Consider the following 129,595-nt stretch of genomic DNA (forward strand, 5'->3'; position numbering starts at 1 on the left):
AATATCTCTGATGAACATAGATGTGAAAATATTGAACAAAATTCTAGCCAACCAGATACAGCAGTATATCAAAAAGATTGTTCATCATGACCAAGTGGGGTTTATCCCAGGCATGCAAGGTTGGTTTAATATACGTAAATCAATCAATGTGATCCACCACATCAACAAAAGCAAGACCAAAAACCACATGGTCATATCAATAGATGCAGAGAAAGCCTTTGACAAAATACAACATCCCTTTATGATCAAAACACTACAAAAAATGGGAATAGATGGAAAATTCCTGAAGATAGTGGAGTCTATTTATAGCAAACCTACAGCCAACATCATACTCAATGGTGAAAAACTGGAAGCATTTCCCCTCAGATCAGGTACTAGACAGGGCTGACCACTATCACCATTACTATTCAACATAGTGTTGGAAGTTCTTGCCATAGCAATCAGGCAGGAGCAAGGAATTAAAGGCATACAGATTGGAAGAGAAGAAGTCAAACTCTCTTTATTTGCAGATGACATGATAGTATACATGGAAAAACCTAAGGAATCCAGCAAGAAGCTTTTAGAAATCATCAGGCAATACAGTAATGTGTCAGGCTACAAAATTAACATTCAAAAGTCAGTGGCATTCCTCTATGCAAACACTAAGTTAGAAGAAATTGAAATCCAGAAATCAGTTCCTTTTTCTATAGCAACAAAAAAAATAAAATATCTAGGAGTAAACCTAACCAAAGAAGTGAAAGACTTGTATACTGAAAATTATGAGTCACTACTCAAAGAAATTGAAAAAGACACAAAGAAGTGGATGGACCTTGAAAAAATCATGTTGAGCGAAATAAGTCAGAAACAGAAGGATGAATATGGGATGATCTCACTCTCAGGCCGAAGTTGAAAAACAAGATTAGAAAAGAAAACACAAGTCGAACCTGAAATGGAATTGGAGTATTACACCAAAGTAAAAGACTCTGGGGTGGGTGGGTGGGTGGGGAGAATACAGGTCCATGAAAGATGATGAATGAAATAGTGGGGGTTGTATTGTTAAATGGGAATCTGGGGAATGTTATGCATGTAAAAAAAAAAAAAAAGAAGTAGAAACGCAAAGCAGAAATTGACTGAGTTTGGAGTATGGCACCAAAGTACGAAAGCAGAAGTAAACTAGAGTTTGCAGTGAGTACCTCCCTAATACTTCCTCTCCACTTTTCCAAGCTTTGGGTCCATGATTGCTCAACAATTTGTTTGGCTTTGTATGTTAACTCTCTTTTCAGTCACCAGGTTCCAGGTGTCATCAGGATGCCGGCCAGACTTCCCTGGATTGAAGACCCCACCAATGTGTCCTGGAGCTCAGCTTCCCCAGAGACCCACCCTACTAGAGAAAGAGAGAGGCAGACTGGGAGTATGGACCGACCAGTCAACGCCCATGTTCAGCGGGGAAGCAATTACAGAAGCCAGACCTTCTACCTTCTGCAACCCACAATGACCCTGGGTCCATGCTCCCAGAGGGATAGAGAATGGGAAAGCTATCGGGGGAGGGGGTGGGATATGGAGATTGGGTGGTGGGAATTGTGTGGGGTTGTACCCCTCCTACCCTATGGTTTTGTTAATTAATCCTTTCAGAAAAAAAAAAAGTGATGAATTTCATTCTCTGAAGTTTAATCTCCAGCACCACCGTAAACCTGAGATAAACCTTGCTCTGGTGTTTCTGTTTATTTCTCTCTGTATCTCTCTCATTAAAACTAGTAAAACATTTAAAAAAAAAAAAAAAAAGAAGTGGAAAGATATTCCATGTTCATGGGTTGGAAGAATTAACATCATCAAAATGAATATATTACCCAGAGCCATCTACAAATTTAATGCTATCCCCATCAAGATCCCAAGCACATTTTTAGGAGAATAGAAAAAATGCTACAAATGTTTATCTGGAACCAGAAAAGGCCTAGAATTGCCAAAACAATCTTGAGAAAAAAGAACAGAACCGGAGGCATCACACTCCCAGATCTCAAACTGTATTATAGGGCCATTGTCATCAAAACTGCTTGGTACTGGAACATGAACAGACACACTGACCAGTGGAATAGAATTGAGAGCCCAGAAATGAGGCCCCACACGTATGGACATCTAATCTTTGACAAAGGGACCCAGACTATTACATGGGGAAAGCAGAGTCTCTTCAACAAATGGTGTTGGAAACAATGGGTTGAAACATGCAGAAGAATGAAACTGAATCACTGTATTTCACCAAATACAAAAGTAAATTCCAAGTGGATCAAGGACTTGGATGTTAGACCAGAAACTATCAGATACTTAGAGGAAAATATTGGCAGAACTTTTTTCCGCATAAATTTTAAAGACATTTTCAATGAAATGAATCCAATTACAAGGAAGACTAAGGCAAGTATAAACCTATGGGACTACATCAAATTAAAAAGCTTCTTCACAGCAAAAGAAACCACTACCCAAACCAAGAGACCCCTCACAGAATGGGAGAAGATCTTTACATGCCATACATCAGACAAGAGTTTAATAACCAACATATATAAAGAGCTTGCCAGACTCAACAACAAGACAACAAATAACCCCATCCAAAAATGGGGGGAGGACTTGGACAGAATATTCACCACAGAAGAGATCCAAAAGGCTGAAAAACACATGAAAAAATGCTCCAAGTCTCTGATTGTCTGAATACAGTTTTCTAAATAAGCGATACACATGGCCCACAGACATGTGAAAAAATGCTCCATTTCACATATCATTGAACAATGCAAATTAAAACTACACTGAGATTTCACCTTACACCTGTGAGAATGGCCTACATCAATAAAACAGGAAATGACAGGTGTTAGCAAGGTTGTTGGCTTCAGGTTCAATCCGCAGTACTACCTTCTGCCTGAGCTGAGCCGTCCCTGTGCTAAACAGGCTGAGTTATCTCCCTGGCCCTCATCCAGGACGTTAAGCAGAAATGATTTCACTAATTTACCTTTTGCATCTCAAATGAGGATAAAATGTGGTGTTCCTTTATTTTATAGGACCGAGAGAGATTGAGAAGGGGAGATAGAGACATCTGCAGCACTGCTTCACCTCTTGTAAAGCTTTTTCCTTGCAGGTGGGGACCAGGGGATTGAAGCCGTCCTTGTGTATGGTAATGCATGTCTGTCGTTAATCAGGTGTACCACTGCCCAGCCCCTTGACAAAAGTATTCTGAAGAGCTTCCAAAATATTTTTTCATGGCCCAATTCTCACAGGGTGTTAAATTGTTCAGTTAAGTTTTTGATTACTTAGACCTCAGAAGTGCAGATATTTTCATTAGTTTTCTTTCACTGTAAATTGGTCTTAGTGACTATTCTTACAAATTGGAACATGTCAAAGTTTCCTGAAAAGCCTTGAGACATTCTCAAACTCAAGGAACCTAAGTAAACAAAGTTAAAAAGTTTACCACAGGAGGTTGGGCGGTAGCGTAGCAGGTTAGGCGCACATGGTGCAAAGCATAAGGACAGGCAGAAGGATCCGGGTTGGAGCCCCCAGGTCCCCACCTGCAGGGAAGTCGCTCACAGGCGGTGAAGCAAGTCTGCAGGTGTCTTTCTCTCCTCCTCTCTGTTTTCCCCTCCTCTCTCCATTTCTCTCTGTCCTATCCAACAACGAAAGACATCAACATCACCAACAACAATAATAACCACAACAAGACTACAACAAGGGCAACAAAAGGCGGAAAAAATGGCCTCCAGTAGCAGTGGATTCATGATGCAGGCACTGAGCCCCAGCAATAACCCTGGAGGCCAAAAAAAGAAGTTGTGGTCTGGGAGGTGGCGGAGTGATAAGGCTTTGGACTCTCAAGCATGAGGTCCTGAGTTCGATCCCTGGCAGTACATGTACCAGAGTGATGTCTGGTTCTTTCTCTCTCCTCCTATCTTCTCATGAATAAATAAAATCTTTTTTTAAAAAAATAGGTTTACCACAGGTTGTTGGGCTACACATTCATTTCACATTCCTACTACTATAGAATTGCTCTATTCTTAATAGTCTCATCATCAACAGAAAGTTAAATATTTATTATACTAAAACATCTCTGAATTGTCACTTGCCATTCTTATATATTTTTTTCTTCTAAAGTTATCTGCTTGTGAATACTGTATCCTCAGTAGTGGATTTATAAGCAGAGAGGGAACTTGGCTAGATATGACTATTATTTGATAAATGTTGGGAAACTATCAAATTATTATGCTATAAATGTTGAGGACCATAACTAGGATAAACCCAGTTGCTTATTCGGAGCCCAGAACACAGAAAAAGAGGGGTCAGGCGGTGGCATACCTAGTTGACTGCACATACCATATGCACTCAACTGAATCTGGGTTCAAGCCCCAGGTCACCTGCAGGGTCCAAGCTTCGCAAGTGGTTAAGCTGTGCTGCAGTTATCTCTCTTTCTCTTCCCCCTTCTACCTTCCCTTTCCCTCTCAATTTCTGTCTCTATCCAGTAAACATTTAAATTAAAAATATTTGAGGGAGTGGGGGGGGGTAGCGCATTGGGTTAAGCACAGGTGGGGCAAAGTGCAAGGACTGGAGTAAGGATCCTGGTTTGAGCCCGCGGCTCCCCACCTGCAGGGGGGGTCGCTTCACAGGCAGTGAAGCAGGTCTGCAGGTGTCTTTCTCTCCCCCTCTCTGTCTTCCTCTCCTCTCTCCATTTTCTCTCTGTCCTATCCAACAACAACGACATCAGTAACAACTACAACAATAAAACAAGGGCAACAAAATAAGTAAATAAATAAATAAAATAAGTAAATAAATATTTAAAAAAATAAATAAGTAAATAAATATTAAAAAAATATTTAAGGGCTGGGCAGTGGCACACCTGGTTGAACACATTTACCATATTCACAGATCTGGATTTGAGCCCCCAAGAACACTCCCCAAGAACATTTCACCTGTAGTGAAGGTCTGGAGGTGTCTCTCTTTCTCTCTCCCTCTCTATTCCCCACCTCAGTGGTTCTCTGTTTTATCAAATAGAAAGAAAAAAAAAAGGAGGGATGACTGCCTGGAGCAGTAGATTTATAGTGCCAGCACTGAGCCCCAGCAATAACCCTGGGGGTAATATAAATATATATTATTTTTTAAAAGGGGGGGAACGAAGCTGCCAACAAACCACCAACAGATGACTGCAATGGTCGACCTTCAGGAGGTTGGTAAAATCTTTATATTGTGAGGGCCGGGTAGTGGCATACCTAGTAGAGTGTGCATGGACCTGGGTTCAAGCCCCTTGGTTCACTTGCAGAAGGGCAGCCTCACAAGTAGTGAAGTAGTGCTACAGTGCTCGCTCTCTCTCTCTCTCTCTTTCTCTCTCTCTCTCCCCATGCTCTCTCAATTTTTTTCTCTGTCCAAAAAAATTCAGTTACATTTTTTTTCTTGATTTTTTTTTTTTGCCTCCAGGGTTATTGCTGGGGCTCAGTGCCTGCACCACAAATCCACTGCTCCTGGAGGCCATTTTTTTCTCTTTTATTACTCTGGTTGTTTTTATCATTGTTGTGGTTATTATCATTGCTATTGATGTCTTTCGTTGTTGGATAGGACAGAGAGAAATAGAAAGGGGAGGGGAAGACAGAGAGGGGGAGAGAAAGATAGACACCTGCAGACCTGCTTCACCGCCTGTGAAGCGACTCCCCTGCAGGTGGGGAGCCGGGGGCTTGAACCGGGATCCGTAACGCAGGTCCTTGCGCTTTGCACCACCTGTGCTTAACCCGCTGCTACCGCCCGACCCCCAGTTACATTTTTTTAAAAGACCTTTATATTGAGGCACAATGGGGTAACCATCTGAATTGGAACGCTGAATTGTTGCAAAACCATGACATCTGGATTGGTGCAACTTCAAAACATCTGGATTTTTTTTTTACCTGCCCATACTGGATACCAGTCTTTTTTTTCCCCATATCTGGTTCCTGTGTAATCTATAAATGTTGATGACTGAAACTGGAACTTCCTACCAGTTTTATAAATTGGTAGTGGGTTGCCACCATCACCCAGATTTTCAAGGGAGATATATCCCTCAACTGGAAACCCTTAGAAGGCAAAGACTACTTAAGTGTCATTTATCTTGAGGCCACATCAAGTAGAACCTGGTGAGCGAGCGTCTGTTGAGATGAACTGACCTTGACTGAGTAAAAGGGTGTCTGACAACACAGAAATGACTGGACTCCAGGTCTGGCTTGACACAAAGGTAATTCGAAACTGAATGGGACTTGGAAACATATTTTGTGAGAATGAAATAAGCTCTCCTTGTAGTCCTACATGCAGGGATGTGGGTAAACCAAGTTGCCTTTAAGCACAGTGCTTCAAGAGGCTGATACACATGCTAGCTGAAGGTCTTACAGTCGGCTTCTGTATGTGACTTACTGTTTAGAAATGGGGAAGGCTCTCCAGGTAGAGTGACACCCTGATTAACAGTGATGGCCTGAGGCCTCAGAAGCAGGGAACACAGGAAGCATGTATCCATGTTTACATCACCAAAGCAACACAGTCGAGCTCCTCAGAAGAGTAGAAAAACAATCACAGATGATAATGCTGGATATTTAAAAAGTGTTCCCTACACCCACTGTAACAAAATGAGGATAAATTATTCCAGAAACCAGGTAATTAAAGTTAGTTACGTCGTGTGTTTGTGTGTGTGTGTGTGTGTGTGTGTGTGTCCGTCCTTGTTTTTCATTAGTAACATTCCATGGTATATCTTAGTAAAGATTATCTTAGGTGGTTTATTCCTACTGTTCCAATCTGTATACCTTTTATTTCATTTTTCCCCATTGTTTTTTTGTCTGGAAGCTCCAATAAAATGTTGAGCAGAATGATGACAGCGTGCATCCTTGCCTAATGTTTCCCATCTTTAGGAGAAAGCATGTGATATATATCACCAGTAAGTGTGATAATAATTTTGAAAGGTTCCCCCCCCCCACTTCTCCTGGAGGCCATTTTTTTCTTTTTGTTGCCCTTGTTGTTTATCATGGTTATTATTATTGTTGTTCTTATTGCTGTCATTGTTGTTTGTCAGGACAGAGAGAAATGGAGAGAGGAGGGGAAGACATAGAGAGGGGGAGAAAGTTAAGAAACCTGCAGATCTTCTTCACCGCTTGTAAGGTGACCCCTGTAGGTGGAGATGGGGGGGGCGCCTTGAACCGGGATCCTTGCGCCAGATCCCTGCGCTTTGCACCATGTGTGCTTAATCCACTGTGCTACTGACCGGCCCCCGAAAGTTGTTTTTTTTGTTGTTGTTGTTTGTTTGAATAAATACTGTTTAATAAACTAAAAAAAAAAAGAGGTTATCTTAGCTCTAAAAGTAGAGGTTTAGGGCTAGAGCGGTAGCTCACCGAGTAAGGTATATGCCTTGCCATGCACATGACTCAGGTTTGAGCCCTAGCAATACATGGAAGGTGCTGTGGCATCAGGGGAAGCTTTGGTGCTGTGGTGCCTCTCCCTCTTTCTGTCTCTGTCTGAATGGGAAAGCGGCCTGGAGCACATGTGCAATGCCCCGGCTCTGCAAATCACAGTAATAACAACAACAACAAATGTTCAAACTTTAGATAGAAGGACCAGAAAAAGTGTAGCAATAGCACACTGGACTTGCATACAGTACTGGCCACAGACTCGATCCCTAGCACCAACAACAGTCTAATCAAAAATAAGATTTCTTGGGCGGGGAAGAAAGGATAATGGTTATGCAGAGTAACTCTCATGCCTGAGGACCTGAAGTCCCAGGTTCAATCCCCAGCACCACTATAAGCCAGAGCTGAGCATTGCTCTGGTAAAAATAAATAATAAATAAATAAATAATAAATAAAGGTTTCTTTTTTGCAGTCAGGTAGCACACACATTACAGTGCACAAAGACCTAGGTTCAAGCCCTTGGTCACCACCTACAGGAGAAAGCATCATTTCTCTCTCTCTCCCCACCTCATCCTCCTCATCCCTCTCAATTTCTCTCTGTCCTTATCCAAAATAAATAAACTTTAAAAAGTAAAAAATAAACTTTCTTTTTGATATGAATGACTTATCAGTGTGTGAGGTCCCAAGTTTCATTCCAGCATTGCATATACCAGAATGATGTTTTCTCTCTGTGTGTCATTACTAAAAGAATACATAAGCTTTTCTACAAAGAATATATAAGCACTAGCCCAAAAAAGGACATTAAGATATCTATGTCTATTTACCAGATACCTCTTAATATCTGAGTTTGTTACCTAATTTTTACTTGAGTCTTAAGAAAAATTAAAAAATACTGTTGGCAACTAACAGTTTTAACATCTGTTGACTTTATTCAGCATAACCACAGCAGTATTATCTCCATGCTGTCACACACAAACACAAAGATACAGCATGACCTCCATATGTAACCCAACTGTGCTCCTCCTGGGTTCATTTATACGTCTTCATATGCCACAGCCCATCATTTAAATAATGGATATTTTCAATGCCGATTCCTTTGTTGACTTTCTCACTGCAGAAGGGGGTGGGGAAGCACATAAACATATGTTAAAGTGTTTTTTTGTTGGGTGGGGATAAATACAATTCCAAGTGCACTGTTACCTGGCAATTATTGAGCCACATGTAGAGAACTTATCTAGATTACTCTTGTGTGGTTGCCTTTCTTTTTAATATTATTTATTTATTCCCTTTTGTTGCCCTTGTTGTTTTATTGTTGTAGTTATTATTGTTGTTGTTATTGATGTCATCATCATTGCATAAGACAGAGAGAAATGGAGAGAGGAGGGGAAGACAGAGAGGGGGAGAGAAAGATAAGACACCTGCAGACCTGCTTCACCACTTGTAAAGCGACTCCATTGCATGTGGGGAGCTGGGGTCTCAAACGGGGATCCTTCAGCCGGTCCTTGCACTTTGCACCACCTGCGCTTAACCCACTGCACTACCGCCCAACTCCCTTGTGTGATTGTCTTTATTCAACTATTACTCTAGTATAACTTATGTGCTAAAGTGAGTCTAGTGATTTAACTAGTGAGCCTATAGAACTAGAACATCAAACTGTTAAAGTAAGCCTAAAGCAAAACCAAAAAAAAGGGGGGGCCAGGTGGTGGTGCACCTGGAGAAGCACACATGTACCATGTGCAAGGGCCTGGGTTCAAGCTCCCAGTCCCCATCTGCAGCAGTGAAGCATTATAAGTGGTGAAACAGTGCTGCAGGTGCCTCTCTTTCCTCTCTATATCCCTCTCCCCTCTCAATTCCTTTCTGGCCTATTACAGGAAAGGAAAAGAAGGGGGCTGGGGAGACAGCATAATGGTTATGAAAAAGACTTTCCTGCTTGAGTCTCTGAGGTCCCAGCTTTAATCCCCAGTACCACCATAAGCCAGAGCTGAGCAGTGCTCTGGTATAAAAAAGAAAAGACAAAAAGAAAAAGGAAAAACAAATGGCTGTTATGAGCAGTGGATTCATTATGCAGGCACCAAGCCCCAGTGATAAACCTGGTGGGGAAAAAAAAGCTATTTAAAAACAAAAATTAGAGGGTGGGAGAAATAGCATAATGATTATGCAAAATTACTTTCATGACTGAGGCTCCAAAGTTTCAGGTTCAATCCTCCCTCCATCTTAAACCAGAGCTGAGTAGTGCTCTGGTAAAAATAAATAAAGGAAATGAAATCAGAAAAAAGTAAATCATTTATTAAAAAACAATAGTAATAATTTGAGCATTAAATGGATTCTCAAGTTTTTCAATACACTAAATTTTGATAATCGGTCACTAATATTCCTAGTTTATGTTTCCTATATTATCAAGTGAAAATATAAGCTAAAACTGTGAGGTACTGAAATTTTGTCACTGCTTTAAAAACTAGCAGGTAAACATTTTCTCCCCCACCCAAGTTAAATCATACTAAATAAAAAATTCCTAAAATAGCACATACACAAATATGACACAGTTATGTCAACACATGGGTTCATCTCAGAGTGGCTAAGAATGCAGTCCCAGAGACAAACGAGGTTTCTACGCCTTCCTAAGAGGAAAAATCAGAAATGAGGTTTCTGTGCTTAGATACTTATAAGATGTGGTGGTATGAAAGAAAATATCACCTGTTATTATTTATTATTATTATATGTGTATTTTTTTTACCAGAGCACTGCTCAGCTCTGGCATATGGTGGTGCGGGGGACTGAACGTGAGACTTTGGAGCCTCACGCATGAGGGTCTGTTTACATAACCATTCTGCTATCTACCCTCCACCCTATAATTTTTTTAATATTTATTTATTCCCTTCTATTGCCTTTGTTGTTTTATTGTTGTAGTTATTATTGTTGTTGTTACTGATGTCATCGTTGTTGGATAGGTCAGAGAGAAATGGAGAGGAGGGAAGACGGGGGTGGGAGGGAGAGAAAGATACCTACAGACCACTTCACCACTTATGAAACAACTCCCCTGCAACTGAGGAGCCGGGGGCTCAAACCAGGATCCTTCAGCCGGTCCTTGAGCTTTGCACCACCTGCATTTAACCCGCTGTGCTACCGCCCAAGTCCCAATTATTATATTTTTATTTTAGTGATATTGAGAAGGGAGGGGAAGATAGTGAGAGAGAAAGACTAATACCTGCAACACTGCTTCAGCAGTGGTAAAGCTTCCCTACTGCAGGTGGGGATGGGAGGATTGGCCCAGTTCCTGTGCATGCCAATGTATGCGTTCTAGGAGCTGCCCACCCAGCCCTTCACCTGTAATTCTGATGCTTCCTGTACAGATAACTCATATGTCAAAAACTAAGGGGACCTAACATAAAACTTACATATCTTCCGCAGACATCTTCATGACTCCAACACACAGGGCATGTTGTTTTCCTTCTGCCATGATTGCCTGAAAACACATAGCTAAGAAAACTATGTATCAAAATGTCTTGAAGAGGGGTTGGCAAATAATGATCCCATTACTAGATAGCCAGTTTTGAGCTCATCGTATATCTTGGCCTAGAGAATGAACTTTGAGGGCTGGGAACACAGCATAATGGTTATGCAAAAAGACTTTCATGCCTGAGGCATCGAAAGTCCCAGGTTCAATCCCTAGCACCATCATAAGCAGTGCTCTGGTTAAAAAAAAAAAGGGAAGGGGTAGGGTAGGTGAGGGTAGGGGGGGTAGGGGAGAGAAAGAGAAAAGAACTTTAAGAACAGAGACATCTGAAGCCCTGCTTCACCACCTGTGAAGCTTCCCCTGCTACAAATGGAGACTGGGGGCTTCAACTGAGGACTCTGTGCATGGTAATGAGTGCACTCCACTGGTGCTCCACCACCCAACCCCCAGTGAGCACACTGTAAATACTCCATAAGCTGAAATGAATTGATCTAGTAAACCATTTTTGGTTTTTTTTTTTTTTTCTCCAGGGTTATTTCCAGGGCTCGGTGCCTATACTACAAATCCACTACTGCTCCTGTGGCCATTTTTTCCATTTTTTGCATAGGACAGAGAGAAATTGAGAGGGAAAGAGAAGATAGAAAGGGGAGGGAGGGAGAGAGAAAGATATAAACGTGCAGACCTGCTTCCCCTCTTGTGAAGAGGGCCCCTGCAGGTGAAGAGCCAGGGGCTCAAACCAGGATCCTTGCGCTGGTCCTTGCACTTTATACTAAGTTTGCTTAACCCAGTGTACCACCACCACCTGGCCCTGTAAGCTGTCGGGCAGTCCCCCTGCTCCATCCTCCATTGCTCACACTATGGTCACTTTTGGTTTTCAAGTCAAATGTCAATGTCATGTTAACAAAATCAAAATAAGTCAAAAATGGATAACATTCCTTTGCACATAAAAAAGTGAAATAATTAAATATTAGATCTTTGATAGTGGTTACAGTATGGAACTATGCCCCTGTTTATAATCCTATAAACCATAATTAAATCATTAATTAAAAAAGACAAAACAGGAGTAGGGCAGTAGCACAGCAGATTAAGCGCATGTGGCAGAAACACAAGGACCGGTGCAAGGATCACGGTTCAAGCCCCTGGATCCCCACCTGCAGGGGGGCTGCTTCACAAGCGGTGAAACAGGTCTGCAGGTGGCTATCTTTCTCTCCCCCTGTCTTCCCCTCTCTCCATTTCTCTCTGTCCTATCTAACAATGACGGCATCAACAACAACAACAACAATAACTACAACAACAATAAAAAAAACAAGGGCAACAAAAGGGAAAATACATAAAACATTTTTTAAAAATATTTTATAGATTTTTTAGGGAGTCGGGCTGTAGCGCAGCGGGATAAGCACAGGTGGCGCAAAGCACAAGGACCGGCATAAGGATCCCGGTTCGAACCCCGGCTCCCCACCCTGCAGGGGAGTCGCTTCACAGGTGGTGAAGCAGGTCTGCAGGTGTCTATCTTTCTCTCCTCCTCTCTGTCTTCCCCTCCTCTCTTCATTTCTCTCTGTCCTATCCAACAATGACGACAACAACAATAACAACTACAACAAGGGCAACAAAAGGGAATAAATAAAATAAATATTTAAAAATTTAAAAAATTTTTTTAAATATTTTATAGATTTTTTAAATATTTTATTTATTTATTTTTCCCTTTTGTTGCCCTTGTTGGAAAAAAAAAATCTTAAAAAAAAAAAGACAAAACAATCTAGTGTTTTAGTCTAGTGCTCTAATGTTTTAGTCACTAAATGGCAGTTTAATGTAAAGGACATGTTAATAATAATTAGAGGCCAGGAGCTAGCTAGCTTTCCCAGAATTCCTGCTTTACCATGTTCTAGGCCCTGGATTAGAGTTCCCATACATGGAAGCCCCATAAATATCATAGGAGTATGGGAGGTGGGTGAGCTCCATGGATGGTGGAATGAGAGCATAGTGTCTCTCTTTCCTCTCTCCCAAGTGAAAGATAAAATAAATAAAGTAGGTGGGGTCAGGAGGCTGATCAGTGATATACACATGTGCAGGGTCCTGAGTTCATTACCTGGTGCCACATAAAACAAATTTTAATAATTGAAAAAAAATGACATCCTCGGACCGGGTGGTGGCACACCTGGTTGAGTACACCCATTAGCATGAGCAAGGACCTACATTCAAAGCCCCCACTCCCCACTTGCAAGGGGGGGAACCTTTACAGGGGCTGCAGGTTTCTCTCTTCTCTCTCCCTCTCTGTCTTCCCCACCTCTCTCAATTTCTCTCTGTCCTATCAAAGAAAGGGGGGATGAATGGGGGTAGGGGAGCAATGAATTCATTGTACAGGTACTACGCTCCAGAGACAGCTCTAGTGGCAATTTAAAAAAATGCATACTAAATTTATCTCTAAAAGCCCAGTGGAAGTTTCAACCTTCTGAGAACAACCAGAATAGTCTTGGTTTATTACTTGTAGAATCTATATTACTTAATATGGCAGTACATATATTTAAAAGTTCAAGGGTATATAGTCACCTCTCTATACTAGTTTTACAACTTTCTAAACATCTGCAGGTTATTTTTGAAACAAAAATTATTTTAACAGTGCAGGCTAAGTATTGGGAAATTTTCCATAAGATATTTCAGAGCTAGAAACTGAAAGCACTTTTTAAAAATCATAAATATGGGAGTTGGGCAGTAGCGCAGCGGGTTAGCAAAGCGCAAGGACCGGCTTAAGGTTCCCGGTTAGAGCCCCCAGGTCCCCACTTTCAGGGGAGTCCCTTTACAGGTGGTGAAGCAGGTCTGCAGGTGTCTATCTCTCCCCCTCTCTGTCTTCCCTCCTCTCTCCATTTCTCTCTGTCCTATCCAACAACGACGACATCAATAACAACAATAATAACTACAACAATAAAAAAGGGCAAATAAATAAATAATTTTTAAAAATATATAAATATTTGGCCCAAAAAGGGTCCCAGTGACTAAAAGATATGGGGTCCCGAGTTTAATCCCCAGAGTGGCATATGCCAGAGTAGTGCTATGGTGTTCTCATTCTCTTTCTCTCTCTTTATCTCACGTTAATAAATATTTAAAATTTTAAAAAATCATGGCAGATGATACAGTTTATAAAGCACTGGACTCTAAAGCATGAGGGTCTGAGTTGTTTAATCCCTGACATCACCTGAGTCAGAGTGATGCTCTGGTTCTGTCTCCCCACTTCTCTCATGAATTAATACCTTTAAAATTTTTTTATTTAAAAATCATAAACATAAAAAGGTAACCTGTCCTCACAAAGAAGTTTCCTCTATTGGCTATCAATTCATTCATTCAGTGTCCCACAAATAGATAAGCACCTACTATATGACTGGTATTTGTGGCAATACAAGTGACTCCTAAGGTAGAAATAGGTAGCTCGTACTACAGAGCACAAGACACTCTTCAGTCCACTCCAGTGACATTCCTGGTGCTCAATGATTGCCCCATTCCAATCAAGTCTGATTCCCATTTCTCAACCCAAAGCATCCAGCCACTTGACGATAAAGCAGAAGCTGTCCTCCTAACTAGACTAGCTGAAAAAAAAATTAGCTAGAACATAACTGGAACAGCACTGTAAAGATGGAAATAATACAGAATCATTTGGTTACACCATGAGTCAATCTGACTCTTAAGGCCCACTGGGACTTTAGTATTTCTTTGTGAGGGACCATGTTCTCAGGCCCAAATGACCAACTTAAAATGAACTTCAAAATAAAACCTGGGGATGGCAGATCTTGCCTACATAATAAAGTCGCAAGAAGAAAAAAGCTGGAGGGGTGTGGGGGTTCAAGGCAGTGGCACACCTGGGTAAGCACATACATCACAGTGTAAAGGACCTGAGTTCAAGACCCTGGTCCCCACCTGCAGCAGGAAGATTCATGAATGGTGACTCAGTGCTGCAGGTCTCTCTCCCCTCTCTCTCTCTCTCTCTCTCTCTCTCTCCATCTCTCTCATTCTCCCTCTCTCCCTCCCCCTTCTCTCTCAGTTTCTCTTTGTCTCTAAATACAATATTTCAAAAAAGAAGTTGGGGATGATTATGCAAAAGGCTTTCATGCCTAAGGCTCTGAAGTCCAAGGTTTAGTCCCCAGCACCATAAGCCAGAGCCAAGCAGTACTGTTGAAAAAAAAAAAGAAAGAAAAAGTTGGGAATTGCCAATATTCCCCCAAATTTCTTTCCTTTTTTTTTTTTTTTTTTGCCTCCAGGTTATTGCTGGGGGCTCGGTGCCTTCACCACAAATCCACTGCTCCTGGAGGCCATTTTTCCCCCTTTTTGTTGCCCTTGTTGTTTTATCATTGTGGTTATTATTTTTGTTGCTACTGAGGTCGTTTTTGTTGGATAGGACAAAGAGAAATGGAGAGAGGAAGGGAAAACAGAGAGGGGGAGAGAAAGATAGACACCTGCAGACCTGCTTTACCACTTGTGAGGCGACCCCCAGCAGGTGGGGAGCCGGGGGCTCCAACCAGGATCCTTAAGCCGGTCCTTGCACTTTGCACCATGTGCGCTTAAGCCGCTGCGCTACCGACCGACCCCCCACCCCACACACACAAATTTCTTTTTTAAAATATCTTAGTTGTCAACGAGAAAGAAAGAGAACCAGAGCATTGTTCTGGCACTCAATCATGAAAGTTTTTTGGTGTAACCACTATACCATCTCCCCAGCCCACAAAATGTTTTGTTTCTTTTTTTAAGTTTCAGGTGCCAGCTCATCCTGTAGAGTGCACACATTATCATGTGTGATATGCTAGGTTTGAGATCCAACAACACTTGGAAGCATCAAAGTACCAGCGGAAGCTCCACAGATGGTGAGGAGGTGCTGTGGTCTTTCCCTCTTTGTGTGTGTCTTAGTCCCCCCTTTTCTTTAATTGAAATAAGATGAAAAAGATGGCCCAGTAACAGTGGAAGAACACATATTCGAGCCCCCTCTCAATGCACAAAAAAAGGAGGGGTGGGCTTTATAATTCACCTAAAATCTAATAACATTGGTCATTGGCCCAAACTGGCTGACAAGTACCTGGAAATCTTTCAGCACTAGCTCTTCTTTAATGTCTAAGATGGGACAGAACTGAGGCCCAAGAAAGACTATTAATCCTCATGTCCTCAAATGCAACCAGAAATATGTTAAGACAATAGCAGCAGGAACACCCAAAAAATATACCTAACAATCTCTTAAAGGACAGATCTTTCAACGATAACAAAAATATAATGAGTACACATTTCAGCAAGGAAAGGATACAACAACTGTGTCTACTGCAGCAGGGTAAAGTTTAGCTCCAGGGGATGTTAAACCTGGACACATGATATTTGCTCCACTAAGTACAAACTTGATGGCTCCTTTATCAACTTGCTGGTGGGGCAGGATGAAAGGATCTAGAGGAAAGGGAATACATTGCATACATCAGACTAATGAATCAACATGCAAAGGACACGAACAAATATTTCCTAAAACTCAAGTACTCAGATGGAATAAAACAAAAACACCATCCTTCACTTAGCAAGACGCTATTTCTATTTTTTAATAACAAGCTATGCTCAGTGCCAGCAAGAGTATAGGACAACTAGCATTCCCATGGACTTCTTTTTTTTTTTTTTTTAGTATTTATTTTTATTTATTCCCTTTTGTTGCCCTTGTTTTTTTATTGTTGTAGTTATTATTGTTGTAGTTATTGATGTCGTCATTGTTGGATGGGACAGAGAGTAAAGGAGAGAGGAGGGGAAGACAGAGAGGGGGAGAGAAAGATAGACAGACACCTGCTGACCTTCTTCACGGCTTGTGAAGCGACTCCCCTGCAGGTGGGGAGCTGGAACTGGGATCTTTATGCCAGCCCTTGCACTTTGCGCCATGTGTGCTTAATCCACTGCACCACGGCCCGACTCCCCCCATGTACTTCCAGAAGGGTTATAAATGGAAACAACCTTTCTTTAGGACTACTTAGCAATATTTATTAACTGATTGAAAAATTCAAAACTCATTGACTCAGTAGGTAATTTGTCTAAGACTTCATCCTAAGAAAAATTGTATTTAAGTAGAAAGGTCTGGACTGGGGTAGAGTGGGGTGGGAGTACACCTGGTAGAATGCACAGATTATAGTGCACAAGACTCATGTTCAAACCCCAGTCCTTACCTGCAGGGGGGAAGTTTCAAGAGTAGTGAAACTATGCTGCAGGTGTCTCTCCCTCCGTCCCTCCCTCCCTATTTCACCCTTCCCTCTCAGTTTCTGTTTCTATTCAAAATAAATCAATAAAATATTTTTGAAAGAAATATCTGGGCTAGAGAAATAACATGATGGTTCTACAAAAAGCTTTTTCATGCCTGAGGAAGCAAAAGTCCCAAGTCAATCCACAACACCATCATAAGCCAGAGTTTAGAAGTACTCTGATAAAAAAAAAATTAAGTAGAAAGATCTTCATTGTAGCACTAATATTTATACAAAAGTGGAATCAGCCTAATCGTCCAACAACAAATAAAGAGCTTAAGGTAGGCCTATAATACCTACTTAGTATGGGCAGGGGAGATAGCATAATGGTTCTGCAAAAGGGCTTTCATGCCATAGACTCCAAAAATCCCAGGTTCAATCCCCTACACCACCATAAGCCGGAGCTGTGCAGTGCTCTGGTCTCTCTTTCCCAATCTCTCCCCCTCTTTAATAAAATAAAATATACTTTAAACGTTTTAAAAAACAGTAATACCTAGATGGTAAAACTAAGGAGCTTATGCAATGCCCTGGAAAATGTTCATAACAGAATGTTAAATGAAAAAAAAAAAAGTCAGGCGGTAGAGTAGCGGGTTAAGGGCACAAGGCGCAAAGCTCAAGGACCGGCGTAAGGATCATGGTTCCAGCCCCGACTCCCCACCTACAGGGGAGTCCCTTCACAGGTGGTGAAGCAGGTCTGCAGGTGTCTATCTTACTCTCTCTCTCTCTGTCTTCCCCTCCTCTCTCCATTTCTCTCTGTCCTATCTAACAACAACAACAACGACATCAATAACAACAACAACAATAAAAAGGCAACAAAAGGGAAAATAAATAATTCTAAAAAAATTAAAAAAAAAGAAAATCAAACTATCCTAAATAACAATGGTTGCTAGTGGAAGAGATGAATATGTGAAACATGGGGGAGTTTAGGAGTGTGAAATGAGTCTGTCTGATATTATAACAGTGGGTACAAGACATTAATACATTTGGCAAAATCCCATAGAATGTACAACAAAAAGAATGAATCCCAATGTAGACTACAGATGTTGGGTAACAATAATGTGTCAGTATTGATTCATCAATGTGCCATACACTGGAACTGGGGAGATAACATAAAAATAATCAAATGCGGGAGGGGGTGGGTTATGGAGATTGGGTGGTGGGAATTGTGTGGAGTTGTACCCCTCCTACCTTATGTTTTTGTTCATTAATCCTTTCTTAAATAAAAAATTAAAAAATAATAATAATAATCAAATGTATTACACCCAAAACTGTTCTAAAAAATAAAGTCCAGGACCAACAACATAGCTCACTTGAATAGTACACTGCTTTGCCATGCCCAAAACCCAGGTTCAGGCCTGGCCCCCATTACATTGAAGGGAGCTCTGGTACTGTGTTCTCTTTCACTCTCTTAAGTATTTAATTAAAGGGTCAGGGGATGGCACAGCAGGTTCAGCACACAAGCCCCCAGTCCCCACCTGCATGGGAGAAGCTTCACAAGTGGTGAAGCAGTACTGCAAGTGTCTCTCTTCTCCCCTTCCTATTTTCCCCTTCCTTCCCCCAATTTCTAGATCTCTATCGAAAAGAAAAAAATGGGGAGGGGGAGGAAAGGAAAAAAGTAATTGAAAATACGGGGTAGGGCGGTAGCACAGCGGGTTAAGTGCACCGACTGGAGTAAGGATGCCGGTCGGAGCCCCCACCTCCGCACCTGCACAGGAGTCGCTTCACAGGCGTGAAGCAAGTCTGCAGGTGTCTATCTTTCTCTCCCCCTCTCTCCATTTTTCTCTGTCTTATCCAACAACAATGACATCAATAACAACAATAATAACTACAACAACAATAAAAAATAAGGGCAACAAAAGGGAAAATAAATAAGTATTTTTTTTTTAAATTAATTAAAATAGGGAGTCGGGCAGCGGGTTAAGCGCACGTGGCTTAAAGCGCAAGAACCGGCCTAGGGATGCCAGTTCGAGCCCCCTCCCCACCTGCAGGGGAGTCGCTTCACAAGCGGTGAAGCAGGTCTGCAGGTGTCTGTCTTTCTCCCCCACCCTCTGCCTCCCCCTCCTCTCTCTATTTCTCTCTGTTCCATCCAACAATGAGGACATCAATAATAATAATTACAACAATAAAAAAACAAAAAGGGCAACAAAAGGGAATAAACATTAAAAAATTAATTAAGTAAAGTCCAGGTCTATTAAAAATTATCAGTCCACCTTCTTCACCCCATCTTGGATGGAGCTTAAAGGAATCATGTTAAGTGAGATAAGTCAGAAACGAAAGGATGAATATGGGAAGATCTCACTCACTGACATAAGTTGAAAATCAAGATGAGAAGGGAAAACACTGAACAGAACTTGGACTGGAGTTGGTGTATTGCACCAAAATAAAAGACCCTGGGGTGGGGTGGGGGAGCACTCAGGCCCTGGAACATGACAGCAGAGGAGGATCTAGTGGGGGCTGAACTGTTATGTGGAAAACTGAAAAATGTTATGTATGTACAAACTACTGTAAATCCCCCAATAAAGAAATTTAAAAAATAATAATAAAGTCCAGGTGCCAGGGAAAGGGCTCATCGTTAATGAAGGTACTTGTATGCCTAAGGCAACAGATTCGATCCCAGGTACCACTGTAAGTCAAAATTGGGCAAGGGTGTGGTCTTTTATCACTCTCCCTCTCTTTCCCTCACAAATAAATAAATCTCTTTTGTTGTTGTTGTTGTTATTGTTAGGGCTTCATCACTGGTCGACTTTTCCAGACTGGCAGACAGGGAGAGAGGGGAAAAGTACCACAGTGCTGAAGCTCCTTCCAAAGTGGTGGGGACCAAGCCCAAACCTAGGTCATATACATGACAAAGTGGGCAAAGTATGCAATTCTGTTTTCATTTCTTTTGAGAGCAGGAGGTAGGTGGGCCTTGAAATCCATGTGATTTTCAGACCAAGATCCAACCTAGATTGACTGTTTAGTCTTCATTTTCTTTCAGTCAGATAGACAATAATGCCATCAAAAGCTCTTAGTATCACCAAATATTTTCATTTAAAACACATTCCGACAGTTGGAAAGTGACTTAGCAAGGAGAGCAGGACTTGCATGCTTGAGAGCCCTAAGTTCAACTTCTAACACCATATATGGAGGGGCAAAGCAGTCTTCTGGTCTCCTTCACTCTCTCTCATTAAAGAAAGAACCCATTTGAGGGGCTGGGTAGTGGCACACCTGGTTGAGTGGACATGTTACCAAGCACAAGCACCCAGGTTCACCCCCACCAGCAGAGGGGAAACTTCATGACTGTTGAAGCAGAGCTGCAGATTTCTCTGTTTTGCTCTCCTCCCTCTCGATCTCTCCCCCCTCTCAATTTATCTCTGCCCTGCCAAATAAAAAAATAAGCAGTAAATTATTTTAAAACCTTTTTTTTAAAAAAATTTATTACTTATTTATTTATTCCCTTTTGTTGCCCTTGTTGTTTTGTTGTTGTTGTTGTTGGATAGGACAGAGAGAAATGGAGAGAGGAGGGGAAGACAGAGAGGAGGAGAGAAAGATAGACACCTGCAGACCTGCTTCACCGCCTGTGAAGTGACTCCCATGCAGGGTGGGGAGCCAGGGTTCGAACTGGGATCCTTATGCCGGTCCTTGTGCTTTGCGCCACCTGCGCTTAACCCACTGCGCTACAGCCCGACTCCCCTTTAAAATCTTTTTTTAAAAAAATGGTTCCAAACAAATGTTTCCAGTTGCATCAGAATTCAATTTCTCTTTACCATAGTTTTTCTTTCTTTTAAAAATATTTTTATTTATTTGATAGAGCCAGAAAGCAATTGAGAAGGAAGGCCATAGAGAGAAAGACACCTGCAGTACTGCTTCACCAATTGCAAAGCTTCCCCCTAGCAGATGGGAACTTGATTCTGGGTCCTCACACATTGTAACATGGGTACACAACCAGGTGTGCCACCATCCAACCCCATCAGAGGTTTTTCAAAGAAAGGAAAGCAATACTCAATCAAGTAACTGTAGAAACACCTTTAGAAATGATAAAAAGTTCCACCAGTCTTAAGATCTACCCACCAATTTTACAGTTCCTGACCTTGACCTTGGCTCCAGGAGGCAATTCAAAATTGATCTCAGGCTTTTCCAAAACCAAACTCATCAATTCATCAATTAAATTTCCAGAGCCTCTAGTCACCCCTTTCCTGCCTCTCAGCTAGAAGGCCAGACATAGACTAAACTGAAAAGCAGAGATTTAATTCAGTGATAAACTTCAAATGCAGAGGGAAACTGTATTTTCCTTTGGATGTTCTGTTATAATATGTTATGCAAATGACCTGTCCTCAACAACATGCAAATGTGCATAAATAACAAATGTTAAATATGATTTCATGACAACTAACCTTGACAAAAAAAAAGACAAAGAAAAAAAAGAAAATGCTTAACAGTATTTTTCTCAAACGTGCAGTGCATATGTATTTGTGCAATTATCGAATTGTTGTCTGTTTTCGTAACTAGGTTGTTAGCTTTCTAGGGACAGGGACCATCTGTTTTTTCTTCCCATCCTATTCTCAGTAGCTAGCTCCATCCCTGGCATGAAGTAAGTTCAATATTTGTTGAATGAGTGAAAGGATGCTCTTTCTCAGGCTTCCTGGAATGTAGAATGAGGCCATTTGCATTTCCAAGATAGGGATTCATTCAATTTTATATTCATTATTAGTTAATACTAATAACAAGTGACTTCCAACTCTTTTCATATGTCTCCATAAACCCAAAACTTATTTTCTAAGAAAACTTACATTTGTGAAGTAACCTTAGGGTTGGATAAAAAGGCCCTTCTCTTTGCCTAAAAAATAGCAATTCTCCATTTACTGTAAGGATTTCTATATGTTCATGGCTGTAAGACAAATGTCACAAAGTACCAAGTTAGATATCTTTCAGAAATAGATATGCCAAATACCCTTCAAATCATGTATAATATGAAATAAGCATATACAGAGAAATATACTTTTTTTGTATAGTATGAAATAACCATATACAGAAATACAATAAGCTTTTTTTATTCAGTAAAGATGCAGGTTTAAAAAAAAACATTATTTAAATTGTTTCATCTTGTTATACCAATTTAGCAGAGAAAAAAATGTAGCCTGCTAGCCAATTCTATTCCATATTTTAGTATTTTAATTCCATTGTTAAATAAGAGACAGCCCTGAAGAACAAGCCGAGAGACATTAAATCTAATTCCATAAATAAGAACACCTACTGAATAAAACAATCACTATGGAGAGCCATTTTCTACAAACTGAAACCAAAAAGGTTGATTTAAAATTATTCTCTTTATCTATTCCCATCAACAATCTATCACTAGATAATGTGAAAATAAACCCATTGATTAAGAATTCAATCTAAGTATTCACTATTCAGCTCATTTAAGTTTTACCCAGAGAGAAATACTTACCATCGTACAATTTTGACAGGATCTTTCTTAGGCATGATCTGATTAAGCCATGGTTCAATACCTGGAAATTGCTCTATCAATTGATTTTTAATGCCCTTTATCACTGATGTTTTCAACTGGATGCAGTTGGACACATTTTCTTTTTCATCAAATCTGCCAAAAGATTTTTTGCAAGAAAGCCATTTCTAATCAAATTTAAATAACCAAAGGCAGAGCTTTCATTAGTCATCTATTCCCCAGCAAGCACTGAGATACTTAAATATGAGATCTTTCTTAAAATCCCATTTACATTGTATCCTGACCAGCACAAAACCAAAGTCTTACTACAATACTAAAATCAACTGTCATGGATACACAATTGGGTAAGGCATATTCCACATTATAATTTGTAATCTTTCAGGAAGAAAAAAAAACGCCTTTCGTAGAAAATTGTATTCAATTCTAACCAGAAAGAAACATGGATTCTCAACTACAATAAAATCTGTGAAGAAACAAAAGCAAAACAAAACAAACGCATTCACATTCACACACACACACACACACACACACACACACACACACACACACACACACACGCAGCAGCCCCTCAAGCGTTGAGCTGCCAGACTAATTAGTCCCTGCTAGGCTATGTAATCTATTGAGACTTTTAACTGATGATTATTTTTCTTTAAAAAAAAATTTTTTTTTCATAACGTCATGCACAAAACCCACCTTCCTTTGCCCATGTTCCCCCTTTGCTTTTTTGCGTCTACCAGATCTGGAAGGAAAACCCACAAGGCAAATTCCCAAGCAATTTTTTTTTTTTGTCTTTCTTACACTGAACAGCCTATGGGACAATTACGTTATTTGCAGGACAAGGTTAATCTGGCAGCTAGGCGATAGGCATGACAGGCCGCTGGCTTCCTGTCACCCAGACTCCTTCACTCCCATGACCCAGGAAGTCAAGCCTTCCCTTGTTCAGTTCATATCTAATAAACATATGGCAGTGAGTGCAGGGCTCTCCTCTCAGCTAAAAAGGATATGCCCCTACATCACAGTGCAAGGATGTGATTGGTAGAGCCCTAGGAATGGAGACAGGATTGGGGGGGGGGGGGCAAAAGAACAAGAGGGAGAAGGAAAAAAAAAAACGAAGGCGGGGGAGGGGGGCCGAAATCCGATTGTGGATTTAGGGCTGGAAAGTTGAGAGAAGTGTTGCAAGTTGCGAGTTTGAGAGCATAGTACTACTGGAAACCTTAGGGCCTCAGGATGGCAGGGGCGGGGGAGAGAAAGAGGATCTTTGCTCTCGCCCTCTTCCCCACCCCCACCCCACCGCCTCTGAGTAGCCGCTGGAGACCACAACACGTCCTTACTTCTTGAACATGATCCAAGGTGGAGGGGGCGGCGATAGGGAAGGGCGCGGAATGGGAAATAGAAATTGAATTAGGAAGGGTCCGGCAGATCCCCTTACACGAGGAAGCCGGCACTGACAGTCGGAGCTGCTGTCGTTAATCCGGAAAGGCGGACAGCCGGCCTCACTTTACGGCTCTGGGTGCAAACTGACTACTTCCGTTCCTTGGCAGCGCGTCGGCACTTTCGCCGACCTTTTCGGAGGGCTACTGACTCCTATCCAGAGTGGGCCGCCCAGAGCGCGGGACTTGGGAAGCCAAAAGAGAGAGAGAGAGAGAGAGAGAGAGAGAGAGAGAGAGAGAGAGAGAGAGAGAGCAACCTTGCTAGATGCTACAAGAGAAGAAAGGAGGGGGTGAGGAGGAAAGCAGAGAGGCCATCAAAATGCCGCTTCTGTGACTGTTGCGTCATTACGGGGCCCTCAAAGGGTCAAGCTTCTCCCGTGTTTCCTTCCCAGTAAGAACTGGTTCTGTTCCTTGAGACAGCCGCCTGGGTTAGTTAGTGATAACCGACCAGCGAGAGTTCAGACAAGCCTCTTGGCATCATGTTGACGTGCTCTGAGGATTGTAGTTCAGGAAATAAAAATGCAGGCTGCCCGGTTCAATTTGTATTTCAGATCAAGTCTTTTTCTTTCTTTCTTTCTTTTTTTTTTTTTTTTTAGTATAGCTGTATTTCATGCAATGTTTGGGAAATACTCATAAATTTAAAAGCCCACTGTTATTTGAATTGAATTGGGCGTCCTGGGGGAAGGGAATCCTCACAAAACTGGTGGTGGGTACCCTGTGGAACTATAACCCCATACATATAGTCTTATCTTGTAGACCATTTTTAAATCCTCAATTTAAATCTTTTAAAAACGGAAATTAAAATGATTGGCGTCTTACTGAATTTCAGTCTGGCAACCTGATCACTGAGTACAGCAGAGGTTACCCCCCAAAAAATATTCACTTGGTTCACCCCCCAAAATTCACAGGTTGAGCATAAATCAAGAGAGGTAATTTCCTAGAGGTATGGAAGAACCTCTAGGTGAGCAACACTAGCCTAATCGGAAAGCAAGAGCAGATGAAGCAACACACTTAACATATGTTGTGTTAGAAAGGCGAGCAAGCACATTAAGGGTTTTTCATCAGCTAAGAACGCATAGAAAACACACAAAACCTAAATAGACGCTAGCCAGGAGGTAGAGGGAGCACTTCCCCTTCTTTTCCTCCCTTTTCTACTCTTTTCTCTACTTCCTTTCTTAATTTTTTTTTTTAATTAGAACACCACTGGGCTCTGGTTATTAGCGGTGCCTGGGATTGAACCTGGAACCTCTCATATTCCCATTTGCCCGCTGCCCCATTTCCTATTTTTCCTACCAGTGCTCTATGGCCCTTAAAACAAACAAGCCTACCTCCCCCAGAGAGCAACTGTTCTGGTGGGGGTTGGAAAAATGGGCACCTAAAGCCATCCTAACCTACTACTGTGTATTTCAGTTGTACCTCTAACTTACCTTGGCTTGTTTTCTATGGTAGCAACACTCTTCTGATTACAATGCATCTTCCCTTGAAGATCTGCCCACAGGGAGTGAATTTGCTATTTTTCAATCCAGTCCGAAGGAGCACTTGTTTGTCTTTGTAAATGAACACATTAGCATTCTGGTGTTTGCAGCTGCCTCTTGTCAACGTCCTGAGCGTGAATCTGCATTCCCAGCCTCAATCAACCTTGTGACATTTAGAATACTGAGTTTAAAGAAATGCAAAACGGGAGCCCAGACCTCAAGCTGTGGAGAGTGCTACCCGATTAAGACTTCTAGCCAAGGAGCTCTCCTCCTCTTGGCAACTCTTCACTTGGCCCTGGGAGCCTTCTATGTAACAATGAACAAAGCAGCAATAAAAAGTTACTAGTAAGCAGTTTGAGATGAGTGAAGATAATGTATTTAGTCTGCGTAGATAGCACCCAGTTGCAACAGCTACTTGCATCTATGTTCTCCTCTGGTCAATAAAATACAACTTGATAGACCCAGAAATGAACAAGACCTGGGTGAACTTTCTAATTTCTTGAACTTCTTATTTGAAAACATTACTCATTTCAGATTTATAGATCAGTATTGCGGCAGGAGAGATAGTGTAATGGTTCTGCAAAAAACTTTAATGCCGGAGGCTCTGAAATACTAGCATCACTAAGCCAGAACTGAGCAATGCTCTGGTCTCTCTCTTTCCTTCCCTCCCTCTCCTACTCCTTCTCCCTCTTCCTCTGTCTCTCTGTCTCTCGCTCTCTATATATAGTATATATATAGTGTATATATATAGTATATATATACTATATTTTTCTCAATACTATATAGGTAGTCTTGAGAAAAATAAAAATTAAAAGCATTGTAATGGATATTTGCAGAGATAATAGCTAACCTTTAATTCTATGAAAAATTATACATCTCAGGGCTGAGGAGATAGCATAAAGATTCTGCAAAAGAATTTCATGTCTGAGGCTCTGAGGTCTCAGGTTCAGTCTGTGTGTGTGTGTGTGTGTGTGTGTGTGTGTGTGTGTGTTTCTCCGTGTCTCTCATTAAAATACATAAATAAGGGGGCTGGGTGGTGACACATCTAGTTAAGCACATGTTACCATGTACAAGGACATGCGTTCAAGCCCTCAGTCCCCACCTGCAAGGGGAAAGCTTCAAGAGTATGAAGCAGTGCTGCAGGTCTCGTTCTTTCTCTCTCTCTCCCTTATGTCTCAATTTCTCTGTCTCTATCCAATAAAATAAAATAAAAATCAATTCCTTTCCCTTTCAATGGCTGTCTATCCGATAAAATATGATAAAAATAAAATATTAAAAAATAAATATTGAATAAAAACTACGCATCTCTAGAAGATGATAAACCCCATATGCATAGGAATATATAGCTGTATGTACATACATTTTCAGATAGATAGATTAGATAGATAGAGACCACAGCACTGAAATTTCTTTCAATGCTGGGGGGGGTGTGCAAGCTTGAACCTAGGTTGTGCACATAGGAAAGCAGTGCACTATCCAAGTGCTACATACATATTTTTAACAGTTTCTGTACACTCTTATTATCATAGAAACCAAATTTGAATTATGAAAAATACCAAGTTAGGTCATGCGTATTAATGAGATATTTATTCCTGTGTTCATACATGAATACCTTCACTTGGAACCTAACTAATGCAGAGCCCACTTTTTTTTTTTGCCTCCAGGGTTATTACTGGGGCTAGGTGCCGGCACCACAAATCCACTGTTCCTGGCATCCATTTTGTCCGTTTTTACTGGATAGGACAGAAAAAAATTGAGAGAGGAGGGGGAGATAGTGAGAGAGAAAGATAGACACGTGCAGACCTGCTTCACTGGATGTGAAGTGGACCCCATGCAGGTGAGGAGCCGCCAGGGACTCTTAACTGTGATCCTTGCTCACATCTTCACGCTACATTGGATAGATGTGCGTTTAACCCAGTGCTCCACCACCTGGCTCCTCAGAGCCCATTTCTCACCATAGTGTTTCTGGTTTTGCATTGTAAACAGCATTGTTACAAGTAGAGTCTGCTTTGCCACTGTTATAATTGAGGGCTTGCACTCCCCACAAGGGACACCTCTTCAAGTAAATCATACCTCCAAATAAACATCTTCAAAATGTAAAATAATAGGGAGTGGAAGACCCACCTGGTATGACATGCCTCTTAACCTGGCACTGAGCCCTCTCATAAAATAAGCCTTGTTAAAGTTAATTTATTAGATTTTATTTGATCTAGCAGTGATAAATTGAGAGGAAGGGGAAGTAGAGACAGACAGACAGACAGACACAGAGAGACACCTGCAGACCAGCTCCACTGCTCCTGAAGCTTTCTCACTACAGGTGGGGGCTGGGAGCTTGAACCCAGGTCTTTGCCCATGATATTGCATGTGCGTAACAAGGTATGCCACCACCTGGCCCCTAAAATAAATATTTTTTAAATATTTTATTTATTACTGTGAAAGATAGGAGGAGAGAAAGAATCAGACATTATTCTGGTACATGTGCTACCAGGGATTGAACTAGGGACCTCATGCTTGAGAATACAGTGCTTTATCCACTGTGCCATATCCCAGACCACTAAAATAAATCTTTAAAAAGCAATAATATGAAAAAATTTAAGAAAAAAATAAATACAAAATTCACATACCTATAAATTCATGTGCAAGAAAACTGTATATTTGCATACCTAACTATTCATGTAAACACACTTCTTGAAAGTATGTCTTTTTATTATGATTGATTTTTAAATTATTACTTTCCTTTTTGTTTTCGCTACTAGGATTATTACTAGGTCTCAGTACCTGTACAACAAATCCACTGTTCCCAAAGGCCAGTTTTTCCTTTCTTTCTTCCTTTTGTATTATTGTTGTCATTGTCATTATTATTACTACTTCATAGGACAGAGAGAAACTGAGAGAGGAAGGAGAAGGAGAGAAGGAGAGACCTGCAGCTCTGCTCCATCACTTGTGAAACTTTGCCCCTGCAAAATGGGGACCAGGGGCTTGAACCCAGGTCTTCACACATGGTAATGTGTGTACTCTACCAGGTGTGCCACCGCCCAGCCCCTATTACAATTTATTTTAACTTTATAAAAACATGAGGGAGTCAGGCAGTGGCGCAGCGGGTTAAGCGCATGTGGCGCAAAGCGCAAGGACCAGCATAAAGATCACGGTCCAGGCCCCCAGCTCCCCACCTGCAGGGGAGTCGCTTCACAAGCAGTGAAGCAGGTCTGCAGGTGTCTTGTCTTTCTCTCCCCCTCTCTGTCTGCCCCTCCTCTCTCTACTTCTTTCTGTTCTATCCAACAATGATGACATCAATAACAACAACAATAACTACAACAAGGGCAACAAAAAGGAATAAATAAATAAACAAATATTTTAAAAAAACATAAGACTGTGGCCTCAGAGGTGGCACAGTGAATAGTGTTGGATTATCAAACATGACGTCTTGAGTTCAATGCCTACCATCACATGTGCCAGACTGACACCTTAGTTCTGTCGCTGTCTCTAATAAATAAATCATTTTTTTAAGGTTATGAGGCTGTCTGTATGATTTCAGAACCTCTTTGCCCCCTCAGTATTTGACTTTCTGAGATTTGCCCACATTTGTGTGCATGTTGCTGTGTTCCCTTTATCTTGGTTGCTGTATAATACTTCATTGTGCAAACATCCCTTGTTGGCCTTCACCCTTTATTCCTTCAGCCCAGAGTGTGCCTCTCTTAGATACACACAGGACTCCCTCCCTTGCTCAAATCTTGCTGGTGGCCCAGTGCCACCTTGCTCTAACAATAGAGTGTCCTATTTTACTCTCTAACATTTTAGCCTTTCTTTTCTTTTCTCAGAGCACTTATCACCACTGTGCAGACTGTTCTCACACTGCCTCTCCAGATACACTTTACCCCTTTTCACCCTGACAATAGGTCCCCTAGCCTTCTGGTTTCCCCTTTGGGTTTTTTTTTTCTTTTGGAGGTGGGGAAGATACCCTCAAAAGATGGGAGGCTGAGAAGGACTAAACTTGTGGTATTTATTCCCCAGCTGGAAATTTTTTTAATATTTTATTTATTTATTATTGACTAGAGATAGAAATTGAGAGAGAAAGGGGAGACAGAGGAGGAAAAAGACAGAGACACCTGCAGTACTACATTACTTCTAGTGAAAACTCCCCCTCCCCCCACAGGTGGGGCCTGGGGGATTGAATTTGAGCCCTTGCTCAACAAATGCGTGTCGTCACATGTGTGTTCAACCCAGTGTGCCCCTCTCCAGCCCCTATGATTTTATTTATGTCAGAGCACCTCACATCTCTGGCTTATGATGGTGCTGGGGACTGAACCTGGGACTTCAGGCATGGATATTTTTTACATAACAATGATGCTGTCTCCTCCATCCTACCTCCCCTGCCCCCAGCAGCTGCCACACACCTGGACACGTAAATGTCTCCTATTGTGATACAGCAAGGTCTCCAGTAATATTTCATACTGTTGATAAGAGAGACAATTCTTGAAAAAAAAATTCAAGGACCTTGTCTTCTCTTATACATTTTACTTAAAGGTATAGTTTCCAAGTATCTGTCAGCAACATTGAGGACTTAACTATGCTTCATTTAGGTTCCAGAAACTTCCTCCTCCTCTTGCATTTTTAAAAATAGTTTATTTATTTTATTTTAATGAGAGAGAGAGATGTGTACAGAGATAAAAAGCAGAATAGTGCTCAGCTCTGCTTATGATAGTGCTGGGGTTTGAACCTGGAACCTCTGGTGCATCAGGCTTCAGGTGCAAAAGCCTTTCTGCATAACCACTATGCTATCTCCCCAGACTTTATTTTATTTGCCTCTAGGGTTATCACTGCGGCTCAGTGCAAGCACTACAAATCCACTGCTCCTGGCAGCGATTTTTTTCCTTTTTATTTGACAGGACAGAGAGAAATTGAGAGGGGATAGGGAGATAGAGAGGGAGAGAGAAATATTGACACCTTCAGAACTGCTTCACCACAAAGCTTACCCAAGCAGGTGAGGAGCAGGGACTCAAACCTGGATCCTTGCACAGGTCCCTCCCTGCACTTCTTCTTCTTCTAGCGTTTGCCGGCTAGGAAGGATCGTCAGTTTCCCCAATGAATGGGTACTCACGAGATGCACCACGGGAAGGTCGGTCCAATGCACTTAGTAGTATGTACACTTAACTGGGTGCACCACTGCCCAGGACCTCCCCCCTCCATGCTTTTTCTTTTTCTTTTTGTTTCTACTTTGCTGTTGTTATTGCTGTTGTTGTTGGATAGGACAGAGAGGAATCAAGAGAGGAGGGAAAAACAGAGAGGGGGAGAGAAAGACACCTGCAGACCTGCTTCACCACCTGTGAAGCGACCCCCCTGCAAGAGGGGAGCCAGGGGCTGAAACCAAGATCCTTATGCCAGTTCTTGAGCTTCTTTGGGCCTGAGCTACTGTCCCCCCCCCCCGCCCCCGATTTTTCCTAATAGAGACAGTGCTTTCTGTCTCAATAGAGAGGGAGGAGGGGAGCCAGACAGTGGCACCCCCTGGTTAAGCGCACATGTTACCATGAACAAGGACCCTGGTTCAAGCCCCCCAGTCCCCAACTGCAGGTCTGCAGGTGTCTATCTTTCTCTCCTCTCTGTCTTCCCCTCCTCTCTCCATTTCTCTCTGTCCTATCCAACAACGACGACAACAACAATAATAACTACAACAATAAAACAACAAGGGCAACAAAAGGGAATAAATAAATAAAATAAAATATTTTTTAAAAAAAGAAAATATGATATTGTGTCCTTCAGGACACACTCTATGGGACTGGAAATGGCCATGGTCAGTAAAGTAAGGAGTTGAAAGACAACTACTTAATAGTCTTGGTTGTATATGGAATATAGAGAATTGAAACACATGTCTCTAAGATTTGGTGAGAACTCTGATGTTTGGTGGTGGTGGTGAAGTGCCATGGAAGGGGTACTGGGAGAAAGGGGGGCACAGAACTTTGGTGGTGAATATGGTGTGAAATGATACCCCTTTAATTTCAAGTGATTTTTTTTTACTTTTATCTTTTTCTATTATCTTTATTTATTTGATAGAGACAGCCAGAAATTGAGAGGGAAGGGGAAGGTAAAGAGGGAGAGAGACATCTGCAACATTGCATCACTACTCACAAAGCTTTCCCCCTGCAGGTGGGGACAGGGGCTTGAACTTTGTACATTGTAACAGGTGCGTTTAACAAAGTGTTCCACCACCTGCCACCCCATTAATTTCATGATCTTGCAGACCAGTATTAAATCACTAATACTTTTTAGAACCTTTTTTTAAAAAAAAAATTATTTGACAGGGAAATTTAGAGAGAAGAGGGAGATAGGAAGGAAGGGAGAGAGACAGAAAAATACCTACAGACCTGCTTCACCATTTGTGAAGCTTCCCCCCTGCAAGTGGGGACTGGGAGCTAGAATCCAGGTCCTTACGCACTGTAATGTGTGCACTTAAACAGTTGCGCCACCGCCCAGCCCCTCACTGATAATTTTTTTAAAAGAAGCCAGGAACTTGACTGATTCCCTGCTGTATCCTCAAGGCTCATAACGAGCATGTAAAAAAATATTGATATTTGGTAAAGGAATTACTCATACACACAGCACTGCACTTAATATGCTTATACACGACTTGTGATGACCAGTTCTCAATGTACCCAGGCAGAGAATCGTTGTGCTGCATGCCTGAAACCAATATAAAGTGATATGTCAATTATTATTCAGTTTGAACAGAGATGGAAGATTTTAGACAACATGTTCTACTGAGTTTGCTTTTGTGTGGGGGAGAGAGAGAGAGAGAGAGAGAGAGAGAGAGAGAGACTGAGACTGTTGAAAGTCCCAGATAAGGCCTTTTTTTTTTTTTTTCAATAAAGCTGCAGGCCAGGCTCTCTGGTTTCCCCCAGGAAGATCCTCAAATCATCACAAGCTGAAGCACTGGCAGTTGATAAATCAGGAAGTGGTGCTAACAGCATTGGACCTGTTGTGAGGTAATGAGACCCAAATTTCTCCCCCATAGTACCTTCATAGGAGGTTTCCACAAGGAATTGGGGAGGCTGTGATCAGGCATCGCAGGCTTCATTGGGAAAATAAAGACAGAGCACAAGTCATAAAATTAATTCTGTAATGTTTACGTCTTGCCCTAATTTTGCCTCCAACAGACCCACAGTACTGGTGCAACGGATGATTTGTAAAGAAAAAAAAAATCTTAGAAATTGTATCTGTAAAAAACTCCCTAATAGTGTGTATGCAGGCGGGGGAGGGGGGAAACTTCAAATCATTTCCTCCACGCACAATGAGTAGAGTCTAGGGGACTAGGAATTAGTTCCTGTTGCTCCAGTGATTAGTCATTCACCTGGAACAGCTATGGCTCATGACAATAAATTATAGTGAAATTTAGAAATGTTTTCAGATACTAGGGGTGACGAGAGTCAATGGGAAATTACAGACAAGCTGAGCAGAATGAATGAATGCTCAACCTAGCCAAGCACTATATTCTTCCAGCTGGAAGACTTGCAGGATTTCCTGGCCTGGAAATCCTCTATCAGAACTTGTTTCCTGGTTGTGTTCTGCTCACTTACATGCTTGATTTCTTTGGCAATAACAGTTATCACATTATTTTTCTTATTCATCAAGAAGCTTTTTATTTATAAAATAAATAAATATAGACAAGACCATAGAATAAGAAGGGTACAATTCCACACACAATTTCCACCACCAGAATTCCATATCCCACCCCTTCCCCTGAAAGCTTTCCTATTCTTTATCCCTCTGGGAGTATGGGCCCAGGGTCATTATGGGGTGCAGAAAGTGGGAGGTCTGGCTTCTATAATTGCATCCCTGCTGAACATAGATGTTGGCAGGTGGATCCATACTCCCAGTCTGTCCCTATCTTTCCCTAGTGGGGCAGGGCTCTGGAGAGGTGGGGTTCCTGGGCATATTGGTGAGGTCCTCTGTCCAGGGAAGTCAGGTTGGCATCATGGAAGCATTAGCAACTGGGTGGCTGAAAAAGCATTATGATATAAAGCAGAACAAATTGTTTAATAATCTGGAACCTAAAGGCAAGAATATAGCAGATGAGTTTTTGGGATCTCCACTTTGGAAAAAGCTAGTAGGTCTATTTTAGGTATATTCCAGGGGTCCGTGCATTTACTAATTTTTAAAAATATTTATTTATTTATTCCCTTTTGTTGCCCTTGTTGTTTTTTATTATTGTTGTAATTGATGTTGTCATTGTTGGATACGACAGGGAGAAATGGAGAAGAGAGGAAGACAGAGAGGAGGAAATACAGACACCTGCACACCTGCTTCACTACTTGTGAATCGATTCACCTGAAGATGGGGAGCCGGAGGCTCTAACCGGGATCCTTACTGTCCTTGCTCTTCACGCCACGTGCACTTAACCTGCTGCTACCACCGACTTTACTAATTTCTACCCAACAACAGTAGCAACAAATGCTGGAGAGGCTGTGGGGACAAAGGAACCCTCCTGCACTGCTGGTGGGAATGTAAATTGGTCCAACCCCTGTGGAGAGCAGTCTGGAGAATCCTCACAATATTTATTTTCCCTTTTGTTGCCCCTTTTTTTTTTTTTTGTAGTTATTATTGTTGTTATTGATGTCGTCATTGTTGGATAGGACAGAGAGAAGAGGGGAAGACAGAGAGGGGGAGAGAAAGATAGGCACCTGCAGACCTGCTTCACCGCATATGAAGTGATTCCCCAGCAGGTGGAGGGGGGGCTCTAACGCGGATCCTTACACAGATCCTTGCGCTTTGCGCCAGACAAATTTTAACTGAAGGAGATTCTACGAACCATCTGACCCAGTTCCTCAGAGTGGTCAAGATCATAGAGTTACAATCAAGAGGGCTGGTGAAATAGTTCAGTTGGATAATGTGCTGTTTTGTCATAGGCACAACACAGGTTCAAGCCCAGCTCCCACCATACTGAAGGGAAGCTTAGATGCTTTTGCTCTCTTTCTACCTCTCTGTCTCTATGTAAAAAGATAAAAAGAAAGGCAACAACAACAAAGAATTACAAGCAAGAACAATCCAAGGAAATATGATAAGGAGCAATAATGTGGTATTCAGAATGAGGCTACATAAGAACTGAAGGACAAACAACAAACAAACAAACAAAAACCTGAAGGACATAGCACTTTGATGATGAGTGACACATGGTGCTGGCACATGATTTTAGGTAGACACGAAATTGTACCCATGAGACAACAACTGTGTAGTAAGCCATTTCCATGCCCCCTCTTTTTTTTTTTTTAACCAGAGCATTGCTCAGGTCTGGTTTATGGTAGTATGGGGGGATTGAACCTAAGACTTCAGAATTGAAGGCACTAGAGTCTCTTTGCATAACCATTATTCTTTTTTTTAATATTTTATTTTATTTATTTATTCCCTTTTGTTGCCCTTGTTGTTTTATCGTTGTAGTTGTTATTGTTGTTGTCGTCGTTGTTGGATAGGACAGAGAGAAATGGAGAGAGAAGGGGAAGACAGAGAGGAGGAGAGAAAGATAGACACCTGCAGACCTGCTTCACCGCCTGTGAAGCGACTCCCCTGCAGGTGGGGAGCCGGGGTTCGAACCGGGATCCTTATGCCGGTCCTTGTGCTTTGCGCCACCTGCATAACCATTATTCTAACTACCCCCACCATTTTAAAAAATATTTGACCAGGGAGTCGGGCAGTAGCGCAGCGGGTTAAGTGGACGGTAGCGGATGGTGGAGCAGCGCAAGGACCAGCGTAAGGTTACCGGTTCGAGCCCCAGCTTCCCACCTGCAGGGGCGTCCCTTCACAGGTGGTGAAGCAGGTCTGCAGGTGTCTATCTTTCTCTCCCCCTCTCTGTCTTCCCCTCCTTTCTCAATTTCTCTCTGTCCTATCCAACAATGACAACAGCAATAACAACAACAAACAAGGGCAACAAAAGGGAAAATAAATAAATATTTAAAAATTAAAAAAAAATTATCTATTGCCTTCTCAAACTCTAAGACAACAAGGAAGCTTCCCCATTTTCTTTAAAATTCATATTTCCCCCAGCCCTGAAACCTCAAGGACTTTGCTTGTATTTCTGATTCCTTGCCCTGTGCAACCAGTGCCACCAGTGCCACCATGCCACATTTCACTTAGGACTGTATCCAGAGACATCAAGCCTGAGAAGTCAACCTTCTAACTCCAATAATCTGGTGAGACCTTTCCTAACATCTGAGACTACCTAGTTCCATTTCAAATGGCTCCAATCCCTAACAAAGTTACAGGACTTAGATATAGTCTACCAGGGCATAAGGGAAAGGGTACAAGTACACATGTACCCATAAGTTAGGAAAAACTATATACCTCAAAGTAAAAGTGCTCAGTAGTCTACTGTGATTAGACATAGACTCAATAAGCTCAGTAAGCAAGTAGAAAGACCTCAAGAAGACACCATAAAGTACTTAATCAAGTATTTACTACTTAGGCCTAGACACCCCCTCACCTACTGGCTACTTCAATTACCTCAATCATTTTATCAACTGAATTAACTACACAAAAGAAAGTAGGTAAGAGATATCCCCTTATCTCTCCTGACAGCAGCAGCAGTCTGTATACGGGAGCCAGGTGTTGGCTGACCAGGTTAAGAGCACATAGTACAAAGCACAAGGATCCCAGTTCGAGCCCCCCCCAACCTGCGGGGCGGGGGTGGCACTTCACAAGCTTTCTCTCTCTCCCTCTCTATCTCTCCTCCCCTCTCAATTTCCCTCTGCCCTATCTAATAAAATGGAGGAGGGGAGAATGGCTACCAGGAGCAGTGGATTCATAGTGCAGGCACTGAGCCCCAGTGATAACCCCTGAGGCAAATAAATAAATAAATTATAAAAGGGAGTCAGGCTGTAGCCCAGCGGGTTAAGCGCACGTGGTGCAAAGTGCAAGGACCGGCTTAAGGATCCTGGTTCAAGCCCCCAGCTCCCTACCTTCACTTCACAGGCGGTGAAGCAGGTCTGCAGGTGTCTGTCTTTCTCTCTCCCTCTCTATCTTCCCCTCCTCTCTCCATTTCTCTCTGTCCTATCCAACAACAACAGCATCAATAACAACAATAATATAGCAACCCAGGTGTCCAACAGCAGATGAGTGGCTGAGCAAGTGGTAGTATATATACATAATGGAATACTACTCAGCTGTAAAAAATGGTGACTTCACCGTTTTCAGCCGATCTTGGATGGACCTTGAAAAATTCATGTTAAGTGAAATAAGTCAGAAACAGAAGGATGAATATGGGATGATCTCACTCTCAGGCAGAAGTTGAAAAACAAGATCAGAAGAAAAAAAAACACACAAGTAGAACCTGAAATGGAGTTGGTGTATCGCACCAAAGTAAAAGACTCTGGGGTGGGTGGGTGGGGAGAATACAGGTCCAAGAAGGATGACAGAGAACCTAGTGAGGGTTGTATTGTTATATGGGAAACTGGGGAATGTTATGCATGTACAAACTATTGTATTTACTGTTGAATGTAAAACATTAATTCCCCAATAAAGAAATTAAAAAAACAATAGTAATTACAACAATAAAACAAAGGCAACAAACGGAAATAAATAAATAAATTATAAAAAAGAAAGAAAATCTGTATACAATTGGCCAAGAGATATACTGGCACAGGTATATATATCAACTAAAAGACAATTTTGTCCCCTATGACAACTTCCATTATAATCATCAAATAAGTAAAATGCAGTAAAACTTGAGGATAACTTAAATCCCATGTAAACCCTAGGTCTGTTCCCTCCCTAACTTGAAGACAGATCCCCTAAACCCAATACCATTTTGGATACCACAAATGGCACTCAATGATTAAACAAGTGGAACAAAGTCTAACCTTGTCAGGTAAAGGTCTGCAAAAGCTGAATAAGGGCAAGAGACTGGCTCACTACCAGGCCACCCCATCATCTGGAGCTCTAGTGAGGGACTCCTTGGATTCCCACATAGATACGATGGGGTTAGACCTCTAATAGATCCCTCTATCCACCATCACTGGTCACTTCCATCAGGAACATCATCATAAGCCTTCTTGTGGGCCACTCCAGGATCTCACTGAAGTTAGGCTGGGTCAGCCTCCTCTGCCACTCAAGGAAGACTGGCCCTGAAATGAGTGCAGCCTAGAATGTTCCCAGTTGTGATCATGGACTGTGAGCTTAGACTGACAGGGATGCAGAGGTTACACAGGCTCCTGTGCTAAATATGAATAGACACAGGCCCTAGGTCAGATCAATGAGGGTAAACAGGTAATAGTATTTATATACTTTCATCATGTTTAGGGGCTACTTTACCCTAATCCAGCTTTATTTTTTAATATTTATTTATTTATTATTGGATAGAGGCAGAGAGAAACTGAGGGGGAGCAGGAGCTAGGGAGAGAGACAGAGAGACACCTGCAGCCCTGCTTCACCTCTCCTAAAGCTTTCCTCCTGCAGGTGGGAACCAGGGGCCTGAACCTGGGTCCTTGCACACTGTCATGTGTGTACTTCACCAGATGCACCACCGTCTGCCCCCCACCCCAATCCAGCTTTCTAGCCCTATTCTAAACTTTGACACCATCTTCCCAGACAATATTTTTAGTCCACATGCATGTTAGCTATCAGGCTCAGGTAAAAAGTACTAAAATCATGGACCCGTTGGAAGACACCTAAAATAGACTTCCTAGATTTTTCCCATCAAAAGACCCCTAATTTCATCTGCTCTATTCCTACCTTTGGGTTCCTGATTATTAAACAATGTGTCCTGCTTTATATTTTACCACCTTTCAACCACCAAGTTGCCGATGCTACTGTGATTCCATCTTGATTTCCCTGGGCAGACGACCTCACCAGTGTGTCTTGAAGTCTCGCTTCTCCAGAGCCCTGTCACACTAGAGAAAGCTAGAGAAACAGGCTAGGTTATAGATTGCCCTGCCAATGTTCATGTCCAGCAAAGAAGCAACTACAGAAACCAGACCTTCTACCTTTTGTACCTCATAAAGAATTTTGGTCCAGTGGTCCAGGAGGATAAAGTAATGGACTCTTGGCATGAGGTGCCAAGTTCAATCCTGAGCAGCACAGGTACCAGATTGACATCTGGTTCTTTTTATCTCCTCCTATCTTTCTCATAAATAAATAATTGTTGGTTCACACTCCCAGAGGGATAAAGAATAGGGAAGTTTCCAATGGAGGGGGTGGGACAAGGAACTTTGGTGGTGGGAACTGTATGGAATTATACACTTGTTATCTTAAAATCTTGTTAATCGTTATTAAATCAGTAATAAAATAAAAAATAATTAATAATACATAAATACAATAAAATTAAGTGGAGTGGGCTGAAAGGTGGTGAAATGGATAGATTACCCATCTTGCAAATTTGAGGTCCCAAGTTTGACCACTGGAATTGCAAAGGCCAGAGTAATGTTTTGGTTCTCTCTCCCTCTCATTAATAAATCCTGGGGTTGAGAGTCCGGTGGTAACGCAGTGGGTTAAGCGTACATGGGGCACAAGGACCGGTATAAAGATCCCGGTTCGAGCCCCCGGCTCCCCACCTGCAGGGGAGTCTCTTCACAGGAGGTGAAACAGGTCTTCAGTTGTCTATCTTTCTCTCTCCCTCTCTGTCTTCCCCTCCTCTCTCCATTTCTCTATCTAACAATGATGACATCAATAACAACAACAATAACTACAACAACAATAAAAAACAACAAGGGCAACAAAAAGGAAGATAAATAAATATTTTTAAAAAATTTTAAAGTAATAAGGGTCATTATCTGGGAGGTGACACATGGCTAAAGCATTGGATTCTCAAGCATGAGGTCCTGAGTTCAATCCCCAGCAGCACATGTATCAGAGTGATGTCTGGTTCTTTTTCTCTCTCCTCCTGTCTTTCTCATGAATAAATAAGTGAAATCTTAAAAGAAAAAAAATAATAGTAAGGGTCTTGAGGCATTGATGTGCCTACATACCAACAACTATACCATGAACTATTAACCCCCTAATAAAACAGAAAAAAATATTAAAATTAATAATTATAATAATATTAATAGAATGGTGGTTGAGGAAATAACTCCACAAGTAGAGCATTGCTAAATATGTGTGCTTGAAATTCCCAGTTCAATCCCTAACACCACATGTGACATATTTTTTTTCTCTCCCTTATATGTAACAAATAACTAAATCTTTAAAAGTATGCAATTCCCATGCTCAGATAGTCTTTTGATTTAAAATTGTCGGAACTTTGCCTGCATACCACAGATATCCCAGTTGTCACCTTAAGTTGTCCTAGAAAAACTGTTGTATTATTATTGCTAAAAATAATAATAAACAGGGAGTCGGGCTGTAGTACAGCGGGCTAAGCGCAGGTGGCGCAAAGCACAAAGACCGGCATAAGGATCCCGGTTCGAGCCCCCCACCTGCAGGGGAGTCGCTTCACAGGCGGTGAAGCAGGTCTGCAGGTGTCTATCTTTCTCTCCTCCTCTCTGTCTTCCCCTCCCTCTCTCCATTTCTCTCTGTCCTTTCCAACAACAACAACAACAATAATAACTACAACAATAAAACAACAAGGGCAACAAAAGGGAATAAATAAAATAAATATAAAAAAACTTTTAAAAAATAATAATAATAAACTGCCCCCACACCTATGGACATCTAATCTTTGACAAAGGGGCCCAGAATATTACATAGGGAAAGCAGAGTCTCTTCAACAAATGGTGTTGGAAACAATGGGTTGAAACATGCAGAAGAATGAAACTGAACCACTGTATTTCACCAAATACAAAAGTAAATTCCAAGTGGATCAAGGACTTGGATGTTAGACCAGAAACTATCAGATACTTAGAGGAAAATATTGGCAAAGCTCTTTTCCGCATACATTTTAAAGACATCTTCAATGAAACGAATCCAATTGCAAAGAAGACTAAGGCAAGTATAAACCTATGGGACCACATCAAATTAAAAAGCTTCTTCACAGCAAAAGAAACCACTACCCAAACCAAGAGACCCCTCACAGAATGGGAGAAGATCTTTACATGCCATACATCAGACAAGAGTTTAATAACCAACATATATAAAGAGCTTGCCAAACTCAACAATAAGACAACAAATAACCCCATCCAAAAATGGAGGGAGGACATGGACAGAATATTCACCACAGAAGAGATCCAAAAAGCCGAGAAACACATGAAAAAATGCTCCAAGTCTCTGATTGTCAGAGAACTGAAAATAAAGACAACAATGAGATACCACTTCACTCCTGTGAGAATGTCATACATCAGAAAAGGTAACAGCAACAAATGCTGGAGAGGTTGTGGGGGTCAAAGGAACCCTCCTGCACTGCTGGTGGGAATGTCAATTGGTCCAACCTCTGTGGAGAACAGTCTGGAGAACTCTCAGAAGGCTAGAAATGGACCTACCCTATGATCCTGCAATTCCTTTCCTGGGGATATATCCTAAGGAACCCAACACACCCATCCAAAAAGATCTGTGTACACATATATTCTTGGCAGCACAATTTGTAATAGCCAAAACCTGGAAGCAACCCAGGTGTCCAACAACAGATGAGTGGCTGAGCAAGTGGTGGTATGTATACACAATGGAATACTACTCACCTGTAAAAAAAAAAAAGGTGACTTCACCGTTTTCAGCCGATCTTGGATGGACCTTGAAAAATTCATGTTAAGTGAAATAAGTCAGAAACAGAAGGATGAATATTGGATGATCTCACTCTCAGGCAGAAGTTGAAAAACAAGATCAGAAAAGAAAACACAAGTAGAACCTGAAATGGAGTTGGCGTATCACACCAAGGTAAAAGACTCTGGGGTGGGTGGGTAGGGAGAATACAGGTCCATGAAGGAAGACAGAGGGCCTGGTGGGGGTTGTATTGTTATATGGGAAACTGGGGAATGTTATGCATGTACAAACTATTGTATTTACTGTTGAATGTAAAACATTAATTCCCCAATAAAGAAATTAAAAATAATAATAATAATAATAAACTAAGGTTAAATAAAACTATACAAGGAGTTGGGCGGTAGTGCAGTGGGTTAAGTGCAGGTGGTGCAGAGTGCAAGGACCAGCGTAAGCATCCTACTTGGAGCCCCGGCTCCCCACCTGCAGGGGAGTTGCTTCACAGGTGGTGAAGCAGGTGTGAAGGTGTCTATCTTTCTCTCACCTTCTCTGTCTTCCCCTCCTCTCTCCATTTCTCTCTGTCCTATCTAACAATGACAACATCAATAACAACAATAATAACTACAACAACAATAAAAAGACAATAAGAGCAACAAAAGGGAAATTAAATAAATAAATAAAATAAAAAACAATACAGTGGGAGGGGGTACTCTAAAGGACATTAGGTAAGAACTAAGGCACTCTGAGCAAAACAAAAACATGGTTAAAAAATAATAATAATAGGTGAGTTCACATGTTTACCATGTGCAAGGACCTTTGTTCAAGCCCCCAGTCCACACCTTCAGGGACTAAGTTTCACTTGCAGTGTCTCTCTCTTTCTCTCCCTATCTCTTCTCATCTCAATTTCTCTCTGTTCTATCAAATAAAATGAAAGAAAGAAAAGTAACGATGTTGGTGCTTGTTGGTGGTAGTGATAATTGGCTTGGTGGGAGAGTGGAGTAGGAAAGTTCCGTAACAGTCTTCTATCTTGGGCCAGTGAAACAGCTGCACTGGATAGTGTGTTGCGTTGTCACACACATGACTCAGGTGTGAATATGGATACCCCCTGCATGTGCTCCCCTGTGGTGGGCTGGGGCTTGAACTTCAGTACACACACATGGATGACCCACTTCCCAGGCTCCCATCATTAGTTTCTCTTTTTTAAGATGCATTAATTTATTTTTATGAGAGAGAGAGAGAGATCAAGTGCTCCCTCATATGGGAATAAGAATGCTCTCCTTACTGAGCCTTCCTGAACCTTTCAGTGGCCATATCTCTTTTCTGATCTTTTCACTTCCTTCTTTTCTGCCACTGGGGTTACCATGGGGCCTGGGGGCTGCACAATGAATCCACTGCTCCCAGAGGCCTTTTTATCTTGTCCTTTATTTTTTATGATGGAGACACATTGGGATGTGGGGAGTGTAGACAGAGAGAAGGAGAGACACCTGTAGCATTGCTCCACCGCTCAGGAAGCTTCCCCCTGCAAGTGGGGGCCAAGGGGCTTGAACTCAGATCCTTGTACTCAACCAGGTGTGTCACAGCTCAGCCCCTGCCGTGTCTTCTTTCTAGGTTTAGTGGAGCATGTCCTCTAGTTGCTTCTTGAGAGAGTGTGTATGGGAGGTAAATTTGTATTCTATTATTTCATTATTTAAGATTATATTTATTAATGAGGAAAATAGGAGGACAGAGAGAAAGAACCAAACATCACTCTGGTACATGAGCTGCCGGGGATAGGACCTTATGCCTTATCCCCTTCGCCATCTCCCAAACCACTACTTTATTATTTTTTTCATTTATTATTGGGTAGAGACAGAGAGAAATTGAGAGGGGAGGGGGAGAGAAAGAGAAAGAGACAGAAAGACACCTGCAGCCCTGCTTCGCCACTCCCAAAGCTTTCCCCCTGCAGGTAGGGACTGGGGACTCAAACCCAAGTCCTTGCACACTATGATGTGTGCATCTAACAAGGTGCACCACTGCCTGGCTCCATTTTATTTATTTATTTATTTATTTATTTATTTATTTTACTGCCAACAAGATTATCATTGGGGCTCAGTGCTAGAGCACTATGAATCCATCACTCCCAACAACCACTGTTTTCTTCTCTCTCTCTCTTACTTTATAGGACAGAGAGAAATTGAGAAGAGAGAGGAGCTAGAGGACAAAGAGAGACATCTGCAGACCTGCTTTACCACTCATGAAGCTGCTTATCCAGCCCCAGCAATAAACCTGGAGGAGATATATATATATATATATATATATATATATATATATATATATATATATATATATATATATGAAAAACTGAAGGGAGTTGGGCAGTAGCACAGCGGGTTAAGCGCAGCTGACACAAAGGGCAAGGACCTGCGGAAGGATCCCGGTTCGAGCCCCCAGCTCCCCACCTGCAGAGGAATCGCTTCACAGGTGGTGAAGCAGGTCTGCAGGTGTCTATCATTCTCTCCCCTTCTCTGTCTTCCCCTCCTCTCTTCATTTCTCTCTGTCCTGTCCAACAACAATGACATGAGTAACAATAATAAATACAACAATAAAAACAACAAGGGCAATGAAATAAAATGAATAAATGCTTTGAAATTTTTTTTAAAAAGCTGATGTTTTTAATAAAATATTTTTAAATATTTTATTTATTTATTAATGAGAAAGATAGGAAGAGAGAAAGAAAGAACCAGACATTACTCTGGTACATATGCTGCCAGGGATTGAACTCAGGCCCTCATGCTTGAGAGTACAATGCTTTATCCACTGCACCATCTCCTGGATCACAAGATATTAATTTTTTTAAAACTTATTTTTTATTTTATTTATTTATTCCCATTTGTTGCACTTGTTGTTTTATTGTTGTTGTTATTGATGTCATTGTTGTTAGATAGGACAGAGAGAAATGGAGAGAGGAAGGGAAGACAGAGAAGGGGAGAGAAAGATAGACACCTGCAGACCTGCTTCACCGCCTGTGAAGCTACTCTCCTACAGGTGGGGAGCCGGGGTCTAGAACCGGGATCCTTAAGCTGGTCCTTGCACTTCGCACCACCTGTGCTTAACCCGCTGTGCTACAGCCCGACTCCCGATATTAAAATATTTTTAAGATATTTACTTATGTATTATCTGACCAGAGCACTGCTCAGCTCTGGCTAATGTTGGTGTGGGGAATTAAACCTGGGACTTTTGGGGCTTCAGGCATGAGAGTCTCTTTGCATAACCATCATGTGTTCTACCCTTGCCTAAAGATTTTATTTATTAATAAGAAAGATAGAAGGAGAGAAAGAATCAGTCATCATTCTGGGACACACGCTGCTGGGAATTGAACTTGGGAACAGTCCAAGGCTTTATCCACTGAGCCATCTCCAAGACCACAATTTATTTTCTTTTTCTACAATGCACAAGGACCCAGGTTCAAGCCCCCAACCCCCACCTACCTACCTACAAGGGGAAATTTTCACAAGAAATGCAGCAGTGCTGCAGATATTTCTCTCTCTTCCCCTTCTACCTCAGTTTCACTCTACCTCTATCCAATAAATAAATAAAATATTGGGGACAGGTGGCAGTGTACCTGTTGAGTGCACATGTAATAATATACATGGACCCAGGTTCAAGCCCTTGATCCCCATCTGCAGGGGAAAAGCTTCACAAGTGGTGAAGCAATGCTGCAGGTGTCTCTCTGTCTCTCCATTTCCCTCTTCGCTCTCAATTTCTCTGCCTCTATCCAATAAATAAATAAATATTTAAAACTAATAAATATCTTTTAAATAAAATATTTGTATGCAAGTTTCTTGCTCTGTATGACTCTGTAAATTGCAATTTATTAGTATCAGAACTTTGCAGACAGTTCATTTTATTGTATTATTATTATTTTTGCCTCTAGGGTTATCACTGGGGCTTGGTGTCTACATTACAAGTCCACTGCTCCTGGAAGCCATCTTTTGCCCACTGTTGTTGATGCTGCTATTGTTGTTGTTATTGGATAGGACAGAGTGAAATTGAGAGAGTAGGGGAAGACCAAGAGGGGGAGAAAAAGACATCTGCAGACCTGTCACAGCTTGCAAAGCAACCCCCTCCCCCTGCAGGTAGGGAGCCAGGGTCTCAAACCAGGATCCTTGTTCCTGTCCTTGCACTTCATGCTATGTGTGCTTAACCCAGTGCTTTACTGCCCAGCCTCCTATTTTATTATTATTATTATTTTAATTAATTTTTTATTTTATTTTATTTTTTGCCAGATTAGCTCTGGCTTATAGTGATGCAGAGGATTGAACCTGAGACCTCAGAGCTCTGGGCATGAATGTCTTTTGCAGAACTATTTTTCTTCTTCTTCTTTTTGCAGAATTATTATTCTATCTGCCTTGATAGTTGCTTCTTTTTTTTTAGGTATATAATGTAGATTTTATCTTATTATTTATTTATTTGTTTGTTTATTTAAGAAGGGAGACATTAACAAAACCGTAGGATAAGAGGGGTATAACTCCACACAATTCCCACCACCACACTCTGTATCTCTTCCCCTCCCCTGATAGCTTTCCTATTCTTTAACCCTCTGGGAGTATGGACCCAGGGTCATTATGGGGTGCAGAAGGTGGAAGGTCTGGCTTCTGTAATTGCTTCCCAGCTGAAGTTGCTTATTTTCATATTGAATCAGTTTATTTTTGTAATCCAAGTAAGCAGCTAGGTTAATTCAGGACATTTAACCTTTCAATAAAATATAAGGGTAGAGTTAGAAGGAGTGTGTTAAGAGGCCAGGGAAGTTTCCTAGGAGGTGACTCAGTGGTTGCAAGTTGACTAGCAGGCATGAGATGCTGAATTTGGTCCCCAAAAGTGTATATCCAGACTGTTGCTGTGGTTTCAGTTGCTCACTCTATCTCTATTTATATGTCCCTATATCTCTTTTTTTAATATGCCCCTATCTCTTTATCTCTATCTCATGGAATAATATAAATCTTAAAAAAAACAAGAGGGCCAAGGAAAATGTTCAGTTCTAGGGCAGAACATTAAGATTTTCATGTATGATCGGGTGGCGGGGATTGTGTGGAGTTGTACCCCTCCTATCCTACGGTTTTGTTAATGTCTCTTTTCTTAAATAAATAATTTAAAAAAAGATTTTCATGTATAGGAGTTGGGCGGTAGCACAGCGGGTTAAATGCACATGGCGTGAAGCTCAAGGACTGGCATAAGGATCCCGGTTCGAGGCCCAGCTCCCCACCTGCAGGGGTGTCTTTTCACAGGTGGTAAAGCAGGTCTGCAGGTGTCTCTCTTTCTCTTCTCCCCTCTGTCTTCCCCATCTCTCTCCATTTATCTCTGTCCTATCTAACAATGACAATAACAACAACAATAACTACAATAACCATAAAAAACGAGGGCAACAAAAGGAAAAATAAATAAAATAAATAAAAGATTTTCATATTAGGTTCCAGGTTCAGTCCTTGGCAGAATGTTCTGGTCTCAATCTCTTGCTCCATAAATAAATAAATCTTTGTTTTAAAATTTTTTTAATTTTCATTAACTTTATTTATTTGATAGAGACAGCCAGAAATCAAGAGGAAGGGGGAGATAGAGATGGAGAGAGACAGAGACCTGCAGCACTGCTTCACCACCCGCAAAGCTTTCCCCCTGCAGGTGGGGTATAGAGGCTTGAACCTGGGTCTCTGCAAACTGTAACATGTGTGCTCAACCAGGTGTACCACCAACCACCCAGCCCAAATAACTAAATCTTAAAGAAGATGATTGGCTGGGAGATAGCATAATGGTTCTGTAAAAAAAGATTGTCATGCCTGAGGCTCTAAGGGCCCATGTTCAGTTCCTAGCACAACCGTAAACCTGAGCTGAACAGTGTTCTGGGAGGGAGAGAGAGAGAGACAGACAGACAGACAGACAGACAGACAGAGAGAATTAAAAATAGACAAAACTAGTAGAGGAAAGAGTTTTGAGCATGCATATCCAAAAATGTATTCCTACCATTATGGTATCTACTCCCACCCCAAAATCATATTTTTTTAATTTAATGAATTTAATTTGAATAAGTAGATGATTAAATTAATTAACCCTTAAAAATGTATTCCTTTCTACTTCTCTAGCACTCAATTGGTAATTTGACTCAACACAACATTTTAAGTTGGAAATGATATTCATCAAGCATACTGAAGGAGAGATGAGGTGATGGCATATCTGGTAGAGTAAACATCACCATATAGGAAGTGGGGAGACCCAGAGTCAAGCCTGCAGTCTCCAAAGTGGGGGGCAGCTTTACAAGTAGTTAAGCAGTACTGTAGTGTTCTCTCTCTCTCTCTCTCTCTCTCTCTCTCTCTCCTTATAAATTAGAAAGAAAAGAGAAAAAATAAATGATCACTGGGAACAATGAAGCTGTGCAGCCATTGGGCTCCAATGATAACCTTGGTGGCAAAACAAATCAAAACGGAAAACAACAAAAAAACTATTGAAGGCATGCCTCTGTTGTCTTTCAGCTTTATCCATTTCTGCTGGGAAGCCTGGTGTCATTCTTGCTCCTAATTCTCTGTGAGGCTTATATTTATATTTATGACAGAGAGAGAGAGAGAATCACAACATCACTCCAGCACATGTGATGCTGGGGATCAAACTGGACACCTCTTGCTTGAGAATCTAACACTTCACCCACTATGCTACCTCCCAGGCCTTTTTTTTTTTTTTTTGCTGGAGCAGTGCACAGCTCTAGTTTATGGTGATGCTGGGAATTAGAACCTGGGAGCTCAGAGCCTTGGGCATGGAAATGGTTTGCATCACCATTATGCTGTCTGTCTCCTCAGCCCTATATTTGTCTTTCTTATGAGTGAAGCACCCCCATGCACCCTTCCTAACCCAGAGCCTCATGCATGCAAGGAATGCAGTTTATCTGATGGACCACCTCCCCCAGTCTGACTCCTAATCCTTCCTACTAAATATTTTTCCTTCTCAAAGTGTTTGTTGTTGTTGTTGTTTTTCTTTTCTTCATCCTTTCTTTCCTTTTCTTTTTTCCTTTCTTTTATTGAGGTGGAGGAAATAGTATAATAGTTATGCAAACCAACTCTAATGCTTGAGACTCCAGGTCCCAGGTTCAAATCCACCATAAGCCAGAGCTGAGCAATGCTCTGTTTAAAAAATTACTTCTACCCTCCTCACCTACCTCCTATTACACTTCCCTCACTCACTTCAAAGCTAACCTTATCAAAGCAAGGACTGCAAAAGCTGAATAAGGGCAAGAGACTGGAATACTTTAACAATGACTCTTTAGTCACTATCAGGCCACCCCGTCAGCTGGGGCTCTAGTCAGGGAGTCCTGAGATTCCCAAACAGACATGATGTGCCCAGACCTCAAATAAATCCCTCTCTCCATTATTACCGGTCATCTCTACCAGGAACAAAAAACAGACCCCTCTGTGGGCCCCCATAGGACCTTGTCTTCAACTTGGATCAACAATGGTAGAGAATGTTTCAGCCTCTGAAGGGAGGCTGGACAACATACTCTGCTACACCTGAGGAAGATGGGTCCTGATATTGGGGCATCTTGGAATGTTCCTGCTCATGACCACAGAATGTGAGCTCAGATCTACAGGGATGCAGAGGTCACATAGGCTCCTAAGCTGAATATGGGCCCCAGATCACATCAGATCGATAGGGATAACAGTCAACAATATTTATACACCATTCTCATATTTGGGAGCTACTCTCTTCCCTCATCCAGCTTTCTGGTCCTTTTTCCAGCCCTGACATCATCTCCCCAGACAATAACTTGGATTCACCTGCATATCAGATGTCAGACTCAGAGGGAAAAAAGAAAGAAAGAAAAAAAAACACTAGTATAGTCATGGGCCCTTTGGAATATAACTAAAATAGACCTACTAACTATCTACAAAATGGAGACCCCAACTCTTCATCTGCACTATTCCAGCCTTTAGGTTCATGATTATCCAACAATTTGTTTGGCTTTATATTTTTTTTTTAAGATTTTATTTATTTATGAGAAAGGAGGAGAGAACGAACCAGACATCACTCTGGTACATGTGCTGCCGGGGAACGAACATAGGACCTCATGCTTGAGAGTCCAATGCTTTATCCACTGCGCCACCTCCCGGACCACAACTTTATATGTTAACTCTTCTTTCAGCCACCAGGTTCCAGATGCTACCATGATGCCAACCGCACTTCCCTGGACAGATGACCCCACCAATGTACCCTAGAACTCTGCTTCCCCAGAACCCCACCCCACCAGGGAAAAAGAGAGACAGGCTGGGAGTATGGATCAACCTGCCAGTGCCCAGACTTTCCACTTTCTGCACCCCATAATGCCCCTTGGTCCATGCTCCCAGAGGGATAAAGAATAGGAAAGCTATCAGGGGAGGGGATAGGATACGGAGCTCTGGTCATGGGAATTGTGTGGAGTTGTACCCCTCTTATCCTATGGTTTTTGTCAGTGTTTTCTTTTTATAAATAAAAATTATTTTTTAAAAATAAATCTATTCCAGCCTAGGCAAAAAATTATTTCTTTATCAGAGAGAAGTCAAGAGAGAAGGGGAGATAAAGAGATAGAGAGATACCTGCAGACCCGCTTTCCCAGGTGGGATCCTTCGCCCCTGGAGGTGGTTTGTTTTCCATACTTTTGGGGAACCCCCTGAAACCCATAAGGATTTGGTCCTGTTCAATAATGAGCACTGGGGTGAGGGTAGATAGCATAATGGTTATGCAAGGAGACTCTCATACCTGAGGTTCCTAAATCCTAGATTCAGTCCCCAGCACCACCAGAAGCCAGAGCTAAGCAGGGTTCTGGTAAAGCAAACAAACAAACAACAACAAAAAAAAAAAACACTGAAAAGCTGAGTGGCCGTTCAAAGTACTTATAGTGGGGAAGGAGACAGGCTGGTGGGATGCTTGATGAGTGAGTAGTCAATTTTTTTTTAAAGAGTTGATCATTGGGTAGCCCCGTAGGTGGTGCCATGAGTAAGGCATTGGACTCTTCAGGTAAGAGTTGGTCATTGAAGCCAGGTGGTGGTGCACCTGGTAGAGTGCATGTATTACAATGCAGAAGGACCTTAGTTCAAGGCCCTGGTCCCCACCTGAGGGGCAGTGGGGAGCTTTCATGAGCAGTGCTACAAAAGCATATCTCTCTCTCTCTCCTCACCCTCTCTCTCTCCCTTAACCTCCAGAGTTACCACTTTACTGGCACTATGAATCCACGGCTCCCAGCAGCCATGTTTTCCTTTATTTCCCCACCCTTTCTATTTTATTGGCTAGGATAGAGAAAAATTGAGAGGGGACAAAGATATATATATATAGAGAGAGAAAGACAGACACTTGTAGACCTGCTTCACCACTCATAAAGCATCTTCCCTGTAAGTGGGGAGCAAGGGCTCTAACCCAGGTCCTTGTACAGGTTCTTGCGCTTAATTGAGTGTGCCACTGCCCGCCCCTCTCTATCTCCCCCTTTCCTCACATTCCTCTGTCTCCAAAATAAATAAATATTTTGTTTTAATTTTTAACATTTTATGTATTTCATACAGAGAGAAAGGAGCAGAAGACATAGAGGGAGAGGGACAAAGAGATACCTACAGCACTGCTTCACTGCTTGACAAGTTTCCACCCTACATGTGGGGACTGAGGACTTGAACCTGGTGCATTCAACCAATTGCATCACTGCCTTGCCTTTTTTTAATTAAAAAAATAAGATTTATTAATTTTTTCTTGCCGCCAGGGTTATTGTTGGGGCTCAGTGCCTGCACTATGAATCCACTGCTCCTGGTGGCCACTTTCCCCCATTTTTGTTGCCCTTATTGTTATTGTTGTCATTGCTGTTGTTGTTGAACAGGACAGAGAGAAATGGAGAGAAGAGGGTAAAAGAGAGAAGGGAAGAGAAACATAGACACCTGTAGACCGGGGGCTGGAACCAGGATGCTTACGCTGGTCCTTGCGCTTTGTGCCATGTGCACTTAACCCGTTGCGCTACTACCCAGCCCCCAAGATTTATTAATTTAATAGGGATTGGAGAACACAGCAGATCATCACTGCTGCACACAATACTGGGGATTGAACTCAGGACCTCATGCTTGAGAGTTCAACACTTCACCCAGCACACTACCTCACAAGTCACTGCCAAGTAGTCTTTTCTCTAAGGTAGTTCAGTGCCCCAGAGCACACACAGCCTGCATCCCTAAAGTGCCCTGTAAGCCTGGCCACCTGAGGGCTGTGGGAAACAAAATCCCTGACTTTCCTTAATCCCCTCTATTTTCAGTCTAGCACACTCCTCTACACTTCTGTCTTCAAATCAAACACTTCTCACATGACTGTTTATTTTCTTGTTTTCAGTAGATTTAAAAGACACAGTTCCAGATGGATAACATATAGAGTAAGTAACCTGGGAGGTGGCACAGTGGATAAATTGTTGAACTCTAAAGCATGAGGCCCTGTGGTTGATCCCCAGCAGCATATGTGCCAGAGTGATGCTCTAATTCTCTCTCTCTCTCTCTTTCTTAGAAATTCTTTAAAATAGCACATAGAAATGTACATATAGTGAGTGTATAGTTCAGTGAATTTCTGTTACTTATTTGTGCCTTCCTGGGATTAGTCCCAATCAGGTTAAGAAGTTTTCAGGGTCCTACTTGATTGCACATGTTACCATGCACAAAGATCTGGGTCTAAAATCCTGGTCCTCACCTGCAGGGAGAAGCTTCACTAAGCAATGCTGTAGATGCCTCTCTATCTCTCTCCTCTATTTCCCTCTTCCTTCTCTGTGCTATTTCTCTGCCCTACCAATTATTTACATGGGGAAAATGGTTGCTGGGAGTGATGGATTCATTGTGCAGGCACCATGCACCAGCGATAACCCTGGTGGCAAAAAATAAAATAAAAGAAAATACTACTACTGCTATTGTTACTAACAGTAATAATAAGGGCTGAGGGAAACAGCATAATGGTTATGCAAAAAGGCTTTTTATGCCTGAGGCACAAATGTCCCAGAGACAATCCCTTGTACCACAAGACAGAGCTGAGCAGTGCTCTGTTAAAATTTTAAAAAATAGGGGCCAGGTGGTGGCACACCTGGTTAAGCGCACACATTACAGTGCACAAAGACCTGGGTTCAAGCCCCTGGTCCACACCTGCAGGGGGGAAACTTCACGTGTGGTGAAGCAGGTTTGCAGGTGTCTCTATCTCTCTCCCTCCCTATTTCTCCCTTCCTCTCTCAATTTCTGTCTGTCTCTATCCAATAATAAATAAATATTTTTTTAATTTAAAAAGAGGGAGTCAGGCAGTAGACCAGCAGGTTAAGCACACGTGGCGCAAAGCGCAAGGACCAGCGTAAGGACCCCAGTTTGAGCCCCTGGCTCCACACCTGCAGAGGAGTCACTTCACAGGTGGTGAAGCAGGTCTGCAGATGTCTGTCTTTCTCTTCCCCTTTGTCTTCCCCATCTCTCTCCATTTCTCTCTGTCCTATCCAACAACGACCACATCAATAACAACAATAATAACTACAATAATGAAACAACAAGGGCAAGAAAAGGGAATAAATAAATAAATATTTTTTAAAAATTTAAAAAGAGTGGTCCGTGAGGTGGCACAGTGGATAAAGCATCAGACTCTCAAACATGAGGTCCTGAGTTCAATCCCTGGCAGCACATGTACCAGAGGAATGTCTAGTTCTTTCTCCCTCTCCTCCTATCTTTCTCATTAATAAATAGATAAAATCTTAAAAAAAAAAACTTTTTTAAAAGAAAGATAGAATGAAAGGGACCACAGCACCAAAGCTTACTTTTATGCAGTGGGGGGCTGGCCTCAAACCTGGGTCATGCACATGGCAAAGCAGTGAACTATCCAAGTGAGCAATTTCACCAGCCAGGGGCCTTTATTATTATTTTTTTGAATGTGTGTTATCTGCCCTGTCCTTCCTAGTTACATAAACTAAGAATTTCCCTGGCCCTCTTGTCCTTACTCAACATTGCTTTTGAAAAGCCCTAACTGAAATAAAAGCTCTCTCCTTGCCCCCTCTCTTTCTTTCTCTTTCTCTTTCTCTTTCTCTCTCTCTCTCTCTCTCTCTCTCTCTCTCTCTTTCTCTTTCTCTTTCTCTTTTTCTTTCTCTTTTTGTCACAGGGGCTTCATTGCTCCAAACTGCCTCTTTCAGAGACAAGAGACAAAGGAAGAGTAAAAGAGGCGGGGGCCAGGCGATGGTGCAGTGGGTTCAGCAAACGCTGCACGAAGCTCAAGGACTGGCATAAGAATCCAGACTCAAGCCCCAGGCTCCCCACCTGCACGTGTGTGTGTGTGTGTGGGGGGGGATGGTGGTGGCTTACAAGCCTTGAAGCAGGTCTGCAGGTGTCTGTCTTTCTCTCCAACTCTCTGTCTTCCCCTCCACTCTCAGGTTCTCTCTGTCCTATCCAATAACAACAAAAAATAACAATAACAAGGGCAACAAAATGAGAAAAATGGCCTCCAGGAGCAGTGGATTCATAGTGCAGGCACAGAGCCCCAGCGATAACCCTGGAGGCAATATATATATATATATATGTATATATATATATATATATATATATATATATATATATATATATATAAAATTAAATAATAAAATATTTTTTAAAAAGAGTGTAAGAGGATAGAGCCCAGGGATTTCCTCCAGTGTGGTGGGGGTCAGGCTTAAACTAGTGCAAAGCACATGAGTTATCTTTTCCACCACCACCACCACGAGCACTCACCCTTTTTTTCTTTTTCCATTGCGCCACCTCCCAGACCACCCCCTTTTTTCCCCTTTTTTATGACGTATTAAAGAAATTCCCTGGGAGCTGGGCAGTGGCACAGCAGGTTAAGCACACATGGCGCAAAGCGCAAGGACCAGAGTAAGGATCCCGGTTAGAGCCCCCGGCTCCCCACCTGCAGGGGAGTCGCTTCACAGGCAGTGAGGCAGGTCTGCAGCTATCTGTCTTTCTCTCCCCTCTCTGTTTTCCTCTCCTCTCTCCATTTCTCTCTGTCTTATCCAACAACAACGACAGCAATAACAATAACAACAACAACGACGATGATAAACAAAGGCAACAAACGGGGAAAAATGTTAAGTGCACGTGGCACAAATGCAAGGACCTGTGTAAGGATACCGGTTCAAGCCCCTGGCTCCTCACCTGCAGGAGAGTCGCTTCACAGGCAGTGAAGCAGGTCCGCAGATGTCTATCTTTCTCTCCCCCTCTCTGTCTTCCCCTCCTTTCTCCATTTCTCTCTCTGTCTTAGCCAACAACGATGACATCAATAACAAAAACAATAATAACAACAATAAAACAAGTGCAACAAAAGGGAAAATAAATTTTTAAAAAGGGAAAATATATTTAAAAAGATAAAATAGGGAGTCGGGCGGTGGCGCAGCGGGTTAAGCACTCGTGGCGCAAAGCGCAAAGACCCGCTTAAGGATCCCAGTTCGAGCCCCCGGCTCCCCACCTGCAGGGGAGTCACTTCACAATTGGTGAAGCAGGTCTGCATGTGTCTGTCTTTCTCTTCCCCTCTCTGCCTTTCCCTCCTCTCTCCATTTCTCTCTGTCCTATCCAACAATGACATCAATAACAACAACAAAAATAATCACAACAATGTTAAACAACAAGGACAACAAAAGGGAAAATAAATTTTAAAAAGATAAAATATTAAAAAAATTAAAAAGAAATTCCCTTATGTTTTATTTATTTAAGTCTTTGGCTTTCTATTTAATGTTTTGTTTTATTGGATAGAGACAAGAGAAATCGAGAAAGAGAGAAGAAATAAAGAGAGGGAGAGATAAAGAGAGTTACCTGCTTCATCAGTCATGAACCTCCCCCCTGCAAATGGGGAGCAGGTCTTTGTACACAATAGTGTGTGCGACCGTTTGCCCCCTTTGTGCTTTATTGCCTGCCATTTATCTGTAAATTTTTCTTTTTTAAATTTTTTTTACTATCTTTATTTATTGGGTAGACAGCCAGAAATCAAGAGGGAAAGGGAAGGCAGAAAGGGAGAGACACAGACACCTGCAGCCTTGCTTCACCACTCCCAAAGCTTTCCCCCTACAGGTGAGGGCTGGGGGCTCAAACCCAGATCCTTGCACATTATAACATGTGCACTTAACCAGGTATGCCACCAACCAGCCCTGTCTTTAAAAAAAATGTAAAAATTCAGTGGTCCGGGAGGTGGTGCAGTGACTAAGGCATTGGACTCTCAAGCATGAGGTCCTGAGTTCAATCCCTGGCAGCACATGTACCAGAGTGATATCTGGTTCTTTCTCTCTCTCTCTCTTTCTCCTATCTTTCTCATTAATAAATAAAAATCTTTTAAAAAAAATCAAATATATGGAAGAGTTAAAAGAACTTCAGAGAACAGTAATATACCGACCACCTCAATTTCACAATAATGAGCACACTGTGATATAAATAAATATATAACTATAACAATTAACAGACTATTATCATCCCAGTCTTCTTTTTAGTCTAGAAATAGCAGAAATAGAAAGGGAGAGCAGTCCATTCATAACAGAAGGAAAAAAATAGATATGAAACACTACACTAGCACAGACCAAGATCCATGAATATTCCTCTCTCTCTCCTTCTCTCTCTCTTCAACACAGGACCAGAAAAAAGGAGCAATCTAGCAAGGCAAAAAACTGTAATAGTTGTAAGCTGGCAAAACAGCTTGCCTGAATAGTGTCCTTTTTTGCCATGTGGGGGACCCAGGTTCGAACCCTCCAATGCCTTGGAGGAGGCTTTCGTGTTGAGATCTCTCTCAATTTTAAAAAGTCAGCCTGGGGGACCAGGCGGTGGTGTACCTGGTTAAGCGAACATATTACTATACACAAGGACTCAAGCCCCTGGTGTCCACCTACATGGGAAGAACTTTACACATGGTGAGGTAGGGCTGCAGGTGTGAAATGGAGAGAGGAGGGGAAGACAGAGGGGGAGAGAAAGACAGACACCTTATGACCTGTTTCACTGCTTGTGAAGCGATCCCCCTGCAGGTGGGGAGCCCGGGACTTAAATCTGGATCCTTGTGATTTGTACTATGTGTGTTTAACCCAGTGCGCCACCCCTGCCTGTACACTTCTCTCAATTTCACTCTCTCTCTTTATCCAATAAATAATATATATATATTCTAATATTTATTTATTATTCCCTTTCGTTGCCCTTATTGTTGTAGTTATTATTGTTATTGTTACTGATGTCGTCATTGTTGGCTAGGACAGAGAGAAATGGAGAGAGGAGGGGAAGACAGAGAGGGGAGAGAGAGACACCTGCAGACCTGCTTCACCGCCCGTGAAGCGACTCCCCTGCAGGTGGGGGGGGGGGGCTCAAACTGGGATCCTTATGCCGGTCCTTGTGCTTTGCGACAACTTTGCTACCGCCGGACTCCCTGAATAAAATATTTTTTAAAAAACAACAGAAAGGAAGAAAGAAAAGACAAAGAGAAGGAGGGAAGAGAGAGAAGAAAATCATAAGTGGCTGATGTACTCTAGTCCAAAACTAAAGAGGAAAAAAATAAGGAAAAAGAACTGTGACGCCCTTCCCCCATCCAGATGAAACAGGGAGCCGGAAGCGTGGCTTTTGCCGCCAATTGTCTCCTTTGTGGCGCGAGGTTTCTCTTAAAGGCATTGATCAGAACTGCTGTCAATCATCCTTCAACCAATCATTAGCTGGGGTGGAGCCTGACCCTGTAGGTGGGACTTCCATGTGGGCGAGGGCACGAGGGTTCACGAGGTGGTGAGGCTTTCCTCAGAGATTTTGCCTGTAACCAGAGCTCCGAAGACCTCCGTCCTGTTTGGATGGTAAGTTCAAACGTCCTTTCTGGGTGATAAGTGTAGTAAAGGGCTCCTTTTGGGGACTTAACAGGCAGCCAGGTTTGGAACCAAGACCCCAGTCGAAGCCATGTGGGTGAAAAATGACAAAAGAAGGGAGTCGGGCGGTAGCGCAGCGGGTTAAGCGCAGCTGGCGTAAAGCACAAGGACCGGCATAAGGATCCCGGTTCAAGCCCCCGGCTCCCCACCTGCAGGGGAGTCGCTTCACAGGCGACTTTCTCTCCCCCTCTCTGTCTTCCCCTCCTCTCTCCATTTCTCTCTGTCCTATCCAACAACGACGACATGAATAACTACAACAATAAAAAACAAGGGCAACAAAAGGGAATAAATGAATTAATTTTTAAAAAAAGAAAAATGAGAAAAGAGGCTTTAAGGGGTTCGGTCTAGGAGAAGAGAATGTGGGCGAAGCGAGGGAGGGTGGGGGTGGCCTGTTGGGAGACTGGTCTAATGGCTGTTTAATACTACGGCTGGCGGCCCCTGGCCTGGGCACCGCGGCCTTGGGAGGAAGTGGCCCCACTATTAGGTCCAGGAGGTCGATCGGCTCTGGGGGAACGGTGGGAGGGCCCGCTGGGTTCAAACCTGGGTAAATGACGGAGTGGTGGTTGTGTAGCTTAGGAGAGCACTCTCTCTGTGTCTCTGTCTCTTTAGCACAGTAGCAGGTGATGTGAGATCCTACACTGGACAGCCTTCAGGTCCATTCGGAGGACATTCTAGGAGCAGTTTTTAAAAATTTCTTTTATGATATGAATTTCGGCCTCCAGGGTTATTGTTGGTACTCCGTGCTGGTACTACGAAGTCACCACTCCAGGCGGCCATCTTTTTTTCTTTTCTATTTTATGGGATGGGACAGAGGAGGGGGCGATAGGAAGGGAAACACCTGCAGATCTGCTTTACCGCTTGTGAAGCGACCCCCCTGCACCTGGAGGTGGGGAACTGGTGGCTTAGACCCCGGGCCTTAGAGGGTCGGGCAGTAGCGCAGCAGTTTAAGCGCACTAAGCGCACGTGGCACGAAGTGCAATGACTCGTGCAAGGATCCCGGTTCGAGCCCTTCGCTCCCCACCTGCAGGGGAGTCACTTCACTGGCGGTGAAGCGGGTCTACAGATGTCTTTCTCTCCCCCTCTCTGTCTTCCCCATCTCTCTCCATTTCTTCCTGTCCTAGCCAACAATGACGACATCAGTAACAACAACAATAACTACAACAATAAAACAAGGGTAACAGAAGAGGAGAAAATAGCTTCCAGGAACAGTGGATTCCTAATGCAGGCACCGAGCCCCAGCAATAAACCTGGAGGCAAAAAAAAAAAAAGTTAAAAAAAAAAAAAACTGGCCTTGTAGGAACCCAAATCCTTCTGTGAACTTGGATCATTGTGGTTGACTTGCTTAGTACTGTGTGCACTTAACATTGTGCACCACTATCCAACCTCCTTCCCCCCCTCCTTTCCCCCTCCCTTTGCCTTCAGTCCTGCCCATCCCCTCCTTTCCCCTCCCCTTTCTCCACTTCCTTCCCCTCCTTTCACCCCTCCCTTTCCCTCCCCTTCTCTCCTCCTCCCCCTCCTTCACCCTCCCCTTCCTCTACCACCCTCCCTCCCCTCCTTTCACCCCTCCCTTTCCCTGCCCTTCTCTCCTCTTCCCCTCCCCTTCCTCTACCTCCCTCCCCTCCTTTCACCCTCCCTTTCCCTCCCCTTCTCTCCTCCCTCCCCTCCTTTCCCCCCTCCCCTTCTTCTACCTCCCTCTCCTCCTTTTCCCCCTCCCTTTCTCTCCCCTTCTCTCCTCCCTCCCCTCCTTTTCCCCTCCCCTTCCTCTACCTCCTTCTCCTCCTTTTCCCCTCCCCTTCCTCCACCTCCCTCCCCTCCTTTCCCCCCTCCCTCCCCTTCCCTCCTCCCTTCCTTCACCCCTCCCTTCCTTTTCCCCCTCCTCTCCCCCCATTCTTCAACTTCATCTCCTTTTCTCCCCTTCTCCCCTCTTCCTTCTCCTTCTCTCTTCCCTTCCCTTCCTCCTCCTATCCTTGTCCCCTCCCCTCTTTTAATGCAAACCTTCAGTCCTCAAGACATCTTAGTTTAAAACTAAGTTTAAACAGAAAGGGTGGCTGGGTGGGTGGTGGGGCACCTGAAAGACCACACACATCATAGTGCACAAAGACCAGGGTTCAAGCTCTTGGTCCTCACCCCACCCCCAAAAGGGGGGGCATGTGAGACTTCCACTTTAAGATTTTAATGGGGGGGGGGGCTGGGCGGTAGTTCCATGGGTTAAGTGTACATGGTACAAAGTGCAAGGACCAGTGTAAAGATCTCAGCTCAAGCCCCCCCCATACCTGCAGGGGGTTCACTTCACAAGAGGTGAAGCAGGTCTGCAGGTATCTGTCTCTCCCCCCTCTGTCTTAACCTCTCCATTTCTCTGTCCTATCCAGCAACAAAATGGGAAAAATGGCCTCCAGGAGCAGTGGATTTGTAGTGCAGGCACTGAGCCCCAGCGATAACCCTAGAGGCAATATATATATATATATGGCAGGGGGTAGATAGCATAATAATTTTACAAACAGACTCATACCTGAGGCTGCAGGGTCCCAGGTTCAATCCCCCACAGCACTGCAAGCCAGAGATGAGCAGTTCTCTGGTTAAAAAAAAAAAGGGGGGGTCGGGCAGTAGTGCAGCACAGCAGGTTAAGTGCACATGGCACAAAGACCAGCATAAGGATCCTGGTTCCAACCCCCCCCCACACCCGTTCCCACCTGTGGGGGTGGGGTTGCTTCACAGACAGGTCTGCAGGTGTCTGTCTCTACCCCTCTCTGTCTTCCCCTCCTCTCTCCATTTCTCTCTTGTCCTATCCAACAACAACATCAGTGGAAATAATAACAGCAATAAACATGGGCAACAAAAGGGGGAAAATAGCCTCCAGGAGCAGTGAATTCTTAGTGCAGGCACCGAACCCCAGCAATAACCCTGGAGGCAAAATAATAATAATCTGAACAAATGTGTTTTTTTTCCTTCACAAATCGGATCTAACTGAAAAGAGGACAAGATATATTAAGAATTGACCCATAACCATAAGGGGGGGACAGGAAAGGGTGTGAGTAGGAGGCTAGAAACGGGATTTTCTGGAAAATAAGCCAGTGTGATAAACTCTTTTGCAAGACCAGAGTCAGTGTCTGATTCACAGAGAGGGCTGATGCGAAAGTGAATTCTGTTTTTTTTTTTTTTTTTTTTTTTTTTTTATAGCCCTCCCAAAGTGAGAGAGAATGGCCGAGAGACCCAGAGCATGGGATCTTTGTCCTGATTCATTTATCTCAGGACGTCGTCGTGGTGAGTAGATAAACCAGGGAAACCGATTTTAGCCCAATCATTGTAAAGACTGTGTCTGAAAAGCTGGAGGCAGCTGTTACCGAGTATTCCTAGGAGTCTGGGGCCGGGCAGAGGCTAGGTAGTAGAGTGCTTGTCTTCGGACCCTGGATTCCATTCCCCAGGCCCACTGGCACTCTTACTCCCTCAATAGGAAATAAGGTTTATCATTTTATTTGGAGGTTAATGGTTCACAGCACAGTTGTTGACACGTGAATACAGTTTCTCATCTCCCCATGATAGGTGTCTGTCTGCAGGACACTCTCACCCCCAACTAGGTCCTTTTCCACTATCCTGTGCCAGGACCCCAAGCTCCTCCACTACTATCCTTGCTCCCCCAGAGTCCTTTGCCATGATGCAATACAGAATACACTTGGTTAGTGTGATTACTTTGTCATGATTACAACCCAGGTTCGAATCCAGCCCCAGCCACACTGAGGGAAATCGGGGTGCTGTGGTGTCTTTTCTATTTTTATTTTTACTTATTTTTTAGATGTTTTATTTGCTTCGTTTTAATGAGAGGTACCAAGAGAAAGATACAGGAGAAAGAGAGAGCACTGCTCAGCTCTGGTTTATAGTGGGGCTGGCGATTGAACCTGGAACCTCAGTCCCAGACATGACAATGAGGTTGCAGATGCGACCATGATGCCAACCTGACTCCCTGGTACTTCCCTGACTTTCCTGGAGCCCTGCCTTGCCTCCCTGGAACCCCTGCCTCACTGGGGAGGGAGAGAGAGACTGGCTGGGAGTGTGGATCAGCCTGCTGGACCCTGCCCCATGGTGATCCTGGGTCCGTGCTCCTGGAGGGATAGAGAGTGGGAGGACTATCAAGGGAGGCGGTTGGATGCGGAGTTCTGGTGGCTATTGTGTGGAGTTGTGCCCCTCTCGCACTATGGTCTTGTCAATATTTCCATTTTATAAATAAGAGAAAGTCTTGCAAAACCATTATGCTATCTCTCCAGTTGTGTCTTTTTTCTTTCTTTTCTTTCTTTTTTACAAATATTTATTTAGGATAGAGACAGCTAGAAAATAAGAGGGAGAGAGAGACCTGCAACACTGCTTCACTTGTCTTTTCTTTCTCCTTATCTGTCTACCTAAAAAAGTTTATCTGCAGTAGTTGATCTGAAAGTCCCAGTGGTGACAAAATAAATAAACAACAACAACAAAAAAAACAAATGGCAAAGCTTCTAAATCTACCTAGATTCTTATCATTTCTACCAAAGCAATTCATTATGTGGTATTTTGTGTTTATTTCCTTCGTATGTTTTTAATTGTCTTTCTACATTATGTATCCAGAAGATTTCCCCTTTTTGTTCGCATTTGTTATATCAGAGCACTGCTCAGCTCTGGCTGGTGGTGTATAGGAGGTGAACCTTGGGACTTTGGAGCCTCAGGAATGAGAGTTTCTTTGCATAACCATTAGGCGGTCTCCCCACATCCCTCCCCCCCTCCCCCTTTGTTCTTTGAGCTTCACAAAAAAATGTCATGAGCACCCTAGGAAGTGGCATTTAGGAAGAGGTCTGGACTAGCAGACATTAGGTCCTGAGCGTGATGTCCACCATTGCATATGCTGGGAGTAATACTCCGGTTCTTTTCCGCTGATAGGTAAATGAGTCTTTTTTAAGTGAAAATATGTTATCAGTCACATCTCTTCTCTGATTGACTTGCTTTTCTGTTGCTGTTGTTGCCAGGGACTGAATGAAACCAGGGCCTTCTACATGTAAGACTCACTCTGCCACTGTTCTGTATCTATAGTCATTGCTTAAATTATTTTTATGAAGGAGACACACACACACACACACACACACACACACACACACACACACACACACACACACACGAACGACATTCAGCTCTGGCTTATGAGGATGCTGGGAGTTGAGCCAGGCACCTTTGAGGCCTCAGGAATGCAAATACTGTGCTCTAATACTTGGAGATAATCTCCCTGGCCTTCCTGTCTTTGCCTTTTGTTTTTGTTTTAAACATTATTTATGTGGTTAGTGCTGTGCCGGGAATTGAACTCAGGGCTTCACACATGCAAGTCATGTGCTGCATCCCTGAGTCACCTCCCCATCCACTCTTGTCATTCTTTGAAGTCTCTGTCAAAGGTGATGCAGGCTAAGACCAGAAAACCTTAGTACATTTTGAATCCCTTCCTCCTCCTGGGGTGGGAGGAGCTATATGTGCACCTGGCCTGTTTAGCCACTTGCACAACCCAGGTTCAAGTCTGCCCCCCACACACACACACATTGAAGGGAGTTTCAGAGCTTCGGTGCTGTGGTGTCTTGAGCTGTCTTCCCACCCCCCCACCTCCCCCTTTATGACAGCACTAAATATTCATCCTATCTACACGCTTAACATTTAGTGTATTTCTTTTTTTTTAACTTTTTTTAAATGTACTGTTTTTATTTTATTTTTAATTGTTTAATTATCTTTATTTACTGGATAGAGACTGTCAGAAATCGAGAGGAAGAGGGAGACAGAGAGGGAAAGAGACAGAAAGACACCTGCGACCCTGCTTCACCACTCGCAAAGCTTTCCCTCTGCAGGTGGGGACTGGGGGTTCGAACCTGGGTCCTTGCGCATTGCAACATGTGCGCTCAACCAGATGCGCCACCACCCAGCCCCACATTTAGTGTTATTTCACAGCAAGGATTGGTGATGTCTTTTTTCCCTATAAAGCACTAGATATGAAATACCTTAGATTTCAAGGACCATATATAGTCTGTTGTAGCAGCTGGACTCTGTTTTAGCACCAGAACAGCCACAGAAAATCTGGGGATAGGTGAACATGGCAGTGCTCCACAAAAACTGTATAGAAACCGGCAGCTGGCTGGGTCTGGTGCCCTGACCTTTGTTTCTCACACTCTGCTTGACTTGGTCAGGGTTCTGGTTGCACTTCAAATCAGCCTGCTCTAGCTCATCTGAACTCCTTTGGCCCTGCCCACCCCATATCCTACCGGGGTCACCAGAGAGGGAAACTCATTTCCCACACTTCACCACTACCCCTCCTCTACCCTTTGTGACTCTCAGCAAATATACCCAAGGATGAGCCCGGCCAGGAGGTCCAGTTCCTGAGCCAATGTGGCTCAAAGCAAGAATTCTCACCCACAACCATGACTCCAGTAGTTAAGTAGAGCATAGGAGTAAGGCTCGGTGCTCAGAGACCTAGCAATCGCAGTCACTCGGTTCCAACCCAAGATAGTGTACTGCTTTTATTTTTTCCTCCTTAGCACTTCAGAATTTCTAGTTAAAGCTTGCACTACTCCCTAGTAATCATTCTTTTTTAATTTTTTTTAAAGATTTTATTTATTAATGAGAAAGGAGGAAAGAGAGAAAGAACCAGACATCACTCTGGCACATGTGCTGCCGGGGATGGAACTCGGGACCTCATGCTTGAGAGTCCAAAGCTTTACCACTGCGCCACCTCCGGGACCACTCTACAAATCATCCTTGCAGGTCTCTTGGATAGTCCTTATTCCCTTCTGCCTTCAGCCCCCTCCCCCCCAGTCCATGGAAAAGAAACTATTATGATCCAGGGACGCAAGGCTGGGATGGAGGCTGCCCTTGAGGCTGAGGTGAGGGAAGGCTGATCTTCTGCCTGGGCTGCATTTCTTCTCACTCAGTTTACGGGCGGCCACAGCCATGGAGAGTGGTGCAGGCAAGCTCTGGGTTCCCTTTTTCATAGCTAGAGCATTGCAGGAGCTGGCATTGGGGCGCTTCAGAGGCGCCACCCCACAGACTCAGCGCCAGGGATAATGTAGACACTCCTTTGGGATGCTATAGTCCCAGAGGGTAGGCCATCCGCTAGCTGTTTGCCTGTAAAAACCAGGCACTGGTGGTGAGCCAGGACACGCTTCTTGTCTTGAATCTTGGCTTTTATGTCCTCCACTGTGTCACTGGGTTCAGCCTCGAGTGATGGTCTTACCTGCCAGTGTCTTAACAGAATCTGCACTTTGCTGAGAAGGAAGAAAGAAACCCTTTAGGATTTAGATGTGCTCCTGGTCTTCCTTTACCTGTACCACGACTCCCTCCCACCTCCCTCTTTTGCCTGGCAAATTCCCACTTAGCTTCAGGGCTTTATATAAACGATTTTCTTTGGGAGCTCTTCTGCCTGCCTGCCTGCCCTCGCCCTTTCTCCAGCCCACCACTCCCTACCTTCCTAGGCTATGCAGGTGCCTGTCTGTCCCCTGTGTTCCTAGGACAACCTTTATCATTCTGTCCTGTAATTGCCTGCCTCGCCCACTTGGCCACCAGAGAACTGTTTGAGGGCAAGGGTTGTCTTTTGTATACTCAGTGACTGGATCCTAACTGGTCCTCAGGCAAAGTTTGTTCAGTATCTGCTTGGATTTGGCTGGAATAAGGAGGCTGTTCCTTCCACCCTGGGTGATCACCTTCTGGCCAGTGGGCCAGGCAGGGAACAGACTCTGAACCAGACTGCCACAGTTTCGTTGAATGTGAGTCACTTATGCTGTGTCCTGCCTGCTCGCTGATGGGCTAAACTGAACCCAAGCTTGGTCTCATCTTTAATAAAGGAGTTACTTGCTCCTTACATCATATTTCTGGGGAGTGGGGCTCTAAATCCCTTTCTCCTGACTTATCAGCTATCTGGAGACAGGGTTAGGGCACATGTTACTAAAGTGTGAACTATGGGAAGTACTGCGCTTAGAGTTAAAGGGAATGCTGTCTGATTTTTGGCAAGCTATCTTTAACCTCCCACCCATACCTGTTTCTCACTGGTGAAGTGGAAATGGCACCCGATCTATTTCTCAGTGTGGTTATGTGGATAGAACTAAAATTGTGTGTGGAAAGTGTTCTTTGAAAAACTGTAAAATTAAAACCAACTACTAGTGGAATTTTGTCTTACTTCGCTATTCCCTTATGACATCGAGCACGGTGCTGTGCCCAGAGCAGTTACTCAATACATTTTTGTTAAATGACCACATACCCTGGCAAGAGAAATACTGTTATTGGTGGGAAATACAGGACATTTAACAGAAACAGGGGAAACAGATCACTTGGCAATAGAACCATCCATATGGAGAGGGATAATTTAGAAGTTGAGCATTTATGGATGGTTCCAAACATACAGTCCCACTGTCTGCTCTGTTTTGCTTATCATGGAAAAAGACTTCATTTTCTTTTCACATGATTGTGGCTGCTGAGATAAGCTACAAAACTTGGCTAGCTCTTAAATATGCAGTCATCTGAAAGCAGGATAGTGACCCCCCCACCCACCCCCAGGCAATATTGAGATCAGCAGAATGTATCTCAGAAATCTTTCTTTCCCAAAAATACCATTGCCTCCCCATCCCCCAAGGGTTTGCTGACCCCTAGTTTCCTTTACCTCCAAACAGTTAGAGCTTTGCTATTATCCTTAGGTCTTAGGAAGCATTCACCTTAAAGGATCTGGTTAATTCGCATTTGAAAAAGGATTCTATTGATAGTAGAAGGGGGAGACTGCTTTAACCAAAGGGGAGAATAAATAATTGTGAAATTTCTGGCCTTAGAGGAATTACAAAGACTTATCAGCCCCATTCAAATTACAATGGTACTTACTGCACCTGCAGCTGTAGTCAAGCTCACAGCAGTGTGTGGAATCGATCCAAGAGCTTAGAAAATGTTATTCACAGAGGTTGGTATTCTGTGGAGTCTTTTTTTTTTTTTTTAAAACAACAACACAACAAACTCCCCTCAGGCAATTCTGCTGTGCTGTTAAAGTTGTAAGTGCTGATAAAAACCTAAATGTAAAGCCTGCTCTTGAGAAAAACACCGAATGCCTTAAAGCATGATAGGGCTAAAAGGATTAGGAGAATGGGGAGATAGCACCATGGTTATGCAAAAAGACTTTTCCTGCCTGAAGCTCTGAGGTCCTGGGCTCAATCTCCAGTGCCAACCAGCAACTCTACTGAACTACATAGCATTTTTCTATAATAATATGAATATACCACTGTAGAATATAACATTTATTCTATGTCATATAGTAAAATAATTGTATACTTGGGCAGTACCAAAGGAGAAAGTAATATGTGGCTATTCTGGCTCTAATATTAGCCCCTGCCCTAAAAAGGCAGCCTGGCCCTTCCTTCAAGCTGAACTCTTCTCTGTTATTTACATTTGACTTAGTACCTTGGCTTCAGCAATTGTTGTTGTTGTTTGTTTCTTCATACACCATCTCCAATATGGGCAAAGAGTACCTTCTTCACGTGTGTGGCTGTTACCATCTTTGCCTTGGCCCTCTCACGTCCAGCAAAGCAGCCCCTTCGCTGCTGATAGCATAACAAAGCCCTTGTTATGATGTCATTTGTGATCTCACTGCTGCTTGGTTTGCCTTCGGCAATGCTCCTAGCTTCAGAGGTGGTCCCTGGGAACAGCAGAGAGTAAAGATGGATCACCTTTTACCCGGCGGTATTCTCCTCTGAACAGATAACTTAGACAATGGTTTGGGGAAACATTCTTGGCCAAGCACCGCCTCTTATTCTTAAGGAAGATCTCACAAACTGCAGAGCTTCCAGGAGTTCCTACCCATGAACAAATAGCCTGCTTTTACAATGGCTGGAAAAGAAACACCACCAAACACAGGGGGACATCCGTGCGATCCAGAAGGGACACCAGGTTATATACCTTTTTTTTTTCCAGAAAGATGCCTATCGAATTAGGGGGACGGACATTAGGAAAACTCTATCCTTGTCTGTCTGCTTTCGTGTGTCCATTTGCCTTTATAAATAGCTACAGATTTATTTATTTATTTACTTAAGTTAAGACAAGCCAATAATAACTCATCTGGCAGCACTGCAAAGTTTAGTTAATGTTTTAAGGTATGAGTTGAACTCAGAAGATGCAAGATTCTATATATGGAATATGTGCTAAGTGCCCGATCTGGTTTAGTTTGATAATGACCATAATTGTAAGGTGTGCTGCATTTCATGTCTTCAATAATTTCAAGGAGCTTCTTAACGTTGAAAAATATATATTACAGGCATGTTGAGACTGTATCAGTTGGCAAATAATTTGGGTGTAGGGAATGTGTGCTGAAGTTTGAGCTAGACCTCACACACGTGTGTGAGTTCACCATTCTGCACAGCTTTTTCTTCTCTTTTTTTTTGGGGGGGGGCACACACCTGCACAATACCTCCAGTCCCTGCAGACTGTCCGTTTTTCTTTTCTCCCCCCCCCCCCCGCCCCAGCTAGAAGGGTGAATAACAGAGAAAAAGGGAGTCAGAAAAGGAGTTACACCATGGCAGCACGGCTTCACCACTGTGAAGCTTCTCCTTTGCATGGGGATCCCATGTGACTAGGGGCTCAAACCCATATCCTTGTGCATGGTAAAATGTATACTCTACCAGGTGAGTTAACTCCTGGCTCCCTCCATCCCTGCCACTTAAAATTTTTTTTAATTTATATATTGGACAGAGACAGCCATAAATTGAAGGGGAAGGGGGAGATAGAGAGGGAGAGAGACACCTGCAGCACTGCTTCACCACTTGTGCAGCTTTCTCCCTGCAAGTGGGGACCAGAGGCTCAAACCTGGGTCCTTGCACATTGTAACATGTGCACTCAACCAGGTACATCACCACCCGGCACTCCACCACCACTTTTTTTTTATCCAGAGAGAGACAAAGAAGGCAAGATACTTCCATTGCCATAACACATGCATGGCATGAATGACTTTTTTTTTTAGAAGTTACTTATTTTTAGTTATTTATTATTTAAGTTATTTATATTTTAGCAGAGATAATGCCATCAGCAGTGCAGCAGACTCATGTTGGGTCCCAGCAATCCCCAGCAGCACCAGAAGTCACAGCTGAGCAGTGCTCTATTTAAAAATAAATAAGTAAATATACACATAAGCTTAAGTAAATGTTATTTTTATGGGGAAGACAGAAAGACACACACTGCTGAACCTGGGGCCTCAGGCATGCAAATCCCGTGCTGTGTTCTGCCCGGTTGACCTCTTAGTTGACTTTCTGATGAAGGATGAGTCTGCAAGGTAGCTCACCTGGATAGCGCACGGGACCCAGGTTTGAGCCCAGCCTCACAGCACTGGAAGAAGATTCTGTACTATGCTATCTTTTCCTCTTTCCCTTAATCTCATGTCTGCTTGAAAAAACTCACTACAGAGGGGAAAGCCTTAGTGATGATAAAATAAATTAGTCTGCGGGTTCGAGAAGACACAAAGTTCTGGTTCTTACATACCATATAATGATATCTGAGTTGCTTTGTACAGCAAAATGCAATGTGAAATTAAACTACAATTATTAAAATTACTATAAAACACTTAAGGTGTGGGACTGGGTGATCGAGTACCTAGCTGAGTACACGTTATAGTGCACAAGGGCCTGGGTTCGAGTCCCTAGTCCCCACCTGCAGGGGGAAAGCTTTGGTCGTGGTGAAGCAGGGCTGCAGGTGTCTCTCTCCCTCTCTTATCAGCCCCTACCCTCTCAATTTCTGACTGTCTCTACCCAATAAAGATAACATTTAAAAAAAAAAAAACACTTAAGGTGTACAAAAATAAGCAAGGATTGACCTGGTACACAAGAAAATGAGGTTGTAAAATGTAATAAGGACAGTAGTTCACTTGAGAAAAAAAGCTTTTATCATTTTTAAAAAATATTTTATTACTTATTGAATAAAGACAGAGATACTGAGATGCGAGAGAGCCCTGCAGCACTGCGTTACTACTTGGGAAGCTTCCCCCTGTAGGTTAAGGACTGGGGGCTTGAATCTGATCCTGGAGCTTGTTACTGTGAGCACAGCTGGGTATGCCACAAAACAAAATTGAGTGGGGGGAGATAAAGAGGGAAAGAGACTTGTAGCTCTGCTTCACATTTGTGAAGCTTTCCCCCTGCAGGTGAGGACCAGGGGCTTGAACCCGGGTCCTTCCGCATTATAACATGTGCACTGAACCGTATATGCCAGATTGCCACTAGAAAGTAATGAATATTAACAGGAATCAGCTCTTTTTAAAAAAATATTTATTTTGGTATAATAAAAATATATTATTTTATTTTAATGAGAGAAAGAAAGAAAGACCAACCGAGATCAGAGCACTGTTCAGCTCTGGCTTGTGGTGGTGCTGGGGATTGAACCTGGGACCTTAGAGCCTCAGCCATGACACCTTAAATTTAACTTATTTATCGGAGCACAAAGCCTCCTTTCTAGGCTCTCTGTGGTCCAAAGGTCTATTAGAGTTCTATTAAATGTTCTATTAGAGGCCTGTTTGCAGCTAGCGGTCATCAAGTAGTACAGAGCTGGTAATGATAGTGGCTCAAAATGGCTCTTTTTGCAGTAGGATCTACATTTTTTTTAAAATTTTTAAAATATTTATTTATTTATTCCCTTTTGTTGCCTTTGTTTTATTGTTGTAGTTATTATTGATGTCATCGTTGTTGGATAGGACAGAGAGAAATGGAGAGAGGTGGAGAGAAAGACAGACACCTGCAGACCTGCTTCACAGCCTGTGAAGTGACTCCCCTGCAGGTGGGGAGCCGGGTGCTCAAACCGGGATCCTTATGCCGGTCCTTGCGCCTTGTGCTATGTGCGCTTAACCCACTGCACTACTGCCCGAGTCCCCTAAAAGAATTTTTTTATCTTTGTTTATTGGATAGTGACAGCCAGAAATTGAGAGGGAAGGGGGATGATAGGGAGAGAGACAGAGAGAGACCGACAACAGTGCTTCACTTGAAAAGCTTTCCCCTTGTGGTCCGGGAGGTGGCGCAGTGGTAAAGCTTTGGACTCTCAAGCATGAGGTACTGAGTTTGATCCCCGGCAGCACATGTGCCAGAGTGATGTCTGGTTCTTTCTCTCTCTTCCTATCTTTCTCATAAAAAAATAAAATCTTTAAAAAAATTACTTGTTAAAAAAGAAAGAAACACTTTCCTCCCTACAGCTGAGGACTGGGGGTTTGAACCTGGGTCCTTGCGTACTGTAACGTTTGCTTAACCAGGTGCACCACCACCTGGCCACCATGATCTACATCTTTAATCAAGGGCTTTTAGGGAAAAAAAAACTAGACCCATAAACAGAAAATTGATTTATTCTTAGGGTTCTGATTCTTCAACTTCAAACTTATTAGACAATACAAACTGTTTTGTAGTGGCAACTTCCTTTAAACAAACAGTCTTTTGTCCTCCACCCACAATCCTGGAGCCTTCTTTTTTTTTAAGGTTTTATTTATTTATGAGAAAGATAGGAGAGAGAAAGAACCAGACATCACTCTGGCACATGTGCTGCTGGGGATCGAACTTAGGACGTCATGCTTGAGAGTCCAAAGCTTTTACCACTGCTCCACCTCCTGGACCACATGGAGCCTTCTTTCTTTTAAAAGCAGTTTGCTGATCCTCCATGCTGTCTTACCCGAGCCTACAGGGTAGAGTTCACATTTTTTGGTTCCATGTTCCAGGCACTCTTGAACCTTATGATCTTCCTGACTTCCAACAGAGTGGTCCTACTTTTCTTTTTAATTTTTTTTCTGCGTGTGTACACAGGATCCTACTTTCTAGCCTCTGTGCATTTATCATAGTCCCATAAACAAGCCAGGCCCTTTCACAACACCCAACTGTGCCTATTTCCACAGCTTGAAATGCCTTTAACCTTTTTTCCTCTTGTCTTTTTGGCAACTCCCACTTTGAGATCCAGTATAAACCTCAATTCATCTGTGAAGACTCTTAACTATTCTAAAATTCCTCAGAATTTCTTCTTCTTTTTTAATGTATCTTTTGAGGTGGGCGAGGAGATAGTGTAATGGTTATACAAAGACATTCTCATGCCTGAGGCTCTGAGATCCTAGGTTGAATCCCCCAGTGCTGGTACTACAAATCCACCACTTCTGGCAGCCATTTTTTCCCCATTTCATTGGATAGGACAGAAAAATTGAGAGAGATGAGGATGATGGAGAGGGAGAGAGAGTGACACCTGCATACCTGCTTCACTGTTTGTGAAGCTTCCCCCCCAACAGGTGGGGAGTGGGGCTTGAACCCAGATCCTTGCACAGATCCTTACACTTAGTACTATGTGTACCACTGCCCAGCCCCTCCTCCCTCTATTTCCCTGCCCTCTCAATTTCTCTCTGCCCTATCTAGTAAAAAAAAATTTAGGAAAGAAAGGAAAAAATAGCCATCTGAAGCAGTGCATTCATAGTACCTGCATGGAGCCCCAGCAGTAACCCTAGTGGCAATAAAAAAAGTTGATTTTATTTTTAAAATCTTTTGTTTATTTTAATATATAGGTGGGGGATACAATAACCAGAGAGGACTGCTCAGCTCTGGTTTGTGGTGGTGCTAGGGATTGAACATGGGACCTTTGGTGCCTCAATGTGAAATTTTTTTTTGAAGGGGCCGGTTGGTGGTGCACCTGATTAAGAGCACAAATTACAGTGCGCAAGGACCTAGGTTCAAGCCCCCAGCCCCCACCTGCAGGGGGAAAGCTTCACAAGTGGTGAAACAGGGTGGGAGGTGTGTCTCTCCATCTCTATCTCCTCCTCCCCTCTCGATTTCTATCCAAAAATAAATTTAAAAGTTTTATGCTATCTCCCCCACTTTTTCCTTTTTTAAAAAATATTAATTTATTCCTTTTGTTGCTCTTGTTTTATTGTTGTAGTTATTGTTGTTGTTGTTGGATAGGATAGAGAGAAATGGAGAGAGATAGGGAAGACAGAGAGGGGGAGAGAAAGATAGACACCTGCAGACCTGCTTCACCACCTGTGAAGTGACTCCCCTGCAGGTGGGGAGCCAGGGGCTCGAACCAGGGTCCTTAAGCCCGTCCTTGTGCTTTGTGCCACGTGCGCTTAACCTGCTGGGCTACCGCCGGACTCCCTTTTTCTTTTTTAATGTATCTGTTTATTATTACAAGACAGAAAGAGAATACCAGAGCATCACTGGCACTATACTGAGAATGAACTTGGAGGATCACATGCTTGAGAATCTTGACACTATAGCCACTGTACATTTATCCTGGGCCACCCAAATCTCTCTTTTTTTCAAGGTTGGTTCGTTATTGAGAGAGGGGGGAGGGAGGAGCAGGGACAGTATTATTCTGGACATTCATTTTTTAGATATATTTGTTGGTGAGAGAAGACAACCAGAGTATCACTCTGGAACATGCAATGTGTGTGTGGGGGGGGGTTGAAATTGGGGCCTCATGCATGTAAGTCCAGCACCTTATTCGCTGTACCACCTCCCAGAGTCAAAGTATTCTCATTTGATGTAAGAGGTGGACTGGGACAGAGTGAAGTGCGAACTGGAATCTCTGTGGCCCAGGAAAGTTCTCTCTTGTCTCTATGGAAATTAGTTTTGAGGGGCAAGGTGGCGGCGCACCTGGTTGTGCTCAAGTACTACAATGTGCAAGGACCCAGATTTGAACCCCTGGTCCCCACCTGCAGGGGGAAAGCTTTGCGAGTGGTGAAGCAGTGCTGCAGGTGTCTCTCTCTCTCTCTCATTCTCTCGATTTCTGGCTGTCTCTATCCAATAAAAATAATTTTTTTAAAAAAATGTAAAAATTAGTTTTGAAACAGTCTTCTTGCTCTGGCTTTAGCTGCAGGGCCTGGATAATGTCAACCATACAGTCTTTCGATCGATGTCCCTGAAATATTTCTGCAATTAAAATGATCAATGGGTAGGCAAATTTGTTTCATGTGATACCGTGTTCTGCCGCCTCCTCCAAATGTCCTCGAGTTAAATCATAACAGGCAATTTACAAAGTTTATGGTTGCTAATTTAACCAGATTTAGAGTTTTGTTCCTATGAGTAATCCATTAAAAAATCTGGGCTCAGGAAATACAGTGGTAGAAACAGTGTTTTTTGCCAATATCCTCCTAAAACTTTTGTCTTTGAGACTGCAAGAACTGAGATTTGGAAAAACCAAGTGGACTATCTTAACTTTGACAACTCTTTAAATTATTGGGTTGATGTCTGACTGGTGGGGGGGATCCTTGAATTGTGTTTTGGGGAGGGGGTGTTTCCTTCCTGTTTCTTGGTCTTAGAAGAATACATCTTTAAATTCTGGCCAGCCATCTTAAAAAAATGCTCCTAGTTAGAAAGGTAAAAGGATTTGCAACTCCATTTCTGAGAAAGATTATCAGGCTGTATTCAGTACTGGGTCTGTGTGTCCTTGACACAAAAGAATTTATAGCACAACCGAATTAAAAAGAAAAAAGCAAACTCCTTTTCTACCTATCTAAGCTTTTTCTTTTTCTTTCCTATCTTGACATCTCTTCCTAGCAGCAGAATAATGGCATGATTATGCTTTTCCCCCCTCTATTCCGGGTTACTCCCCTGGCCTTGCAAACCCCCCTCCCACTCCTTTATCTCTTTCAAAGTTTCCATTCTCTGCTCCCTTACTTTTTACACCCTCCCTCCCTTTCTTCCTCCTCTTTTTTTTCCCAGCAAGCTCACCCCGCCCCTTGCCGTCACCATCTTCCCTCCCCTTCAGGCTCCTTCCCGCTCCTGCTCCCGCCACCTCCACCCCCCCATCTGTCCTCCTCGTGTTCGGAAAGCTCCAATCAAGGTCTCCGAAGGTGTCTGGGAGGCCCGCCCCCTCCTCCTCCCCACTTCTCTCCCCCCTCCCCCCTCCCCACCCCCCCACTCTTGTCCAGCAGACCTGGGGGCTTGGAGCTGGGCGCTATGAAAAGTGTCTGCCCAGCCACTTCCGGTAAGGGCGCTGCGGCGGGAAGCTTCCCGCGGGATCCTGAGGGAGGGGAAGGCTGGGGGAGACCCGGCTGGGCCTGGGTGCGGGAGGCGGGGGGAAGGGTGCGCACAGCCTCCAGCGCTCAAGCCTCTGGGCCGACTCTGTCGCCTCTCTCCTGTCGCCCTCCCGAGTCGGCTTTCTGGTCCCCCAGGCGCCCGCAGTGCCGTTCTCCACCCCCCCACTCCTGGGGACTGACGCCGCCCCTCCCTCGCCACCGCGTGACCGGAAGTGGCGCCATCTTTTAGACTCCTGTGCTATTGACAATAACAAGCCCGGACTCTCCCCCCCCACCTCCTTCCCCCCAACCACGGCGTCTCCCCTCCCAGAGAGAGGGAGAAAAGGAGGAGGAGCTGCAGCTTCACAGACTCACTGAGTTGCTCCTGCAGAAAGAGGGGGAGAGAGACTGGAAAGCTGGGGAGGGGGACAGCACGGCTGTATACCTCTCTGCCTCCTCATTCGCTCTCCCCTCCTCATTCTGCTCACTTCTGGTGTCAGCCTATCTGCCTCCCCAAACCCTCCCATTCTCCCCGGTGTAACCCCCTCCTCACTTTACCTTCTCGCTCTGTTTCTCCTTTTTTCTTCCCTTCCCCCTCTAGCATTGCCACCTTCTCTCCTACGAACACGCAGGCATATAAACGTAGATTTTTGATGCTCCTCTGCCTGTTGACCCAGCTATTTTCATGTTTCCAACAGGTTTTTCTTCCCCTAATCCCTCAGCTGCTGCTGCTGCTCAGGAGGTCAGATCTGCTACTGATGGTAATACCAGCACCACTCCGCCCACCTCTGCCAAGAAGAGAAAGTTGAACAGCAGCAGCAGTAGCAGCAGTAATAGTAGTAACGAGAGAGAAGACTTTGATTCCACCTCTTCCTCCTCTTCCACTCCTCCTTTACCACCCAGGGATCCCGTATCCCCTTCAACCTCAGCCCTCTCTTGCCTGGGGGGCTCTGTGGCTTCTTCCAGCCACGCACCGATACAGAAGAAACTGCGTTTTGAAGACACCCTGGAGTTTGTAGGGTTTGATGCAAAGATGGCTGAGGAATCCTCCTCTTCTTCCTCCTCATCGTCACCAACTACTGCAACATCACAGCAGCAGCAACTTAAAAACAAGAGTATATTAATCTCTTCTGTGTCTTCGGTGCATCACGCAAATGGCCTAGCCAAATCTACCACCGTCTCTAGCTTTGCTAACAGCAAGCCTGGCTCTGCTAAGAAGTTAGTGATCAAGAACTTTAAAGGTAACCAAGGCCAAAATCCCTAATCGCCTACTAAAGATTTGACACTTGAGCAATCACGTGCTGTTTATATTAATATATTAAACAGTATAGAATTGGCGTAATGTTTTATGCATAATCAATGAGACGGAGGGAGGTCCTTTTTTTTTGGGGTGGAGGGCTCATTTCTCCGAGGGTGGTTTAAGCCTTGTGTGAGGCATCGAGTGTTTCTGTGAAGAATTGTGAGGTCTGGCTCAGCCTGTTGTATCTAATCTTTTATTCCTTATAACATCGACTGTCGGTATGATTGATCCGGATTTTACAGGTGAGAGAATTGTTTCTAAAGAGCTTTATTTATTTCAGGTGCACAGTGAGCCTTGGCACCGGTGGGATTTTTGTTTTTATGGTTCCAGTAGGCCACATTCTCCTGTAGCTAGACACGCAGGTAGCAGTGTTGATAGTATACTCAAAGATGATAGGTTTATAATGTTGAATATCACCATGCTCTTGAAACTCATTGTGAAAACAGTATGGAGAAAGATAGTTACAGTATCTGCATTTCATTCCAAAGGTAGGATTTGGAGGAATACACAGAAGTAGTAATTGTGTACCACTAGTCTAAACATAAGAACAAATAGTACATCAGGCTTTTAATCATTAAAATGGGTCTTCAAGTATTGACCTGGAGCTTTGAGGAAAGCTTCTTAGTTTTTGTGTCTAAGATGTAAGATTGTACACTAAAGACATTGATGCAAATACAAACTCAACAGTTTGAGAAAAGTATTTGAGCCAAATTAATTTTTATCTGTTGACTGTGTTTCTGTTCTTCTGACTTTTTTGACATCTAAAACTGACCAGGTAATAAATGCTTATTAAAAGGAGAAGTAAGTGAATGAACTAAAATAATATTTACCACATAAGTGCCTTATGGATAATAGTATAGAGAAAACTAGCTATTTGTTCCATGCTATTTTCATCGTTAATGTAGGAATCAGGAATATATTTTGTCTCAGTGGGCTACATATATTGTTTATTATTTTTAAGATTTTCTACTACTGTTCTCCCATTCTAAGGCTTTCAAGGGTCTTCTGATTTTTCTGATTTGATAATAGATCTTTCTGAAGTAAATAAAAATTATAATTGAGTAATGTGTTCAGCGTTTAACTTAAAATATATTGATTTAATAACCAAGGGTTTTTAAAGAGACAAGCTATGATCCTAATTGCATTTATACAATAGTTTTAGACAGATTTTTTTTTGAGCATTTTCCTCCCTCCTAAAATAAAAACACGTTAAGGGATTTGAACGTTTTGATTTTAAACAGTTCATTCACTGCTGGTCAGTGGAGTTGAAATTAAAGCCCTGAGTGAGATGTTTCTCTCCATTCTGAAAATGCTTCATAGATTCTAGAATCATATAGATGTTTTTGTTTGTTTTTTGCTCCATTTTATTCACAAATATAGTTTAAATGAAAATCTCAATCAAGATGCTTCTCGCTTCATATCTGTAGATGCTGTATACAGTTGGGGGTCAAACAGACCCGGTGCTAGAACCCTAACTATGATATTGACAAACTATGATGATCTTGGCAAGCCTAACTATATGAGTCTTCCATAGTTGTAAAATAGGAATAGTAAGACCTTTCTCGTGGCATTATTAGTAGAATTAGGGTGATTCTGAACTACTTTGTACATCACAGGCACTCAGTATTTTAAATCTGACACAAAATTCATGTTGACTTAGGGTTGTTACTTTTATATGTCATTCTTTAATTTTCTGTTTTTGAAGTAAACACTCAATAGAAAAAAAAAAGCTCACCTTCAATTTTAATAGGTGAGTCAAAATAACAGTATTTTGACATTACAAGGTTTACTTATATTAAGCCTAAATACTGGTTACTTTAATGTTGGAGTGTAATAGTTGTAAAAATCTGACTGACCTTTAAAAAGTAGTAATACTATTACTGTTCTTTGTGAATCTTTGTCACTATATCCTACCTATTATTCTGATACCAACCTTTTACATACCATTTAGATAAACCTAAATTACCAGAAAACTACACTGATGAAACATGGCAGAAGCTGAAAGAAGCGGTGGAAGCTATCCAGAATAGTACTTCAATCAAGTACAATTTAGAAGAACTCTACCAGGTATGTCTCAGTGTGGCTCAACAGATTTGGTTGGTATATGTTAGTTGGAGCAGGGTGTATATGGAGGCGACTTTCTGAAGTGCAAATTACAGATTCTCAATTTATGCACTCTATTTTAAAACTGAACCAATCACATATTCTCACGTAACCAATGGTGCATGTTGGGCTCACCTTGGACATTTTGGATACGACTTACAGTTAGTTAGGCGTGTATTGGTATTATAATAGAGGTTTGACCTGTAGTGGAATCCTCCAGCGTGGATCTCAAAGATGATTTCTGGTACCTGGTTATTCTCTTGTGGTATTTCTCGCTTGTTAGTGTTACCTTGAGAAATTCAGCTATTGTCCATATGCTTTATCCTACTTGTTCTCTGTTAGTAACCCTTTACGATTTATTTTTCTTGCTCTTTATGTTTGTCTTACATATGGGCTATAAGGCGTGCCTTTCGCCCCACAACGAAGAGTAGGCTATAGTTCAATGACTTGGTCTGAGGTTCAGATTTTTTTTTTCCTGCTTAACAAATGGGTCTGTACTTGAAAGATTTCAATTTCAATATGATGTTAAGGGCCATTACAGCAGTCTTCCCTTTGACTTCAGTTTTGCATTCTGAGATTTCAGTGAGATGATTGGAAAATGATATATGCAGTAAGAAAGATTTTGAGAAAAAGATCACTTTTCAGTTGATTTTTATTATAGTATATTGCTACAATTGCTCTATTATTTTGTTGTTGTCATTCTCTTTTTAAATACTTACCTTATGAACATAGAAAGAAGGAGAGAAAGAATTACAGCATCACTCTGGAACCTGTGGTGCCAGGGCTTAAAATCTGGCCTTGTTGCTTTTTTTTTTTTTTTAAGTCAAACACTGTAGACCAGACTGCAGTGTTTAGTCTGTTGTTGTTAATCTCTTATTGCACCTAATTTATAAATTAAACTTTATCAACAGGTATGTTTATATAGGGGAAAAACCGGGTTCAATACTATTTGTGGTGTTGGGGAAAAATTATTTTGGACAGAGAAATGGAGAGAGGTGTGGGGGGGAGGGAGAGATGGAAGAGCACTGCTTCATCACTCCTGAAGCTTCCCCCTGCAGGTGGGGACCTGGGGCGTGAACTAGGGTCCTTGTGCACTGTAATGTGTGCACTCAGCCATGTACCACCACACGATGGGAACCCCCCCAATACCTTTTTTTCTTTTGGTGGTGCCAAGGCCGCCTGCATTCTCTGTTCCACCTCTCTTGGGATTTTTCATTATTGTTTCAGATAGAGGGGGAGAGAGACCACATCACAAGAGTTTCCCCTGGGGCTGTGACACTCCATTTGCTTCCAGGGCTCAAACCCCAGGTCACCTATATGGCAAGTGTGCTTCTCACTGGGTGAGCTTTCTTCTGACCCTGTTACATACTTTCAGACAAAGGAATTCTTAACATTTCTCGTTTGGACATGAGTGAGCAAAGCAGGACTGACTGACTTGGGAGGAATAGGGCCTAAAATCTTCCTAATGATAAGATGTCTCCTTCCCTCCTGGTACTGGGAGAGCACCCTTCACATGGGAGATTTATTTCCTGCTTTCGGGAGACAGGGAGGTTCACAGTATAATTTCTCCTGCTGTTTCCCAGGCAACCCTACTTTAAGGAAATCAACGTGCCATTTTGGCACATCTTGGGGTTGCTTGTCCATCCTGAACCCCAACAACAGGTATCTATCAGGGATCTTGGAATACATCCCTGGCCAGTAAGGGGGAAGGAGTGGTGCAACTACTTAGTATACTTCTTGTTACCAAGATGCTTTATTTGTTTTTGACACAGTCCAAGAAGTCTTGCTTCAGCAGTTTTGTATCCAGTAATACTTAAGAGTCCTACAGCTTCAGGATTGTTTGTTTGTTTGTTTTACCAGAGCAGTGTTCAGCTCTCCCTTATGGTGGTGCAGGAGATTGACAGCTTCAGTTTTTATATTGGTTCAACTTGTCAGAATGTGTGTTCTTCATCAATCTGAGCTTCCAAAGTAATGTGGCAGTACACAGAACCTTGATTGGAAGTCAAAAAGACAGGTTTGGTAGCAGCTCTGGCTTATGGTGGTGGGGGAGATTGAACCTGAGACCTGGGCACCTCAGGCCTGAGAGTCTCATTGCCTAACCATTGTGCTATCTAAACCTCCCCACCCCCCACATTTCCTGCTGTTCTTACAGTATTGAACCTCTTTCAGCTTCATTTCCCTCTTTAAAATAGAAGCTAGAGTACCTACCCTGTTTACTTCCCAGGGTTGTTCATAAGAATTTAAATAAGGGGGGCCAGGTGGTGGGGCACCTGGTTGAGCGCACATGTTACAATGCACAAGTACCTAGGCTCGAGTCCTGGTCCCCACCTGCAGGGGGAAACCTTTGCAAGTGGTGAAGCAGAGCTGCAGGTCTCTCTCTATCTCTCTCTACCTCTATCTCTATCTGTCTCTCCCTTCCCTCTCGATTTCTGGTTGTCTCTATCAAATAAATAAAGATTGGGGGGAAAAATTTAAGAATTAAATAAGGTCTTTTTTTTTTTTTTTTTTTTTTTTTTTGGTGGTGCCAGGGCTTAAACATGGGGCAGGAGAATGAAAGATAAGGCATTGTGCCCCGCCCTGCATGGCACGTGACGATATCTTTGACTCTTCAGGATGATTTCTATTTGTTTATTATTTATTACCAGAGAACCACTCAGCTGTGGCTTATGTTGGCATAAGGATTTGAACCTAGGACCTTAAAGCCTCAAGCATGAGTCTTTTGCACAACCATTATGCTGTCACTCTAACTCCAAAAATGTTTTTTTGAAAACCACATTGAATGGGTTGGGGAGGTAGCTTAGGTAGAGGGCACAGTTTTCATGCTCGAAGCCTGCATTCAAGCCCCTGCACCAGTAATGCTGGATTGTCTATCTCCTTCCTTCTCGCTACACACACACACACACACACACACACACACACTGATTCTTTAAAATTGTTTTGATTTACTTATTATAGGATAGAGACAGAAATTGAGATGGGAGGAGAGACAGACAGACAGACAGACCTGCAGTCCTGCTTCACCACTCGTGAAGCTTTCCCCATGCAGGTCCTTTGCACACTGTAGTGTGTGTGCTTAACCAGGTGCGCCATCGCCTGCCCCCCCCAAAGTAATTTTTTTTTTTTTTTTACATCAAGACTGCTGCTCAGTTCTGGCTTACGATGCTGGAAATTCAACCTGGGACATTGGAGATTGGAACCTTAGACAAGAAAGTATTTTGCCTAACCATTATGCTATGTCCCTAGCCCTGAAGTAGATTAATATTAGATAGAAAGAAGAAAAGAAAAAGGTACTGGAGCTCTATGATATATATATATATGATAATGTGATGATATATATGATGTTAAAATCAGTCAGGCTTTTTTGCTTATGTATATTTGAGGGTTGGCAAAAGAGCTCACTTGTCTAGTGTTATTTTTGCCATCCACAACCTAGGTTCGAGCCTAGCCCCCACCACATTGATGTAAACTTTGGTGCTGTGGTCTTTTTCACTTAATCTCTGCCTCTATGTTAAAAGAAAAAAAAATGAGATCCTCAATTTCTGGTGCACTGAAAATTAAATGAGGGGGGCCAAGCAGTGGTACCCCCAGTTGAGCTCACATAGCAAGTGCAAGAATCCAGGTTTGAGCCCCCAATCCCCTACCTGCAGCAGAATGGTGAAGCAGGTCTGTAGGTGTCTCTCTTTCTCTCTTCCCTATCTCCCCCGCTTCTCGTTTCTCTTTGTCCTATCCAGTAAAATGGAAAAAATGGCTGCCTGGAGCAGTGGATTTGTAGTGCCTGCACCAAGCCCCACGATAACCCTGGAGGCAAAAAAAAAAAAAAAAAAAAGTCGGTGCATGTGAAACCCTCAGAACAATACCCAACACATGGTTTATAATGGTGTGTAATAGTATAAGCGTTATAATGCTGTGTAAATGGCAGGTAATGGAACTAAGCTATTACTTAAAGATCAGCCCATCTCATGGCAAATGCTAGAAGAAGGAGAAGCCCATCTCATTTGGCTATGTTGGTTTATTAAATACGTGACTCCTGGACTGAGTTAAAGTCTAAAAGACCTTGTGAGATCTTGTGGGCCAGTATCCTTTCCTTGCATGATGCTCATGGCAGCCCTCAGGCTCATCATTTCTATTCTCGCCTAATCATTATGGAAATCCTTTGTGAAGTTGGGTCGAGTGGGTCGAGTGGTAGCTGTTGTTGATGGCAGGAAATCTGAGTTGCAAGGAAAGTTTAATGACATGCCCAGTGCTTTCTATTGACAGGGCAGGGGGTTCAAAACTGTGATGCCGCAGTCCTTAGCCTGGCACACCTTTGCTGCCAGCCTTCTTTACTGATTGATAGACCAGAAGCATGGAGAACACCTCCTCCGCAGTGTAGTGTTTGAAACAAAAGAGCTTTATTTTGGGGGGAAACCATTCTGCCAAAGGCCATTTTTTCCATGTGTGCAAACCTGTGGTGTTTATTTGCATAGATGGGCGCATAGCAGCTTTTTTTTTTAATTGGGGGATTAATGGTTTACAGTCGACAGTGAATACAATAGTTTATATATGCATAACATTTCTCAGTTTTCCACCTAACAATACAACCCCCCACTAGGTCCTCTGTCATCCTTTTCCAGGACTTGTGCTCTCCTTTAATTAGAATAATGTGGTTGGCACTTTACACATATTTGCAATGCTTTGATGGTTTAATGAACCCTCTCTTTATTTTCCCTAGAAATTTTTTTGAAAGCTTTTAATTCAGAACTGTTTCTTCTGGTAGATTGTTGACCCTCACTAGATATCAAGAGCTGATCCTTTTCTGGTTTCCTTCTTTGCACGTCACAGTTACTAGATGCTACTGTTCAGTTGAATTTCTTCAGCCTAATATCAAAGTTAGAATTTTTCATTCTCGGTGTTTCTCATAATACTTGGTTCTACTATACTATAATAAACTAAAGCATTTGTTTCTAAGTCAGGCAGTGACGCACTCAGTTAAGCACACACTTCACCATGCGCAAGGACCCAGGTTCAAGACCCCACTTCCCACCTGCGGGGGCAAGCTTCATGAGCAGCAAAGTGGGTGTACAGGTGTCTTTCTCCCTCTCTATCCAACCCCCCAATTTCTCTGTTTCATCAAATGAAAAAATAGGAGGGGAAAAATGACTGCCGGAAGAGGTGGATTCATAGGGCTGGCACCAAGCCCCTGCAATAATCCTAGTGGGAATAAGGAAAAAAAAAATTTTAAACACAGTTTCTAGTTTGTTTTTTTGTAATTTTTTAATTGCCATCAGGATTATCTCTGTGGCTCTTGATAACAAACCCACTGCTCCCCGTGGCTGTTTTTTCTTTTTCTTTTTACTTGATAGACAAAGAAACTGAATAGGGGAAGAAAGAGAGACGCCTGCAGCCCTCCCTGCCTTATCACTTCTGAAGCATGGTGCTTTGTACGCCCCCCCCCCCTCAGGTGAGGACCTGGGGTTTGAACCTGAACCTGGGTTCTTATGCATGGTATTTGTGCTCTCAACAGGGTGCACCACTGCAAGGCCCCTCTTTTTTTGTAACCTTACAAATTCTCCTTTGGTATATTCTCAGAAAGGTCACTTTGAGATGTTTAAGTTAAGAGGATAAAGGGAGTAAAAAGTAAAATAAAATTAGCATCTGAATTTCAGATGCATGTTTAATTTGGATATTTTTTTTCTGGTAGAGCTCTGGTTTATGATATACTAAGGATTGAACTTGGGACCTCAGAGCCTCAAGCATCAAAGTCTGTTTCATGAACCATGAACTACTGGACTATCCCCACCCCCTTTTGATTTCTCTCTGTGTCCAGCAAATGAGCAAAATATTAAAAAAAAAAAAAAACTCTCCAGACTCTCTATTCCTTCATCCTATCCTATGCCCCTGAGGTAAAAATTATTTGGCATACAGTAACCCCCCCCCATCAGTTTTGCTTTCTATGGTTCCAGCACTGGTGTTCATCTTTGACTCCCAAATGCTAAGTACAGTAAAATATTTTGAGACCATGCTTATTATACATTATTAATCTCTAACTGTGCCTATTTTATAAACTAAATGTTGTCACAGATAAATATGTGAAGGAAAAATATAAAGGATTTATAGGAGTCTCCTGGCAGTGGATTCAGGCATCTTCTAGGGGGGCTACTGTGTATCTGCAGAACTTATTTTTTTTCCCCGGTGAGTAAAAAAGCCATTTTTCTTTAAATCTGAGGTATGGCAGTTCCTACTGCGGATTGCTTGAATTACCTTCTGTGAGTATTCAATTCCTGAAAAAGAACACGTTGTTCTGAGTACATTTGCCACAAATGGCTTTCAAAAGTGATTTTTTTTAATGAGCCTTGCTTGTACCTGCGTTTAGATATTAGCTTTCTGGGGCTAAGAAGGGGGTACTGTGGGCGGCACGTTGGACTTGTCTGCATGAGGTGTGGAGTCTGAGCCCCAGCATTGTGTATGCCAGAGTGGTCCTCTGGTTTGTTTGTGTCCCTCCTCTCTTGCTAATCAATTGAGTAAATTTTTTTTTAAGATTTTAAAAAAATATTTATTTCCTTTTTGTTTTTATTGTGTTGTTGTAGTTATTATTGTTGATGTCATTCATGTTGGATAGGACAGAGAAATAGGAGAGGGGAAGAGAAAGACACCTGCAGACCAGCTTCACCGCTTGTGAAGCAACTCCCCTGCAGGTCGGGGTCTGGGAGCTAGAATCCTCACGCCGGTCCTTGCGCTTTGCATCACGTGCGCTTAATTCGCTGCGCTACCGCCCAACTCCTGTAAATCTTTATTTTATTTATTTTCCCTTTTGTTGCCCTTGTTTTTATTGTTATTGATGTCGTTGTTGTTAGATAGGACAGAGAAATGGAGAGAGGAGGGGAAGACGGGGAGGAAAAGATAGACACCTGCAGACCTGCTTCACCACTTATGAAAATGAAACGACCCCCTGCAGATAGGGAGCCAGGTGCTCAAACAGGGATCCTTACTCTGGTCCTTGCACGCTGTACCATATGCACTTAACCTGCTGTACTACTGCCCGACTCCCCAGTAAATCTTTCTTAAAAAGAAAAATTATGTCTCCAGAGTTCACCTTGATAGTGCATCTGCTTTTTCATGCCTGCAACCCAGGTTCTGGGGCCGGGGGACACTTCCATGATGTGGTGTCTATCCTGTTCTGTGTCCTGATAACCCCACCACCAAAAAAAAAAAAAAAAAAAAAAGTCAACCCAGAGCAGTTATGACAGCAGCAGAAAATACTATTTTCTCAAAAACCTTGAAGTCCTCTAAGAATGAGACATATTGTTAGGGGTTTTTGTTTGCTTGCTTGTTTGGTTTTTGCTGTACGACACATAGGAGTATGGTTAAATGCACTGATTTTTGAGTAGATCAGCTTGCCTTAGGTTATTATTTTTTAAATTTTGTATTTGTTAATAAGAGGAGTAGGAGGAGAGAGAGAAAGCCAGACATCACTCAGGTACATGTGCTGCCAGGGATCGAATTCAAGACCTCATCCTTGAGATTCCAGTGCTTTATCCACTGCGCCACCTCCCGGATCACAGCTTGCTTTAGGTTATTAATTTACTGATAATTGGAGGAGTCTCCAAGCCTTGGTTTTCTAACTTTCTTGTCTTTTTTAATATTTTATTACTATTTTTTATTTATTTTATTTTTACCAGAGCACTGCTCAGCTCTGGCTTGTGGTGGTATATGGAGGACTGAACCTGAGACTTTGGAGCCTCAGGCATGAGACTCTCTTTGCATAATCATTATGCTATCTGCCCCTGCCCTTAAGTTTTTTAAAAAATATTTTTATTTTATTTATCTATTATTAGATAAAGACAGAGATAGGGAGAGAGACACCTGCAGCCCTGCTTCACCACTCAGGAAACTCTCCCTGTATGTGTGTGCTTAACCAGGTGCACCACCATCTGGCCCCAGAAACTTCTCTTTTAAATTATTTTTATTTTATTAGACAGGACAGGGAAATTGAGAGAGGAGGGGTAAGGAGAAAAAGGGACACCTGCAGACCTGCTTCACCACTCTTGAAGTATCACCCCTGCAGGTGGGTAGCAGGGGTTAGAACCTGGGTGCTTGTGCATGGTACTATTTATACTCAACCAGGTGTGCCACCACCTGGCCCCCTATTTCAGAGTTCCTAGTGGTGATTTAACACTTTTTCTTGTGCCTGGGAAGGACACCCAAGTTCTCATTGGGTTCTCAAGCATACATTGCTGTGTTTTGCCTCCCTGTCCTGAAGCGCCTCCTCCCCCCCCCTTTTTATTTTGAAGATAAAGACAGGAAGAGACAGACAGACACCCACCACAGTGCCAAAGCTTCCTTCAGTTCAATGGGGATGGCAGGAACATGGCAAAGGAAGCCCACTATCCAAGTGAACTATTTCACTACCGCCCCCCCAAACTTTGTTGCTCATCTTTCCATGCTATCATCTAACAATGCTGAGTAATACTTAGTAAGCATACCTTCCTCGAGGATCACTAATTACCATGCAAAACTGAACAGATGCAATAACATGTGAACAAGACAAGTTTGGTGTGAAGGCCACTTTGTATTTATGATTATTATTATCATTATTATTTAATATCTCTATTTATTGGGTAGAGACAACCAGAAATTAAGAGGGAAGGGGGAGATAGAAAGAGAGAGAGACAGAGACAGAGAGACACCTGCATACCACTTGTGAAGCTTTCCCCCTGCAGGTGGAGACTGGGGGGCTCAAACCTGGGTCCTTTGTAACGGTCATGAAGAGCTAAGGACGGGGATTTACTGGGTCTGATCTATTTGGTAAAAAACACTCAAAACTAAATTAGAGAAGAAGATTATTTATTCCCTTCTAACTTGGTCTTCAGAAGTTACTTTTTTCCTGATTTTCTTGCCTGTGCCATCTCCCCCCCCACCTCGGGATAAACACAGGGCTTTGCACTTCCTTCATGTTGCTGAACTATTTGGCAGCCCAAGTTTTTTTTATTTTGTTTTTTAGAAGAGATAGAGGGAGGAAGGAGGAGAGACAGAGAGACAGACACAATCAGACAGACCAAAGTACCGCTCCACCATCTATGGAGTTCTCCATAGTGTTTCCATGTGGTGTTGGAGTTCAAACCCAGTGACTTGACCTGCTGAGTCATCTTCCTAGCCCACCCCCTTGCCTGTGTCTTTTTTTTTAATCTTTCTTTTTTTTTTTTCCTTTTTTTATTTTTTATTTAAGAAAGGATTAATTAACAAAACCATAGGGTAGGAGGGGTACAATTCCACACAATTCCCACCACCCAATCTTCATTTCCCACCCCCTCCCCTGATAGCTTTCCCATTCTCTATCCCTCTGGGAGCATGGACCCAGGGTCGTTGTGGGTTGCAGAAGGTAGAAGGTCTGGCTTCTGTAATTGCTTCCCTGCTGAACATGGGCATTGACTGGACAGTCCATACTCCCAGTCTGCCTCTCTCTTTCCCTAGTAGGGTGGGTCTCTGGGGAAGTGGAGCTCCAGGACACATTGGTGGGGTCTTCAGTCTAGGGAAGCCTGGCCGGCATCCTGATGACATCTGGAACCTGGTGACTGAAAAGAGAGTTAACATACGAAGCCAAACAAATTGTTGAGCAATCAGCCTGTGTTGTCTTTTAAAACTTTTTTTTACTAGTTTTCCATTTATTGAATAGAGACGGCCAGAAATCGGGAGAGAGGGGATAGAGAGGCAGACATCTACAGCACAGCTTCACTGCTTGCAAAGCTTTCCCCCCTGCAGGTGGGGACTGGGGGCTCGAACCCAGATCCTTGCACATTATAACATGTGTGCTCAACCAGATGCGCCACCAGCTGGCCCCTGCCTGTGTCATCTTAAACCAGCCTACAACTAAGCATAAAAAAAGGAGTCTGTGTAAAGATAACGTTTAACTTAATTCTCTACTTTTCATAATTTCCACTAGTTCTTACCCATTTTCCTCTGGGTCTTTGAGACTCCACTTACTTATCTGTGCTCAGGAAGCTTATCCTGACTTGTTCCTGCCCTAAAAAGATCAAGTTAGGGTGTGGTCCGGGAGGTGGCACAGTGATAAAGCTTTGGACTCTCAAGCATGAGGTCCTGAGTTAGATCCCAGGCAGCACATGTGCCAGTGGGATGCCAGGTTCTTTCTCCTCCTATCTTCCTCATTAATAAATAAATATAATATTTTTTAAAAATCGAGTTACGGGCCTTGCCTGTGTTCTTACCCCGACTATAGCATTTAGCACAATGTGTTGTGATGTGCTTTCTGACCTGTTTTCTTTCTATACTATAAATCCCTTCTTTTGTGGGGCACATTGCTAGTTGTAAGTAGATTTTTCTTTTGGAAATAAAAATTTCCAAAATAATTTGTCTTTTGGTTTAAAGAGTGATAAAAAACATATAGATATGCTAGCACATGATCTCAGCCATTATGGAGAACTGAGCCCCCTCATAAGTGTATAGCAGAATGTGCACATAAAAAATAACAGTATTGAGGGGTCAGGCTGTAACACAGCAGGTTAAGTGCACGTGGCGCAAAGTGCAAGGACCGGCTTAAGGATCCCAGTTCAAGCCCTGGCTTCCCACCTACAGGTGGGTCGCTTTGCAAGTGGTGAAGCAGGTCTGCAGGTGTCTATCTTCCTCTTCCCCTCTCTGTCTTCCTTTCCTCTCTCGATCTCTCTATGTCCTACACAACAGTGATAGCAATAGCAACAACAAGGGCAACAAAATGGGGGAAATGGCCTCCAGGAGCAGTGGATTCATAGTGCAGGCACCAGAGCCCCAGTGATAACCCTGGAGGCAGAAAACAAACAAACAGACAAAAAACAGTATTGAGTGGGCTGGAGAGATAGCATCACGATTATGCAAAGGGCCTTCTACACCTGAGGTACTAAAGGTCCCAGGTAAGCCAGAGCTAAGTATATGTTCTGGTATAGATAAGTAAATAAACAAATAAATAAATATCCAGTGTTGATTCTGTAACAAGTCACTGCGGTACTTGTTGATAGTTCCAGTTGACTCACTGGTAGCTCATACAATCAAGGAAAACTTACTTAAAGTGGTAGGATCTAGCCGAGAAGTAAAGGAATATGATATTTTGTATAAGGAGGATAAATAGATGTATTGAAAATATTGTATGGGAGAAAGACAAGAACAGTCGAAGGAAATGGGAAATGCAGGGATATTTGGGGAGGTACTGGAAGTGGAGGATGTGGAGAAGAGGAGCTATGTACGGAGACAAGGAAAATGAGACAAGGAAATGAGAAATGCTGCTGAAACGAATCACTGAATTGGAACACAAAGATAGAGTGAAAGGACACTATGGGAGGAAGGACAGAAAAACCATAGAAAAACCAATGCAAACAGGCACAGGAAATACATACATGGATGAGGGAGACAGCATCGTGGTTCTGCAAAAGACTTACATACCTGAGGCTCCAAAGTCCCAGGTTCAATCCCCAGCACCACCATACACCAGAGCTGAGCAGTGGTCTCTGTTATGTCTCCTTCTCATAGAAAGATTAAATATACACATCTATGAGGAAATAAGTGCAGTTAGACGTCTCTGAGCTAAATCAAGACTCCATGAAAAGTGACTAGAGGGGATTCATTCAGCCTTCTTCCTCAGTTCCTTAGTCTAGTTGGTCTGCTGTTGGCTGGTGAGTTGCTAACAGCAGACCATTGTCTCTGGTGAGTTGCAGTGACTTTCCTCCGGTGTATCAGGGATTTTCCTTTAAGCTTTCTTTTCATTTACTAATTTACTGGGCATACAGATTGGGAACATGACTTCCAACTACATATTTATGAAATTCCACTCTAACCAACAGAACTCGGATGCTCCCTCAGAGTCAATTTTAATGGAATTTTTGCCTTCTGTTGTGGTGAAAAAGGAATCCTCATTATGTTTAAGTCATTACTAGTTGGCAATGTAGGTTGTATCAGGAGTTCATGAAAAATTTTTGCCATACCTGTTGTTTTAAACTTGAAACAAATAGTTAAAAAAAAAAACAAACCTCAGTGAAGTCTTTAGTTTGCCCTCTGAGAGCTAAGTATAAGACTAATTTGAGCTGTTAGAATGAAGTAAAAACACAGTCCGCTCTTTCTTTTGTAATTAATGCATGCTTAATTGCAAAAGTCACACCTGTATTTAAATACTCTGAAAACAAAATACTAGAGAAAAAAATCACTGGTGTTTCTATCATACTCATTATAATACCATTGCCTATGATTGTAGCTTTATTCTGTTTGGTAAACCTAAAGAAGTAGTAAATAAATTTGAACTCACTGGTAATCAGACCACCCAGCCCATCTGATAGAAGTTGGTGAAATTATTTTAACTTTGTTTTTATTATGAATTTAAAAAATATTTTAATATTTATTTTCCCTTTTGTTGCCCTTTTTTTATTTGTTATTGTACTTACTATTGTTATTGATGTCGTCGATGTTAGATAGAGAAGTGGAGAGAGGAGGGGAAGACAGGGGGAGTGAAAGACAGACACCTGCAGACCTGCTTCACCTCCTGTGAAGCGACTCCCCTGCAGATGGGGAGCCGGGAGCTCGAACAGGGATCCTTATGCCGGTCCTTGCACTTTGCTCCATGTGTGCGTAACCCGCTGCACTACCGCCCGACTCCCGACTTTTTTTTTTTGTTTCTTTTCTTACCAGAACACTTGATCAGCTCTGGCTTATGGTGATGAGGGGGATTGAACCTGGGACTTTGGAACCTCAGGAACGAAAGTCTTTTTAACCATTATGCTGTCTCCCCAGCCCTGTGAAATTATTTTTAAGCTAAGAAATGGTACTCCACTTACAGAAACAGTGAATAATTTTATGAAGAAGATAGAGTTTGCATGTTGCAGGTGTTATTAGTTGTCTTCAGGAGAAAACTGGGCTTAATTCCCTTAACCGGTACAACCAATAAATACTAATGTGTTCTCTTGTGGAATAGTATATTTATTGGTTATGAGAAAAATTCACGGCCTACATTGATATTTTGTTATTATACTTTGTTTTAAATGGATGAATAGCCCCTGCTGATGAGTTTGTTATGGTAGAAGTACCAAAATAATAATTTGATGTAGATAACTGAGGAATTCTCCCTCCCTATTCTTTCTTTAAGCTAGTATGTGTTTAATCCTGCAGGCTGTGGAAAACCTCTGTTCTTACAAGATTTCTGCGAATTTATACAAGCAACTGAGACAGATTTGTGAAGATCACATCAAATCACAAATTCATCAGTTCAGAGAATATCTTTTTAAAAACAGAATATCTTACTTTTTTGTTTTTCTTCTTCTTCCCTAGCCCTTACTTTTCATTGCCAGTTTGGAATGAAATGCCTGTATTTTGGATGTTACTTATTTTTCTCAGCTTCCAAATCTACATTGTGGTATTAGTGTAAATAAGGTGTTTTTATACCTTTACTCTTTCTGTCCTAATACATTTCTAGTTGTGGAAAAGTCATCTTCTAGGAGAAATCATAAACTATAAACATAGTGCTCATTTGTATCTAAAATTTGATTTTTATTGAGACAGTGCCAAGGATCAAATCCAGGGGTCTCATACATGTGACACATGCATTAGACCACTGAGCTACATTCCGTGTCACAAAGGACAGCCCCCCCAACACACACACACACACACACACACACACACACACACATTGGGGTTTTGTGCCTTTGTGATTTCACTACCCTCGGTGGGCTTTTTTTTTAAATATTTATTTCTTAGTAAGAAAGATATGAGAGAGAAAGAACCAGCCATCACTCTGGTACATGTGCTGCCAGGGATTGAACTCAGGACCTCATGCTTGAGAGTCCAGTGCCACCTCTGGACCACACATTTTTTTTTTTAATTTCAGACAGAAAGAGGACACCAGTATGGCTCCACATTTCAGGAAGCTTCCACTGGAGCCATGTGTGGTGCAGGGAGATCAAACCAGGGTCCTTGTGCCTGGTAAAGTGAGCATTCTGCTGGATGAGCCATTTTCCAGCACCAAGACTTGTCTTTTCAGATAATTTCAGATGACTGATTTATTTGCCTCTAGAGCTGTTGCTGGGGTTTAGTACCTGTACTACAGATCCACTGCTCCAGGTGGCCACTTTTCCTCCTTATTTTACTGGTTAGGACAGATACTAAGAGGGGAAAGAGAGAAAGATAGACACTTGCAGATACTCATGAAGCATCCCTGATGCAGGTGGGGAGTGGGGTTCAAACCCAGATCCTTGCATGTGACAGTATGTGCACTTAACCTGGTGTGCCACTGCCCAGCCCCGTGATTTTTCTATTACAAGGAAGGCCGGGTCATTTCTCTGGCATATGTAAGATATGTAATCTTCTGTGCCACTTTAAGGGTGTATTTTAGTGGTGGTCTAAATTTAGCTTTACAGATTGAGATGCTATCTCTACAATAAATCACTTGTTTTCTTGTGTCGATTATTTCATGTTTAAGACAAATGTATTCTTATCTTGTGTCTATTACTTGAACTAAGCACTTTAAAATATCCTTAACATACATATCATGGATTCATTGGATAGTGTACTATTTCTAAAGAAGATTGATAAATGCTGGCAAAACCACTGCAGACAAATGGTAAGTTTGGAAAAATAATTACATTTCAGCTAAGTGTTGGAGTTAATTCTTTTTCAAATGCAGTGATATTAAAAGCTTTGTGGTAGGGAATTGCCTCAAAATCTGCTCTTGTTCTAAATTGGAAACTAGTTTTGGTTAAGTTTCTTTCTTTTTTTTTTAAAACTAAGTTGCTGTTAAACTAGCATTTCAAAATAAATAGCACCTTCCAGTCATTTAAAAAAAAAATTTCCTCACATTTAACCAAAAAACGTATATATCTCATTTTAAAAGGTGCATCACTTTGTTGGTCTTTTTTATTTTTTTTCCTTTGTCAGTCTTGATGGATATCTTGAGTCTGCTATTTAGATTACCTGTGAAGTTGCCTAATGGTTCTGGCTTTCAGTTTGTTCAGCTCACAATCTTCCTTTATCCCTAATCTAGTATTATTTTATACTGTATATTCTGTAAATTAAAATCTCTCTCTCCCCCCCAAGCTGTATTCGTACAACTTAAGACAGCTTCACCATTAATACACTTGCTAAGGAAGAATTATATTCCTTTGACTCCCTTTTTAAATTTTCAGATACTTCTCAAGTTGCAAAGAAGTCATAGTGCTACATTAAGTGACTCAGTGTCTTTTCTTTTTTAAAAACTATAGTACAGATTAAGACAGAATAATGAAATGATGTGGGCATATTGGGTAGATTATGTTTATCTACATGTTTGATCCTAGTAGCCTTATATCTATATATACAAGGAAACCTTGCTTTATCAAAACCAAATATTTCAGTTTCACAAAATATAAAAATGGTTTGACTTCTTTTTTTTTTATTGGCAGATCATGATCAGGAGCATTTTTTTGTTTCTGGATAGAACTTACGTTCTTCAGAATTCGATGCTGCCCTCCATTTGGTAAGGATGTCAAAAAATTAGTGAAAGATTTGTTGTACCTGGTTAGAGCTCCCGGCTCCCCACCTGCAGGGGAGTCGCTTCACAGGCGGTGAAGCAGATCTGAAGGTGTCTATCTTTCTCTCCTCCTGTCTCCCCTCCTCTCTCAATTTCTCTCTGTCCTATCCAATGACAGCAACAACAACAATAATAATAACCACAATGATAAAACAAGGGCAACAAAAGGGGGAAAAAATAGTGGTTTCCAGGAGCAGTGGATTCCTGGTGCAGGCACCGAGTCCAGGCAATAACTCTGGAGGCAAAAAAAAAAAAGACTTGTTGCAGTGGCTTAGTTAAAGCTACTCTCTAGTCTGAAGTGCCAAATTTGATCCCTTTCTATTGCATATGCCAGAGTGACGCTCTGTTTCTTTTAGTTCTCAAAAAGATAGAATTTAGCTTGAGGTCTCATTAAAGACAAAAATAGTTTCCTGTATATTCCTGTTAAAAATTTTAATTTGGGGAGTTGGGCGGTAGCGCAGCGGGTTAAATGCACGTGGCGCGAAGTGCAGGGACCGACATAAGGATCCCGGGTTGAGTCCCTGGATCCCCACCTGCAGGGGAGTCACTTCACAAGCGGTGAAGCAGGTGTCTCTCTTTGTCTTCCCCATTTCTCTCCATTTCTCTCTGTCCTATCCAACAACAACCAACAACAGCAATAACTACAACAATTAAATAAACAAAAAACAAGGGCAACAAAAGGGAATAAATAAATACTAAATTTTTTTCATTTGTTTTTATTAATGAAAGATATTTGTTTTTATTAATAAGGAGAGCAAGCACAAGAACCAGAGCTGGGGAATTGAACTAGGGATCTCATACTTGCACACTGGTCATTTTACCCACTTCTGAGGTCACTCTGGTATCCTTTAATGTTATTTGAAATTAAATGTGTGAATTTTATCTTTTTACAATTGCTGCTTCAAAGCCTAGGTCCCTCACTAGCATGTGAGATGTTAAGCCTCTTTAGAAATGACATTGTAATAAATTTATAAGTGATTTTTTTTTAATTTTAGGGACATGGGACTGGAGTTATTTAGGGCTCATATTATCAGTGATCAGAAAGTCCAGAACAAGACCATTGATGGCATTCTTCTCTTGATTGAGAGGGAAAGAAATGGTGAAGCAATTGATAGAAGTTTACTTCGAAGCCTTTTAAGCATGCTGTCTGATTTGCAAGTAAGTTAACCTACTTCATTGAATGCCGGGCTAATACTTGTCTCTAATTTTATGTTTCAAAACCAGTCATAGCTCTGTTCACAAAGGAAATTCTAGATACTTGCTGAATAAATTAATCACTTAATTTTATTCCCTGTTTCCCAGATTTATCAGGATTCTTTTGAACAACGTTTTTTGGAAGAAACTAATAGGCTCTATGCAGCTGAAGGCCAAAAATTAATGCAGGAAAGAGAGGTATTTAAAAACCATGCTGGTAGTTGGGTGGTAGCGCACCAGGTTAAGCGCACGTGGCACAAAGCACAAAGGCTGACATAAGGATCCCGGTTCGAGCCCCCGGCTCTCCACCTGGAAGGGAATCACTTCACAAGTGGTGGCGGTCTGCAGGTGTCTTATCTTTCCTCCTCTCTGTCTTGCCCTCTTCTCTTCATTTCTCTTTGTCCTATCCAACAATGACATCAATAATAACTACAACAAGGGCAACAAAAGGGAATAAATAAATACCTAAAAAAGTTTTTTTTAAAAAAAAACATGCTTAAGGGCTGGTAAGATAACATAGTGTTTATGCAAAAAGACACTCATACCTGAGACTTCAAAGTCCCACATTAAATCCCCAGTATCACCATAAGCCTGAGCTGAGCTGAGCAGTGGTCTCATCTTTCTCTCTATATGTCACTTTCTCATTAAAAGATTAAATAAAAATATATTTAAAAGAAAATCATGCTCAAAATTACAGAAACCAGACCTCCTGCCTTCTGCACCCCATAAAGATCTTCGATCCATACTTCCAGAGAGGTAAAGAATAAGGAACCTTCCAGTGAAGGGGATGGGATACAGAACTCTGGTGGTAGGAACTGTATGGAATTATAATACCACTCTTTTTTTTTTATTTTTTTTTTACAATCCCCCCCCAGCCTATAATACCCCTCTTATCTCACAGTCTTGTCGATGGTATTAGATCACTAATAGGAAAAAAAAAGAACATCTACCACATATAAATCATGTCTAGTAAGCCCTCTTGTGTCTCACGATACACCTTACTTTATAGAACACAAGCTGCCATTTGCATTGATCTCCCCAATGTTGTGGTACTTTCTCTCACTTAAGTGCTGTGCTCCTTTCCTTTCTCTCCTTAAAGGCCAGAATTCTGGATCCTAAACTACCTATAATTTTCCATACGATCCCACCCTGTCACATTTGTTAGGGTAGCTTCCAGGATCTTTTGGATACATAATTTTTCTGAATGATTAATATGGAGGAAAACAATAATATAAAAAACTATCTTTGTAGGTTCCTGAATATCTTCATCATGTTAACAAACGTCTAGAAGAAGAAGCAGACAGACTTATAACATACTTAGACCAGACCACCCAGTAAGTATTACATGCTCAGCCTAATAGTCTTAACTTGTGTTGTTGAATCACTTAAGGCATTTTAGGCGTCCCCAAACTTGTTAACTATTTTCATGTGTGATTCAAGAGTTTGACAATTGATTCATTATGCAAACCTGAAGTTGCTTTCGTTAGATTTAATCAAGAGTTTGATCATTGGTTGTGTATGTGTTTAGGATATAATTTTTAAATAATAACTAGAGGTTGAGGGATCTTTTTAAGTTTTCAGACTGATGAGAATTCTAAGTATCACCAACCAAGGAGTTCTAATAAGCATCATAAATAAATAGCTTTCTTTACTTGCTGCTGAAAGCAGAAAAACTTGGGAAAAGCCAACTGTGGAAAAACTATAGAAATATTTACTTCATGATCTAAACCAAAATTTGAGTTGTGCAGTCTTTTTCTTGTAGGTATAGAGTAGCTCTGGCCTCCAGTAGATTTGTACATACTGTAGAAAGATAATTAACACTATATGAACTGTTTGGTTCCCTACACCCCAACAGGCATAGCATTTTCAGCAAAGTCATATATCAATAATTCTAATTTTTATTCTTATAGGAAATCATTAATTGCCACAGTAGAAAAACAACTTCTAGGTGAACACTTAACAGCAATTCTTCAGAAAGGTAACTGACAATTTATAAATAAGAAATCACTTTTAAAGTAATGGCAGCATGTAAGTAAACTTAAAAAAGGATTATGTTTTTAAAAGCTTGCTAGCATGTGACTACATTTCTGCAGATGAACATGGCCTTTTCTTTCAACTTAATTATAAGGGCAAACTTTCAGGAGGTGCCTTTTTTTTTTTTGAACTTCATAGTGTGGGAACTGAGATGAAACAGTTAGAATTTAAGTATGCTTGACTTCATTTGCAAGACCACAGTAAGTGCTTGTGCTTATAGCTTATAAAACCAGGCACGTCTAATTCCAAGTGATCTTAGAATATATCCCAGATTTTACTTTTATAGTGTCACAGATAGACAAAAGTCTCATTTTTCTTTCCAATCATCTTTTCTATTTTTAAATTTATATTGATTTTTTTCCCATTGGTTTACAGTACTGTATCAGTGTTGGGAGTATAGCTTTATGCTGCCAGCCATCTTTTCTTTTGTATAAAATGGATATATTTTAAAACCTTAGTGAAATTATACTATTAATTTTATTCTATCATACCAGAAGATTGCACAACTCTGGCTTTATGGTGGTGTGGCCATTGATCCTGGGGCTTTGGAGGCTCAGGCATGATAGTCTGTTTTGCATAACCATTATGCTCTCTCTCCTGCCCATCAGATATGTTTGAACTTTACTTATGCATTCTCCTATGAATGCATTTTTAAAAAAATTCTTTATTGGGGAATTAATGTTTTACATTCAGCAGTAAATACAATAGTTTGTACACGCATAACATTTCCCAGTTTTCCATATAACAATACAAACCCCACTAGGTCCTCTGTCATCCTTCTTGGATCTGTATTCTCCCCACTACCACCCACCCCACAGTCTTTTACTTTGGTGCAATATGCCAATTCCAGTTCAGGTTCTATGTGTTCTTTTTTCTGATCTTGTTTTTCAACTTCAAATGCATGTTTTTTAAAGATACTATTTATTTACTTATTTATGAGAAATATAGGAGGAGAAAGAAAAAGGACCGGGTAGCACTCTGGTACATGTGCTGCCAATTATTGAACTTGGGTCTTCATGCTTGAGAGTTCCATGCACCATCTCCTGGCCCACAGAATGCATGTTTACTATACCACGGGCCATATATAATACTTCAAAACTTTATGGACACTTAATGGCAGATAAGATTCCTGTATATATAAAGTATTGTGTATATCAGTTTTAATAAATTGGTCTGTGCATCTAATCTAGTGTGTTAAATGACACAAACTAATAAACAGTTATTTTCATTTATGTAGATTAAAGTTGCTAAATTTACTTTTCTCTCAGAAAAGTGGTTATTACTGGGTTTTCATTTAAAGTAAATCTTGACCTTGTGGCATACATACAGAGTAGTCATAGTTACGGCCACTATCATACACTGATAGTTTTTAGTTAAGTTTAATTAGCAACATCACGTTTTTGTTCAGTATTTTTAATGCTAAAATGTTTTCAACTTTTAGGTTTAAATAGTCTCCTTGATGAAAACCGAATTCAAGATTTATCTCTGCTGTATCAGCTCTTCAGTAGAGTTCGAGGTGGTGTTCAGGTTCTTTTGCAGCAATGGATCGAATACATTAAGGTACTGAGAATAAAGCTGTAATTGTTTTTACTGCTCACGATTTATGACATCCACACCCAGAGTGCATAGCAGCAGTCTTTTTTTAAAGAGACATAGCACAAAGTCCCATTCCACCATCCATGGAGTTCCCTTGCTGTTGTTCATGGTGCTCTCATATGGTACCTGGAGTCAAACCCAGGGCCTCATGATAGTAGGGCATGTGCTTTACTCAGTAAACTGTCTCCCACGCCTCCCAACAATCACTATTTGATTTCTTCGACCCAGTTTTTTAATACTCGTTATTAGTGATTCAATAAAATTGTAAGACTTCAGGAGTATCACGTCTCATGGCATCCACCACCAAAGTTCTGTGCCTCCATGCCTCACCACTGTTTTAAGAAAGTCATAAAACCTGTTTGGTTACTTTTTTTTTTTTTTTCAAATTAATGTACTTTAAAGGAACTATATAGCTCAAAACCAAAAAGATAAGCAACCAGTAAACAAAGTAGGCCAAAAATTTGAAAAAACAAGTTTTCTAAAGATAGCATACAGATAATCCACAGACATGAAAAAAATTCTACTTATCATTTTAAAAAATTGCCAAGTAGGGCAGGGGTAGATAGCATAATGGTTATGCAAAGAGACTCGAATGCCTGAGGCTTCAGAGTCCCAGGTTCAATCCCCCTGTACCACCATAAGCCGGAGCTGAGCAGTGCTCTGGTTAAAAAAAAGCAAAATAAAACTACATTGAGGTGCCACTTCACACTTGTGAGATGGGCCTACATCAGCAAAACAGGAAATGACAAATGTTAGCTAAGGGGCGGGGCGGGGAGGAAGGAACTCTGGTACAATGTTGGTAGGAATGCCAAATTTATCCCTTTTTTTTTTTTTTTTAAGTAGTGGGTATTTTGACAAGAGTACACCTGAGAATAATAGCTGTATGGCAGATGAACATTAAAAGTTGACCTCCTTGTGCTGGCAAAATAGCTCGTGTGGACAGTGCACTGCTCTACAGTGCATGCTACTTAGGTTGGAGCCGGCCCCCACCACCTTGAAGAAGGCTTTGGTGCTATAGTCTCAGTCAGTCAGTCAGTCTAAAAGGTTAACAAAGTCTCATGTGGTTTCCATTTCCAACACTTAGCAGCAGTGAATGTAGAAAAAGCATACTTTTGGGGTTCTAATTTTCTTTTTAGTTCGCTCAGTAGGAAGTGTTTCTTGTGATGTCAACAGCCTGTGCTCAAGCTTCAGCACAGCATGGAAGTGCCCTAGTATCTGGGGACATTCATTTTCTCTTTCTCTCTCTCTCTCTCTGAAAAAAAAAAGAGTAATGAAATTGCCCTATGTGCAAAGTTGTTGAACCACAAATAACAATAATAATATTTTTTCATTCCTTAGTCTTACACTGAAGTCAGATTATGTTTTTGTTTTGTTTCTTTTTTTAAATTTAAGGTTAACTTCTTTAAAAGTAAGAAGAGTCTCCAGACTTATTATAATACCCCCATGCTATTGTATACCCAGTGGCCATTCCTTATAAATCGTGGTGTGAGTGAATGATTTGTTTCTTTTTTTTTTCTTTTTTTAAGATGTGCCAACCTTTAAAAGTAGGATTTTGAGATGTTTTTATTATAAATAATTAAATCACAATAGAAATGGTAACATTTTGGTTTTTAGGCATTTGGCAGCACTATTGTAATTAACCCTGAAAAGGATAAAACCATGGTTCAAGAACTGCTGGATTTTAAAGATAAGGTCGACCATATAATTGATATCTGCTTTCTGAAGAATGAAAAATTTATCAATGCCATGAAAGAAGCTTTTGAAACATTTATTAACAAAAGACCTAACAAACCTGCTGAACTTATCGGTACGTTTCCAGTTATTCTTTTTACTCATATAACTACAGTTAATGTAAATTAACAAAAACATATTTATAAGAGAACCAGAGCATCACTTCGGCACGTATGATGCTGGGAACTTAGTTAATGGACGAACTCATCCTTGAGAATCCAGTACACTGTGCCACCTCCCAAACCACAGTTAGTCTAAATTTTTAATAATTTTATAGTATATTAACACTTACTTGAAATGACCTAGCTAGTAGTTTCTAAGTGTGAATGTATAGAAATTAGACCTTCAAAATAAAAAAGACTCTTAAAACCCACATGTCAGACTTGATATTCTCCCTGATAATAAATTTGATAATCTGTTTTGCAAGCCTAATTTAGATGTAGGTATAGTGCTGTATCTCTTAAATGCCCACACTTGAGGGGGGTCGGGCGGTAGTGCAGCAGGTTAAGCGAGGTGGCACAAAGTGCAAGGACCAGCATAAGTATCCCAGTTCTAGGCCCCTACTCCCCACCTGCAGGGGAGTCGCTTCACAAATGGTGAATCAGGTCTGCAGGTGTCTGTCTTTCCCCCTCTGTCTTTCCTCCCTCTCTCCATTTGTCTCCTATCCAATGACAACAATAATAACTACAACAATAAAACAGGAAGGGCAACAAAGGGGAATAAATAAATAAATATTTTTTTAAAAGACCCACACTTGCAAGAAAAGATAGCACAAAATTATAGTTGCTAGCGACAGGAAAAGTCTAGGGGGGAATTAAATCTAATAACATGAGCCCATTTCTTGTTATATATATACTACAGCGCTGCTTGGGCTTCCCTATCTAAGAACCCCTTAATGGCAGAGAAGGAGGTATCCTGAGGAGATCCTTTGCCAAAAGGATAAAAATTGATTGATATACAGTTTAGTCTTCAAAAAACTTTTTTTTGCAAATCTTTCCCCTTTTATGTAATTATCTGCTTTGTTTTAGTAAGAAAAGCAGGTTTTTTTTAATGTTTATTTTCCCTTTTGTTGCCGTTATATTGTTGTAGTTGTTCTTGTTATTGATGTCATCGTTGTTGGATAGGATAGAGAGAAATGGAGAGAAGCAGGGAAAACGGGGAGAGAAAGATAGACACCTGCAAACCTGTTTCTGTAGGTAGGGAGCTAGGGGCTTGAACCGGGATCCTTATGCCGGTCCTTGCGAGGAAAAGCAGTTACTATGGTTGCTTTTGCCATCAGTGTAAAATGAACACTCCAGAAAAGATGCCATTTCTGTCAGTGATTATGGTAACCCCTCTCACCTAGAGAGCCAAGACCTCATTTAATAAGAATCTGTATACTAGAAAGTATGCTAGATTTTGGAGCCTAAAATTTTTGGTTTGAGTTTAGACTTTGGTATCTATTAGCCCTATGATGTTTAAGTCATTTGAGCTCCCTAACGTTGGAGACTAAGAAAATGCACGTTACACCAAAGCAAAGGAATTTTGGGAAGGGAAGGTAGGGGTGGAAAAAGCTTTGGGGTCTTGGTGCATGATGGTGGGGAGGGTTGTTTTGCAGACTCCTATCATGGGGAGATGAGAAATTGTACCCATTGTGTCATCATCTGCACCGTGTAAACCATTCCCCCCCAAAAAAATGTTTGAAAAAAAATGTGCATATACCTCTACCATTGAGAGACTCAGTGTATTGATACTTCTGTTTAGATTTTTATAATGCTCAGTACCTCTTGAGTACTCATGATCACTAAACAACGAACTTCCCCCCACTCCAGCTAAGTATGTAGATTCAAAGCTCCGTGCAGGCAACAAAGAAGCTACAGATGAAGAGCTTGAGAAAATGTTGGATAAAATCATGATTATATTTAGATTCATCTATGGTAAGTGGTGTGTTTGCTTTTGATATTATTTTAAAGCAAAGCTCTTAACAGAGAAACTGGCAACTATGATTAACCTGGAGAGAGTATTTAAGGGTTAGAGATTTAAAATTCTATTTTATGTCTTGTGCTTTAATTCATTGGGGTTGTAGAGAATGTTAATTACCTTGTGCTTTGACTTTTCCATTATTAAGAACCTTAATTTTTTTTCTACTTGCCTTAATCTCTAGGGGTGTTGATGCTAAAGCTGCTAGTCAACTAAAACTTTTCTAAAGAAAAGTTAAGCTTTAATTCTTTACAGCAAAGAACTTCTGAAATGCTTGGAACACACACATAAAATCTGCCTTCAGTTTAATGTCTTTTGCATGTGACAAACTTGGAATATATATATACACACATACATACATACATATGTGTGTGTATTTAAATAGCTTGGAGTAATGGTGTGATTTATTAGGCACTTTGAAGTAATACCGTCAGAACTTTTTATTGAAATATTTTGAGAATTGTGTTTTCTTGCTTAATATAGGCAAGGATGTTTTTGAGGCCTTCTATAAGAAAGATTTAGCCAAGCGGCTGTTAGTTGGGAAGAGTGCATCTGTAGATGCTGAAAAGTCAATGCTGTCTAAACTTAAGCATGGTATGTCTTTTTTTTTTTTTTTCTGATCATTTTCTTTGAATTCTGGGGGAAACTGATTAATTTACAACCGACTCTTTTTGAGTCAGCTGCCTATCTACTGATCATACTGTGTTCATATGAAAGAAACGTAACTTGAGGAGCTCTTGAGGTTTCCAGCCATTGCACTTAACCCAGAGCTCTTTTTTTTTAAAATAAAGCATTGTTCTTGTTTTTATTATTTGTATGAAATTTCTCGCTTATGCTTAAGTAGTAAGATTACTGACAGATTAAAGAATTTTGCTCTGAATTATTGGGCATAGTCTTTGGGAGTAAGGACTTTGTTTTATTTTTATATTATTCATTGCAGCCAGGGTTATCGCTAGGGCTTAGTATCAGTGCTACAAATCTACCATTCCTGGTGCTACTACTTTTATCCTTTTTTTAATTCCTGTTTTATTGGACAGAACAGAGAGAAGTTGAGAGGAGAGGGGTTAATAGGGAGAAAGATAGCTGAAGATCTTCTTCACCTTGTGAAGTGTTCCTCCCTGCTGGGAGTGCGGGTGGGGGTCTTGAACCCAGGTTCTTGGCACATGGTGATACATGCTCATAGCTGGGTACGTCACTGCCTGGCCTCAGGATTTTTATTCTTATAAATAGTTGCAGATAATATTTCATGTTAAAGTGAGTTCTGTATTTTGTTTTTTTAATTGTTTTTAATGTTGTATATTATAAATTCATAAACTTCTTTAATAGAATGTGGAGCTGCTTTCACCAGCAAACTTGAAGGAATGTTTAAAGACATGGAACTTTCTAAAGACATCATGATTCAATTCAAACAGGTAAAAGTGAGTTAAACACTTAATCCCTTGACGTTAAAAATGTCTCATTGCGAGGGTCAGGTGGTAGCGCAGTGGGTTAAGTGCACATGGCGCGAAGCGCAAGGACCAGCGTGAGGATCCTGGTTGGAGCCCCCGGCTGCCCACCTGCAGAGGGCTCGCTTCACAGGTGGTGAAGCAGGTCTGCAGGTGTCTCTCTTTCTCTCCCCCTCTGTCTTCCCCTCCTCTCTCCATTTCTCTGTCCTATCCAACAACAATGATATCAATGACAAGAATAATAACCACAACAACGATAAAGTAACAAGGGGAAAAAATAGCCTCCAGGAGCAGTGGATTCCTGGGCAGGCACTGAGCCCCAGGAATAACCCTGGAGGCAAAAAAGAGTCTCATTGCTTTTCTGAGTTTTTTGCTGAAGAGAATTAGAAGCATGTATTTGTTGCAAGAACTTTATAACAACTTGGATGATCTTTGTAGTAGAGGGGAAAATTGCCAATTAAATGTCAGTATATTTGATCTACTTGTGTATATATTCCCAATATACATCCTAGATAGCACAGACATAGAAATAAAATATGAGGATGAGAGGTAGCACATCTGGTAGAGCACACATGTTGTCATGAACAAGGACTCAGGTTCAAGTCCCCAGGCCCCGCCTGTAGGGGGAAGTTTCACAAGCTGTGAAGCAGGGCTTGTAGGTGTCTCTCTTACCTTCTCCCTCTTTATTTACCCCATACCTGTCCATTTCTCTCTATCAAAAATTAAATAAAATATTTTTGAAAAGGAAATACTGAACTGCAATCAGGATTAGAAAAAACTATAGCGGGACACCTGGTTAAGCAGACACATTGCAGTGTGCAAGGTTTCAGGTTTAAGTCTCTAGTCCCCACCTGCAGGGGAAGGAAAGATTCACGAGTGCTGAGGTAGTAGGGCTGCAGGTGTCTCTCTGTCTCCCCTCCCCTTCTCAATTTCTATCTGTCTCTAGCCAATAATAAATAAATAAAAACATTAAAAATATATTTTTTTAAAAATAAAACTATAGCTAGATTGTGAGAACAGGACTTTCCTTAATATTAGTCACTGTTGTTAACTCATATTTTAAGCTAACAACAGAGGGGGAGAAAAAGACAGGGAGTGTAAATGGTTGTATAAGACATAGGGAATAAAAAGCTAGATCCAATTTTGATTGTGTTAGTAGAAGGTTGTTTCTAAATGCTAAAGGTCATTGATAATAGTGATAGCAGGGGCTGGCGAGATGGCAGAATAGTTATGCAAAAATATTTGCACAGCTGAGGCACCAGGTTCAACCCGCAGTACCACCATAAGCCAGAGCTAAGCAGTGATCTGATATAAGTAATAAATAAATATTCTTGGGGTTCTTCGTAGTGATATATTTTGAAGCATATCATAGGTATTTATTAGCACAAAGGAGGGAAGAGAACCAGAATATTGCTCTAGCATATAGGATGTCAAGAATTGAACCCAGGACCTTTGGTTTCCGGGTTCAGCTACTTATTTCATGTGAATCAGGTATTTTTTACATGAAAGAGGAAAGGCAGAATATAGCTCCAGTACATGTGGTACAGGGGATCACACTGGTATCTTTAGTTGTACAAGTCTTACAGTCTGCCAGTTGAACTATTTTTCTAGCCACTAGATGGGATTTTTTTTTTTCTTTTTGCCTCCAGGGTTATCGCTGGAACTCAGTCCCTGCACTATGAATCCATTGCTCCTGGAGGCCTTTTTTTATAGGACAGAACAGAGAGAAAGAGAGGAGGGGAAGATAGAGAGGGAAGAATAAACACCTGCAGACCTGCTTCACCGCTTGTGAAGCAAACCTGTAGGTGGGGAGCTGGGGGCTTGAACTGAGATTCTTGGCGCCAGTCCTTGTGCTTTGCACTATGTGCACTTAACCTGGTGTGCTACTGCCCAGCCCCCTCTAGATGTGACTTTTTTTTTTTTTAACCAGAGCACTGATCAGCTTTGGTTTATGGTGGTGGTGGTGGTGGTGGTGGTGGTGGGTGGGTGTGTGTGTGTGTGTGTGTGTGTGTGTGTGTGTGTGTGTGTAAGGGGTTGAACCTCGGACTTCCGGAGTCTCAGGCATGAGAGTCTCTTTGCATAACCATTATGCTATCTACCCCTGCCCCTAGATGTGACTTCTTTATCATTATAGTGTTACAGTGGGAAATAAAAAGAGTTGGAAAGGAGGGGTTGGGTGGTAGCGCAGCAGGTTAAGCACATGTGGCGTGGAACGCAAGGATCCCGGTTCGAACCTTGGCTCCTGACTTCACAGGAGGTGAAGCAGGTCTGTAGGTGTCTCTCTCTCCTCCTCTCTATCTTCCCCTCCTCTCTCCATTTCTCTCTGTCCTATCCAATGAGGAAAGCAGCAACAATAATTACAACAATAAAATAAGGGCAACAAAAGGGAAAATAGTAAAAAATTTTTTAAAAAGAATGGAAAAGGAAGACAACAGAAAAATTTAGATTAGTAACATCATGGGTCCTATCATAGGTACAAAATTGGTCTATCTGCTTTGCCCTTTCTTCCCCTTCATCTCTCTCTTTTTTTTTAAATTTATTTAAGAAAGGAGACATTAACAAAACCGTAGGATAGGAGGGGTACAACTATTCCCAATTCCCACCATCCGTTCTCCATATCCCATCCCCTCCCCTGATAGCTTTCCTATTCTTTATCTCTCTGGGAGTATGGACTCCGGGTCATTGTGGGATGCAGAAGGTGGAAGGTCTGGCTTCTGTAATTGCTTCCCCACTGAACATGGGCGTTGACTGGTCAATCCATACTCCCAACCTGTCTCTCTCTTTCCCTAGTAGGGTGGGTCTCTGGGGAAGCAGAGCTCTAGGACACATTGGTGGGGTCGTCTGTCCAGGGAAATCTGGTTGGCATCATGCTGGCATCTGGAACCTGGTGGCTGAAAAGAGAGTTAACATGCAAAGCCAAACAAATTGTTGAACAATCATGGACCTAAAGGCTGGAATAGTGCAGATGAAGTGTTGGGGGGTACTCACTGCAGACTCTTGTGTACTTCTGCTTTCAGGTATATATTTTGCCCTGGTTTATGGACACGTGAACATACACTGTGTCTCGGGACCTGGTCTATATCTAGGTTTGGGGACTGTATTGGGGAGTGGACCGCCTGGAATGGAATTAGAGAATACTATGAAAGGAAAGGTCTCACCCAAGTGATGAAGTTGAAGGGTTGTCATTCCACACCTGAAGTCTCTGGACACAGTCTTAAGCATGCTGGGGTGGCACTCGTTGCGTTGTTTAGGTTGCCATCAGTGGATGCAATATTATTTGATATGCATTGAGAGAAGCATGCAGGAAAGGGCCCCACCCTAAGATTCCAGGATACATAAACACCATTCCCACCACCAAAAGACTGTGTCCCATCCCACCCACCGACACCCGCTGCCCTGGGAAGCCGAATGTCCACCCTCCCCCTCACCACAGGGTTTTTATTTTGGTGCCCTGTTCATTTCTTTTTTAAGATTATCTTTATTTATTGGATAGAGATAGATAGCCAGAAATTGAGAGAGAAGGAGGTGATAGGGAGAGAGACATAGAGACACCCGCGACACTGCTTCACCACTCGTGAAGCTTTCCCCCTGCAGGTGGGGACCAGGGGCTTCAACCCGGGTCCTTGAGCATTGTAGCGTGCGCTCAACCAAGTGTGCTGCCACCTGGCCCCACCCTTTCTTCCTCTTCTTCTTTCCCCACTTCAGGTCATCTGCAGATAGTGAAGCAAATGAAAACAGAGACTTGAGGGGGCAGGAGGTGGTGCACCTGGTTAAGCGCTCACATTACAGTGCAGACAGACCTGTGTTCAAGCCCATGGTCCCCACTTGCAGGGGGAAAACTTCACAAGTGGTGAAGCAGGGCTGCAGATATCTCAGTCTCTCTCCCTCTATCTCCCCCTCCTCTTAATTGCTGGCTGTCTATCCAATAAAAAAATTTTTTTAAGTTAAAAAAAAAAAAAAGAAACGAGACTTGGGCTGGCTTGTGCAGTGAGGGATGGAAGTTGCTTCAAAGTGTTCTGAGCCACATAGGGGTCTGCAACAGTGGGGACTGCAGGCATTACAGGGTAAAATAATGAGAGATCTTATAATAGTCCAACTGTATGTGAGGGAATTATTTAAGATAATAATGCCATTATTGAGGTCATGTGATTCTTGTGTGCCATTGTAACAGAATGTTAGTCTGTACTTTTATAGTGCAGTTAAGAAGTAATAAGAGTTTATAGTCCTTTTAATAGTTTATTTTATTTTAAGGATTATTAGTAACTGTATATAGTTCTTAATGAGGATCTTCTTAAATGGGTTATTATTGTGATGCGAATTATATGTGCATTTAAGATCTTTTTTGTCTGTTGGTCTTATAGTATATGCAGAACCAGAATGTACCTGGGAATATTGAATTAACTGTGAATATCCTAACAATGGGTTATTGGCCAACATATGTCCCAATGGAAGTCCATTTACCACCAGAGGTAAGAGTTGCTATTTGTTTTGAGTAAAACACAGAGAAATACATAAAACTTCTCTCTCTCCCTTCCTCTCCTGTCCCTCTTTTTCTTTTTCTCTTGGAGGCGGGGAGGTTTGTTGTTTTACTAGAGCACTGCTCAACTCTGGTATATGGTAGTGTCGGGCTGAGCTTCACTGACGGAGACAGCTGACCTGGGACTCATGGTTGAGCTGTAGGCAGTATCTCTTTATTCACGCAGGACACAGCGCAATCTAAGCCAAGCTAAACTAAAACTAAAACTAAAAACTAAACTAAAAACGAACAGTGCTGTCCTTATATATACTTTCCAAGTATGGTATGAAGAGGATGTGACGTAGAGAGGGTGGAGAGAAAAGTGACTGGTGAAAATCAGGGTGTGACAAGGAGATGGGGCGGAGCAGGCAAGAATTCTACAACTGAACCACCAATGCCCTTGAGGGAGGGTGGTGCTTGTTAACAGTGGTTATGTAAATAGAATACAGTGGTTATGTAAATAGAATGCAGTGTTAAGCAGGGGGGATTAAACCAAATGAAACAGAAGAGGTTTTTAGAAGTAGAATTAGAAGCATACCAACATGGTAGTGCTAGGGATTGAACTTGAAACCTGGGAGCCTCAGGCATGAGAGTCTATTGCATGCATAACCATTATGCTATCTCCCCTGCCCCCCTCCTTTAATGAAGTATTAATGGTTTACAGTTGACAGTAAGATACAATAGTTGTATATGTATAACATTTCCCAGTTTTCCACATAACAGTACAGCCCCCACTAGGTCCTCCTCTGCCATCATGTTCCAGGGCCTGGAAACAACCCCCCCCCTTCCCCATCTTACTTTTGATACAATGCACCATTGTTTTTTTGTTGTTGTTTTTTGGTATTTTATTGTTGGATTTTTTTTTTTTAATAGCTGTGTTTGTTACCAGAACACTACTTAGCCTCTGATTTATGATAGTGCTGGGGAATTGAACCTGGGACTTTTGTGCTTCTGACATGAAAAGCTTTTTGCATGGTCCGGGAGGTGGCGCAGTGATAAAGCTTTGGACTCTCAAGCATGAGGTCCTGAGTTCGATCCCCGGCAGTACATGTGCCAGAGTGATGTCTGGTTCTTTTTCTCTTCTCCTATCTTTCTCGTAAATAAACAAAATCTTTAAAAAAAGCTTTTTGCACAACCATTATGTTATTTCTTCAGCCCATGTTACCTGCTTTTAGTGTTTTATTCTCATGCTTATATGATTAGAGTATAGCTAATGATGCCTAGTTTCTGAGTTCAGGGTCAGTTCCCCTAACTTTTTCATTTCTCTGGACTGCATTCATCACTCTTTGTAGGTCTCAGATTTTCTTGCCAGTATTTCAGTAAGTTGAACTGTTGTGTTAAGGACATGATTAGTTCAGGAGTAAAGTCTAGAAAGGGATTTAAGATTAGAGAAACATTGACATGCCTCCATGGAGATGATTATTCAAGGGCAGGTCTGTAGATCTTCTCCCCCAAAGGGGAGAATAAAGAAATAAGAACATGGAAGTTCTGAGGTAGAACTTTGGAAATGGCTCCCATTTGATATGTGGTAGAGGATGAAGAAGCTCTGAAGGAAACCATTGAAGGTGATTGTTACATACACACAAAGAATAGAAATGTGCTGTCGGGGACCGGGTGGTGGTGCACCTGGTTAAGTGTACACATTACAGTGTGCAAGGACCGAAGTTCAGGTCCCTGGTTCCCACCTGCAGGCAAAAGCTTCACCAGTGGTGAAGCAGTGCTGCAGATCAGTCAGTCAGAGTCAGCTTCTCTCTCTCTCTTTCTCTCTCCCCACCTTTCTATCCCCCCCTTACCTCTCAATTTCTCTCATCAAATTAAAGCTTACAGATCTTAAAAATAAATCTAAAAGGGAATGGGGACACAGAACTCTGGTGGTGGAAACTGTGGAATTGTACCCCCTGTTACCTTTTAATTTTGTAAATCAATCATTAAGTCACTAATCATGAAATGAAATGGAAAACATAAATCTAGAGAAATGAATGTGATATCAGCAATAAAGCTTTGTTTTATTTGCTGCAGATGGTAAAACTTCAGGAGATTTTCAAGACCTTTTACCTAGGTAAGCATAGTGGCAGAAAACTTCAGTGGCAGTCAACCCTTGGACACTGTGTGCTAAAAGCAGAATTTAAAGAGGTAAGTGAGCGTTCGCCAAACTCACTCAACAGTTCTTACCTTCATCTTTGATATTGAGACCTATCTCCTTAACCTAAAAGTTTAAGCTGTTTTGGAAATTTATCCTAAATATCTACATGACAGTGATAGTTTGTCAGAGTTTTGGTTATGTTTTAAGAGTGCAATCTTTTGCATTTGTCACTGCCACAAACAACAGGAATCTTCTTGTTTCTAGGAGCTATAGAATAGAATGGGTGTGGGAGTCGGGCAGTAGCGCAGTGGGCTGAGCGTAGGTGGCACAAAGTGCAAGGATCAGCTTCTGGATCCCAGTTCCAGCCCCTGGCTCCCCACCTGCAGGGGAGTCACTTCACAGACGGTGAAGTAGGTCTCTGGGTGTCTCTTTCCTCCTCTCTGTCTTCCCCTCCTCTCTCCATTTTTCTCTGTCCTATCCGACAACAATAACTACAAAAATCAAAACAAAACAAGAATAATGGGTGTTAGGAAAATAGTTCCTATATCCAATTTCAATAAATTCCTTCGGTTTTTCATGACTATTCCAAGTCAAGTTATTTGATAACGAATTTCAGATTGTGATTTCTTGCTGCTTGTGACAAATATCTGTAGTGACACATTGGGCTGACTTTCTCATTTTCATTACTTTGTTGTTCTCTTTTAATTATAAGGCATTAAAAAAGGCCTGGAGAAAGGTCACAAGTTTTTCTCCTATTTTGGGTAGGATCATTTTTAAACCCTACACTGAACATACTGGCTTTTCTGGATAATGTTAATCCGTATTTCTTTCTGGATAATGTTAATCCATATTTCTAAGTCCACTAATTGAAAAATGCTTTTCCCTTAAGAGATTAGTTATTCGATTAACTTTTTCTGTTTTTTAAAAAGATAGCTGAATGGTTAAACATGGCTGTTTTTCCAACAGGGTAAAAAGGAACTCCAGGTCTCTCTGTTTCAAACCCTGGTGCTACTGATGTTTAACGAAGGAGAGGAGTTTAGTTTAGAAGAGATCAAGCAGGCCACTGGAATAGGTTTGTGTTTAATCCTTCCATGAGCAAGCATTCTGTCAAGTGTCTGCTGTGTGCAGGTCATGATGTTAAGAACTCGGAGAATACAAAGACAAAATAAATTTCTTTCATTCGCATTCTTAGTATAACCATGGGGATGAGGAAATAAAACTTGAAACAATCCTCAAGCCAGCAAGTACCAAACTCTGGTGCTAAGAATGTGTCCAGAGTTCAACAAAGCAAGAGATCATTGTGGACTCACTCGCACAATTGGTAAAGCCTTCGTGCATGAAGGAGGAGGGTCATGAGCTGCACTTTGAGTTAGTTTTAGTTAAGCAGACGGCACAAAGAGTGTAGCATAAAAAGTAGTACAGAGTTAGGTAAGATTTGGGCAACACTGTAACTATAGCAAATGAAATTGACAGTGTAGGGTTTCAAATATGCAGTGCAGTAGAGTGTCTTATTTGTATGGCTTACCTAGAAATAATGTACAGTAGAGCAGTTGGGAAGATGAAGTGATTCCGGTCTAGAAGATATTGGGATAATTTTAACATGAAAGTAATAATGGAACCTATGTGAGATGTTTCAAAGGAAGCAACTATTAGATATATGGAGGGTGAAGAAGAAAGAATAATTAAAAGATGATTCCAGAGTTTCTTATCAGAGTAGCTTGGTGGTATCTTGGTAATATCCAATTAGCTATTGGAAAGACATAGTTTATGGGAAAGATGAATAACACTTTGGGCATATTAGAATTGATATTAAAACAGCCAGGTGTTTTTTGTTTTGTTTTTTTAAATCAGAGCACTACTCAGCTCTGGCTTATGGTGGTGTGGGGGGATTGAACCTGGGACTTTGGAGCCTCAGGCATGAGATTCTCTTTGCATAACCATTATGCTATGTACCCCCCGCCTGGAAGTATTCTTTATATGTGGGACTGAAAGAACTAAGATGTAATTCCTGAAGATTTGATAGTTTTCCACATGGAAGATAACTAAAGCCATCAGAGAAAAACTAGGGAAGAACAAAGGGGGTGGGTGGAAACATTGTACAGTACCAAGAGGAAGACATTGGTGACCTTGGGAAAATAAATTTTTCAGTAGAGGAGGGTTAGATTTTTTAAAAAATCTATAAAAAGATGGAGTATGCATTAGATGAAGGTTGACTGTAGCTGTCCGTATAGATGGACTAGTGACAACTAAGCTGCCATTTCTTCTTCAGAGGATGGAGAGCTGAGGAGAACACTGCAGTCACTGGCTTGTGGCAAGGCTCGAGTTCTGGCAAAAAATCCAAAGGGCAAAGATATTGAAGATGGTGACAAGTTCATTTGTAACGATGATTTCAAACACAAACTTTTCAGGATAAAGATCAATCAAATTCAGATGAAAGAAACGGTATTTCTTTTACATTCTTTGTTCCTAATAGATTGGCATTATGTGTGTTTGTGCTAAACATTTGCAAGATGTTTTCTCAATAATGCTAGTTATATCTGGATTTTTATTTTGGTTTAACAGTAAATCTTTACAATTTGTTTATACCATTAAATATCTTTAGGGCATGGCTGATGCCATACAGTCTAATGCTACATGGATATTATAATTAACTAGTGCTCATTGTTGGACAATTAAATCTATAACTTTTTAGTACCGTAATTAGAATTGCAGGAAACCTAAATCTTACTTTCTCTGATCTTTCCTTTATGATAAATATCTGGAAATAGAAGTTTGGGAGTCAAAACCGTATGAAAATGTAAATGTCTTTTAAGATGTTGTTACATTATATTCCAGAAATACTGGACCAATTTATACTGTCCTGTAGTTGTCTATCTTAATTCTGTCCTCAGAAACACTAAAGACCGTTTTTCTTCTATAAATCTTTGCCAACTTGCTTGGAGAAAAAAAAATCTGAATGATTTAGTAATTTTTTTGATCAGCAGTGAATTTTTGTTTCTGCCATTTAAATGTGTAAGACACTTATTAAGGAAATCAACAGATGCTGTGTTTCCTGAAACTAGTTGGTTTCATTTCCAACATGACATAATATAATACGAGAAACAGTTTGAGTGTGGGACAGAGGTCAGTATTCCAAGTTCCTGTCTTTTTCACAAATTGGCTATAGTTAGTTTAGCTAGCCTAGTGTTCCATATTTTGAGATAGAGTCAGTTTATAGATAAACTAATGTACAAAAATCTGGTCAACAATACTTGGACACATTGAAGGTTTTTTTGGGAAGAGAATAAAGATAATTATAAATCCCCAATCAGCTATCTCTGTTTGTAGACAATTCAAAGATAAATTATTTTTTCTTGTAACTCATATTGAAATTACTTCATTGGTACAGGAACAGAAAGGAGTTACATTTTAGTGTGACCATTGCCTGTACTTATAAGGTTTCTTTAACTCAGTAGACTGAAGGCATCAATAATGCCATGTCCCTTACAATCAATGTATAGTTTTCATAAGTAATCGGCTTTCAGTGCAGGTATAGTTCCTAAATGTAAAACTTTGTTGTTAGGTTGAGGAACAAGCAAGCACTACAGAACGAGTATTTCAAGATAGACAGTATCAAATTGATGCTGCCATCGTTCGAATTATGAAGATGAGAAAGACACTTAGCCACAATCTCCTTGTTTCAGAAGTGTACAATCAGTTGAAATTTCCAGTAAAAGTAAGTGCATCTGTGCTTTCATTCTATGCATATTAAATGCAAAAGAGGTTTTCAAGAAACAGACTTTTAAAATGGAGATTCAAACTATAAGATCATCTGGGGGGGGTGGTAGTGCGGTGAGTTAAGCACACATGGCACGAAGCGCAAAGACCAGCGTTAAGGATTCCAGTTCAACCCCCAGCACCCTACCTGTGGGGTGGTGGGGGGGTCACTTCACAAGCAGTGAAGCAGGTCTAGGTCTGCAGGTGTCTTATCTTTTCTCCCCCTCTCTGTCTTCTCCACCTCTCTCAATTTCTTCTGTCCTGTCCAACAACAATAGCAAGGGCAACAAAATGGGGAAAATGGCCTCCAGGAACATTGGATTCATAGTGCAGGCCCAGGGCCCCAGTGATAACCCCGGCAGCACATGTACCAGAGTGATGGCTGGTTCTTTCTCTCTCCTATCTTTCTCATTAATAAATAAACTCTTTGAAAAACTTTTAAAAAATTAAGTGAAAAGATGGTGGGGGAAGCTGTGTATCTTTTCGAAAAACTCAGTGATGGTTCTGCCAAACCTAAATCGATTGTTTAATAGATGTGTTAAAATATTAATGTCCAGCGGTCCAGGAGGTGGCAGAGTGGTAAAGCATTGGACTCTCAAGCATGAGGTCCCGAGTTCAATCCCCGGCAGCACATGTACCAGAGTGATGGCTGGTTCTTTCTCATTAATAAATTAATAAATCCTAATGTACATTTATTAATGTCCAATAATAAAGAGGTTTAGACAATATGGTGACAGACCTGATGTTTTCTAAGTTTTAGAAGATTGCAAACCTTATGATGAAACACTTGGTAGCCATATAAACCCATGGCTATTATTAGAGTTCTTAAGAACTTTGGCCTTAGGCAAAATGCTTTTTGTTTCCTCTTTTTTAAAGTGAGGATAATATTACTTCATAAGATTTATGAAGCTTGAGGTAATATGTGTCATTAAAAAAAAAAACTAGCACTGGCCTAACATGTAAAAAGGAAGTTACAAGGAAGTTATTAGTTTTGTGAAGATAGACTTTTTCTCTTCTCCAAACTGTATTCTATCTTTTCCTTGCCAAACTCTTCTCCCCTCAGGTTCTCCTCTGGCTAGAACAATCACTAATGCTAGAGAAGATCGTCACACATTGTCTGACCTGCTTGCCCTTTTTACCTAATTAAGAGAATGTCGTTTGGGGACTAGTAAAATAGCTCAGTTGAATAGTGTGCTGACTTACCGTGTGTTCTACACAGATTTGAGCCCTGACCTGCCCCTACCACATTGAAGGGATCTTTGGTGCTATGGGGTGGTGGGGGGGGTGTATGTGCCCTTTTTCCCATGTCTATCTCTTAAATCATTTTGATTTTCAAATCTTGGAAATCCTGGATAGTGGTCGAAATTTGAACCGGCTCTCAGTCTACTTTCTTTATCTCTGTTAAGTGGCCAATTTACATAATCTGAAATTACATTTCTTTTATTATAACTAGATTCAAAAAATAGTGCAATGATTGTCACTCGAGCTAATTAAGAATGCAGTCATGGACTGAGGGTAGATAGCATAGTGGTTATGCAAACAGACTCTCATGCCCGAGGCTCAATCCCCAAGTTCAATTCTCTGCACCACCATAAGCCAGAGCTGAACGGTGCTCTGATTAAAAAATAATAATAATAATAAAAAGAATGCAGTCATGCTACCTCATGTTTTTTTTTACCTGCAAGGATTCAGAAATGCAAATCACTTAATTAGGTGATCTTTTAAAAAATATATTTACTTATTATTTATTCCCTTTTGTTGCCCTTGTTTTATTGTTGTGGTTATTATTATTGTTTTCGTCATTGTTGGATAGGACAGAGAGAAATGGAGAAAGGAGGGGAAGACAGAGGGGGAGTGAAAGACACCTGCAGACCTACTTCACCGCCCTGTGAAGCGACACCCCTGCAGGTGGGGAGCCGGGGCTCAAACCAGGATCCTTACGCCAGTCCTTGGCGCTGTGCGCCACCTGCGCTTAACCACTGCACTACAGCTTGACTCCGAATTAGGAGATCTTTTACTTATCAAAGAGTTATAGTATTCTTAAAACTAGTGGTTTCCTCAGTACATTTTTAATTATGGAAATACAGCAGGGCTGGAGAGGTAGCTCACCAGGTAAGATTGCTTGCACTGTTATGCACAGGGCACAGGCTCAGGCCCTGGCACCACATGGAGGTTGCTATGGCACAGGGAGAAGCTGCAGTGCTTTGGTATATCTCATCCTTTCTGTCTCCCCCTATCTGAATGAGAAAGTGGCCTGAAGTGGTGGGATCCTGTATGTGACAGGCCCAGGTTCTGTAAAATAATAATAATAGGGGGTCGGGCGGTGGCACAGTGGGTTAAGCGCATGTGGCGCAAAGCGCAGGGACCGGCGTAAGGTTCCCGGTTCGAGCTCCCGGCTCCCCACCTGCAGGGGAGTCGCTTCACAGGCGGTGAAGCAGGTCTGCAGGTGTCTATCGTTCTCTCCCCTTCTCTGTCTTCCCCTCCTCTCTCCATTTCTCTCTGTCCTATCCAACAACGAATTGTGTCAACAAGGGCAATAATGATAACCACAACGAAGCTACAACAAGGGCAACAAAAGGGGGAAAAATGGCCTCCAGGAGTGGTGGATTCATGGTGCAGGCACTGAGCCCAGCAATAACCCTGGAGGAGGAAAAAATAATAATAATAGTAATAATAACTGTGAGAAACTGTTGCCCCAAGTAAGTTATGGCACCTTGCTCTTTTGAATTTAACTGAATGGAATAGTTGTTTCAGGGGCCAGTCATTGGCATGCCTGGTTGAGTGCACATGTTACAGCAGGTAAAGGACCCATGTTCAGAACCCCCCCTCCCGGAACCCACCTGTAGAGGGGAGGCTTCACGATCCATGAAGCAGTGTTGCAAAGATCTCTCTCTCTCTCTCTTTATTCCCTTTTTTCCTTTTTTCTTTGTGTGTGTATATATATATTTATTTTCCCATTTGTTGCCCTTGTTTATGGATCTCTCTTCCCATCTCTCTCTCTCTCTTTTTTTTTTTAGAGCACTGCTGAGCTCTGGTTTTATGGTGGTTTGGGGGATTGAACCTGGGACCTTGGGAGCCTCAGGCATGAGTCTCTTTCTGTAACCATTATGCTGTCTAGCCCCACACTCCATCTCAATTTCTCTCTGTCCTATCAGATGAAAAAAAAATAAATATTTCTAAGAATACCCACTTAAGATAGAAAATGAATATAATAGTATGAAATATATGTATAGTATAAAACATTTCTTAAACTAGTTTACTTTATTAAAGCTATATTTATTTAATGAGAAATAGTCAGCTTTCATCTGAAAAACACAGTGTCAAGACTTGAATCTATGGTCTTACACATATAAGTCCTATGCTTTACCAATGAGCCATCCCTCAGGCCACACCTGGCTTATTGTTATATTTCTCTCTTTAGAAAATAAGGAACATTTTAATATTAAGATTAAATACTCAAGTGGCCCGGGACGTGGCGCAGTGATAAAGCTTTGGACTCTCAAGCATGAGGTCCTGAGTTCGATCCCTGGCAGCACATGTGCCAGAGTGATGTCTGGTTCTCTCTCTCCTCCTATCTTTCTCATAAATAAATAAAATCTTTAATAAAAAAAAAGATTAAATACTCAAAAATAGTGACAACTGTTCTTTTGTTTGTTGGTTGATCTGTTTGGTGCAGTGCAAAGGGGATGAACCCAGGGCTTCACACACGCACACTACATTGTGCGGCCTCCCCAGACCAGCCTGTTCAGCGTTGACTGGGAATGCGGGATCGGGGGGAGGAGATACACCAAGCACAGTTCCACCATCTATGGAGCTATCCTGGTCCATGGTGCTCCTGTGTGGTTCCAGATCTTGAACCTCATGCTCTGAGCTGTCTTCTGACTGTTGTTCTTCCTTTTTTTTATATTTATTTATTTCCTTTTTGTTGCCCTTGTTGTTTTTATTGTTGTAGCTATTGTTGATGATGTCATTGTTGGATAGGACAGAGAGAAATGGAGAGAGGAGGGGAAGACAGAGGGAAAAGAGAAAGATAGACACCTGCAGACCTGCGAACCCCCTGCAGGTGGGGAGCCGGGGGCTTGAACCAGGATCCTTATGCCGGTCCATTAATGCTTTGCACCACATGCACTTAACCTGCTGCGCTACCTCCCGACTCCCTGTTCTTCCTTTTTTAAAGATGTTATTTATTGGGGCAGGCAGTAGTGTACCCAGTTATGTGCACATATTACCATGTACAGGGACCCGGGGTTCAGCCCCTACTCTTCACCTTCAGGAAGGATGTTTCACAAGCAGTGAAGTATTGTAGTTGTCTCTCTGTCTTTACCTCCTCTCAATTTCTCTCTGTCCTAATCAATAAAGTAGAGAAAAAAGGGGGGGAGTGGCCACCAGGAGCAGTAGATTTGTAGTGCCACCACTGAGCCCCAGAGATAACCAATAAATAATAAAGATGTTATTTATCTCATAGAAGATGAAGGATAAGGAGTCGGGCGGTAGCATAACGGGTTAAGCGCATACGGCACGAAGCGCAAGAACTGGCATAAGGATCCCGGTTCGAGACCCCGGCTCCCCACCTGCAGGGGAGTCGCTTCACAAGCGGTGAAGCTGGTCTGCAGGTGTCTATTTTTCTCTCCCCCTCTCTGTCTTCCCCTCCTCTCTCCATTTCTCTCTGTCCTATCCAACAACATCATCAATAACAACAACAATAACTACAACAGTAAGACAACAAGGGAAACAAACGGGAATAAATATTTTTTTAAAAAAGATGAAGGATGATAGGATTTTCACATGTGAAAGAGATGACAGGCACCACTCTAGTATTTGTGAGCATTAAAACAGGAGCCTCAGGCATGCAAATCCTATGCTGCTCTATTTTTTGTTTTAATGGAGAATTGGTAAATGGGCCTGGGCCCAGTCATTTTTTAGTTTTTCACCAAAAATTTTGCCTTCTCTTATATAGCCTGCTGATCTAAAGAAGAGGATAGAATCCTTAATTGACCGGGACTACATGGAAAGAGACAAAGAAAATCCAAATCAGTACAACTATATCGCATAAAATACCAGCATTGGAGCATTTGGTGTCATGCAGTAGCCAGTGGATAAACTAACTTGTTGATCCTGTGTTGTTTGACTTCTTTTCTACTACCGTTGACCAAATGAAACAGCGTAATGGGATAGTTGAGGTGGATTTCAGTAATTAACATGCTCATTTAAAGAAAGTAATACTTTGAGAAGAATGTTGTTGAACTCTTTGCATGTTATTTAGTATGATGTGCAGAAAACTCTTAAGAAAGTACCTGGTCTTCGTGATTCCTTTTTGGAACTAGGGAAAGAGGTCCCTTTTGGCTATTAAAAGGAGGAGGGGGGTTCTTATACACCATTAATTATTAAGCAAAAGATTTATTTGCTTAAAGTGTCACTTAAAAGATACATAAACTGCATGCAGACTTTATTTACTGTACAGAGTTCTGGATGTATTTATCAAAATAGAAAAGCCACCCTGAACTTGGTTGTTCATCCTGTTTTGTGATTTCCCTTGAAAAGGAAAATAAGTTGTTATAGCTATTGATATTTTACTAGGTAAAATTCTGTTACATTGAAAGGGATGTTTAAGAAAAAAAAATATTTGGAGACAAGTTTTCAAGTAGAGGGACAGTTGCTTACATAATCTCTTGTATATACACATCCTAATTTTTTCCATATATGACTATTGGATGTGTGTATATGACTTAGCCCTGACTTCACTGTGCTGATTAACAGGTACTTATAAAAAATAGCTGAAATAGAAAATTGCTGATCAGTTGTACTAGAAAGACATGACTAGGAGAGAACAATCCAACTCTTCATATAAAAAATATGAGCATTGCAAAGAGACCAAAACCCACATTTTGTAAATTTTTACAGGGAAAAAAATACATCAGTTATTGACAGTTCTCAACTTCATTTTGACCTTAAGTGTTGTTTGAAGAGTTTTGTATTTAATTTGGACCAATTGTTGATTGTTACAGGTTTCCTAGGATCCTATTTAACTCTACCAAAGTCAAAAGTTTCTTGGGGAAGCATCCAGGCTCTTCTCATTGTTGGTATAAGCCTTTCCTATTGTTAACCTAAATTTTTACTTAGATTTAAAGGTTCTCTTTAATTTACACATACGCCCTAGATGGAAATTTCCAGTTCTGTATGATACTGATCTTAATCCTTTCAAAATTGCTTGAAATTAAATGTTCTCACAACCACTGGGCACCTACTTTTCAGAGAACTGTCTTAGAATTTTTCATACATCGAAAGTAGCAAACATTGTTCTTCAGATTGGTAATGTGAGTAAAAAGGCTTCTCTTTACCATCAGTGGGTTTTTTGCTTCCTTGTATATTTTAAATTGCCATGTTGAAGGGACTTGGTCTTAGAGAAGTAGACATATATTTGGAATTTTCAAAAATCAGAACTGCTTTAATGCTTTTTGCAACAGTGCTTCCTTGATTATTTGGGACCAAGAGAAACAATGCCCAGGTCCTTAGCTTCAGTCAAGGAGACTTTCGGCTTTTGTGTCTGCTATTGTTTTTTTCTTGAGCTCTCAAAGACCTGTGGCAAGCTATTAAAAATTTTGCCCAGGAATTAGGGAGATAGCACCTTCAGTATACCCTAGAGGCCCCAGGTTCAATCCCCAACTCCACCTTGAAGCAGAGCAGTGCACTGGTTTTTCAAAAGTTGCCTGTTTCTAATTGTATCGACTTGTACACTGTTGTCTAATGATGTGGTACTTTGAATAACTTCCTAGTTCTTGAGCAGTCGTTGCCTATACATGCTCAGTTCCTCCCTGTGTTCCTTACATGACTCATCTGACAAGCATATAAAGCTGTTTGTTTTCCCTCTCTCTGCAATGGACCATCTGTGTCAGTGTTCGAATTCATCCCGATGGTCTCTGAAATTCCAGTAGACTTCCACAAGACTCACTAGTTACTCTTAAAGCATTTTAGGTAGATTTGGCCTTCTTAGGATACTTGGTGTCACCTTTGTTAACTTGAAAGCTGGTCCCTTCCTTTTTTTTTTGAAAACTTGATGCTGTTTCAGCTGAAAAACTGGCAAGACAGTTATTAAGCAGTTGAGGGGAACTGTTAAAGAACCTGAAGAGTAATTGCAACCAGCATTGGACAATTGGGACTTTCAGTTGTTTCTGTATCCGTTGAACTTTTGTGCTCTTTTTCCCTGTGTACGTGGTGGTTCTATTTTTCTCCAATAAAAATTTTATTTAAAAAAAGTTTCTGGAGAATATTTTTAAAATTCAGTATTATGGGCATAACTGGTTGAATGACTGTTACTATACACGGATCCTGGTGGCTCCACCTGTAGGAGCGAAGCAGGTGTCTGTCTCTCCCCCTCTCTGTCTTCCCCTCCTCTCTCCATTTCTCTCCATCCTATCTAACAACGATGGCTTTAACAACAATGAAAAACAACAAGGGCAACAAAAGGGAATTTATTTTTATTTTTTGGATAGAGACTGAAAAATTGAGAGGGGAGGGGAGATAGACACCTGCATCCCTGCTTCACTGCTTATGAAACTTCCCCTCCCTGTAGGCGGGGACCAGGACCTTGAACCTGAGTCCTTTGCACTGTAGTGTGGCCTCTTCAATTTTCTGGAGGAGTTTAAGGAGAAGCAGTGTTAATTCTTCTTGAAAGTCTTATAGAATTCATTAGTAAGTGGTCCGGGAAGTGGTGCAGTGATAAAGCTTTGGACTCTTCAAGCATGAGGTCCCAAGTTCAATCCCTGGCAGCACGTGCCAGAGTGATGTCTGGTTCTTTCTCCTGTCTTTCTCATAAATAAATAAAATCTTTAAAAAGAAAAATCAACAAAAAAGAATTCGTAAAGCCATGTGGGCCTGCTTGAACTTTTTGAATATCTTATTTTATGTAAGTTCACACTTGTCAGGTTTTGTATTTAATTTTTTTCACTTTTGTTATGGTGGATTGGTGGTGATACTATAGAATGTGAAGGGTGGGATGATATAGTAGAGTGAATGAAAGTCCCAGAAAGGTGGCTATTTATTCTCAAACGTCATATTTTAAACATTTAACAGTAAGTATCTGTATAAACATTGTTGGGTGGGGGGGTGAGTGGTGGTGTACCTGGTTGAGTGCACATTACAATGTGCAAGGACCCCGGTTCAAATCCCCGGTCCCCACCAGCAGGGAGAAAGCTTCACAAGTGGTGAAACACCTGTCTCCCTTTCTGTCTTTCCTCTCAATTTTTGACTGTCTATCCAATAAATATAATTTAAAAAAACACGTCAGGGTGTAGCGCAAAGGGTTAAGTGTAGGTGGCGCAAAACTCAAGGACCAACATAAGGATTCTGGTTCGAGCCCCCAGCTCCCCACGTGCAGGAGAGAGTCACTTCACAGGTGGTGAAGCAGGTCTTCGGGTATCTATCTATCCCCTCTCTGTCTTCCCCTTCTCTCTCCATTTCTTTCTGTCCTATCCAACAACAACAGTAATAACTACAGCAATAAAACAAGAGCAACAAAAGGGAATAAATATTAAATGACAATAAACAAGCATTGTTCTATTCAAATCCTGTAAGTCAAGTAGTTTCATAAAGATATGAAACGAGTTAATTTAGTTGAGGGAGATGGAACATTAAATACTCTTGTTTTAGGTGTGATGCTTGATCTTTTTTCTAGTAGTAAAAGTTCTGACCCAGTTCTCACAGTAAGATGTTTCTTAATTAGATCAAGCTTTTCAAAATCATTTTATTAGGAAAATAATAAAATATAAGGTAGTTGTCCCATTAATAGTTTCTTGTCTCTTTTCCGTGATAGGTGTCTGAATACCACTCCCACCACCAACTTAAGCCCGTCACCACCTTCTTAGCCAGAACCGTTTCTCAATCTGCTGAATAATGATCTTAACATGATACAGTAGTATAGCAATACTACTGAATTCCATATCTTAGAAATGTATGCAGTTTAGAAGATTGAGGCATCTGTGAGGCTCCAAAGTCCCAGGTTCAGTCCCCTGTACCACCATAAGCCAGAGCTGATTAGTGCTCTGGTGAAAAGAAAAAGAAAATAGAGGCATCTGTATCTGTACTTTCAGAAAGTTTACAATGTAAGTATACATAAATAATATTGTCACCACTACCTTTTTCAAAATGTCAACATTGGGAGTCGGGCGGCAGTGTGGCAGAGTTAAGCACACTTGGCGCAAAAATGTCAACATCAGGGCTTCCCAGCCCTTACCTGACTTATTTTTTTCAGATAGGAAACAGGAAGACAGGGCAAGATGCCTCAGCACCAAAGTTTTCCCTAGTGGGGTCAAGTTCATACCTGAGTCACATGCTTGGCAAAACAGGGCCCCTCTCTAGTCAGGTATCTTGCCAACCCCACTACACCCCCCTCCTTTTATTATTATTGTTTTTTTTTAATTCTGCCATCTCCAGCCTCTGAGACAGTTGATTTCCAGGTGTTTTTATTTTTCACATTTTATTTTTTTAATATATTTATTATTGGATAAAGACAGGAGTTTTTATTTTTTTAATATTCTCTTTTGTTGCCCTTGTCCCTTTATTGTTGTAGTTATTGATGTCGTTGTTGGATAGGACAGAGAGGAATGGAGAGAGGCGGGGAAGACGTGGAGAGAAAGACACCTGCAGACCTGCTCCACCACCTGTGAAGCGACTCCCCTGCAGGTGGGGAGCCGGGGGCTCGAACCGGGATCCTTCCGTGGGTCCTTGTGATTTGCGCCATGTGCGCTTAACCCGCTGTGCCACCGCCCAACTCCCCAGACAGGAGTTTTTAGAGAGAGGGACAAACAGACACCTGCAGCCCTGCTTCATCACACATGGAATCTTTTCCCTTGCAGGTGGGTACTGGGGGCTTGAACCGGGGTCCTTGTGCACTGTAATGTGTGCACTTAGTCATGTTCGCCATTGCCTGGCCCCCTTCACAGGCTTTATTTCATGGAAAGGATGGCTCATGCATAAACACACAAGGTTTGAAAATACTGAAATATATAACCTATTTTTAATTTTATTTAATGGAGAGATCCAGAAAGAAGGGGGCAATAAGGAGGGAGAGAGACACCTGTAGCACTGCTTCACCACTCATAAAGATTTCCCCTCTGAAGGTGGGGACCTGGAGCCTGAACCTAGGTCCTTGTACATGGTGACATGTGCACTAGTCAGGTACCCCTGGCTCCTGTTTATTATTATTATTATTATTATTATTATTGCCTCCAGGGTTATCACTAGGGCTAGGTGCCTGCACTATGAATCCACTGCTCCTGGAGGCTGTTTTTTCCCTTTTGTTGCCCTTGTTTATCGTTGTTACTGCATTATTGCTGTCATTGTTGGATAGGACAGAGAGAGGAAGAGAGACGGGGGAGCGAAAGAGACACCTGCAGGCCTGCTTCACTGCTTGTGAAGCGCCCCACCCCCCCGCAGGTGGGGAGCCGGGGGCTCGAACCAGGATCCTGACACCATCCTTGCGCTTTATGCGATGTGCGCTTAACCTGCTGTGCCACTGCCCGGGCCCCCTTGTGTTTATTTTTTTGTAAGATTCATTTATGAGGGAGTCGGGCTGTAGCGCAGCGGGTTAAGCGCAGGTGGCGCAAAGCACAAGGACCGGCATAAGGATCCCGGTTGGAACCCCGGCTCCCCACCTGCAGGGGAGTCGTTTCACAGGCGGTGAAGCAGGTCTGCAGGTGTCTATCTTTCTCTCCTCCTCTCTGTCTTCCCCTCCTCTCTCCATTTCTCTCTGTCCTATCCAACAATGATGACAACAACAATAATAACTACAACAATAAAACAACAAGGGCAACAAAAAGGAATAAATAAAATAAAATATTTTTTAAAAATTAAAAAAAAAAGAATCCAAAAAAAGATTCATTTATGAGGGAGAGCAGTGCACTGCTCTGCCATGTGCAGAACCAGGAATCAAACCGTAGGCCTCCACATGCAAGTCCCTGCACTATACCCATTGAGCCACCTCCCCAGATGCTTTTGAACATTAGTTTTCTTCTGATGACCATTCTGTTTCATGTTTGTGAGTGGGAAGGGTGTTACTTACACAACATGGTCCTTCATCAACATGAATTTGCCAAAATAGATGTAGTTCATTAAAACAAGCAAGCACAGCAATGTGACGCTGCATAATGGTGCTTTATGCTCCAATTCCCTACAGAAATTGCTTTATATTTCTTTTTTAAAATCTTTTTATTTCATTTTTTGCCTTTTTAAAATTTATTTTTCCTTTTGCTGCCCTTGTTTTATTGTAGTTATTGTTGTTGTTAATTATGTCATCGTTGTTGGATAAGACAGACAGAAGTGGATAGAGGAGGGGAAGACAGAGAGGAGAAGAGAAAGATAGACACCTGCAGACCTGCTTCACCACCTGTGAAGCGACTCCCCTGCAGGTGGGGAGCAGGGGCCTCGAACCAGGATCCTTAAGTCGGCCCTTGTGCTTTGTGCTACCTGCGCTTAACCCCTGTGCTACTGCCTGACTCCCTGCTTTATATTTCTATAGTAAAGAGATTTGTTCACCTGGAAACTTTTAGTATGACTTTAATGGTTTATTTTTTAAAATCCCTTGCTGTTAGAAGAAGGTGACTTCAGTCATCCTCACCCCCCACCACACACACACCTGTTCTAGGGGATGAACCCAGAGCCATGCACATGGCTTGATGCCACAGCCTCTCTAGGTCAATTTTTTCCATTGTTTTAGAGGGAGAGAAACCACACCACTGCTCCACTCTCCGTGGAGCTCTCCCCATTGGTGCTGTCCATCCTGTTGCCAGTTGGTGGTGGGGCTCAGACCCAGGTCATTCATCACAACAGTAAGATTCTGCACACTTTACCAGGTGAGAGAAAGCCCAGCACCCAATATGGCTGTTTTTTTTTTTTTCTGATAGTGTAAAAGAGTAAGTTTTTTTTTCTCTAAAGTAGCAGCACTTCCTTTCTTTAAAATTTTTATTTATAAAAAGGAAACACTGACAAAACCACAGGGTAAGAGGCGTACAACTCCACACAGTTTCCACCACCAGAACTCCGTATCCCATCCCCTCCCCTGATAGCTTTCCTATTCTTTACCCCTCTGGGAGTATGGACCCAAGGTCATTATGGGGTGTAGAAGGTGGAAGGTCTGGCTTCTGTGATTGCTTCCCCAATGAATATGGGCGTTGGCAGGTCGATCCATACTCCCAGCCTGCCTCTCTCTTTCCCTAGTGGGGTGGGGTTTTGGGGAATCAGAGCTCCAGGACACATTGGTGGGATTGTCTGTTCAGGGAAGTCTGGTCGGCATCATGCTGGCATCTGGAACCTGGTGGCTAAAAAGAGAGTTAACATACAAAGCCAAACAAATTGTTGATTAATCATGAACTTAAAGGCTGGAATAGTTCAGATGAAGAGTTGGGGGGGTCTCCATTTTGTAGATAGCTAGTAGGCATATTTTAGTTATATTCCATAGGGCCTGTGGCTATACTAGTTTTTTTGTTTATTTCCCTGAGCCTGAAATCTGATATGCAGGTGGATCCAAGTTATTGTCTGGTTTTTAAACATACATATTTTTTATTTTTATTATATTTATTGAATAGAGATAGCCAGAAATCGAGAGGAAAAAGGTGATAGAGAGCTATAACATTGCTTCCACTGCAGGTGGGGACCAGGGCTCGAACCTGGATTCTTGGGCACTGTAGCATGTGTGCTCAACCAGGTGCAGCACCACCCAGCCTCCACATACATATTTTTAAAATTTTTATTCCTAAAAAGGAAACACTGGGGCGGAGGGTAGATAGCATAATGTTTATGCAAACAGACTCTCATGCCTGAGGCTCCAAAGTCCCAGGTTCAATCCCCCGCACCACCATAAGCCAGAGCTGAACAATGCTCTGGTTAATAAAAAAAATAGTAAAAAAATTTTTTTAAAAAGGAAACACTGACAAAAACCATAGTATAAGAGGGGTACAACTCCACACAATTCCCACCACCAGAACTCCGTATCCCATCTCCTCCCCTGACAGCTTTCCTATTCTTTATCCCTCTGGGAGTATCCCTCTGGCTTCTGTAATCGCTTCCCTGCTGAACATGGGCATTGGCAGGTCAAACCATACTCCCAGCCTGTCTCTCTTTCCCTAGTGGGGTGTGGTTCTGGGGAATCGGAGCCCCAGGACACACTGGTGGGGTCATCTGTCCAGGGAAGTCCATTTGACATCATGCTAGCATCTGCAACCTAGTGGCTGAAAAAAGAGTTGACATATAGGGAATCTGGCAGTAGCACAACAGGTTAAGTGCAGGTAACACAAGGACTGGCGTAAGAATTCTGGTTTGAGCCCCCAGCTCCCCACCTGCAGAGGGTTGCTTCACAAGCAATGAAGCAGGTCTGCAGGTGTCTATCTTTCTCTCCCCCTCTCTGTTTTCCCCTTCTCTCTCCATTTCTCTCTGTCCTATCCAACAATGACATCAATAACAACAATAATAACTACAACAATAAAGCAACAAGGGCAACAAAAGGAAATAAATATTTTTTAAAAAAAGAATTAACATATTAAGCCAAAGAAAAGCTAAAATATCTCTCTGCCTCTCTCCTTCTCTATCACCCCTTCTCTCTTGATTTCTGGCATCAAAATAAAATGAAGATGATAAAAAAAATTTTTTAAAAAAAGAAAATGTTTAAGTGGTCCAGGAGGTGGTGCAGTGGATAAAGCAATGGACTTTTCAAGCATGAGGTCCTGAGTTCAATCCCTGGCAGCACATGTACCAGAGTGATGCCTGGTTCTTTCTCTCTCCTCTTATCTTCCCCATGAATAAACAAGTAAATTCTTTTTAAAAAGAAAAGAAAATGGTTTTTTTTGTAATTTTATTTATTCATTTTCCCTTTTTGTTGCTCTTGTCTTTTTTAATTGTTGTTGTAGTTATTGTTGTTGTTGATGTCATCGTAGTTGGATAGGACAGAGAGAAATGGAGAGAGGAGGGGAAGACAGAGGGGGAGAGAAAGACAGACACCTGCAGACCTGCTTCACCGCCTGTGAAGCGACTCCCCTGCAGGTGGGGAGCCGAGGGCTCGAACCGGGATCCTCACGCAGGTCCTTGTGCTTTGCACCACCTGCGCTTAACCCGCTTCGCTACTGCCCGGCTCCTAAGAAAATGTTTAACAGTTTTTATAAAAGTTTTTTTGTGGAACTTTTAAAATGTGATGTATTATATAAAAGTACTGAAGACACATTAGCAAACTGATTTTTACAAACTAAGCAAATGTTTTATACTGAAATCCTTTTCAAATGTTTGACTTGTAAAATACACATTTTTTTAAATAACAGTTCTTTTTTTAAAAAAAATTAATATTTATTTCCCTTTTGTTGCCTTTTTTCTTGTTATAGTTATTGTTGTTGTTATTGATGTCGTCATTGGATAGGACAGAGAGAAATGGAGAGAGGAGGGGAAGACAGAGGAGAGAGAAAGATAGACACCTGCAGACCTGCTTCACTGCCTGTGAAGCGATGCCCCTGCAAGTGGGTAGTCGGGGGCTCGAACCGGGACCCTTCAGCCGGCCCTTGCACTTTGCGCCAAGTGTGCTTAACCCGCTGCGCTACCACCTGATTCCCCAAATACTCGTTTTAGTCATTTAAAATGTATGGTTTAGTAATTGTGCACTTATCATTTTGTGCAGTCTGCAATACTCTATAGTTCCAGAATATATTTTATTGATTGATTGATTTTAGATTCAGAAATTGAAAGTACAAGTGGGGAGAGAGGGAGTGAGAGAAACAGAGAAAGCCTGACAGCTCTTACATAATGGCAGGCTCGCCTAGGCAGAGAGAGACAGCCATGCCCATAGGAAGGAGGAGTAAAGACACCTCCAGCACTGTTTTACTACTCTTGAAGGTTCCTTGCTGCAGGCAAGGACTGGGGGCTTGAACTCGGTCCTTGTACACTATAATATGTGGACTCAACCAGGTACAGCCCCCATTTCAGTTTTTTTTCCAGGAATTTTTTTTTTTCATCCTTTCTTTTTTTTTTTTTTATTTTTTATTTAAGAAAGGATTAATTAACAAAACCATAGGGTAGGAGGGGTACAACTCCACACAATTCCCACCACCCAATCTCCATATCCCACCCCATCCCCCGATAGCTTTCCCATTCTCTATCCCTCTGGGAGCATGGACCCAGGGTCATTGTGGGTTGCAGAAGGTAGAAGGTCTGGCTTCTGTAATTGCTTCCCTGCTGAACATGGGCGTTGACTGGTCGGTCCATACTCCCAGTCTGCCTCTCTCTTTCCCTAGTAGGGTGGGTCTCTGGGGAAGCTGAGCTCCAGGACACATTGGTGGGGTCTTCAATCCAGGGAAGTCTGGCTGGCATCCTGATGACACCTGGAACCTGGTGACTGAAAAGAGAGTTAACATACAAAGCCAAACAAATTGTTGAGCAATCATGGACCCAAAGCTTGGAAAAGTGGAGAGGAAGTATTAGGGAGGTACTCACTGCAAACTCTAGTGTACTTCTGCTTTCTTACTTTGGTGCCATACTCCAAACTCAGTCAATTTCTGCTTTGCGTTTCTACTTCTTCTTTTTTTTTTTTTTACATTCCCCAGATTCCCATTTAACAATACAACCCCCACTATTTCATTCATCATTTTTCATGGACCTGTATTCTCCCCACCCACCCACCCACCCCAGAGTCTTTTACTTTGGTGTAATACTCCAATTCCATTTCAGGTTCGACTTGTGTTTTCTTTTCTAATCTTGTTTTTCAACTTCGACCTGAGAGTGAGATCATCCCGTATTCATCCTTCTGTTTCTTACTTATTTCACTCAACATGATTTTTTCAAGGTCCATCCAAGATCGGCTGAAAACGGTGAAGTCACCATTTTTTACAGCTGAGTAGTATTCCATTGTGTATATATACCACAACTTGCTCAGCCACTCATCTGTTGTTGGACACCTGGGTTGCTTCCAGGTTTTGGCTATTACAAATTGTGCTGCCAAGAACATATGTGTACACAGATCTTTTTGGATGGATGTGTTGGGTTCCTTAGGATATATCCCCAGGAGGGGAATTGCAGGGTCATAGGGTAGGTCCATTTCTAGCCTTCTAAGAGTTCTCCAGACTGTTCTCCACAGAGGTTGGACCAATTGACATTCCCACCAGCAGTGCAGGAGGGTTCCTTTGACCCCACACCCTCTCCAGCATTTGCTGCTGTTACCTTTTCTGATGTGTGACATTCTCACAGGAGTGAAGTGATATCTCATTGTTGTCTTGATTTGCATTTCTCTGACAATCAGAGACTTGGAGCATTTTTTCATGTGTTTCTCGGCCTTTTGGATCTCTTCTGTGGTGAATATTCTGTCCAAGTCCTCCCCCCATTTTTGGATGGGGTTATTTGTTGTCTTGTTGTTGAGTCTGGTAAGCTCTTTATATATGTTGGTTATTAAACTCTTATCTGATGTATGGCATGTAAAGATCTTCTCCCATTTTGTGAGGGGTCTCTTGATTTGGGTAGTGGTTTCTTTTGCTGTGAAGAAGCTTTTTAATTTGAT

General features: G+C 41.8%; 2 protein-coding genes and 1 long non-coding RNA gene across 9 annotated transcripts; 1 reads left to right on the forward strand and 2 right to left on the reverse strand.

The window, feature by feature from the left end:
* Window positions 1-8,258: 8,258 nt before the first annotated feature.
* Window positions 8,259-25,569, reverse strand: MCTS1 (MCTS1 re-initiation and release factor). 3 transcript variants are annotated; one of them, XM_060183298.1, is made up of 6 exons: window positions 25,352-25,569; window positions 22,477-22,629; window positions 21,818-21,915; window positions 16,088-16,221; window positions 10,751-10,818; window positions 8,259-8,466 (listed from the first exon to the last, which is right to left on the reverse strand). In XM_060183298.1, exons 1-6 carry the CDS (start codon window positions 25,396-25,398, stop codon window positions 8,385-8,387), a joined length of 582 nt encoding a protein of 193 aa, XP_060039281.1. In that variant the 5' UTR covers window positions 25,399-25,569; the 3' UTR covers window positions 8,259-8,384. The 3 variants fall into 3 exon arrangements, with proteins under 3 accessions (XP_060039281.1, XP_007530422.1, XP_007530421.1); XM_007530360.3 differs by lacking the exon at window positions 25,352-25,569 and adding an exon at window positions 23,826-24,152; XM_007530359.3 differs by lacking the exon at window positions 25,352-25,569 and adding an exon at window positions 23,188-23,368.
* Window positions 25,570-63,467: 37,898 nt separating this feature from the next.
* Window positions 63,468-74,590, reverse strand: LOC132535720 (uncharacterized). 2 transcript variants are annotated; one of them, XR_009547437.1, is made up of 3 exons: window positions 74,407-74,590; window positions 66,300-66,534; window positions 63,468-64,129 (listed from the first exon to the last, which is right to left on the reverse strand). It is a non-coding gene; the product is annotated as an uncharacterized LOC132535720 (long non-coding RNA). The 2 variants fall into 2 exon arrangements; XR_009547436.1 differs by lacking the exon at window positions 74,407-74,590 and adding an exon at window positions 73,767-73,890.
* On the forward strand, window positions 66,576-118,194 carry CUL4B (cullin 4B). Of its 4 annotated transcripts, none has more exons than XM_060182502.1 (21): window positions 66,576-66,785; window positions 74,547-75,089; window positions 77,100-77,215; window positions 90,371-90,474; window positions 91,748-91,817; window positions 92,635-92,708; window positions 93,758-93,920; window positions 94,065-94,154; window positions 95,208-95,290; window positions 95,867-95,934; window positions 97,432-97,550; window positions 99,201-99,393; window positions 101,129-101,233; window positions 101,760-101,870; window positions 102,603-102,694; window positions 107,083-107,190; window positions 109,257-109,370; window positions 110,287-110,392; window positions 111,590-111,762; window positions 112,883-113,035; window positions 118,034-118,194. In XM_060182502.1, the coding sequence occupies exons 1-21, from the start codon at window positions 66,722-66,724 to the stop codon at window positions 118,127-118,129; spliced, it is 2,745 nt and encodes a 914-aa protein (XP_060038485.1). In that variant the 5' UTR covers window positions 66,576-66,721; the 3' UTR covers window positions 118,130-118,194. The 4 variants fall into 4 exon arrangements, with proteins under 4 accessions (XP_060038485.1, XP_007530424.2, XP_060038486.1 ...); XM_007530362.3 differs by having other exon boundaries at window positions 66,577-66,785; window positions 102,603-102,688; XM_060182503.1 differs by lacking the exon at window positions 66,576-66,785 and adding an exon at window positions 73,687-73,817.
* Window positions 118,195-129,595: the final 11,401 nt, after the last annotated feature.

The sequence above is a fragment of the Erinaceus europaeus genome, chromosome X (assembly GCF_950295315.1).
Source record: "Erinaceus europaeus chromosome X, mEriEur2.1, whole genome shotgun sequence".
Taxonomy (NCBI): Eukaryota; Metazoa; Chordata; class Mammalia; order Eulipotyphla; family Erinaceidae; genus Erinaceus; species Erinaceus europaeus.

What these genes read in the sequence shown, in the direction of transcription:
- MCTS1 (XM_060183298.1), bottom strand. Translation starts at nt 25,398, where the DNA reads ATGCATTGTAATCAGAAGAGTGTTGCTACCATAGAAAACAAGCCAAG. An exon ending in CCTGTCAAAATTGTACGATG is followed by an intron (nt 21,916 to 22,476) that starts GTAAGTATTTCT and finishes TTTGTCTTACAG; the next exon opens with CCATGAACATATAGAAATCC. An exon ending in CTGCAGTAGACACAGTTGTT is followed by an intron (nt 10,819 to 16,087) that starts GTATCCTTTCCT and finishes ATGTGTTTTCAG; the next exon opens with GCAATCATGGCAGAAGGAAA.
- CUL4B (XM_060182502.1), top strand. Translation starts at nt 66,722, where the DNA reads ATGGCTGGAAAAGAAACACCACCAAACACAGGGGGACATCCGTGCGAT. An exon ending in GCATGCTGTCTGATTTGCAA is followed by an intron (nt 93,921 to 94,064) that starts GTAAGTTAACCT and finishes CCTGTTTCCCAG; the next exon opens with ATTTATCAGGATTCTTTTGA. An exon ending in AACAGCAATTCTTCAGAAAG is followed by an intron (nt 95,935 to 97,431) that starts GTAACTGACAAT and finishes TTCAACTTTTAG; the next exon opens with GTTTAAATAGTCTCCTTGAT.